We start from the raw sequence: 144,179 nt of genomic DNA, 5'->3' as shown, positions 1-144,179 counted from the left end.
GTGCCTGGGCCTAAATATCTGACAATGGACTGTTCCAGTGTTGGGTGACGTGAAGCCTGATTCTCTGCTATGACATGAAGACTGATTCTCTGCTGACATGAAGCCAGATTCTCTGTTATGGGACCTCTCTCCTCTGCCTGGGTGCCAGGGCCTAAATATCTGACAATGGACTGTTACAGTGGTGGGTGACGTGAAGCATGATTCTCTGCTATGACATGAAGACTGATTCTCTGCTGACATGAAGCCTGAATCTCTGTTATGGGACCTCTTTCCTCTGCCTGGGTGCCGGGGCCTTAATATTTGACAATGGACTGTTACAGTGGTGGGTGACGTGAAGCATTATTCTCTGCTATGACATGAAGACTGATTCTCGGCTGACATGAAGCCTGAATCTCTGTTATGGGACCTCTCTCCTCTGCCTGGGTGCCGGGGCCTAAATATCTGACAATGGACTGTTACAGTGGTGGGTGACGTGAAGCATGATTCTCTGCTATGACATGAAGACTGATTCTCTGCTGACATGAAGCCTGAATCTTTGTTACGGGACCTCTCTCCTCTGCCTGGGTGCCGGGGCCTAAATATCTGACAATGGACTGTTACAGTGGTGGGTGACGTGAAGCATGATTCTCTGCTATGACATGAAGACTGATTCTTTGCTGACATGAAGCCAGATTCTCTGCTATGGGACCTCTCTCCAACTGATATTGGTTAATTTTTATTTATTTTATTTTTATTCATTTCCCTATCCACATTTGTTTGCAGGGGATTTAACTACATTTTGCTGCCTTTTGCAGCCCTCTAGCCCTTTCCTGGGCTGTTTTACAGCCTTTTTAGTGCTGAAAAGTTCGGTCCCCATTGACTTCAATGGGGTTCGGGACGAAGTTCAGGTTGGGTTCGGTTCCCGAACCCGAACATTTCCGGGAAGTTCGGCCGAACTTCTCGAACCCGAACATCCAGGTGTTCGCTCAACTCTATTACAGACAGAGGGAAGGGGGTTTTGTGTACAATTGCTGGGAAGGTTTCAATACTGTAAATGCATGTGATTGGCTAAAATATAAACTGTCACAGTCTTCTACAAGGGCACCAGGGGTAGTGTCCCTTGCTAGGAGACCTGCATAAAAGGCTGAAAAATAACCCATTAAAGAGTGGCTGTTTTACATTCAACATAGAGCCTCGTCTCATGTGTGTGGGCATTGCTATTCGTTGAAGATTTGCCATACGCCCCTGGCTATAACTACTAGCTCTTGTAAGAGCTGCTCCTGGCTCCTGTGGTGGTTTTGGTGTAGAGCGGAGTGCTTGGAGTCCTCGGGAAGCACTGGGAGCATTCATCAACAGAGGTACCCGGTCGGGGTGCTAGGAGATCTATTACATTGGTGGCAGCAGTGGGATGGCGTCCTAGTGAGAGGAGAAGCAGCTCAGAGACACCGTTCTTGGATTTACAAAATTGAGGGCAACGCTACTATCCGTACAGCGCCCCTGGCTGCAGCAGGATGGAATCGGCTAGTCTTCGAACAGCGTTCCACTATGAGGAGGAAGATGACCCGGACTATAGGGATGCAGTCCGGAAAGGTGTCTGGCACGAGGCCCTGGAAGATGTACAGCGTCAGCTGGGCGAGTGTCTTCCCAGTGAGGAGCATCAGTGGAGGATGCTAGTAGCCCTGCGAATGCCCCTTCTGGGAGAGAAGCCCCTGGATGAGTGGGTGACAATACTCGAGAGCCTTGTATGGAAGGAGCTTTGGCTAGACGACGCCTACCAGGCACTCTAGTGGTATGTGATTTGAAACTCCCCTTGGATGGCTGAGCATGACAGACCCGAGGGTGAGGATTATGATGGCCCTGGCCTGTTGTTTGAGGCCTTCGCAGAACCGGAGTTCGGAGATGCTGGAGAGTCCCGGTTCTTGGATATCTATGACTACAGGGAGGCAATGCATGATTGGGCTACAGCGAGAGAGGTGAGACAAGACCTGGCATCTCTAGTGACAAAGGAGTGGGAGCTGGAGCAGGACTACCAATACTTCTTCAGCTCAATTCGGTCCCAAGATACACTGCCAGAGAGCTGGGTGGCCGTCCTGGACCTACAACCCTACAGCTGGGAAGACTCAACTGAAGTATCCCCTGCTTTAGTACCAGCTACAGAGGTAGGGAACCTCATAGACTGGTCCTGGGGGGAAACCCATATGACAGGTGGAGATGGGACCGAGATCTCTCCACCGGCCCTACAGGGATGCTGGGCAGTCGGCCCAGATCCCCAACGGCAGCCGGAGTTTCAGGGAGTAGGGACAGTTGGTCCTGCTCCCCAGCGGCAGTATGTTTTGCAGGGAGAGGAGAGCATCGTCTCCATTCCCCAGCGGCAGTGCACCTTGAAGGGAGAGGATACAATCGATCCCCAACCACAGGGGGACAGCACCCCTAACTCTGATGGGACAGATGGGACCGCAGTCTCTGCACCAGGCCTACCGCGATGCTGGACGGCCAGTACCGATCCCCCACCAACCCCGCAGGAATGCCAGGAGGAGGAGGTAAGCGATCCCTCCTCCCCTCCTGGAATATTAAGCCCCTTAATCAGAATTTTGTGGAAGCAGGTACCTCACAGGCCTCAATCAATATTTGGTGCAAGCAGGTATATCAATCCCCTTACTCAGTATTTTGTGGAAGCAGGTATATATATCGCAGGCCTTAATTAATATTTGGTGGAAACAGGTATATCGAACCCCTAATCAGTATTTGGTGGAAGCAGGTATATCACAGCCCTCAATCAGTATTTGGTGGAAGCAGGTATATTAACCTCTTAAGGACATAGGGCGTACAGGTACGCCCTTGTGCCCTGGTACTTAAGGACACAGGGCGTACATGTACGCCCTGTGGATTTTCGATCACCGCCGCACGGCGGGCGGTGATCGGAACCCCGTGCCTGCTCAAATCATTGAGCAGGCACTTGGAGCAAATGCGCCGGGGGGTCCGGTGACCCCCCCCATGTATGCGATCGCAGAAAACCGTAGGTCAATTCAGACCTGCGGTTTTCTGCGTTTCCGGGTTATTCGGGTCTCTGAAGTCCCGATAACCCAAAACAGGATGGTGATGGTGGTGTGATTTCACCCCACCAATCACCATCCAGCGATCCTGAGTGGTGATGGTGACATCACCACTCAGGATCGCTTTCTGATTGGTCTGTGGGCGGTCCGGCGGCAGATTCAAAAGAGGCAGGCGCTCCTCTCCTCCTCCTTTTGTGTTCCGGAGCCGGAGGAGAGAGGAGCTGCCTGCACGTGTCTGCTGCACCCGATCTGTGCCCCCCAGGACCCGATCTGTGCCCCCCAGGACCCGATCTGTGCCCCCCAGGACCCCATCAGGTACATAGGGACAGCTAGGGAAAGTTTGGTTTAGGCAGGGAAAAAAAAAGGGAAAGTTAGTTTCTGAACTTTGATTGCATCACCCTAAGTTAGGGTGTCTGGGGTCCACAGCACAGCTGTGTGACCCTAGACCCCCCAGGGGTGCTGCCACTTGCCCCCCCACCCCCTGCCCCCCCCACCTTTTTTGGGGTGCATTTTTTTTTTCGTGTACGCTGACTGTGGCCGGCACTTAGTGTCCGGCCACTGTTAGCGCATCGCACACCCCACCGCTGATCAACTTCGGACGGTTGATCAGCGGTTTTGAATTTTTTTCCCCACATTTTTTGCCCTTTTTTTAGTTAGTTTATTTTATTTTTTTTCTGTTAGTTTTAGGGTGAGTTCGTGAACACCCGTGCCCCCACACACACGCACACAAAATAAAGAGTTACACACACGCACATATACACGCAGACACACACTCCCCTATGGCCCGCCGGACGTTCTCGGCCGAGGAGGCATACGCCCAGATTGCCTCTGACTCCGAGAGTCCCAGTGAGGATGAGGATGACCCCACATTCCTGTTGTCATCCGCATCCTCCTCATCATCTAGCGATGATGATGAGCCCCCAAGGCGGCGGAGACGCCGCCAGGCGGAGCAAGGGGACCGCCATGTTAGGGACCCTGTGGCCCACACTAGTACGAGCAGCTCTGGGGCTCGTACTGGTTTCCCGGCCCACCAGTTAAATCCACCGGAGCCCCCTGCCGGTGAACTTGTCTGGTGTAGCCCAGAGCGATACGAGCCTGTGATTCCTGATTTTGTAAGCCAATCAAGAATCCAGATTTCCACAGTGGGCTACACTGAATATGACTTTTTTTGTCATTTTTTCAGTGACCCACTGGTAAATCTGATGGTGGAGCAGACAAATCTGTACGCCCAACAGTTCGTCGCTCAACACCCGGGCTCCTTTTTGGCCAGGCCCGGTGGCTGGACGCCGGTCAGTGCAGCCGAAATGAGGACATTTTGGGGCCTCGTGCTGCATATGGGCCTGGTCAAAAAACCCAGTGTCAGGCTGTACTGGAGTGGGGACGTCCTATACCAGGCCCCACTTTACAGTACAGCCATGACACGCTCCCGGTTTGAGGCCATCCGGAAATGTCTGCATTATTCCGATAATGCAGCATGTCCCCCCCGAGGTGATCCTGCCCATGACCGTCTGTACAAGATACGGCCGGTCATCGATCACTTTGGGGCCAAATTCATGGAGGCCTATGTACCTGGAAGAGAGGTCGCGGTTGATGAGTCTCTCATTGCGTTCAAGGGGAGACTCATTTTCCGCCAGTATGTGCCCTCCAAGCGGGCGAGGTATGGCGTGAAGCTATACAAAATTAGTGAGAGTACCTCAGGGTACACTTACAAATTTCGTGTATACGAGGGGCGAGATTCCCGGATTCAACCCCCAGAATGTCCCCCCACTCTGGGTGTTACCGGGAAACTTGTGTGGGACCTTATGTACCCACTGCTGGATAAGGGTTACCACCTTTACGTGGATAACTTTTATACCAGTATCCCCTTGTTCCAGTCCTTTGCCGCCAGATCCACGTCCGCTTGTGGGACCGTGCGGAAAAATCAACGCGGCCTCCCTGCCCACCCCCTCCAGGTACCTATCCCCAGGGGTGAGACCCGTGCCCTTACCACTGGAAACCTGTTGCTGGTCAGGTATAAGGACAAGAGGGATGTCCTTATGCTGTCCACAATTCATGGTAACGGCATCACCCCTGTCCCTGTGCGAGGTACCGCGGCAACGGTCCTCAAGCCCGATTGTATCGTCGCTTACAATCGGTATATGGGAGGAGTTGATCTCTCTGATCAAGTCCTCAAGCCATATAACGCCATGCGCAAAACCCGGGCATGGTACAAAAAAGTTGCGGTCTACTTGGTGCAGGTTGCCATGTACAACTCTTTTGTACTATCCCGAAGCGCTGGCAGCACAGGGACATTCCTCCAGTTCTATGAGGCAGTCCTCAAGGCCCTGATCTTTTCGGACCGGGAAAGAGCAGGCCGGAGTACCTCGGGAACTGTAGGTGCCCGGATCGTCCCTGGCCAACACTTTCCAGGTGTGGTCCCCCATACTGGAAAGAAGGGACGAACCCAAAAAAAGTGCAGAGTGTGTCGCAGGAGGGGGATACGGAAGGACACGACTACTCAGTGCGACACTTGCCCCGATCATCCGGGCCTCTGCATTGACGGTTGCTTCAGGGAGTATCACACTTCCATGGAGTACTAAATTTATATCCCAATTTAGCACTGACATTGGATAAAAAAAAATGGTTCTCAGACTTGAGACACCCAAAAAAACTAAAATAATTTATTAAAAGTAGACATAGGTATTGCCGCATCGGTAATAATCTCCTCTATAAAAATGCCCCATGACCTAACCCCCCAGATTAACACGGTCCAGAAAAAAAAAAAAAGGTGCAAAAAAAGGTTTTTTTTGTCACCTTACATAATAAAAAGTTTAATAGCAAGCGATCAAAAAGTCATATAGCCCCCAAATTAGTGCAAATAAAACCGTCATCTCATCCCGCAAAAAATGAGCCCCCACATAAGATAATCAGATAAAAAAAAAAATAGAAAATGACTCTTAGACTTTAGAGATACCAATTTTTTTTAGGGTATCAAAAAGGATAATATAGTCTAAAACCTAAATAATTGTAAAAAAAAGTTGACTTATTAGGTATCGCCGCGTCCGTAAGAATCTCCTCTATAAAAATACCCCATGACCCAACCCCCCAGATTAACACAGTAAAAAAAAAAAAAAAAAATAGGTGCAAAAAAATTTGTTTTTGTCACCTTACATAACAAAAAGTTTAATAGCAAGCGATCAAAAAGTCATATAGCCCCCAAAATAGTGCCAATAAAACCGTCCGCTCATCCTGCAAAAAATGAGCCCCCACATAAGATAATTGGCTAAAAGAAAAAAAAAAATGACACTTAGACTTTAGAGATACCCAAAAAAAAATGTATCAAAAAAGATAATATAGTCAAAAACCTAAATAATTGTAAAAAAAGTAGACTTATTAGATATTGCCGCGTCCGTAAGAATCTCCTCTATAACAATATCCCATGACCTAACTACCCAGATTAACACGGTTAAAAAAAAAACGGTGCCAAAACCGCTATTTTTGGCTCTTTTCCATTTCAGTCAGTTTTTTCCGGTAACAAAACAAGGGTTAACAACCAAACAAAAGTTAAAATTTATTACCCTGATACTGCAGTTTACAGAAACGCCACATTTGTGGTCGTAAACTGCTGTATCCGTAAAAGGGAGGCCGCAAAAGGAAAGGACCAACATGGTTTCTGGAAGGCCGATTTTGATGGCCTTTTTTATTGACACCATATCCCTTTTGAAGCCCCCCTGATGCCCCCCTAGAGTAAAAACTCCCTAAAATTGACCCCATCTAAGAAACTACACCCCTCAAGGTATTCAAAAATGATTATACAAACTTTATTAACCCTTTAGGTGTTCCTCAACAGTTAATGGCAAATGGAGATGAAATATCAGAATTTCTATTTTTGGTAACCTTGCCTCACAAAAATGTAATATAGAGCAACCAAAAATTATATTTGCCCTAAAAATACTCCCCCAAAAAATGCCACCTTATCCCGTAGTTTCCAAAATGGGGTCACTTTTAGGGAGTTTCGACTCCAGGGGTGCATCAGGGGGGTTGAAACAGGACACGGTGTAAATAAACCGGTCCATAAAAATCAGCCCTCCAAAAACCAAACGGCGCACCTTTCACTCTATGCCCCGCTGTGTGGCCGTACAGTAGTGTACGGCCACATATTGGGTGTTTCTGTAAACGGCAGAGTCAGGGTAATAAAGATACAGTCTTGTTTGGCTGTTAACCCTTGCTTTGTTAGTAGAAAACATGGGTTAAAATGGAAAATAAGGCAAAAAAATGAAATTTTCCAATTTCATCCCCATTTGCCAATAACTCTTGTGCAACACCTAAAGGGTTAACGACGTATGTAAAACCAGTTTTGAATACCTTGAGGGTGTAGTTTCTTAGATGGGGTCACTTTTAGGGAGTTTCGACTCCAGGGGTGCATCAGGGGGGTTGAAACAGGACACGGTGTAAATAAACCGGTCCATAAAAATCAGCCCTCCAAAAACCAAACGGCGCACCTTTCACTCTATGCCCCGCTGTGTGGCCGTACAGTAGTGTACGGCCACATATTGGGTGTTTCTGTAAACGGCAGAGTCAGGGTAATAAAGATACAGTCTTGTTTGGCTGTTAACCCTTGCTTTGTTAGTGGAAAACATGGGTTAAAATGGAAAATAAGGCAAAAAAATGAAATTTTCAAATTTCATCCCCATTTGCCAATAACTCTTGTGCAACATCTAAAGGGTTAACGACGTATGTAAAACCAGTTTTGAATACCTTGAGGGGTGTAGTTTCTTAGATGGGGTCACTTTTAGGGAGTTTCTACTCCAGGGGTGCATCAGGGGGCTTCAAATGGGACATGGTGTAAATAAACCGGTCCATAAAAATCAGCCCTCCAAAAACCACACGGCGCACCTTTCACTCTACGCCCCGCTGTGTGGCTGTACAGTAGTTTGCGGCCACATATTGGGTGTTTCTGTAAACGGCAGAGTCAGGACAATAAAGATACAGTCTTGTTTGGCTGTTAAACCTTGATTTGTTAGTGGAAAACATGGGTTAAAATGGAAAATAAGGCAAAAAAAGAAATTTTCTAATTTCATCCCCATTTGCCAATAACTCTTGTGCAACACCTAAAGGGTTAACGACGTATGTAAAACCAGTTTTGAATACCTTGAGGGGTGTAGTTTCTTAGATGGGGTCACTTTTAGGGAGTTTCTACTCCAGGGGTGCATCAGGGGGCTTCAAATGGGACATGGTGTAAATAAACCAGTCCATAAAAATCAGCCCTCCAAAAACCATACGGCGCACCTTTCACTCTACGCCCCGCTGTGTGGCCGTACAGTAGTTTGCGGCCACATATTGGGTGTTTCTGTAAACGGCAGAGTCAGGGCAATAAAGATACAGTCTTGTTTGGCTGTTAACCCTTGATTTGTTAGTGGAAAACATGGGTTAAAATGGAAAATAAGGCAAAAAAAGAAATTTTCTAATTTCATCCCCATTTGCCAATAACTCTTGTGCAACACCTAAAGGGTTAACGACGTATGTAAAACCAGTTTTGAATACCTTGAGGGGTGTAGTTTCTTAGATGGGGTCACTTTTAGGGAGTTTCTACTCTAGGGGTGCATCAGGGGGCTTCAAATGGGACATGGTGTAAATAAACCAGTCCATAAAAATCAACCTTCCAAAAACCATACGGCGCACCTTTCACTCTACGCCCCGCTGTGTGGCCGTACAGTAGTTTACGGCCACATATTGGGTGTTTCTGTAAACTGCAGAGTCAGGGCAATAAAGATACAGTCTTGTTTGGCTGTTAACCCTTGCTTTGTTAGTGGAAAAAATGGGTAAAAATGAAATATTAGACAGAAAAATGAAATTCTCAAATTTCATCCCCATTTGCCAATAACTCTTGTGCAACACCTAAAGGGTTAACAACATATGTAAAATCACTTTTGAATACCTTGAGGGGTGTAGTTTCTTAGATGGGGTCATTTTTGGGTGGTTTCTATTATGTAAGCCTCGCAAAGCGACTTCAGACCTGAAATGGTCCCTAAAAATTTAGTTTTTGTAAATTTCAGAAAAATTTCAAGATTTGCTCCTAAACTTCTAAGCCTTATAACATCCCCAAAAAATAAAATATCATTCCCAAAATAATTCACACATGAAGTAGACATATGGGGAATGTAAAGTCATCACAATTTTTGGGGGTATTACTATGTATTACAGAAGTAGAGAAACTGAAACTTTGAAATTTGCTAATTTTTCTAAATTTTTGATAAATTTTGTATTTTTTGGTGCAAAAAAAAAATTTTTTTGACTTAATTTTACTAGTGTCATGAAGTACAATATGTGACGAAAAAACAATGTCAGAACGGCCTGGATAAGTCAAAGCGTTTTAAAGTTATCAGCACTTAAAGTGACACTGGTCAGATTTGCAAAAAATGGCCTGGTCCTAAGGTGTAAAAAGGCTGGGTCCTTAAGGGGTTAAACCCCTTAATCAGTATTTTTCAGAAGCAGGTATCTCACAGGCCTCAATCAATATTTGATGGAAACAGGTATACCAATCCTCTTAATCAGTATTTTGTGGACGCAGGTATATCGCAGGCCACAATCAATATTTGGTAGAAGTAGATATATCAAACCTCATAATCAGTATTTTGCGGAAGCAGGTATGTTTCAGCCCTCAATCAGTAATTTGTGGAAGCAGGTATATCAAACCCCTTAATCAGTATTTTGTGGAAGCAGGTATCTCGCAGGCCTCAATCAATATTTGGTGGAAGCAAGTATATAAATACCCTTAATCAATACTTTGTGGAAGCAGGTACATCGTAAGCCTCAATTAATATTTTGTCAAAAGAGGTATATCAAACTCCTTAATCAGTATTTTGTGGAAGCAGGTATCTCACAGATATCAATCAATATTTGTAGGAAACAGGTATATCAATCCCTTAATCTGTATTTTGTGGAAGCAGGTATATCGCAGGCCTCAATCAATATTTGGTGGAAACAGGTATATCAAGCCCCTTATTCAGTATTTTGTGGAAGCAGGTATATCACAGGCCTCAATTAATATTTAGTGGAAACAGCTATATCATAGCCCTCAATCAGTATTTTGTGGAAGCAGGTATCTTGCAGGCCTCAATCAATATTTGGTGGAAGCAGGTATATAAATACCCTTAATCGAAACTCTGTGGAAGCAGGTATATCGTAGGCCTCAATGAATATTTTGTTGAAAGAGGTATATCAAACCCCTTAATCAGTATTTTGTGGATGTAGGTATATCGAAGGCCTCAATCAATATTTGGTGGAAACAGGTATATCGAACCCCTTAATCAGTATTTTGCGGAAGCAGGTATCTCACAGACCTCAATCAATATTTGTAGGAAACAGGTAAATCAATCCCCTTAATCAGTATTTTGTGGAAGCAGGTATATAGCAGGCCTCAATCAGTATTTGGTGGAAGCAGGTATATCAATCCCCTTAATCAGTATTTTGTGGAAGTAGGTATATCGTAGGCCTCAATCAATATTTGGTATACGCAGGTATATCAATCCCCCTAATCAGTATTTTGTGGAAGCAGGTATATCGTAGCCATAAATCAATATTTGGTGGAAAAAGGTATATCAAACCCCATAATCAGTATTTTGTGGAAGCAGGTATGTCGTAGGCCTCAATCAATATTTAGTGGAAGCAAGTATGTCAAACCCCTTAATCAATATTTTGTGGAAGCAAGTATATCGCAGCCCTCAATCAGTAATTAGTGAAAGCAGACATATGAAACCCCTTAACCAGTATTTTGTGGAAGTAGGTATATCACACCCCTTAATCAGAATTTTGTAGAAGCAGGTATATAATAGGCCTCAATCAATATTTGATGGAAACAGGTATACCAATCCTCTTAATCAGCATTTTGTGGAAGCAGGTATATCGCAGGCCTCAATCAATATTTGGTGGAAGTAGGTATATCAAACCTCATAATCTGTATTTTGCGGAAGCAGGTATGTCGCAGCCCTCAATCAGTAATTTGTGGAAGCAGGTATATCAAACCCCTTAATCAGTATTTTGTGGAAGCAGGTATCTCGCAGGCCTCAATCAATATTTGGTGGAAGCAAGTATATAAATACCCTTAATCAATACTTTGTGGAAGCAGCTACATCGTAGGCCTCAATTAATATTTTGTCGAAAGAGGTATATCAAACTCCTTAATCAGTATTTTGTGGAAGCAGGTATCTGACAGATCTCCATCAATATTTGTAGGAAACAGGTATATCAATCCCTTAATCTGTATTTTGTGGAAGCAGGTATATCGCAGGCCTCAATCAATATTTGGTGGAAACAGGTATATCAAGCCCCTTATTCAGTATTTTGTGGAAGCAGGTATATCACAGGCCTCAATTAATATTTAGTGGAAACAGGTATATCATAGCCCTCAATCAGTATTTTGTGGAAGCAGGTATCTCGCAGGCCTCAATCAATATTTGGTGGAAGCAAGTATATAAATACCCTTAATCAATACTTTGTGGAAGCAGGTACATCATAGGCCTCAATTAATATTTTGTCGAAAGACGTATATAAAACTCATTAATCAGTATTTTGTGGAAGCAGGTATCTCACAGATCTAAATCAATATTTGTAGGAAACAGGTATATCAATCCCTTAATCTGTATTTTGTGGAAGCAGGTATATCACAGGCCTCAATCAATATTTCGTGGAGACAGGTATATCAAACCCCATAATCAGTATTTTGTGGAAGCAGGTATGTCGTAGGCCTCAATCAATATTTAGTGGAAGCAAGTATGTCAAACCCCTTAATCAATATTTTGTGGAAGCAGGTATATCGCAGCCCTCAATCAGTATTTAGTGAAAGCAGACATATGAAACCCCTTAACCAGTATTTTGTGGAAGTAGGTATATCACACCCCTTAATCAGAATTTTTTAGAAGCAGGTATATAATAGGCCGCAATCAATATTTGATGGAAACAGGTATACCAATCCTCTTAATCAGTATTTTGTGGAAGCAGGTATATCGCAGGCCTCAATCAATATTTGGTGGAAATAGGTATATCAAACCTCATAATCAGTATTTTGCGAAAGCAGGTATGTCGCAGCCCTCAATCAGTAATTTGTGGAAGCAGGTATATCAAACCCCTTAATCAGTATTTTGTGGAAGCAGGTATCTTGCAGGCCTCAATCAATATTTGGTGGAAGCAAGTATATAAATACCCTTAATCAATACTTTGTGGAAGCAGGTACATCGTAAGCCTCAATTAATATTTTGTCGAAAGAGGTATATCAAACTCCTTAATCAGTATTTTGTGGAAGCAGGTATCTCACAGATCTCCATCAATATTTGCAGGAAACAGGTATATCAATCCCTTAATCTGTATTTTGTGGAAGCAGGTATATCGCAGGCCTCAATCAATATTTGGTGGAAACAGGTATATCAAGCCCCTTATTCAGTATTTTGTGGAAGCAGGTATATCACAGGCCTCAATTAATATTTAGTGGAAACAGGTATATCATAGCCCTCACTCAGTATTTTGTGGAAGCAGGTATCTCGCAGGCCTCAATCAATATTTGGTGGAAGCAAGTATATAAATACCCTTAATCAATACTTTGTGAAAGCAGGTACATCGTAGGCCTCAATTAATATTTTGTCGAAAGAGGTATATCAAACTCCTTAATCAGTATTTTGTGGAAGCAGGTATCTCACAGATCTAAATCAATATTTGTAGGAAACAGGTATATCAATCCCTTAATCTGTATTTTGTGGAAGCAGGTATATCGCAGGCCTCAATCAATATTTGGTGGAAACAGGTATATCAAACCCCTTATTCAGTATTTTGTGGAAACAGGTATATCACAGGCCTCAATTAATATTTAGTGGAAACAGATATATCATAGCCCTCAATCAGTATTTTGTGGAAGCAGGTATCTCGCAGGCCTCAATCAATATTTAGTGGAAGCAAGTATGTCAAGACCCTTAATCAATATTTTGTGGAAGCAGGTATATCGCAGCCCTCAATCAGTATTTAGTGGAAGCAGACATATGAAACCCCTTAACCAGTATTTTGTGGAAGTAGGAATATCACACCACTTAATCAGAATTTTGTAGAAGCAGGTATATAATAGGCCTCAATCAATATTTGATGGAAACAGGTATACCAATCCTCTTAATCAGTATTTTGTGGACGTAGGTATATCGCAGGCCTCAATCAATATTTGGTAGAAGTAGGTATATCAAACCTCTTAATCAGTATTTTGCGGAAGCAGGTATGTCGCAGCCCTCAATCAGTAATTTGTGAAAGCAGGTATATCAAACCCCTTAATCAGTATTTTGTGGAAGCAGGTATCTCGCAGGCCTCAATCAATATTTGGTGGAAGCAAGTATATAAATACCCTTAATCAATACTTTGTGGAAGCAGGTACATCGTAGGCCTCAATTAATATTTTGTCGAAAGAGGTATATCAAACTCCTTAATCAGTATTTTGTGGAAGCAGGTATCTCACAGATCTCAATCAATATTTGTAGGGAACAGGTATATCAATCCCTTAATCTGTATTTTGTGGAAGCAGGTATATCGCAGGCCTCAATCAATATTTGGTGGAAACAGGTATATCAAGCCCTTATTCAGTATTTTGTGGAAGCAGGTATATCACAGGCCTCAATTAATATTTAGTGGAAACAGCTATATCATAGCCCTCAATCAGTATTTTGTGGAAGCAGGTATCTTGCAGGCCTCAATCAATATTTGGTGGAAGCAGGTATATAAATACCCTTAATCGAAACTCTGTGGAAGCAGGTATATCGTAGGCCTCAATGAATATTTTGTTGAAAGAGGTATATCAAACCCCTTAATCAGTATTTTGTGGATGTAGGTATATCGAAGGCCTCAATCAATATTTGGTGGAAACAGGTATATCGAACCCCTTAATCAGTATTTTGCGGAAGCAGGTATCTCACAGACCTCAATCAATATTTGTAGGAAACAGGTAAATCAATCCCCTTAATCAGTATTTTGTGGAAGCAGGTATATAGCAGGCCTCAATCAGTATTTGGTGGAAGCAGGTATATCAATCCCCTTAATCAGTATTTTGTGGAAGTAGGTATATCGTAGGCCTCAATCAATATTTGGTATACGCAGGTATATCCCCCTAATCAGTATTTTGTGGAAGTAGGTATATCGTAGCCATAAATCAATATTTGGTGGAAAAAGGTATATCAAACCCCATAATCAGTATTTTGTGGAAGCAGGTATGTCGTAGGCCTCAATCAATATTTAGTGGAAGCAAGTATGTCAAACCCCTTAATCAATATTTTGTGGAAACAAGTATATCGCAGCCCTCAATCAGTATTCAGTGAAAGCAGACATATGAAACCCCTTAACCAGTATTTTGTGGAAGTAGGTATATCACACCCCTTAATCAGAATTTTGTAGAAGCAGGTATATAATAGGCCTCAATCAATATTTGATGGAAACAGGTATACCAATCCTCTTAATCAGTATTTTGTGGAAGCAGGTATATCGCAGGCCTCAATCAATATTTGGTGGAAGTAGGTATATCAAACCTCATAATCAGTATTTTGCGGAAGCAGGTATGTCGCAGCCCTCAATCAGTAATTTGTGGAAGCAGGTATCTCGCAGGCCTCAATCAATATTTGGTGGAAGCAAGTATATAAATACCCTTAATCAATACTTTGTGGAAGCAGGTACATCGTAGGCCTCAATTAAAATTTTGTCGAAAGAGGTATATCAAACTCCTTAATCAGTATTTTGTGGAAGCAGGTATCTCACAGATCTCCATCAATATTTGTAGGAAACAGGTATATCAATCCCTTAATCTGTATTTTGTGGAAGCAGGTATATCGCAGGCCTCAATCAATATTTGGTGGAAACAGGTATATCAAGCCCCTTATTCAGTATTTTGTGGAAGCAGGTATATCACAGGCCTCAATTTATATTTAGTGGAAACAGGTATATCATAGCCCTCAATCAGTATTTTGTGGAAGCAGGTATCTCGCAGGCCTCAATCAATATTTGGTGGAAGCAAGTATATAAATACCCTTAATCAATACTTTGTGGAAGCAGGTACATCGTAGGCCTCAATTAATATTTTGTCGAAAGAGGTATATCAAACTCATTAATCAGTAATTTGTGGAAGCAGGTATCTCACAGATCTAAATCAATATTTGTAGGAAACAGGTATATCAATCCCTTAATCTGTATTTTGTGGAAGCAGGTATATCACAGGCCTCAATCAATATTTGGTGGAGACAGGTATATCAAACCCCATAATCAGTATTTTGTGGAAGCAGGTATGTCGTAGGCCTCAATCAATATTTAGTGGAAGCAAGTATGTCAAACCCCTTAATCAATATTTTGTGGAAGCAGGTATATCGCAGCCCTCAATCAGTATTTAGTGAAAGCAGACATATGAAACCCCTTAACCAGTATTTTGTGGCAGTAGGTATATCACACCCCTTAATCAGAATTTTGTAGCAGGTATATAATAGGCCGCAATCAATATTTGATGGAAACAGGTATACCAATCCTCTTAATCAGTATTTTGTGGAAGCAGGTATATAGCAGGCCTCAATCAATATTTGGTGGAAGTAGGTATATCAAACCTCATAATCAGTATTTTGCGGAAGCAGGTATGTCACAGCCCTCAATCAGTAATTTGTGGTAGCAGGTATATCAAACCCCTTAATCAGTATTTTGTGGAAGCAGGTATCTCGCAGGCCTCAATCAATATTTGGTGGAAGCAAGTATATAAATACCCTTAATCAATACTTTGTGGAAGCAGGTACATCGTAGGCCTCAATTAATATTTTGTCGAAAGAGGTATATCAAACTCCTTAATCAGTATTTTGTGGAAGCAGGTATCTCACAGATCTCCATCAATATTTGCAGGAAACAGGTATATCAATCCCTTAATCTGTATTTTGTGGAAGCAGGTATATCACAGGCCTCAATTAATATTTAGTGGAAACAGGTATATCATAGCCCTCAATCAGTATTTTGTGGAAGCAGGTATCTCGCAGGCCTCAATCAATATTTGGTGGAAGCAAGTATATAAATACCCTTAATCAATACTTTGTGGAAGCAGGTACATCGCAGGCCTCAATCAATATTTGGTGGAAACAGGTATATCAAGCCCCTTATTCAGTATTTTGTGGAAGCAGGTATATCACAGGCCTCAATTAATATTTAGTGGAAACAGGTATATCATAGCCCTCAATCAGTATTTTGTGGAAGCAGGTATCTCGCAGGCCTCAATCAATATTTGGTGGAAGCAAGTATATAAATACCCTTAATCAATACTTTGTGGAAGCAGGTACATCGTAGGCCTCAATTAATATTTTGTCGAAAGAGGTATATCAAACACATTAATCAGTATTTTGTGGAAGCAGGTATCTCACAGATCTAAATCAATATTTGTAGGAAACAGGTATATCAATCCCTTAATCTGTATTTTGTGGAAGCAGGTATATCACAGGCCTCAATCAATATTTGGTGGAGACAGGTATATCAAACCCCATAATCAGTATTTTGTGGAAGCAGGTATGTCGTAGGCCTCAATCAATATTTAGTGGAAGCAAGTATGTCAAACCCCTTAATCAATATTTTGTGGAAGCAGGTATATCGCAGCCCTCAATCAGTATTTAGTGAAAGCAGACATATGAAACCCCTTAACCAGTATTTTGTGGCAGTAGGTATATCACACCCCTTAATCAGAATTTTGTAGAAGCAGGTATATAATAGGCCGCAATCAATATTTGATGGAAACAGGTATACCAATCCTCTTAATCAGTATTTTGTGGAAGCAGGTATATCGCAGGCCTCAATCAATATTTGGTGGAAGTAGGTATATCAAACCTCATATTCAGTATTTTGCGGAAGCAGGTCTGTCACAGCCCTCAATCAGTAATTTGTGGTAGCAGGTATATCAAACCCCTTAATCAGTATTTTGTGGAAGCAGGTATCTCGCAGGCCTCAATCAATGTTTGGTGGAAGCAAGTATATAAATACCCTTAATCAATACTTTGTGGAAGCAGGTACATCGTAGGCCTCAATTAATATTTTGTCGAAAGAGGTATATCAAACTCCTTAATCAGTATTTTGTGGAAGCAGGTATCTCGCAGGCCTCAATCAATATTTGGTGGAAGCAAGTATATAAATACCCTTAATCAATACTTTGTGGAAGCAGGTACATCGTAGGCCTCAATTAATATTTTGTCGAAAGAGGTATATTAAACTCCTTAATCATTATTTTGTGGAAGCAGGTATATAATAGGCCTCAATCAATATTTGATGGAAACAGGTATACCAATCCTCTTAATCAGTATTTTGTGGGAGCAGGTATATCGCAGGCCTCAATCAATATTTGGTGGAAGTAGGTATATCAAACCTCATAATCAGTATTTTGCGGAAGCAGGTATGTCGCAGCCCTCAATCAGTAATTTGTGGAAGCCGGTATCTCGCAGGCCTCAATCAATATTTGGTGGAAGCAAGTATATAAATACCCTTAATCAATACTTTGTGGAAGCAGGTACATCGTAGGCCTCAATTAAAATTTTGTCGAAAGAGGTATATCAAACTCCTTAATCAGTATTTTGTGGAAGCAGGTATCTCACAGATCTCCATCAATATTTGTAGGAAACAGGTATATCAATCCCTTAATCTGTATTTTGTGGAAGCAGGTATATCGCAGGCCTCAATCAATATTTGGTGGAAACAGGTATATCAAGCCCCTTATTCAGTATTTTGTGGAAGCAGGTATATCACAGGCCTCAATTTATATTTAGTGGAAACAGGTATATCATAGCCCTCAATCAGTATTTTGTGGAAGCAGGTATCTCGCAGGCCTCAATCAATATTTGGTGGAAGCAGGTATATAAATACCCTTAATCAATACTTTGTGGAAGCAGGTACATCGTAGGCCTCAATTAATATTTTGTCGAAAGAGGTATATCAAACTCATTAATCAGTAATTTGTGGAAGCAGGTATCTCACAGATCTAAATCAATATTTGTAGGAAACAGGTATATCAATCCCTTAATCTGTATTTTGTGGAAGCAGGTATATCACAGGCCTCAATCAATATTTCGTGGAGACAGGTATATCAAACCCCATAATCAGTATTTTGTGGAAGCAGGTATGTCGTAGGCCTCAATCAATATTTAGTGGAAGCAAGTATGTCAAACCCCTTAATCAATATTTTGTGGAAGCAGGTATATCGCAGCCCTCAATCAGTATTTAGTGAAAGCAGACATATGAAACCCCTTAACCAGTATTTTGTGGCAGTAGGTATATCACACCCCTTAATCAGAATTTTGTAGCAGGTATATAATAGGCCGCAATCAATATTTGATGGAAATAGGTATACCAATCCTCTTAATCAGTATTTTGTGGAAGCAGGTATATAGCAGGCCTCAATCAATATTTGGTGGAAGTAGGTATATCAAACCTCATAATCAGTATTTTGCGGAAGCAGGTATGTCACAGCCCTCAATCAGTAATTTGTGGTAGCAGGTATATCAACCCCTTAATCAGTATTTGTGAGCAGGTATCTCGCAGGCCTCAATCAATATTTGGTGGAAGCAAGTATATAAATACCCTTAATCAATACTTTGTGGAAGCAGGTACATCGTAGGCCTCAATTAATATTTTGTCGAAAGAGGTATATCAAACTCCTTAATCAGTATTTTGTGGAAGCAGGTATCTCACAGATCTCCATCAATATTTGCAGGAAACAGGTATATCAATCCCTTAATCTGTATTTTGTGGAAGCAGGTATATCACAGGCCTCAATTAATATTTAGTGGAAACAGGTATATCATAGCCCTCAATCAGTATTTTGTGGAAGCAGGTATCTCGCAGGCCTCAATCAATATTTGGTGGAAGCAAGTATATAAATACCCTTAATCAATACTTTGTGGAAGCAGGTACATCGCAGGCCTCAATCAATATTTGGTGGAAACAGGTATATCAAGCCCCTTATTCAGTATTTTGTGGAAGCAGGTATATCACAGGCCTCAATTAATATTTAGTGGAAACAGGTATATCATAGCCCTCAATCAGTATTTTGTGGAAGCAGGTATCTCGCAGGCCTCAATCAATATTTGGTGGAAGCAAGTATATAAATACCCTTAATCAATACTTTGTGGAAGCAGGTACATCGTAGGCCTCAATTAATATTTTGTCGAAAGAGGTATATCAAACACATTAATCAGTATTTTGTGGAAGCAGGTATCTCACAGATCTAAATCAATATTTGTAGGAAACAGGTATATCAATCCCTTAATCTGTATTTTGTGGAAGCAGGTATATCACAGGCCTCAATCAATATTTGGTGGAGACAGGTATATCAAACCCCATAATCAGTATTTTGTGGAAGCAGGTATGTCGTAGGCCTCAATCAATATTTAGTGGAAGCAAGTATGTCAAACCCCTTAATCAATATTTTGTGGAAGCAGGTATATCGCAGCCCTCAATCAGTATTTAGTGAAAGCAGACATATGAAACCCCTTAACCAGTATTTTGTGGCAGTAGGTATATCACACCCCTTAATCAGAATTTTGTAGAAGCAGGTATATAATAGGCCGCAATCAATATTTGATGGAAACAGGTATACCAATCCTCTTAATCAGTATTTTGTGGAAGCAGGTATATCGCAGGCCTCAATCAATATTTGGTGGAAGTAGGTATATCAAACCTCATATTCAGTATTTTGCGGAAGCAGGTCTGTCACAGCCCTCAATCAGTAATTTGTGGTAGCAGGTATATCAAACCCCTTAATCAGTATTTTGTGGAAGCAGGTATCTCGCAGGCCTCAATCAATGTTTGGTGGAAGCAAGTATATAAATACCCTTAATCAATACTTTGTGGAAGCAGGTACATCGTAGGCCTCAATTAATATTTTGTCGAAAGAGGTATATCAAACTCCTTAATCAGTATTTTGTGGAAGCAGGTATCTCGCAGGCCTCAATCAATATTTGGTGGAAGCAAGTATATAAATACCCTTAATCAATACTTTGTGGAAGCAGGTACATCGTAGGCCTCAATTAATATTTTGTCGAAAGAGGTATATTAAACTCCTTAATCAGTATTTTGTGGAAGCAGGTATATAATAGGCCTCAATCAATATTTGATGGAAACAGGTATACCAATCCTCTTAATCAGTATTTTGTGGAAGCAGGTATATCGCAGGCCTCAATCAATATTTGGTGGAAGTAGGTATATCAAACCTCATAATCAGTATTTTGCGGAAGCAGGTATGTCGCAGCCCTCAATCAGTAATTTGTGGAAGCCGGTATCTCGCAGGCCTCAATCAATATTTGGTGGAAGCAAGTATATAAATACCCTTAATCAATACTTTGTGGAAGCAGGTACATCGTAGGCCTCAATTAAAATTTTGTCGAAAGAGGTATATCAAACTCCTTAATCAGTATTTTGTGGAAGCAGGTATCTCACAGATCTCCATCAATATTTGTAGGAAACAGGTATATCAATCCCTTAATCTGTATTTTGTGGAAGCAGGTATATCGCAGGCCTCAATCAATATTTGGTGGAAACAGGTATATCAAGCCCCTTATTCAGTATTTTGTGGAAGCAGGTATATCACAGGCCTCAATTTATATTTAGTGGAAACAGGTATATCATAGCCCTCAATCAGTATTTTGTGGAAGCAGGTATCTCGCAGGCCTCAATCAATATTTGGTGGAAGCAGGTATATAAATACCCTTAATCAATACTTTGTGGAAGCAGGTACATCGTAGGCCTCAATTAATATTTTGTCGAAAGAGGTATATCAAACTCATTAATCAGTAATTTGTGGAAGCAGGTATCTCACAGATCTAAATCAATATTTGTAGGAAACAGGTATATCAATCCCTTAATCTGTATTTTGTGGAAGCAGGTATATCACAGGCCTCAATCAATATTTCGTGGAGACAGGTATATCAAACCCCATAATCAGTATTTTGTGGAAGCAGGTATGTCGTAGGCCTCAATCAATATTTAGTGGAAGCAAGTATGTCAAACCCCTTAATCAATATTTTGTGGAAGCAGGTATATCGCAGCCCTCAATCAGTATTTAGTGAAAGCAGACATATGAAACCCCTTAACCAGTATTTTGTGGCAGTAGGTATATCACACCCCTTAATCAGAATTTTGTAGCAGGTATATAATAGGCCGCAATCAATATTTGATGGAAACAGGTATACCAATCCTCTTAATCAGTATTTTGTGGAAGCAGGTATATAGCAGGCCTCAATCAATATTTGGTGGAAGTAGGTATATCAAACCTCATAATCAGTATTTTGCGGAAGCAGGTATGTCACAGCCCTCAATCAGTAATTTGTGGTAGCAGGTATATCAAACCCCTTAATCAGTATTTTGTGGAAGCAGGTATCTCGCAGGCCTCAATCAATATTTGGTGGAAGCAAGTATATAAATACCCTTAATCAATACTTTGTGGAAGCAGGTACATCGTAGGCCTCAATTAATATTTTGTCGAAAGAGGTATATCAAACTCCTTAATCAGTATTTTGTGGAAGCAGGTATCTCACAGATCTCCATCAATATTTGCAGGAAACAGGTATATCAATCCCTTAATCTGTATTTTGTGGAAGCAGGTATATCACAGGCCTCAATTAATATTTAGTGGAAACAGGTATATCATAGCCCTCAATCAGTATTTTGTGGAAGCAGGTATCTCGCAGGCCTCAATCAATATTTGGTGGAAGCAAGTATATAAATACCCTTAATCAATACTTTGTGGAAGCAGGTACATCGCAGGCCTCAATCAATATTTGGTGGAAACAGGTATATCAAGCCCCTTATTCAGTATTTTGTGGAAGCAGGTATCTCGCAGGCCTCAATCAATATTTGGTGGAAGCAAGTATATAAATACCCTTAATCAATACTTTGTGGAAGCAGGTACATCGTAGGCCTCAATTAATATTTTGTCGAAAGAGGTATATCAAACACATTAATCAGTATTTTGTGGAAGCAGGTATCTCACAGATCTAAATCAATATTTGTAGGAAACAGGTATCTCGTAGGTTGTGGAAGCAGGTATGTCGTAGGCCTCAATCAATATTTAGTGGAAGCAAGTATGTCAAACCCCTTAATCAATATTTTGTGGAAGCAGGTATATCGCAGCCCTCAATCAGTATTTAGTGAAAGCAGACATATGAAACCCCTTAACCAGTATTTTGTGGCAGTAGGTATATCACACCCCTTAATCAGAATTTTGTAGAAGCAGGTATATAATAGGCCGCAATCAATATTTGATGGAAACAGGTATACCAATCCTCTTAATCAGTATTTTGTGGAAGCAGGTATATCGCAGGCCTCAATCAATATTTGGTGGAAGTAGGTATATCAAACCTCATATTCAGTATTTTGCGGAAGCAGGTCTGTCACAGCCCTCAATCAGTAATTTGTGGTAGCAGGTATATCAAACCCCTTAATCAGTATTTTGTGGAAGCAGGTATCTCGCAGGCCTCAATCAATGTTTGGTGGAAGCAAGTATATAAATACCCTTAATCAATACTTTGTGGAAGCAGGTACATCGTAGGCCTCAATTAACATTTTGTCGAAAGAGGTATATCAAACTCCTTAATCAGTATTTTGTGGAAGCAGGTATCTCGCAGGCCTCAATCAATATTTGGTGGAAGCAAGTATATAAATACCCTTAATCAATACTTTGTGGAAGCAGGTACATCGTAGGCCTCAATTAATATTTTGTCGAAAGAGGTATATTAAACTCCTTAATCAGTATTTTGTGGAAGCAGGTATCTCACAGATCTCCATCAATATTTGTAGGAAACAGGTATATCAATCCCTTAATCTGTATTTTGTGGAAGCAGGTATATCGCAGGCCTCAATCAATATTTGGTGGAAACAGGTATATCAAGCCCCTTATTCAGTATTTTGTGGAAGCAGGTATATCATAGGCCTCAATTAATATTTAGTGGAAACAGGTATATCATAGCCCTCAATCAGTATTTTGTGGAAGCAGGTATCTCGCAGGCCTCAATCAATATTTGGTGGAAGCAAGTATATAAATACCCTTAATCAATACTTTGTGGAAGCAGGTACATCGTTGGCCTCAATTAATATTTTGTCGAAAGAGGTATATCAAACTCCTTAATCAGTATTTTGTGGAAGCAGGTATCTCACAGATATCAATCAATATTTGTAGGAAACAGGTATATCAATCCCTTAATCTGTATTTTGTGGAAGCAGGTATATCGCAGGCCTCAATCAATATTTGGTGGAAACAGGTATATCAAGCCCCTTATTCAGTATTTTGTGGAAGCAGGTATATCACAGGCCTCAATTAATATTTAGTGGAAACAGCTATATCATAGCCCTCAATCAGTATTTTGTGGAAGCAGGTATCTTGCAGGCCTCAATCAATATTTGGTGGAAGCAGGTATATAAATACCCTTAATCGAAACTCTGTGGAAGCAGGTATATCGTAGGCCTCAATGAATATTTTGTTGAAAGAGGTATATCAAACCCCTTAATCAGTATTTTGTGGATGTAGGTATATCGAAGGCCTTAATCAATATTTGGTGGAAACAGGTATATCGTAGGCCTCAATGATATTTTGTTGAAAGAGGTATATCAAACCCCTTAATCAGTATTTTGTGGATGTAGGTATATCGAAGGCCTCAATCAATATTTGGTGGAAGTAGGTATATCGAACCCCTTAATCAGTATTTTGCGGAAGCAGGTATCTCACAGACCTCAATCAATATTTGTAGGAAACAGGTAAATATATCCCCTTAATCAGTATTTTGTGGAAGCAGGTATATAGCAGGCCTCAATCAGTATTTGGTGGAAGCAGGTATATCAATCCCCTTAATCAGTATTTTGTGGAAGTAGGTATATCGTAGGCCTCAATCAATATTTGGTATACGCAGGTATATCAATCCCGATAATCAGTATTTTGTGGAAGTAGGTATATCGTAGCCATAAATCAATATTTGGTGGAAAAAGGTATATCAAACCTCATAATCAGTATTTTGTGGAAGCAGGTATGTCGTAGGCCTCAATCAATATTTAGTGGAAGCAAGTATGTCAAACCCCTTAATCAATATTTTGTGGAAGCAAGTATATCGCAGCCCTCAATCAGTAATTAGTGAAAGCAGACATATGAAACCCCTTAACCAGTATTTTGTGGAAGTAGGTATATCACACCCCTTAATCAGAATTTTGTAGAAGCAGGTATATAATAGGCCTCAATCAATATTTTATGGAAACAGGTATACCAATCCTCTTAATCAGCATTTTGTGGAAGCAGGTATATCGCAGGCCTCAATCAATAATTGGTGGAAATAGGTATATCAAACCTCATAATCAGTATTTTGCGGAAGCAGGTATGTCGCAGCCCTCAATCAGTAATTTGTGGAAGCAGGTATATCAAACTTCTTTATCAGTATTTTGTGGAAGCAGGTATCTCGCATGCCTCAATCAATATTTGGTGGAAGCAAGTATATAAATACCCTTAATCAATACGTTGTGAAAGCAGGTACATCGTAGGCCTCAATTAATATTTTGTCGAAAGAGGTATATCAAACTCCTTAATCAGTATTTTGTGGAAGCAGGTATCTGACAGATCTCCATCAATATTTGTAGGAAACAGGTATATCAATCCCTTAATCTGTATTTTGTGGAAGCAGGTATATCGCAGGCCTCAATCAATATTGGTGGAAACAGGTATATCAAGCCCCTTATTCAGTATTTTGTGGAAGCAGGTATATCACAGGCCTCAATTAATATTTAGTGGAAACAGGTATATCATAGCCCTCAATCAGTATTTTGTGGAAGCAGGTATCTCGCAGGACTCAATCAATATTTGGTGGAAGAAAGTATATAAATACCCTTAATCAATACTTTGTGGAAGCAGGTACATCATAGGCCTCAATTAATATTTTGTCGAAAGACGTATATAAAACTCATTAATCAGTATTTTGTGGAAGCAGGTATCTCACAGATCTAAATCAATATTTGTAGGAAACAGGTATATCAATCCCTTAATCTGTATTTTGTGGAAGCAGGTATATCGCAGGCCTCAATCAATATTTGGTGGAAACAGGTATAGCAAGCCCCTTATTCAGTATTTTGTGGAAGCAGGTATATCACAGGCCTCAATTAATATTTAGTGGAAACAGGTATATCATAGCCCTCAATCAGTATTTTGTGGAAGCAGGTATCTCGCAGGCCTCAATCAATATTTGGTGGAAGCAAGTATATAAATACCCTTAATCAATACTTTGTGGAAGCAGGTACATCGTAGGACTCAATTAATATTTTGTCGAAAGAGGTATATCAAACTCCTTAATCAGTATTTTGTGGAAGCAGGTATCTCACAGATCTTAATCAATATTTGTAGGAAACAGGTATATCAATCCCTTAATCTGTATTTTGTGGAAGCAGGTATATCGCAAGCCTCAATGAATATTTGGTGGAAACAGGTATATCAAGCCCCTTATTCAATACTTTGTGGAAGCAGGTACATCGTAGGCCTCAATTAATATTTTGTCGAAAGAGGTATATCAAACTCCTTAATCAGTATTTTGTGGAAGCAGGTATCTCACAGATCTAAATCAATATATGTAGGAAACAGGTATATCAATCCCTTAATCTGTATTTTGTGGAAGCAGGTATATCGCAGGCCTCAATCAATATTTGGTGGAAACAGGTATAGCAAGCCCCTTATTCAGTATTTTGTGAAAGCAGGTATATCACAGGCCTCAATTATTTTTTGTGGAAACAGGTATATCATAGCCCTCAATCATTATTTTGTGGAAGCATGTATCTCGCAGGCCTCAATCAATATTTGGTGGAAGCAAGTATATAAATACCCTTAATCAATACTTTGTGGAAGCAGGTACATCGTAGGCCTCAATTAATATTTTGTCGAAAGAGGTATATCAAACTCCTTAATCAGTATTTTGTGGAAGCAGGTATCTCACAGATCTCAATCAATATTTGTAGAAACAGGTATATCAATCCCTTAATCTGTATTTTGTGGAAGCAGGTATATCGCAGGCCTCAATAAATATTTGGTGGAAACAGGTATATCAAGCCCCTTATTCAACACTTTGTGGAAGCAGGTACATCGTAGGCCTCAATTAATATTTTGTCGAAAGAGGTATATTAAACTCCTTAATCAGTATTTTGTGGAAGTAGGTATCTCACAGATCTCCATCAATATTTGTAGGAAACAGGTATATCAATCCCTTAATCTGTATTTTGTGAAAGCAGGTATATCGCAGGCCTCAATCAATATTTGGTGGAAACAGGTATATCAAGCCCCTTATTCAGTATTTTGTGGAAGCAGGTATATTACAGGCCTCAATTAATATTTAGTGGAAACAGGTATATCATAGCCCTCAATCAGTATTTTGTGGAAGCAGGTATCTCGCAGGCCTTAATCAATATTTGGTGGAAGCAAGTATATAAATACCCTTAATCAATACTTTGTGGAAGCAGGTACATCGTAGGCCTCAATTAATATTTTGTCGAAAGAGGTATATCAAACTCCTTAATCAGTATTTTGTGGAAGCAGGTATCTCACAGATCTCAATCATTATTTGTAGGAAACAGGTATATCAATCCCTTAATCTGTATTTTGTGGAAGCAGGTATATCGCAGGCCTCAATCAATATTTGGTGGAAACAGGTATAGCAAGCCCCTTATTCAGTATTTTGTGGAAGCAGGTATATCACAGGCCTCAATTAATATTTAGTGGAAACAGGTATATCATAGCCCTCAATCAGTATTTTGTGGAAGCAGGTATCTCGCAGGCCTCAATCAATATTTGGTGGAAGCAAGTATATAAATACCCTTAATCAATACTTTGTGGAAGCAGGTACATCGTAGGACTCAATTAATATTTTGTCGAAAGAGGTATATCAAACTCCTTATTCAGTATTTTGTGGAAGCAGGTATCTCACAGATCTCAATCAATATTTGTAGGAAACAGGTATATCAATCCCTTAATCTGTATTTTGTGGAAGCAGGTATATCGCAAGCCTCAATGAATATTTGGTGGAAACAGGTATATCAAGCCCCTTATTCAATACTTTGTGGAAGCAGGTACATCGTAGGCCTCAATTAATATTTTGTCGAAAGAGGTATATCAAACTCCTTAATCAGTATTTTGTGGAAGCAGGTATCTCACAGATCTAAATCAATATTTGTAGGAAACAGGTATATCAATCCCTTAATCTGTATTTTGTGGAAGCAGGTATATCGCAGGCCTCAATCAATATTTGGTGGAAACAGGTATAGCAAGCCCCTTATTCAGTATTTTGTGGAAGCAGGTATATCACAGGCCTCAATTAATATTTAGTGGAAACAGGTATATCATAGCCCTCAATCAGTATTTTGTGGAAGCAGGTATCTCGCAGGCCTCAATCAATATTTGGTGGAAGCAAGTATATAAATACCCTTAATCAATACTTTGTGGAAGCAGGTACATCGTAGGACTCAATTAATATTTTGTCGAAAGAGGTATATCAAACTCCTTAATCAGTATTTTGTGGAAGCAGGTATCTCACAGATCTCAATCAATATTTGTAGAAACAGGTATATCAATCCCTTAATCTGTATTTTGTGGAAGCAGGTATATCGCAGGCCTCAATAAATATTTGGTGGAAACAGGTATATCAAGCCCCTTATTCAATACTTTGTGGAAGCAGGTACATCGTAGGCCTCAATTAATATTTTGTCGAAAGAGGTATATCAAACTCCTTAATCAGTATTTTGTGGAAGCAGGTATCTCACAGATCTAAATCAATATTTGTAGGAAACAGGTATATCAATCCCTTAATCTGTATTTTGTGGAAGCAGGTATATCGCAGGCCTCAATCAATATTTGGTGGAAACAGGTATATCAAACCCCATAATCAGTATTTTGTGGAAGCAGGTATGTCGTAGGCCTCAATCAATATTTAGTGGAAGCAAGTATGTCAAACCCCTTAATCAATATTTTGTGGAAGCAGGTATATCGCAGCCCTCAATCAGTATTTAGTGAAAGCAGACATATGAAACCCCTTAACCAGTATTTTGTGGAAGTAGGTATATCACACCCCTTTATCAGAATTTTGTAGAAGCAGGTATATAATAGGCCTCAATCAATATTTGATGGAAACAGGTATACCAATCCTCTTAATCAGTATTTTGTGGAAGCAGGTATATCGCAGGCCTCAATCAATATTTGGTGGAAGTAGGTATATCAAACCTCATAATCAGTATTTTGCGGAAGCGGGTATGTCGCAGCCCTCAATCAGTAAATTGTGGAAACAGGTATATCAAACCCCTTAATCAGTATTTTGTGGAAGCAGGTATCTCGCAGGCCTCAATCAATATTTGGTGGAAGCAAGTATATAAATACCCTTAATCAATACTTTGTGGAAGCAGGTACATCGTAGGCCTCAATTAATATTTTGTCGAAAGAGGTATATCAAACTCCTTAATCAGTATTTTGTGGAAGCAGGTATCTCACAGATCTCCATCAATATTTGTAGGAAACAGGTATATCAATCCCTTAATCTGTATTTTGTGGAAGCAGGTATATCGCAGGCCTCAATGAATATTTGGTGGAAACAGGTATATCAAGCCCCTTATTCAATACTTTGTGGAAGCAGGTACATCGTAGGCCTCAATTAATATTTTGTCGAAAGAGGTATATCAAACTCCTTAATCAGTATTTTGTGGAAGCAGGTATCTCACAGATCTAAATCAATATTTGTAGGAAACAGGTATATCAATCCCTTAATCTGTATTTTGTGGAAGCAGGTATATCGCAGGCCTCAATTAATATTTGGTGGAAACAGGTATATCAAACATCATAATCGGTATTTTGTGGAAGCAGGTATGTCGTAGGCCTCAATCAATATTTAGTGGAAGCAAGTATGTCAAACCCCTTAATCAATATTTTGTGGAAGCAGGTATATCGCAGCCCTCAATCATTATTTAGTGAAAGCAGACATATGAAACACCTTAACCAGTATTTTGTGGAAGTAGGTATATCACACCCCTTAATCAGAATTTTGTAGAAGCAGGTATATAATAGGCCTCAATCAATATTTGATGGAAACAGGTATACCAATCCTCTTAATCAGTATTTTGTGGAAGCAGGTATATCGCAGGCCTCAATCAATATTTGGTGGAAGTAGGTATATCAAACCTCATAGTCAGTATTTTGCGGAAGTAGGTATGTCGCAGCCCTCAATCAGTAATTTGTGGAAGCAGGTATATCAAACCCCTTAATCAGTATTTTGTGGAAGCAGGTATCTCGCAGGCCTCAATCAATATTTGGTGGAAGCAAGTATATAAATACCCTTAATCAATACTTTGTGGAAGCAGGTACATCGTAGGACTCAATTAATATTTTGTCGAAAGAGGTTTATCAAACTCCTTAATCAGTATTTTGTGGAAGCAGGTATCTCACAGATCTCCATCAATATTTGTAGGAAACAGGTATATCAATCCCTTAATCTGTATTTTGTGGAAGCAGGTATATCGCAGGCCTCAATCAATATTTGGTGGAAACAGGTATATCAAGCCCCCTATTCAGTATTTTGTGGAAGCAGGTATATCACAGGCCTCAATTAATATTTAGTGGAAACAGGTATATCATAGCCCTCAATCAGTATTTTGTGGAAGCAGGTATCTCGCAGGCCTCAATCAATATTTGGTGGAAGCAAGTATATAAATACTCTTAATCAATACTTTGTGGAAGCAGGTACATCATAGGCCTCAATTAATATTTTGTCGAAAGAGGTATATCAAACTCCTTAATCAGTATTTTGTGGAAGCAGGTATCTCACAGATCTAAATCAATATTTGTAGGAAACAGGTATATCAATCCCTTAATCTGTATTTTGTGGAAGCAGGTATATCACAGGCCTCAATCAATATTTGGTGGAAACAGGTATATCAAACCCCTTATTCAGTATTTTGTGGAAACAGGTATATCACAGGCCTCAATTAATATTTAGTGGAAACAGGTATATCATAGCCCTCAATCAGTATTTTGTGGAAGCAGGTATATCGCAGGCCTCAATCAATATTTAGTGGAAGCAAGTATGTCAAGCCCCTTAATCAATATTTTGTGGAAGCAGGTATATCGCAGCCCTCAATCAGTATTTAGTGGAAGCAGACATATGAAACCCCTTAACCAGTATTTTGTGGAAGTAGGAATATCACACCACTTAATCAGAATTTTGTAGAAGCAGGAATATAATAGGCCTCAATCAATATTTGATGGAAACAGGTATACCAATCCTCTTAATCAGTATTTTGTGGACGCAGATATATCGCAGGCCTCAATCAATATTTGGTAGAAGTAGGCATATCAAACCTCATAATCAGTATTTTGCGGAAGCAGGTATGTCGCAGCCCTCAATCAGTAATTTGTGGAAGCAGGTATATCAAACCCCTTAATCATTATTTTGTGGAAGCAGGTATCTCGCAGGCCTCAATCAATATTTGGTGGAAGCAAGTATATAAATACCCTTAATCAATACTTTGTGGAAGCAGGTACAACCTAGGCCTCAATTAATATTTTGTCGAAAGAGGTATATCAAACTCCTTAATCAGTATTTTGTGGAAGCAGGTATCTCACAGATCTCAATCAATATTTGTAGAAACAGGTATATCAATCCCTTAATCTGTATTTTGTGGAAGCAGGTATATCGCAGGCCTCAATGAATATTTGGTGGAAACAGGTATATCAAGCCCCTTATTCAATACTTTATGGAAGCAGGTACATCGTAGGCCTCAATTAATATTTTGTCGAATGAGGTATATCAAACTCCTTAATCAGTATTTTGTGGAAGCAGGTATCTCACAGATCTAAATCAATATTTTAGGAAACAGGTATATCAATCCCTTAATCTGTATTTTGTGGAAGCAGGTATATCGCAGGCCTCAATCAATATTTGGTGGAAACAGGTATATCAAACCCCATAATCGGTATTTTGTGGAAGCAGGTATGTCGTAGGCCTCAATCAATATTTAGTGGAAGCAAGTATGTCAAACCCCTTAATCAATATTTTGTGGAAGCAGGTATATCGCAGCCCTCAATCAGTATTTAGTGAAAGCAGACATATGAAACCCCTTAACCAGTATTTTGTGGAAGTAGATATATCACACCCCTTAATCAGAATTTTGTAGAAGCAGGTATATAATAGGCCTCAATCAATATTTGATGGAAACAGGTATACCAATCCTCTTAATCAGTATTTTGTGGAAGCAGGTATATCGCAGGCCTCAATCAATATTTGGTGGAAGTAGGTATATCAAACCTCATAATCAGTATTTTGCGGAAGCAGGTATGTCGCAGCCCTCAATCAGTAATTTGAGGAAGCAGGTATATCAAACCCCTTAATCAGTATTTTGTGGAAGCAGGTATCTCGCAGGCCTCAATCAATATTTGGTGGAAGCAAGTATATAAACACCCTTAATCAATACTTTGTGGAAGCAGGTACATCGTAGGCCTCAATTAATATTTTGTCGAAAGAGGTATATCAAACTCCTTAATCAGTATTTTGTGGAAGCAGGTATCTCACAAATCTAAATCAATATTTGTAGGAAACAGGTATATCAATCCCTTAATCTGTATTTTGTGGAAGCAGTTATATCGCAGGCCTCAATCAATATTTGGTGGAAACAGGTATATCAAACCCCATAATCTGTATTTTGTGGAAGCAGGTATGTCGTAGGCCTCAATCAATATTTAGTGGAAGCAAGTATGTCAAACCCCTTAATCAATATTTTGTGGAAGCAGGTATATCGCAGCCCTCAATCAGTATTTAGTGAAAGCAGACATATGAAACCCCTTAACCAGTATTTTGTGGAAGTAGGTATATCACACCCCTTAATCAGAATTTTGTAGAAGCAGGTATATAATAGGCCTCAATCAATATTTGATGGAAACAGGTATACCAATCCTCTTAATCAGTATTTTGTGGAAGCAGGTATATCGCAGGCCTCAATCAATATTTGGTGGAAGTAGGTATATCAAACCTCATAATCAGTATTTTGCGGAAGTAGGTATGTCGCAGCCCTCAATCAGTAATTTGTGGAAGCAGGTATATCAAACCCCTTAAACAGTATTTTGTGGAAGCAGGTATCTCGCAGGCCTCAATCAATATTTGGTGGAAGCAAGTATATAAATACCCTTAATCAATACTTTGTGGAAGCAGGTACATCGTAGGCCTCAATTAATATTTTGTCGAAAGAGGTATATCAAACTCCTTAATCAGTATTTTGTGGAAGCAGGTATCTGACAGATCTCCATCAATATTTGTAGGAAACAGGTATATCAATCCCTTAATCTGTATTTTGTGGAAGCAGGTATATCGCAGGCCTCAATCAATATTTGGTGGAAACAGGTATATCAAGCCCCTTATTCAGTATTTTGTGGAAGCAGGTATATCACAGGCCTCAATTAATATTTAGTGGAAACAGGTATATCATAGCCCTCAATCAGTATTTTGTGGAAGCAGGTATCTCGCAGGCCTCAATCAATATTTGGTGGAAGCAAGTATATAAATACCCTTAATCAATACTTTGTGGAAGCAGGTACATCATAGGCCTCAATTAATATTTTGTCGAAAGAGGTATATCAAACTCCTTAATCAGTATTTTGTGGAAGCAGGTATCTCACAGATCTAAATCAATATTTGTAGGAAACAGGTATATCAATCCCTTAATCTGTATTTTGTGGAAGCAGGTATATCACAGGCCTCAATCAATATTTGGTGGAAACAGGTATATCAAACCCCTTATTCAGTATTTTGTGGAAACAGGTATATCACAGGCCTCAATTAATATTTAGTGGAAACAGGTATATCATAGCCCTCAATCAGTATTTTGTGGAAGCAGGTATCTCGCAGGCCTCAATCAATATTTAGTGGAAGCAAGTATGTCAAGCCCCTTAATCAATATTTTGTGGAAGCAGGTATGTCGCAGCCCTTAATCAGTATTTAGTGGAAGCAGACATATGAATCCCCTTAACCAGTATTTTGTGGAAGTAGGTATATCACACCACTTAATCAGAATTTTGTAGAAGCAGGAATATAATAGGCCTCAATCAATATTTGATGGAAACAGGTATACCAATCCTCTTAATCAGTATTTTGTGGACGCAGATATATCGCAGGCCTCAATCAATATTTGGTAGAAGTAGTTATATCAAACCTCATAATCAGTATTTTGCGGAAGCAGGTATGTCGCAGCCCTCAATCAGTAATTTGTGGAAGCAGGTATATCAAACCCCTTAATCAGTATTTTGTGGAAGCAGGTATCTCGCAGGCCTCAATCAATATTTGGTGGAAGCAAGTATATAAATACCCTTAATCAATACTTTGTGGAAGCAGGTACATCGTAGGCCTCAATTAATATTTTGTCGAAAGAGGTATATCAAACTCCTTAATCAGTATTTTGTGGAAGCAGGTATCTCACAGATCTCAATCAATATTTGTAGGAAACAGGTATATCAATCCCTTAATCTGTATTTTGTGGAAGCAGGTATATCGCAGGCCTCAATCAATATTTGGTGGAAACAGGTATAGCAAGCCCCTTATTCAGTATTTTGTGGAAGCAGGTATATCACAGGCCTCAATTAATATTTAGTGGAAACAGGTATATCATAGCCCTCAATCAGTATTTTGTGGAAGCAGGTATCTTGCAGGCCTCAATCAATATTTGGTGGAAGCAAGTATATAAATACCCTTAATAAATACATTGTGGAAGCAGGTACATCGTAGGCCTCAATTAATATTTTGTCGAAAGAGGTATATCAAACTCCTTAATCAGTATTTTGTGGAAGCAGGTATCTCACAGATCTCAATCAATATTTGTAGGAAACAGGTATATCAATCCCTTATTCTGTATTTTGTGGAAGCAGGTATATCGCAGGCCTCAATCAATATTTGGTGGAATAAGGTATATCAACCCCCTTATTCAGTATTTTGTGGAAGCAGGTATATCACAGGCCTCAATAATATTTAGTGGAAACAGGTATATCATGGCCATCAATCAGTATTTTGTGGAAGCAGGTATCTCGCAGGCCTCAATCAATATTTGGTGGAAGCAGGTATATCAAGCCCCTTTTTCATTATTTTGTGGAAGCAGCTATATCGTAGGCCTCAATTAATATTTAGTGGAAACAGGTATATCATAGCCCTCAATCAGTATTTTGTGGAAGCAGGTATCTTGCAGGCCTCAATCAATATTTGGTGGAAGCAGGTATATAAATACCCTTAATCAATACTCTGTGGAAGCAGGTATATCGTAGGCCTCAATGAATATTTTGTCGAAAGAGGTATATCAAACCCCTTAATCAGTATTTTATGGATGTAGGTATATCGAAGGCCTCAATCGATATTTGGTGGAAACAGGTATATCGAACCCCTTAATCAGTATTTTGCGGAAGCAGGTATTTCACAGACCTCAATCAATATTTGTAGGAAACAGGTATATCAATCCCCTTAATCAGTATTTTGTAGAAGCAGGTATATAGCAGGCCGCAATCAGTATTTGGTGTAAGCAGGTATATCAATCCCCTTAATCAGTATTTTGTAGAAGTAGGTATATCGTAGGCCTCAATCAATATTTGGTATACGCAGGTATATCAATCCCCCTAATCAGTATTTTGTTGAAGTAGGTATATCGTAGCCATAAATCAATATTTGGTGGAAAAAGGTATATCAAACCCCATAATCAGTATTTTGTGGAAGCAGGTATGTCGTAGGCCTCAATCAATATTTAGTGGAAGAAAGTATGTCAAACCCCTTAATCAATATTTTGTAGAAGCAGGTATATCGCAGCACTCAATCAGTATTTAGTGGAAGCAGACATATGAAACCCCTTAATCAGTATTTTGTGGAAGTAGGTATATCACACCCCCTAATCAGTATTTTGTAGAAACAGGCATATAATAGGCCTCAATCAATATTTGATGGAAACAGGTATACCAATCCTCTTAATCAGTATTTTGTGGAAGCAGGTATATCGCAGGCCTCAATCAATATTTGGTGGAAGTAGGTATAGCAAACCTCATAATTAGAGTTGAGCGAACACCTGGATGTTCGGGTTCGAGAAGTTCGGCCGAACTTACCCGGAAATGTTCGGGTTCGGGATCCGAACCCGATCCGAACTTCGTCCCGAACCCCATTGAAGTCAATGGGGACCCAAACTTTTCGGCACTAAAAAGGCTGTAAAACAGCCCAGGAAAGGGCTAGAGGGCTGCAAAAGGCAGCAACATGTAGGTAAATCCCCTGCAAACAAATGTGGATAGGGAAATGAATTAAAATAAAAATTAAATAAATAAAAATTAACCAAAATTAATTGGAGAGAGGTCCCATAGCAGAGAATCAGGCTTCACGTCACCCACCACTGGAACAGTCCATTCTCAGATGTTTAGGCCCCGGCACCCAGGCAGAGGAGAGAGGTCCCGTAACAGAGAATCTGTCTTCATGTCAGCAGAGAATCAGTCTGCATGTCATAGCAGAGAATCAGGCTTCACGTCAGCCACCACTGCAACAGTCCATTGTCATAAATTTAGGCCAAGCACCCAGGCAGAGGAGAGAGGTCCCGTAACAGACAATCTGGCTTCATGTCAGCAGAGAATCAGTCTTCATATCATAGCAGAGAATCAGGCTTCACGTCAGCCACCAATGCAACAGTCCATTTTCATAAATTTAGGCCAAGCACCCAGGCAGAGGAGAGAGGTCCCGTAACAGACAATCTGGCTGTATGTCAGCAGAGAATCAGTCTTCATGTCATAGCAGAGAATCAGGCTTCACGTCACCCACCACTGTAACAGTCCATTTTCATAAATTTAGGCCCAGCACCCATGCAGAGGAGAGAGGTCCCGTAACAGAGAATCTGGCTTCATGTCAGCAGAGAATCAGTCTGCATGTCATAGCAGAGAATCAGGCTTCACGTCAGCCACCACTGTAACAGTCCATTTTCATAAATTTAGGCCCAGCACCCAGGCAGAGGAGAGAGGTCCCGTAACAGACAATCAGGCTTCACGTCAGCCACCAGTGCAACAGTCCATTGGCATATATTTAGGCCCAGCACCCAGGCAGAGGAGAGAGGTCCCGTAACAGAGAATCTGGCTTCATGTCAGCAGAGAATTAGTCTGCATGTCATAGCAGAGAATCAGGCTTCATGTCACCTAACATTGGAACAGACCATTGGCATATATTTAGGCCCCGGCACCCAGACAGAGGAGAGGTTCATTCAAATTTGGGTAGCCTCGCAATATAATGGTAAAATGAAAATAAAAATAGGATTGAATGAGGAAGTGCCCTGGAGTACAATACTATATGGTTAAGGGGAGGTAGTTAATGTCTAATCTGGACAAGGGACGGACAGGTCCTGTGGGATCCATGCCTGGTTCTTTTTTATGAACGTCAGCTTGTCCACATTGGCTGTAGACAGGCGGCTGCGTTTGTCTGTAATGACGCCCCCTGCCGTGCTGAATACACGTTCAGACAAAACGCTGGCCGCCGGGCAGGCCAGCACCTCCAAGGCATAAAAGGCTAGGTCTGGCCACGTGGACAATTTAGAGACCCAGTAGTTGAATGGGGCCGATCCATCAGTCAGTACGTGGAGAAGTGTGCACATGTACTGTTCCACCATGTTAGTGAAATGTTGCCTCCTGCTAACACGTTGCGTATCAGGTGGTGGTGCAGTTAGCTGTGGCGTGTTGACAAAAGTTTTCCACATCTCTGCCATGCTAACCCTGCCCTCAGAGGAGCTGGCCGTGACACAGCTGCCTTGGCGACCTCTTGCTCCTCCTCCGCCTTGGCCTTGGGCTTCCACTTGTTCCCCTATGACATTTGGGAATTCTCTCAGTAGCGCGTCTACCAACGTGCGCTTGTACTCGCGCATCTTCCTATCACGCTCCAGTGCAGGAAGTAAGGTGTGCACATTGTCTTTGTAGCGTGGATCCAGCAGGGTGGCAACCCAGTAGTCCGCACACGTTAAAATGTGGGCAACTCTGCTGTCGTTGCGCAGGCACTGCAGCATGTAGTCGCTCATGTGCGCCAGGCTGCCCAGGGGTAAGGACAAGCTGTCCTCTGTGGGAGGCGTATCGTCATCGTCCTGCCTTTCCCCCCAGCCACGCACCAGTGATGGACCCGAGCTGCATTGGGTGCCACCCCGCTGTGACCATGCTTCATCCTCATCCTCCTCCTCCTCATCCTCGTCCTCCTCGTCCTCCAGTAGTGGGCCCTGGCTGGCCACATTTGTACCTGGCCTCTGCTGTTGCCAAAAACCTCCCTCTGAGTCACTTCGAAGAGACTGGCCTGAAAGTGCAAAAAATGACCCCTCTTCCTCCTCCTCCTCCTCCTCCTGGGCCACCTCCTCTTCCATCATCGCCCTAAGTGTTTTCTCAAGGAGACATAGAAGAGTTATTGTAATGCTGATAACGGCGTCATCGCCACTGGCCATGTTGGTGGAGTACTCGAAACAGCGCAACAGGGCACACAGGTCTCGCATGGAGGCCCAGTCATTGGTGGTGAAGTGGTGCTGTTCTGTAGTGCGACTGACCCGTGCGTGCTGCAGCTGAAACTCCACTATGGCCTGCTGCTGCTCGCACAGTCTGTCCAGCATGTGCAAGGTGGAGTTCCACCTGGTGGGCACGTCGCATATGAGGCGGTGAGCGGGAAGGCCGAAGTTACACTGTAGCGCAGACAGGCGAGCAGCAGCAGGATGTGAACGCCGGAAGCGCGAACAGACGGCCCGCACTTTATGCAGCAGCTCTGACATGTCGGGGTAGTTGTGAATGAACTTCTGCACCACCAAATTCAGCACATGCGCCAAGCAAGGGATGTGCGTCAAACTGGCTAGTCCCAGAGCTGCAACGAGATTTTCGCCCATTATCACACACCACCAGGCCGGGCTTGAGGCTCACCGGCAGCAACCACTCGTCGGTCTGTTGTTCTATACCCTGCCACAACTCCTGTGCGGTGTGGGGCCTGTCCCCCAAACATATGAGTTTCAGAATGGCCTGCTGACGTTTACCCCGGGCTGTGCTGAAGTTGGTGGTGAAGGTGTGTGGCTGGTGGAAGAAGAGGAGGAGGAAGTCGAGTAGGAGGAGGTGGCAACAGGAGGCAAAGAATGTTGCCCTGTGATCCTTGGCGGCGGAAGGACGTGCGCCAATCAGCTCTCCGCCTGGGGCCCAGCTGCCACTACATTTACCCAGTGTGCAGTTAGGGAGATATAGCGTCCCTGGCCGTGCTTACTGGTCCACGTATCTGTGGTTAGGTGGACCTTGCCACAGATGGCGTTGCGCAGTGCACACTTGATTTTATCGGATACTTGGTTGTGCAGGGAAGGCACGGCTCTCTTGGAGAAGTAGTGCCGGCTGGGAACAACATAATGTGGGACAGCAAGCGACATGAGCTGTTTGAAGCTGTCTGTGTCCACCAGCCTAAATGACAGCATTTCATAGGCCAGTAGTTTAGAAATGCTGGCATTCAGGGCCAGGGATCGAGGGTGGCTAGGTGGGAATTTACGCTTTCTCTCAAATGTTTGTGAGATGGAGAGCTGAACGCTGCCGTGTGACATGGTTGAGATGCTTGGTGACGGAGGTGGTGGTGGTGTTGGTGGTACATCCCCTGTTTGCTGGGCGGCAGGTGCCAACGTTCCTCCTGAGGCGGAGGAAGAGGCCAAGGCGGCAGCAGCAGAAGAGGCCGAGGCGGCAGCAGCAGAAGAGGTAGCAGGGGGAGCCTGAGTGACTTCCTTGGTTTTAAGGTGTTTACTCCACTGCAGTTCATGCTTTGCATGCAGGTGCCTGGTCATGCAGGTTGTGCTAAGGTTCAGAACGTTAATGCCTCGCTTCAGGCTCTGATGGCATAGCGTGCAAACCACTCAGGACTTGTCGTCAGCACATTGTTTGAAGAAGTGCCATGCCAGGGAACTCCTTGAAGCTGCCTTTGGGGTGCTCGGTCCCAGATGGCGGCGGTCAGTAGCAGGCGGAGTCTCTTGGCGGCGGGTGTTCTGCTTTTGCCCACTGCTCCCTCTTTTGCTACGCTGTTGGCTTGGTCTCACCACTGCCTCTTCCTCCGAACTGTGAAAGTCAGTGGCACGACCTTCATTCCATGTGGGGTCTAGGACCTCATCGTCCCCTGCATCGTCTTCCACCCAGTCTTGATCCCTGACCTCCTGTTCAGTCTGCACACTGCAGAAAGACGCAGCAGTTGGCACCTGTGTTTCGTCATCATCAGAGACATGCTGAGGTGGTATTCCCATGTCCTCATCATCAGGAAACATAAGTGGTTGTGCGTCAGTGCAGTCTATGTCTTCCACCGCTGGGGAAGGGCTAGGTGGATGCCCTTGGGAAACTCTGCCAGCAGAGTCTTCAAACAGCATAAGAGGCTGCTGCATAACTTGAGGCTCAGACAGTTTCCCTGATATGCATGGGGGTGATGTGACAGACTGATGGGGTTGGTTTTCAGGCGCCATCTGTGCGCTTTCTGCAGAAGACTGGGTGGGAGATAATGTGAACGTGCTGGATCCACTGTCGGCCACCCAATTGACTAATGCCTGTACCTGCTCAGGCCTTACCATCCTTAGAACGGCATTGGGCCCCACCATATATCGCTGTAAATTCTGGCGGCTACTGGGACCTGAGGTAGTTGGTACACTAGGACGTGTGGATGTGGCAGAACGGCCACGTCCTCTCCCAGCACCAGAGGGTCCACTAACACCACCACGACCATGTCCACGTCCGCGTCCCTTAATAGATGTTTTCCTCATTGTTATCGTTCACCACAACAACAAAAATATTATTTGGCCCAATGTATTGTATTCAAATTCAGCTGAATATAAATTTGAGGCCTAGTATTTAGGCGCTGGGTGACCGGTATAGATTTACTGACAGAATTAGACTTGGAAATGCACAGTAGCGTGGGTGTGAAGTTATTCTGAATGACCCTATGTGCACCTTGAATATTATATACCCTTTTAGGGATAGATTTCAAATAGCTCTGATATAGCAGAAACCACTAAATTATGAAATTGCTAAATTGAAAATTGTATTTCAACCCAGAACAAAAAATGTGCTTTGACGGACTCTAAATAACTTGCCCAGCCAGAACAGTACAGCGGTAACGACAGATTTAGCGGGATATAAATTTGAGGCCTAGTATTTAGGCGCTGGGTGACCGGTATGGATTTACTGACAGAATTAGACTTGGAAATGCACAGTAGCGTGCGTGTGAAGTTATTCTGAATGACCCTATGTGCACCTTGAATATTATATACCCTTTTAGGGATAGATTTCAAATAGCTCTGATACAGCAGAAACCACTAAATTATGAAATTGCTAAATTGGGAATTGTATTTCAACCCAGAACAAAAAATGTGCTTTGACGGACACTAAATAACTTGCCCAGCCAGAACAGTACAGCGGTAACGACAGATTTAGCGGGATATAAATTTGAGGCCTAGTATTTAGGCGCTGGGTGACCGGTATGGATTTACTGACAGAATTAGACTTGGAAATGCACAGTAGCGTGTGTGTGAAGTTATTCTGAATGACCCTATGTGCACCTTGAATATTATATACCCTTTTAGGGATAGATTTCAAATAGCTCTGATATAGCAGAAACCACTAAATTATGAAATTGCTAAATTGGCAATTGTATTTCAACCCAGAACAAAAAATGTGCTTTGACGGACACTAAATAACTTGCCCAGCCACAACAGTACAGCGGTAACGACAGATTTAGCGGGATATAAATTTGAGGCATAGTATTTAGGCGCTGGGTGACCGGTATGGATTTACTGACAGAATTAGACTGGGATATGGCCAAAAAATAACCACACTATTGCTGGTTAAATGCACTTGGTGTGACAGCTTGACCAACCACACTACTGAGGGTTAAATGCACTTGGTGACGGGCGCAGCTTGCCCCTGATGTAGTATATGGCCAAAAAATGAACAGACTATTGCTGGTTAAATGCACTTGGTGTGACAGCTTGACCAACCACACTACTGAGGGTTAAATGCACTTGGTGACGGGCGCAGCTTGCCCCTGATGTAGTATATGGCCAAAAAATAAACAGACTATTGCTGGTTAAATGCACTTGGTGTGACAGCTTCACCCTGATGTAGGCTTTAGCCAAAAAACAACCACACCATTGAGGGTTAAATGCACTTGGTGACAGGCACAGCTTGCCCCTGATGTAGTATATGGCCAAAAAATAAACAGACTATTGCTGGTTAAATGCACTTGGTGTGACAGCTTCACCCTGATGTAGGCTTTAGCTAAAAAAAAACCACACCATTGAGGGTTAAATGCACTTGGTGACAGGCGCAGCTTGCCCCTGATGTAGTATATGGCCAAAAAATAAACAGACTATTGCTGGTTAAATGCACTTGTTGTGACAGCTTCACCCTGATGTAGGCTTTAGCCAAAAAACAACCACACCATTGAGGGTTAAATGCACTTGGTGACAGGCGCAGCTTGCCCCTGATGTAGTATATGGCCAAAAAATAAACAGACTATTGCTGGTTAAATGCACTTGGTGTGACAGCTTCACCCTGATGTAGGCTTTAGCCAAAAAACAACCACACCATTGAGGGTTAAATGCACTTGGTCGCAGCTTGTGCTGGCGCACCACAAGACACAAAATGGCCGCCAATCACCCCAGAAAAAAGTGACAGACAAACGGTCTGTGCAGCCTAAAAACAGTGAGCAATTGAGTATCAGCAGCTCAATGACCCACAGCTGCAGATCGATCAATAATCAAGTCCTTTGGAGGAGTTAATCTGCCTAATCTCGCCCTACTGTCGCAGCCGCAACCTCTCCCTACGCTAATCAGAGCAGAGTGACGGGCAGCGCTATGTGACTCCAGCTTAAATAGAGGCTGGGTCACATGGTGCTCTGGCCAATCACAGCCATGCCAATAGTAGGCATGGCTGTGACGGCCTCTTGGGGCAAGTAGTATGGCGTTTGTTGATTGGCTGCTTTGCAGCCTTTCAAAAAGCGCCAAGAAAGCATCACAAAAGCGCCAAGAAAGCGACGAACACCGAACCCGAACCCGGACTTTTACGAAAATGTCCGGGTTCGGGTCCGTGTCACAGACACCCCAAAATTCGGTACGAACCCGAACTATACAGTTCGAGTTCGCTCATCCCTACTCATAATCAGTATTTTGCGGAAGCAGGTATGTCGCAGCCCTCAATCAGTAATTTGTGGAACCAGGTATATCAAACCCCTTAATCAGTATTTTGTGGAACCAGGTATCTCGCAGGCCTCAATCAATATTTGGTGGAAACAGGTATATTGAACCCCTTAATCAGTATTTTGTTGAAGCAGGTATATCGTGGCCCTCAATCAGTATTTAGTGGAAGCAGGCATATCAAACCCCTTAATCTGTATTTTGTGGAAGTAGGTATATCACACCCCTTAATTATTTTTTTTGCCACTACAGTTAAATCACACCACACTGTTTATTTGGGGCAGCAGGTATATCGCAGCCATCAATCAGTATTTTGTGGAAGCAGGTATATCACACCCCTCAATCAGTTTTTTGGGGGCAACAGGTATATCACACCCGTTGCATATAGTGGTTCCAATAGCGCTTGTCCCTCTATATAGCTGCAATATCGCAGCCGGACCACACACAACTGTTGCACAGTACAAATGCGCTATAATATACTTTCTATGTTATAAAGTATACTATAAGTATATCGCACCTCTCAGTATATCACACCTTTCGATAGCACACACATATACTAGTCCTTAAAAGGACATTTGTGGCCCTATTAGCTAGTGTTTAGTGTCCCTAACAGACTGTCTCTGCTCCACAAAGCAACCTCTCCCTACACTGGCAAAACACAGAATGTAAAATGGCTGCCAGATCGGGTTCTATTATTGGGTTGGGATGTGTCCATGTGCTGAAACGTCTCAATTGGCTGTCCTGTCCCACCTGATGGATGTGTCATGGGTCAAAGTTCGGCGCAATGCAAAAGAATATGGCGCCGGCGGACATCGAAATATGTTTTCATGTTCGGTGAATGGCAAATGCGCAAAGTTTGCCGCAAAACGACTGCCGGGCAAACCGCAAGGCCATTTCTAATGACACATGAATTAAATATTTGCATGTCTTCTGTGTTTTGTACCCACTCCTGCTTTTGGCTACCAAATCATAAGCCAATTCTGATGCAAAATAGGGACCATGTCATACAAGCCTTACAGCTGCTACATAGACAGGATCCATTGTGCGTCTCATTTTTCTTTCCTTCTGACAGATCAGAAGAAGGGTCAAATAAATGACTATGTCAACCAGGCCAAAAAGGCAAAATAGTTGCCTAGTCATGAAGTGGGGAGGGTGGAAACAGCATGAGAAGTAACATAGTGGTGAGGTGGCAGCAGCATGCGGAGAACACAGAGTGGCTCAGTGACAGAGTGGGGAGGTGGCAGCAGCATGAGGAGAACACAGAGTGGCCCAGTGACACAGTGTGGAGATGGCAGCAGCATGAGGAGATCACAGAGTAGTGATGTGGCAGCAGCATGAGGAGACTAGTGATGAGCGGCAGGTGCCATATTCGATTTCGACGAAATTTGCGAATATTCGATAGAATATTCGTTTTATATTCGTCGAAATCGAATATTCGTCATTATTCTTGTTATCGCGATTAATATGCGATTTAAATAATCGAATTTCGATTTTAACTTAAAGGCTACTCTCATATTGAAATAGCAATGCGATTATTTCAAGTTATAATAATCGAATTTCGATTTTAACTTAGCACTGCTATATTCCATATTCGTTAATTCTAGCCTAATATGGTCTATAGCAGTGCTAAGTTAAAATCGAAATTCGATTATTATAACGAATTAATCGAATTGCGATTTCAACTTGGACCTGGTTTACTATGGTTGGCTTGGTAGAATTAGCGAATATGACGAATATATTCGTTATATTCCACAAAACGAATATGGCGAATGTATTCGTTATATTCCACAAAACGAAGATAACGAAATATTCTCCATCTTCGTTTAGCTACCTATTCATCAACTTCGCTAATTCTAGCAATCATATAGGAAAGTTTACTATAGAGACAGCTAAGTTTAATTCGCTATGCGATTATATGACTGCTTTTTAAAAAAAAAAAAATGGAATAATTATAATACCTGATAATTATTATAATTATTCTATTTATAAAAAAAAGCAAAGTAATATAATCGCATAGCGAATTAAACTTAGCTGTCTCTATAGTAAACTTTCCTATATGATTGCTAGAATTAGCGAAGTTGATGAATAGGTAGCTAAAACGAAGATGCAGAATACTTCGTTATCTTCGTTTTGTGGAATATGACGAATACATTCGTTATCTTCGTTTTGTGGAATATAACGAATATATTCGTCATATTCGCTAATTCTACCAAGCCATTGAAGCCAACCATAGTAAACCAGGTCCAAGTTGAAATCGCCATGCGATTAATATAACTCGAAGTAATCGCATGGCGATTTCAACTAGGTAATTACATTCCTCCGCTCTCACACTCCTTCATCCAGCATAGGGCTGCTTCCCCAGGCTGTCAATCCAAGTCACCTCCCCCTCCTAACCCTACTATCCACAGCAAAGACAAAGACTTATATACTACCGGCACATACTGCAGCGCAGTGTCCGGCTTCACGTCTCACTCTGCCGATTCGGCTGTGTGCAGAGCAGTAGTTATGATTGCGATATTATGTCCCAGTTGTATATTCAGATTGTTACACCAGGGTGGAGGGGGGGGGGGGGAGAGCTTGGACATAATATAGCTATCATAACTACTGCTCTGCACGCAGCCAAATCGGCAGAGTGAGACAAAAATTTGCATAGAAAGATAGCCTAATCCCTAATTAAATAAATAAAAATACATACAGTACAAATATATATTACTGCATATGGTGTTACTTTACTTTATGAATAAAAATGAATAATTTATATACATGTATATGTGCGTGTATATAAATATATATTATAATTATTATTATTTATATTATAATATAACTTGTAATATATTTTTATATTTGTAAAAAATGCATTGCTAGTTATCAATAATATCAGTATTTACATTTCTATGCAGTCATGCATTGCGATTGGTAGTGGAACTATGTATATACACAATATACTGCTGCACTGGATATAAATATAACATAAAAAACTTCTGGGGACTTAAGCTTATATTAGCAAATGTATATCAAATGAACTTTACTGAGGCTCTGAATAAGGTTGCACCCCATCCCCCCTCCCCCTACAGGCAGTCTGTGAATGAGATCGCACGCTATCTTTCTACACACTGATGCCCTGCCCTCCCATTCACTGAAAGCCCGTAGACAAAAGGGACTCCCTGTTTGGGGGAAGGGGGGTATTGTCTGCAGGCTGAAAGTGCAGGTTATTTTCTGGCTGGAGACCCTTTCACTGCGCTTCTGGTGGAGTACGTGTTTATTAACTAAAATCAGGACAATAGCTAAAATAATGACCAGCAATAAAAAATAGCAATACATATAAATAAGTGATAGATCCAGGAGCATACACAAACAAATAAATTAATATCCCATAAATACTGTAGGTCCTTCACTAACTGCCTGCTGTCTCTGTTATATGGCAAATTCCATTAAAAGATCGAAGCGCTGACATTGATAGTTACTTACCAACTACTGACACCTTGTCTATACTGCAACAAATTGCTGTGAACTTTGATACATATATATATATATATATATATATATATATATATATATATATATTCTCTATTCTCCTATTCTATGCTGCTACAATTATATTAGAATATGGAAGTGTCTTATTCCCCTCTGTGAATTGGAACACTATCTAACTCTGCTACATAAACTATGATATTTATGGGATATTAATTTATTTGTTTGTGTATGCTCCTGGATCTATCACTATTTTAAATGTATTGCTATTTTTTATTCATTGCTATATTTTATTGCTGGTCATTATTTTAGCTGCTATATTGATTTATTATATGTAAATATATTTTATATATTTATATTATATATACATTTACATATAGTATAATTAGTGTAATATTGTATAATTATTTTTTTAATACAGAGGTTATCTATATATGTCCATTATACTGTACAATACATTATATCTAAATCACCATACCTCATATGGATCATGGAATAAATAATTATACAATATTACACTAATTATACTATATGTAAATTTACATATAATATAAATACTGTATTAACATTCAGCCACTATAGGAACATAGTTAATAAATACACTGTATCCACTACTTCAGAGAAAAACAAATAATAAAAATAAATATGGAAAACTCCATCAAGATACAAAACAATATACACTTGAAGGATAAAAAAAAACCAGATGAATGCAATAATATTGATTGTGTATCTGACATACTTGAAGCAAACTATCTTATTACTTGAAATTGGGACATTCTCTAATAACTTTCTTATCCCCTAAACACTGAAGGTATTTACATGCAAATCGCGATTCATATGCTAATGCAGCCCTTCATTAAGGTTGCAAGTACATACAAAAGGATCGACTAATGGTGTACATTGCAGTATTATACCTCAGTATCGCTGACTACACTGCCTGCGCCTGACTGGAAGCAAACTATCTTATTACTTGAAATTGTGACATTCTCTAATAACTTTCCTACCCCCCACTCTCAGTATGGCTACAATAGGATCTAAGGCCCCTTTCACACGGGCGAGGAGGGGCTGGAAGGGTTAAAAATAGGGCTCATGGGGTTAAGAATAAATAAAAAATAATAAACTACTGTACAATGGACTAACTATACATTCATATATTTATGTACTGAATCACAATTATGATTCAGTACATCTAGAATATTAGACTATATATTTGCATATGCAGCTCTATAATATATCTGTATACACCGCTCCATTATGTCTTTAGATCTGTGATACAAGTGGATTAGATTTGGATAACACCTGGTGATACATTGTACCGGATTTTGTGCGGTCTACTGCATACAGATATATAATAGAGCAGTGTGTACAGATATATAACGAAGTGTTGTATACAGATATGTAATGGAGCAGTGAACAGTATACAGATATATAATGTAGTGGATACAGAGTGTATTTATTAGCTATGTTCCTATAGTGGCTGTATGTTATTACAGTATCGAAAAACAACATGTACAGTATGGATACATTTGTATTTAGCAAAGCCTTTTGAACATTTCCTCCTTGACGGCTGCCCCCCCCCCCCCCCCCTTCTGCCAGGACAATTCCCACACCTATTCTTGCTATTCTTAATGTTGGATCTCTTTCTCCACAATTGCGCAATGGAAACCTAATATGAATTATGATGTTAACACTGACACCATTAAAACAAATAATATTGTTACATGAAAAACAAAAATAAATAATTAATACAGCTCCAGCGCTGGGTGAGTTTTAAAATACACCAAAAGTTTACAGGCAAAAATAGACCAATATATACAGCGTTGCTGCTATATTGATTTATTATATATAAATATATTTTATATATTTATATTATATATAAATTTACATATAGTATAATTAGTGTAATATTGTATAATTATTTTTTAATACAGAGGTTATCTATATATGTCCATTATACTGTACAATACATTATATCTAAATCCCCATACCTCATATGGATCATGGAATAAATAATTATGCAATATTACACTAATTATACTATATGTAAATGTATATATAATATAAATACTGTATTAACATTCAGCCTCTATAGGAACATAGCTAATAAATACACTCTGTATCCACTACTTCAGAGAAAAACAAATAAATAAAAATAAATATGGAAAACTCCATCAAGATACAAAACAATATACACTTAAAGGATAAAAAAAACAGATGAATGCAATAATATAGATTGTGTATCTGACATACTTGAAGCAAACTATCTCATTACTTGAAATTGTGACATTCTCTAATAACTTTCCTACCCCCACTCTCAGTATGGCTACAATAGGATCTAAGGCCCCTTTCACACGGGCGAGGAGGGGCTGGATGGGTTAAAAATTAATAAAAAATAATTTAACTCACCTTAATCCACTTGTTCGCGCAGCCCGTCTTCTCTTCTGTCTTCTTTCTTCAGGACCTGGGTAAAAGACCTGTGGTGACGTCACTGCGCTTATCACCATGGTGATGGATCATGTGACGGACCATGTGATGAGCGTAGTGATGTCACCACTGGTCTTTTACCCAGCTCCTCAAGAAAGAAGACAGAAGAGAAGACGGGCTGCGCGAACAAGTGGATTAAGGTGAGTTAAATTATTTTTTATTAATTTTTAACCCATCCAGCCCCTCTTTGCCCGTGTGAAAGGGGCCTTAGATCCTATTGTAGCCATACTGAGAGTGGGGGTAGGAAACAGATGAATACAATAATATTGATTGTGTATCAGACATACTTGAGTATTATACCCCTTATTAACCCCTCCAGCCCTATTTTTAACCCTGCAGCCCTATTTTTAATAGTAAGATAATAAGATAGTTTGCTTCAAGTATGTCAGATACACAATCAATATTATTATCAGGCCTTTCACCCAGGTCCTGAAGACAGAAGAGAAGACGGGCTGCGCGAGCAAGTGGATTAAGGTGAGTTAAATTATTTTTTTAAAATTAATTTTTAACCCCTCTATCCCCTCCTCCCCCGTGTGAAAGGGGCTTTAGATTCTATTGTAGCCATACTGAGAGTGGGGGGGGGGGGGGGGGAGGAAACAGATGAATACAATAATATTGATTGTGTATCAGACATACTTGAGTATTATACCCCTTATTAACCCCTCCAGCCTATTTTTAACCCCTCCAGCCCCTTCTCACCCATGTGAAAGGGGCCTTAGATCCTATTGTAGCCATACTGAGAGTGGGGGGAGGGGGGTAGGAAACAGATGAATGCAATAATATTTATTGTGTATCTGACATACTTGAGTATTATACCCCTTATTAACCTCTCCAGCCCTATTTTTAATTCCTCCAGCCCTATTTTTAACCCCTCCAGCCCCTGCTCACCCATGTGAAAGGGGCCTTAGATCCTATTGTAGCCATACTGAGAGTGGGGGGTAGGAAAGTTATTAGAGAATGTCCCAATTTCAAGTAATGAGATAGTTTGCTTCAAGTATGTCAGATACACAATCAATATTATTGCATTCATCTGTTTTTTTATCCTTTAAGTGTATATTGGTTTGTATCTTGATGGAGTTTTCCATATTTATTTTTATTTATTTGTTTTTCTCTGAAGTAGTGGATACAGAGTGTATTTATTAGCTATGTTCCTATAGTGGCTGAATGTTAATACAGTATTTATATTATATATAAATTTACATATAGTATAATATGAGGTATGGTGATTTAGATATAGTGTATTGTACAGTATAATGGACATATATAGATATAGATAGATAGTAAGATAGATAACCTCTGTATTAAAAAATAATTATACAATATTAAACTAATTATACTATGTAAATTTATATATAATATAAATATATAAAATATATTTATATATAATAAATCAATATAGCAGCAACGCTGTATATATTGGTCTATTTTTGCCTGTAAACTTTTGGTGTATTTTAAAACTCACCCAGCGCTGGAGCTGTATTAATTTATTTATTTTTGTTTTTCATGTAACAATATTATTTGTTTTAATGGTGTCAGTGTTAACATCATAATTCATATTAGGTTTCCATTGCACAATTGTGGAGAAAGAGATCCAACATTAAGAATAGCAAGAATAGGTGTGGGAATTGTCCTGGCAGAAAGGGGGGGGGGGGGGGGCTGCCGTCAAGGAGGAAATGTTCAAAAGGCTTTGCTAAATACAAATGTATCCATACTGTACATGTTGTTTTTCGATACTGTAATAACATACAGCCACTATAGGAACATAATAAATACACTCTGTATCCACTACATTATATATCTGTATACTGTTCACTGCTCCATTACATATCTGTACACAACACTTCGTTATATATCTGTACACACTGCTCTATTATATATCTGTATGCAGTAGACCGCACAAAATCCGGTACAATGTATCACCAGGTGTTATCCAAATCTAATCCACTTGTATCACAGATCTAAAGACATAATGGAGCGGTGTATACAGATATATTATAGAGCTGCATATGCAAATATATAGTCTAATATTCTAGATGTACTGAATCATAATTGTGATTCAGTACATAAATATATGAATGTATAGTTAGTCTATTGTACAGTAGTTTATTATTTTTTATTTATTCTTAACCCCATGAGCCCTATTTTTAACCCTTCCAGCCCCTCCTCGCCCGTGTGAAAGGGGCCTTAGATCCTATTGTAGCCATACTGAGAGTGGGGGGTAGGAAAGTTATTAGAGAATGTCACAATTTCAAGTAATAAGATAGTTTGCTTCCAGTCAGGCGCAGGCAGTGTAGTCAGCGATACTGAGGTATAATACTGCAATGTACACCATTAGTCGATCCTTTTGTATGTACTTGCAACCTTAATGAAGGGCTGCATTAGCATATGAATCGCGATTTGCATGTAAATACCTTCAGTGTTTAGGGGATAAGAAAGTTATTAGAGAATGTCCCAATTTCAAGTAATAAGATAGTTTGCTTCAAGTATGTCAGATACACAATCAATATTATTGCATTCATCTGGTTTTTTTTTTATCCTTCAAGTGTATATTGTTTTGTATCTTGATGGAGTTTTCCATATTTATTTTTATTAATTTGTTTTTCTCTGAAGTAGTGGATACAGAGTGTATTTATTAGCTATGTTCCTATAGTGGCTGAATGTTAATACAGTATTTATATTATATGTAAATTTACATATAGTATAATTAGTGTAATATTGTATAATTATTTATTCCATGATCCATATGAGGTATGGTGATTTAGATATAATGTATTGTACAGTATAATGGACATATATAGATAACCTCTGTATTAAAAAAATAATTATACAATATTACACTAATTATACTATATGTAAATGTATATATAATATAAATATATAAAATATAATTACATATAATAAATCAATATAGCAGCTAAAATAATGACCAGCAATAAAATATAGCAATGAATAAAAAATAGCAATAAATTTAAAATAGTGATAGATCCAGGAGCATACACAAACAAATAAATTAATATCCCATAAATATCATAGTTTATGTAGCAGAGTTAGATAGTGTTCCAATTCACAGAGGGGAATAAGACACTTCCATATTCTAATATAATTGTAGCAGCATAGAATAGGAGAATAGAGAAAATATATATATATATATATATATATATATATATATGTATGTATCAAAGTTCACAGCAATTTGTTGCAGTATAGACAAGGTGTCAGTAGTTGGTAAGTAACTATCAATGTCAGCGCTTCAACCTTTTAATGGAATTTGCCATATAACAGAGACAGCAGGCAGTTAGTGAAGGACCTACAGTATTTATGGGATATTAATTTATTTGTTTGTGTATGCTCCTGGATCTATCACTTATTTATATGTATTCCCATTTTTTATTGCTGGTCATTATTTTAGCTATTGTCCTGATTTTAGTTAATAAACACGTACTCCACCAGAAGCGCAGTGAAAGGGTCTCCAGCCAGAAAATAACCTGCACTTTCAGCCTGCAGACAATACCCCCCTTCCCCCAAACAGGGAGTTCCTTTTGTCTACGGGCTTTCAATGAATGGGAGGGCAGGGCATCAGTGTGTAGAAAGATAGCGTGCGATCTCATTCACAGACTGCCTGTAGGGGGAGGGGGGATGGGGTGCAACCTTATTCAGAGCCTCAGTAAAGTTCATTTGATATACATTTGCTAATATAAGCTTAAGTCCCCCAAAGTTTTTTATGTTATATTTATATCCAGTGCAGCAGTATATTGTGTATATACATAGTTCCACTACCAATCGCAATGCATGACTGCATAGAAATGTAAATACTGATATTATTGATAACTAGCAATGCATTTTTTACAAATATAAAAATATATTACAAGTTATATTATAATATAAATAATAATAATTATAATATATATTTATATACACGCACATATACATGTATATAAATTATTCATTTTTATTCATAAAGTAAAGTAACACCATATGCAGTAATATATATTTGTACTGTATGTATTTTTATTTATTTAATTAGGGATTAGGCTATCTTTCTTTGCAAATTTTTGTCTCACTCTGTCGATTTGGCTGCGTGCAGAGCAGTAGTTATGATAGCGATATTATGTCCAAGCTCCCCCCCCCCCCTCCACCCTGGTGTAACAATCTGAATATACAACTGGGACATAATATCGCAATCATAACTACTGCTCTGCACACAGCCGAATCGGCAGAGTGAGACGTGAAGTCGGACACTGCGCTGCAGTATGTGCCGGTAGTATATAAGTCTTTGTCTTTGCTGTGGATAGTAGGGTTAGGAGGGGGAGGTGACTTGGATTGACAGCCTGGGGAAGCAGCCCTATGCTGGATGAAGGAGTGTGAGAGCGGAGGAATGTAATTACCTAGTTGAAATCTCCATGCGATTACTTCCAGTTATATTAATCGCATGGCGATTTCAACTTGGACCTGGTTTACTATGGTTGGCTTCAATGGCTTGGTAGAATTAGCGAATATGACGAATATATTCGTTATATTCCACAAAACGAAGATAACGAATGTATTCGTCATATTCCACAAAACGAAGATAACGAAGTATTCTGCGATTATATTACTTTGCTTTTTTTTTATAAATAGAATAATTATAATAATTATCAGGTATTATAATTATTCCATTCGTTTTTTTTTTTAAAAAGCAGTCATATAATCGCATAGCGAATTAAACTTAGCTGTCTCTATAGTAAACTTTCCTATATGATTGCTAGAATTAGCGAAGTTGATGAATAGGTAGCTAAAACAAAGATGGAGAATATCGAAATTCGATTATTATAACTTGAAATAATCGCATTGCTATTTCAATAGGAGAGTAGCCTTTAAGTTAAAATCGAAATTCGATTATTATAACTTGAAATAATCGAATTGCGATTTCAACGTAATTCTCAAATCCGACAGTACATTCTAGTATATGGAGACGTTCCCATGGTGATGGGGACGCTCCATGAGCACGCAAGTCGGCAGAAGCGGCAACGGGCACTGACTGGAGCAGCCAGGAAGCCAGGAATCCAAAGGACAGGTAAGAACAACTTTAGGGAAGTGGGAGAGAAAAAAATAAAAAAAATAAATAAAAAAAGAATATTCGAAATATCGAATTTATATCACTATATTCAAAATATTCGTGAATTAGCGAAGTGCCGATATTCGCGAAAAAAATTCGATATTCGAATATTCGCGCTCAACACTAGAGGATACCACAGAGTGGCCCAGAGACATAGTGTTGATGTAGAAGCAGCATGAGGAGACCACAGAGTGGTGATGTGGCAGCAGCAGGAGGAGACCACAGAGTGGCCCAGTGACACAGTGTGGAGATGGCAGCAGCATGAGGAGACCACAGAGTAGTGATGTGGCAGCAGCATGAGGAGACCACGGAGTGGCCAAATGACAGTGTTGAGGTGGCAGCAGCATGAGGAGACCACAGAGTTGTGATGTAGCAGCAGCATAAAGAGACCACAAAGTGGCTTAGTGACAGAGTGGGGAGGTGGCAGCAGCATAAAGAGACTACAGAGTGGCCCAGTGACATAGTGTTGAGGTGGCAGCAGCATGAGGAGACCACAGAGTGGTGATGTGGCAGCAGCATGAGGAGACCACAGAGTGTCTCAGTGACAGAGTGGGGAGATGGCAGCAGTAATGAGGAAATCACAGAATAGTGATGTGGCAGCAGCATGAGGAGACCACAGAGTGGCCCAGTGACATATTGTTGAGGGGCAGCAGCATGAAGAGACCACAGAGTGGTGATTTGGCAGCATCATGAAGAGACCACAGAGTGGCCCAGTGACAGAGTGGGGATGTGACAACAGCATGAGGAGACCACAGCGTGGTGATTTGGCAGCAGCATGAGGAGACCAGAGTGGCCCAGTGACAGAGTGGGGAGATGACAGCAGCATGGGGAGACCACAAAGTAGTGATGTGGCAGCAGCATGAGGAGGCCACAGAGTGGCCCAATGACATAGTGTTGAGGTGGCAGCAGCATGAGGAGACCACAGAGTAATGATGTGGCAGCAGCATGAGGAGACCACAGAGTGGCCTATTGACATAGTGTTGAGGTAGCAGCAGCATGAAGAGACCACAGAGTGGTGAGGTGGCAGCAGCATGAGGAGACCACAGAGTGGCCAAATGACAGTGTTGAGGTGGCAGCAGCATGAGGAGACCACAGAGTTGTGATGTAGCAGCAGCATAAAGAGACCACAAAGTGGCTCAGTGACAGAGTGGGGAGGTGGCAGCAGCATAAAGAGACTACAGAGTGGCCCAGTGACATAGTGTTGAGGTGGCAGCAGCATGAGGAGACCACAGAGTGGTGATGTGGCAGCAGCATGAGGAGACCACAGAGTGTCTCAGTGACAGAGTGGGGAGATGGCAGAAGTAATGAGGAGATCACAGAATAGTGATGTGGCAGCAGCATGAGGAGACCACAGAGTGGCCCAGTGACATAGTGTTGAGGTGGCAGCAGCATGAAGAGACCACAGAGTGGCCCACTGACAGAGTGGGGAGGTGGCAGCAGCATGAGGAGACCACAGCGTGGTGATTTGGCAGCAGCATGAGGAGACCAGAGTGGCCCAGTGACAGAGTGGGGAGATGACAGCAGCATGGGGAGACCACAAAGTAGTGATGTGGCAGCAGCATGAGGAGGCCACAGAGTGGCCCAATGACATAGTGTTGAGGTGGCAGCAGCATGAGGAGACCACAGAGTAATGATGTGGCAGCATCATGAGGAGACCACAGAGTGGCCTATTGACATAGTGTTGAGGTAGCAGCAGCATGAAGAGACCACAGAGTGGTGAGGTGGCAGCAGCATGAGGAGAACACAGAGGGGTCCAGTGACATAGTGGTGAGGTGGAAGCAGCATGAGGAGACCACAGTGCCCCTTTGACATTGTGTTGAGGTGGCAGTAGCATGAGGAGACCACAAAGTGATGATGTGGCAGCAGCATAAGGAGACCACAGAGTGGCCCAGTGACAGAGTGGGTAGGTGGCAGCAGCATGAGGAGACCACAGAGTGGCCCAGTGACAGAGTGGGGAGGTGGCAGCAGCATGAGTAGACCACAGAGTGGTGATGTGGCAGCAGCATAAGGAGACCACAGAGTTGCCCAGTGACCCGGTGTGGAGATTGCAGCAGCATGATAATAGAATAGTAGCTGAAGAAGGTAGACAGAAGAAACAGGCCTCTTTTGTCAGTGTAGGTGTGGCACTATGGATGAACTAGTCTGATGCATCAGGCACTGGTGTTTGAAAATCCTGGCTGATCCATGCCTGCTCAACAGCAACTCTAGACTTAAGTTGCTGCTGATGGAGCTGGTACTGCTCCTGCCCCCCACCCTCCCTCAGCAGCCATAGCAGTGGAATGTGAGTGGAGATGGCCCCCCCCCCCCCCGGTTAGACCTGCGTGAGGATGGGCGAAGATAGGCAGCGGCCAACTGACTACATAGAATGCCTCGATAGTAGTTCAGTTTGTCCTCCCTCTCAGTAAGTGTAAAAAAGGCCCCCTATTTTGGACCGGTAGCAAGGGTCTAACATGATGGAGAGCCAGTAGTCATCCCTCTTCTGAATGGTGACAATTCAGCTTTCACTATGCAGGCAAGTGAGCATGCATCAGGCCATTTTTGCAAGTGACTCGAAGGGACTTCCTGCCTCCATCTCCACTGCATACTGCCACGGTGTGTCTGGGTCCTCTGCCTCCTCTTCCTTATTGCCCTATAGCTCCTCTGGCTGCTCCTGCTCCTCTTCTTCTGTCACCTGTGTAGCTAAACCACCCATTTCTTTACACATTACTTTTGCTCCAATGTCTTCCTCCTCCTCCTCTAGTTCAGCCCCAACAGGGCTCATGTGGCCATGAGATGTAGTCGCCACGTCTCCTGTCCCCTGGAGAGCCAGATTTAGCAGCATCTGTTCCATGACATGAATCAGTGGAATGACGTTGTTCATCCCATAGTCCTGGCAACTGACAAATAAAGTGGCCTCCTCAAAGGCAGGTGTCACGCATAAGCTGCCACTGACTAACATCGCAGTTACACAGGGGATTACCTCTGGACCACCACATCGGGGCCACGGTTCTCCCAGGCCACTTTATGGTGACACTGCACTGCATGCCTTCCTTAGACATAGCTCTGCCTTCCATGCCATCGGGTCCCCCCTACAGCCACATGGGGACCCGATGGCACCGCCTCCCGCAACCGCCGGATAAGGTAAAAGCCGCAAACCACAGGTCTGAATTGACCAGCATTACTAGGAGTGGAGATGGTTGCACCCACTACCCAGCACCAGGCAGCGTTACAGAGAGTTGAGACAGTCGGTCTGACTCCCCAGCAGCAGTGTGTTGTAAAGAGAGAAGAGACAACCGGTCTCTATCCCCAACCACAGGGGGACAGCACCCCTAACTTCGATGGTGCAGATGGGACCGCGGTCTCTGCACCAGGCCTACCAGGATACTGGACGGCCGGTTCAGATCCCCCACCAACCCTGCAGGAATCCCTGGAGGAGGAGGTAAGCGATTCCTCCTCTCCACAGCCGATCTGCAACAAGGTCCTGGGGATAGGATTTCCTGATCCCATCCCAGCGGAAGAGCTGGCATCTGGGCAGAGCGCAGTCGGCCTCTGCCCTCCCCTATCCTCTACTCCAGAGCCGAACTTCCCACAGGCTACCCCAGCGGAAGAGCTGGCCTCTGGGCAGAGCGCAGTCGGCCTCTGCCCTCCCATATCCTCTTCTCCACAGCCGGACTTCCCACAGGCTACCCCAGCGGAAGAGCTGGCATCTGGGCAGAGCGCAGTCGGCCTCTGCCCTCCCCTATCCTCTTCTTCAGAGCCGGACTCCCCACAAGCGACCCCAGCGGAAGAGCTGGCATCTGGGCAGAGCGCAGTCGGCCTCTGCCCACCAAGTACCTACAGCTCCAAGCTGGAGAACCACAAGGCAGCAAGGAGTCGCAGATGCCCACTCAACAGCTGGATACATACGGAACAGAGCCAGGCCCCAAAATTCAACAGGTCCAGTATGGGGTTGTGGTTGGACTGCCAGACTAACTCAGGTACTGACCGTGAGGTCAGGTATCTGGTTAGTCTTCCCTGGAAGGGGGAGATGTGTGACGAAACCAACCTCGCCACGGTGTTTTGGAGGGGGCTGGTTGCTAGCCTCTTGCCTCAGGATTATGGCCCATACTAACTTTAAAGAACACAGGCCGGCCGCACAGCTTAAATCTGTCTTTGGAATTGTACTTTATTATGTGAGGGTACCCAGATGGCTAGTTTAATTGTATTCGTGTGGTCTGAGTGCCATTCACCTAATGATATGCACTCAGACTTGAGCTATCTGGGAATATGTTAAATGTCTGTGGTTGCTGGGAGGGTGTGACATTGTGTGTTTAACTGGTGATTTCTGTCCTGTTGTCCCCGCATGTGTATTGGCGATCTCCCCTTTGTCCTGAGAGATAATTGGATTATCCCTCGGGTTGTCTCTGGGGCAGAGAGGAGGAAACCATGATGCATTGTGGGGATGTGCTGTATCTGTTCGGTGTGTCGCAGTCTCCATTCTGGTCCCCTGGGGGCGTGTCCACCAGATATGGACCTGCATAAATACGGGCGAGTAGCCCTCAATAAAGTGTTCCTGTTTTATCCTTCATCATGTTGAGACTGGTGTTTGGATAACTGATCAAACTGGGGGATTGCTATACGCTGAAGATTTGCTATACTCCCCTGGCATAACTACTAGCTCTTGTAAGAGCTGTTCCTGCTCTCTGGCTGTAGGAGAGGTTCACCCACTGGAGCCTGGAGCCTTGTCGTAGGTCCAGCGTGGGTGGAGGACGGTGAGACCCCAACCAAGCTGCGGCGGTTCGTGGGGTCTGCAGGGCGTACGGTGTCAAGTGGAGTGCTTGGAGTCCTCGGAAAGCACTAGGAGCATCTATCGACGGAGGTACCCGGTCGGGGTGCCAGGCGTTCCGTTACATTGGTGGCAGCAGTGGGATGGCGTCCTAGTGTGAGGAGAAGCAGCTCGGAGACACCGTTCGTGGAGTATATTGAGGGCAACGCTAGTATCCGTACAGCGCCCCTGGCTACAGCAGGATGGAATCGGCTAGTCTTCGAACAGCGTTCCACTACGAGGAGGATGATGACCCGGACTGGAGGGATGCAGACAGAAAGGAAGTCTGGTATGATGCCCTGGAAGATGCCCAGCGGCGGCGAGGTGAGAGTCTCCCCAGTTATGAGCAGCGGCTACAAAAGCGTGTGGCGATGCGGATGGGTCTCTTGGGAGAGCAGCCCCTGGATGACTGGGTAACAGAGCTCCAGAACCTGGTATGTAAGGAGCTTTGGCTAGAGGACGCTTACCAGGCCCTAAGGTGGCATGTCATTCAACATTCCCCCTGGATGGCTGAGCACGACAGACCCGAGGGTGAGGATTATGATGGACCTGGGTTACTATGGGATGCCTTGGAGGAGGACATTGATCTTGGCAGCACGGAGGAGTCTAGGTTTTGGGACATCTACGACTACCGGATGGGCATGCATGATTATGCTGACGGAAGGGAGGTGAGCAAAGACATGATCCACCTGGTAACAAGGGAGTGGGAGCTGGAGCAGACCTACCAACACCTGCTCAGCTCTGTTCATCCCCAACCTACTCGACAAGTAGAGCCAGATCTGCCCTCCTACAACTGGGAAGACTTGCCGGCGATACCCCCTGCTTCCCTACCAACTCCCAAAGTAGGGAACTTCATTGACTGGTTCTGGGAAGACGTCCCGACGGCAGGTAGAGATGGGACCGAAGTCTCTCCACCGGCCCTACAGGGATGCTGGGTAGCCGGCCCAGATCCCCAACTACAGCCAGCATTACCTGGAGTCCAGACAATCGGTCTGACTTCCCATCGACAGCTTAACTTACAGGGAGAGATGACAACCGGTCTCTCTCCCCAGCGGCAGACAGGATCACAGGGAGAGGAGATTGTCAGTCCCCCGTCCCTGCAGCAACCAGCATTACTAGGAGTGGAGATGGTTGCACCCACTACCCAGCACCAGGCAGCGTTACAGAGAGTTGAGACAGTCGGTCTGACTCCCCAGCAGCAGTGTGTTGTAAAGAGAGAAGAGACAACCGGTCTCTATCCCCAACCACAGGGGGACAGCACCCCTAACTTCGATGGTGCAGATGGGACCGCGGTCTCTGCACCAGGCCTACCAGGATACTGGACGGCCGGTTCAGATCCCCCACCAACCCTGCAGGAATCCCTGGAGGAGGAGGTAAGCGATTCCTCCTCTCCACAGCCGATCTGCAACAAGGTCCTGGGGATAGGATTTCCTGATCCCATCCCAGCGGAAGAGCTGGCATCTGGGCAGAGCGCAGTCGGCCTCTGCCCACCAAGTACCTACAGCTCCAAGCTGGAGAACCACAAGGCAGCAAGGAGTCGCAGATGCCCACTCAACAGCTGGATACATACGGAACAGAGCCAGGCCCCAAAATTCAACAGGTCCAGTATGGGGTTGTGGTTGGACTGCCAGACTAACTCAGGTACTGACCGTGAGGTCAGGTATCTGGTTAGTCTTCCCTGGAAGGGGGAGATGTGTGACGAAACCAACCTCGCCACGGTGTTTTGGAGGGGGCTGGTTGCTAGCCTCTTGCCTCAGGATTATGGCCCATACTAACTTTAAAGAACACAGGCCGGCCGCACAGCTTAAATCTGTCTTTGGAATTGTATTTTATTATGTGAGGGTACCCAGATGGCTAGTTTAATTGTATTCGTGTGGTCTGAGTGCCATTCACCTAATGATATGCACTCAGACTTGAGCTATCTGGGAATATGTTAAATGTCTGTGGTTGCTGGGAGGGTGTGACATTGTGTGTTTAACTGGTGATTTCTGTCCTGTTGTCCCCGCATGTGTATTGGCGATCTCCCCTTTGTCCTGAGAGATAATTGGATTATCCCTCGGTTGTCTCTGGGGCAGAGAGGAGGAAACCATGATGCATTGTGGGGATGTGCTGTATCTGTTCGGTGTGTCGCAGTCTCCATTCTGTTCCCCTGGGGGCGTATCCACCAGATATGGACCTGCATAAATACGGGCGAGTAGCCCTCAATAAAGTGTTCCTGTTTTATCCTTCATCATGTTGAGACTGGTGTTTGGATAACTGATCAAACTGGGGGATTGCTATACGCTGAAGATTTGCTATACTCCCCTGGCATAACTACTAGCTCTTGTAAGAGCTGTTCCTGCTCTCTGGCTGTAGGAGAGGTTCACCCACTGGAGCCTGGAGCCTTGTCGTAGGTCCAGCGTGGGTGGAGGACGGTGAGACCCCAACCAAGCTGCGGCGGTTCGTGGGGTCTGCAGGGCGTACGGTGTCAAGTGGAGTGCTTGGAGTCCTCGGAAAGCACTAGGAGCATCTATCGACGGAGGTACCCGGTCGGGGTGCCAGGCGTTCCGTTACATTGGTGGCAGCAGTGGGATGGCGTCCTAGTGTGAGGAGAAGCAGCTCGGAGACACCGTTCGTGGAGTATATTGAGGGCAACGCTAGTATCCGTACAGCGCCCCTGGCTACAGCAGGATGGAATCGGCTAGTCTTCGAACAGCGTTCCACTACGAGGAGGATGATGACCCGGACTGGAGGGATGCAGACAGAAAGGAAGTCTGGTATGATGCCCTGGAAGATGCCCAGCGGCGGCGAGGTGAGAGTCTCCCCAGTTATGAGCAGCGGCTACAAAAGCGTGTGGCGATGCGGATGGGTCTCTTGGGAGAGCAGCCCCTGGATGACTGGGTAACAGAGCTCCAGAACCTGGTATGTAAGGAGCTTTGGCTAGAGGACGCTTACCAGGCCCTTAGTGCAGATACCGAGTGTCTCCACAACCACATTGGGGAACAATGTACCTTTGAAAGTGAAAGATACATTGAATAAACCATTAAGACGCAGCGGAGCCGCACTAATACATTTGCGACATTGATGTTCCGTAATGTGATACATTTTCAGAGGAAACACTACATAAGCCATAGAAGGCGTGCAAGTGGAGATTTAATTATTATCCATTAGACACATGCACTCCTTCGTATATGCTCTATATCTAGATTCATTTTATATTTTTAGCTATATATATATTATTTATATATGATGGTATATTACCTTAAGGATGAGATGTCCGACATTTTTGGAAATGAGAGTCTGTTTAATCCATGTTTTAAAGTCGGTATTCACAGATCCCAATCCTCACAAGGTCTGAATTCCGAACCAGTCCTTACTTTAATCCCAATCCACTATAAAAGTGGAATAGAAACAGGGGAACAGTAACCACTGAAGAAGGGGTCTTTCCTGTAAATCCCCGAAACGCGTTTGGTATCTTCCCCTATTAAAACGAAGAGGGTCTGCAAGTCCGAGGAAGTCTGGAGATTATTCGAGTAGCGGTGAATTACCGGCAAATATATGCGCCTTTACACGTGAGACGGTCAGCAACCACGTGGAACAAACAATTCACTGGCGCCAAATTCAAACTTGAACATTACCCCTTGAGACTGGAGATTGCAAACAACATGCCAAGTGGAGGGGTCATCATCCAGCACTAAAAGCCCTCGGGTAAGAACTTGCATAGCCCAGCCTAAGCGATCGCCTTCAATACAGCGGGACGCCGCTGTGCGTATAAACAGCAAACACATTGTCTAAACAAACTGACATAGCTGTATACGCTTGGGACCCTGACCTTTCAATATTTGTGTTAAGGACTGGTACCGGAGTGAGCCTCAGCATATGGAGGAATAACATTGAGTATTAACTCCTATATTTATTGGGATCCTATTTATAGCAACACTTTCAAATTTAATGTATTTTTACCCATTCCTTTTTCTCATAATTTTACTATTGGTACTATTTTTATTATTAACACCATCCATACTGTTTGAATAATTAATTAATCTGCTCTTTTATTGTTGATATTTTATTGCTCATATTGCTGATATATTAACGCTGATATTATTATTCACTAGCTGTTATTATTGTGATTATTTTTGTGTGTTTCAATAAAGATCCCTCTACTTTTTGAGTGTGCCCCACTTCTATCCCTTTATACAAATTTTATACCAGACTGGGTGTTGTCTGCTAGTGGGTGCACCTCTATTGGATCCATATCTCAATCTAGTGCGACATTTCCTATATCTATATTTATGTTGAGACTGGTGTTTGGATAACTGATCAAACTGGGGGATTGCTATACGCTGAAGATTTGCTATACTCCCCTGGCATAACTACTAGCTCTTGTAAGAGCTGTTCCTGCTCTCTGGCTGTAGGAGAGGTTCACCCACTGGAGCCTGGAGCCTTGTCGTAGGTCCAGTGTGGGTGGAGGACGGTGAGACCCCAACCAAGCTGCGGCGGTTCGTGGGGTCTGCAGGGCGTACGGTGTCAAGTGGAGTGCTTGGAGTCCTCGGAAAGCACTAGGAGCATCTATCGACGGAGGTACCCGGTCGGGGTGCCAGGCGTTCCGTTACATGAACCTATGCAACTAATATATTCGAAATACATAATATAGACTCATCTACATTTTTACAGCAATTCCCTAAATACTGTACTTAGTTAAAAGTACAGCTCTTCTTGTGTGAGCTTGCCAATATTTGCTGCCTTTGAGCCCATGTTTGTTGAAGGTTTCCCATCTGTTTTTATAATTAGGTGTGCATCTTGCTATTATCGATGGCATATTTGCTTGTATATTTTACTGTTATTAATGGTATTTTGTCTACAACATTTATTTTATGTGTTAAAACAGAGTTTATGTTGTCTACAGATATATCCAAGTTGTTCTCAGTCTGCTACCTTGCATGGTATTGAATGCCAACTAGAGATGAGCAAAGTCTGCTCATCTCTAGCTCGATTTGTCTGCTTCACTGAATTTGCCCCAAAAATTGCTTTGTGATGAATTAATTAGTCACAAAGTGCATTTCTTTGTAAGTAGTGGTTGCAATGATGGGGAACGACGATTGCTCCGCTACTATCATTGAACCCCTCGAATGTCGCGTTCATCGCTGATTGCAGCATCTGAGATTAATATTAAGGCCTTTTCAGAGGTTATTAATTCCCCCAAAAAATATTGTATTTACTTATCCATTTGAGTGTGAAAAGGCCCCCACAGTCATCTTGCTCGAAGATCCAGTGTGAAATCTTACGTAGTAAGTGATGACATAATCACGCTGACAGGTGTGGTGACGTTATACGTCACTGTGCACAAGATTTAGCATGGGATCTTCAAGCAAGAGGCAGAGGTGGCCTCTTCGTGCTCAGATTATGTAAATATGATTTATTTTTATTTTTTTACCACCATTTCAGGGAAAATTGATTCGTTATCACAAAGCATAAGGAAATTTCCCTGAAATTTTGATCAAAGTCCATATCAGATACTTTGATTCTCTCAACACTAATGCCAACCTTATAAGTTGTTCTATGTCACTAACGAGTGGGTGTGAACCCACTTTGCCATGTGTCCTACCTCCTCTAAGGGCGTTGTCTAAGTGAACCCCTCAATCTTCACAGTACCCCTGATGGTGGGGATAGACTTTCCTGAGGGGAACACCAGGTCAATAACTCTTAAGGAGTATTGGCACATGAGGCAACTGATCCAGGCGGACCAGGAGGTACCTGAGCAGATAAGAACCATTTGGCCCATCTAGTCTGCCCAATATACTGAATACTATGGATAGCCCCTGGCCCTATCTTATATGATGGATGGCCTTATGCCTATCCCATGCATGCTTAAACTCCTTCACTGTATTTGCAGCTACCACTTCTGCAGGAAGGCTATTCCATGCATCTACTACTCTCTCAGTAAAGTCATATTTCCTGATATTACTTTTAAACCTTTGCCCCTCTAATTTAAAACTATGTCCTCTTGTAGCAGTTTTTCTTATTTTAAATATTTTCTCCTCTTTTACCTTGTTGATTCCTTTTATGTATTTAAAAGTTTCTATCATATCCCCTCTGTCTCGTCTTTCTTCCAAGCTATACATGTTAAGGTCCTTTAATATTTCCTGGTAAGTTTTATCCTGCAATCCATGTACCAGTTTAGTAGCTCTTCTCTGACCTCTCTCCAAAGTATCAATATCCTTCTGGAGATATAGTCTCCAGTACTGAGCACAATACTCCAAATGAGGTCTCACTAGTGCTCTGTAGAGCGGCGTGAGCACCTCCCTCTTTCTACTGGTAGTTCCTTGCCTATACACCCAAGCATTCTGCTAGCATTTCCTGCTGCTCTATGACATTGTCTGCCTACTTTTAAGTCTTCTGAAATAATGACCCCTAAATCCCTTTCCTCAGATACTGAGGTTAGGACTGTATCACGGATTTTATATTCTGCTCTTGGGTTTTTACGCCCCAGGTGCATTATCTTGCACTTATCAACATTAAATTTTAGTTGCCAGATTTTTGACCATTTCTCTAGTTTTCCTAAATCCTTTTCCATTTGGTGTATCCCTCCAGGAACATCAACCCTGTTACAAATCTTTGTGTCATCAGCAAAAAGACACACCTTACCATTGAGGCCTTCTGCAATTTAACAGGGTGGTGCTTATAAGTGGCACTATTGAAGGCAACAGAAAATTGCATTAGGCTTGCAAGTCCAGTCTCAGTAGCCAGGAGTCTGGTCAACACAGACCCAGCCACCCACCCACAGGCCATAGCGCTGTTATCAGCGTCACCATCCCACTTTTGTGTCTACTAAAATGCTTGCTGCTCACAATTAAGGCCGACGCTTTGCATGTGGAAGAGGTGGAAATGGGGGAAGACATCCAGTGTACTTTTTCTGTATACGGTGTCTGCTGCGGACAGTGACATTACCTGGGGTACATCTCCTGTGTAACATTTCCACATCCCAAATACCTGTGACATTCCCTGTAATTTTTTATTAGTCGCTGGTGAGATCAGAGATATTATCTGCGGTATTTCTCCTGTGTAACATTTCCACATCCCAAATACCTGTGACATTCCCTGTAATTTAGTATTAGCTGCTGCAGACATCAGCAAAATTATCTGTGGTATTTCTCCTGTGCAACGTTTCCACATTCCAAATACCTGTGACATTCCCTGTAATTTTTTATTAGCCGCTGCTGACATCAGGGACATTATTAGCGGTATTTCTCCTGTGTAACATTTCCACATCCGAAATACCTGCAACATTCCCTGTAATTTTATATTAGCCGCTGCTGACATCATAGATATTATCTGCGGTATTTCTCCTGTGTAACGTTTCCACATCCCAAATACCTTTTTTGCGCATACACTTACAAATCCTACACTACTGCAAGTGTGTCATCCTTTCAAGCATATATAACATTTAATATGAAGAAGGCAAGCAGTAAGGGACAGGGAAGTGGCCGTGATGCTGATGGTGCACGCAGAGGCCGTGTCCCTTGGTGCGTTGAAAACTGTGAATGCTGCCAGAGCACAAGAAAAACAATCATCCACGATATCTAGCTTCATATCCCAGTTTGCAGGGGGAGCAGGACAACGCTCTCGAAGTCAGACCAGTGTGACCAGATGGTCGGTTGGATTTCAGCAGATAATGCTTCCAGTCGGTTAAGCACCATCCTATTTTCCACCAAGTCCAGTCTCAGTAGCCAATAGTCTGGTTAACACAATCTTCACCCTGATCCTCCTCTCACCATGGAGAGTCTTGCCAAACAAGTGATCCCACAATGGAAATTCTTAGGAGCTCTTTTCAGCAACATTTCTTTTTTTGGGCCTCTCGACAAGCACGCTTGAAGAGGGACATGAGATCTTGTGCCCTGATTCCCAAACTCTTGAGCATCCTCAGTCACAAGAAGATGATGGTGGGGAACGGCAATTAGTGTTTCACGAGGGTGGATGATGATCATAAGTCAACGGCAATTAGTGTCTCAAGAGGTTGATGATGAGGATGAGACATAGGTGTCAATAACTGAGTTTGTAGTTAGGTCAACCAGTCAGGAGGATGAGCAGAGTGAGGAAGTGGAAGAGGAGGTGGTGGACGATGAAGTCACTGACCCAACCTGGGAAGGTGGTAAGCCGAGCAAGGACAGCAGTACAGAGAGGGAGGGATCCACAGTACCGCAAAAGGCTGGAAAAGTCAGTGGGGTGGCAAAAGGGAGAAGGCGGGCCGAACACCTGGGTCCACAATCTGTGTCTGTGGGTCACACCGCCTTCTCTTCCCCTGTGTTACGTGCTGGCCAATCCATTGTCAAAGGCGCAGGCCCGGATGCCTCCCACCCTGAACCTGGACCTTTTCAAGTACCATCAGCGACCACATCCACTTCCGTGTCCCAGCGCAGAATACAAATGTCCTTACCCCAGGTAATTTGAACGCAATCGCAAATACCCAGCCACCCACCCACAGGCCATAGCACTAAATGAGCAACCTTCCAAATTACTGGCCCTGGGAATGTTGCCATTTAGGCTTGTGGACACTGAGGCCCTTTGCAGACTTATGTCGGTGGACGTCCCTTGTTACGCAGTCCCCAGCCACCACTATTTTTCACGGTGTGCCGTGCCAGCCTCACCCCAGCATGTGTCCCGTAACATCACCCATGCCCTGACCAACGCAGTTACTGGGAAGGTCCACTTAACCACTGACACATGGACAAGTGCTTTCGGCCAGGATAGGTACATTTCCCTGACGGCACACTGGGTGAACGTTGTGGAGGCCGGGAGTGAGTCATACCCTGGGATGGCACAGGTGCTACCGACGCCAAGGTTTGCAGGCACTAATTCCATCAGGGTTTACGCCACCACCTATGTTAGTGGCTCCAACCACCACTTCTCCTCCTCCACCTCCTCCTCCACTTCTACCTCAGAATTATCCTCTTGCAGCACCAGTCAGCCATCAGTCAGTAGCTGGAAGCAGTGTAGCACTGCAGTCGGGAAGTGTCAACTGGTCGTGCCTCAGCTGATCTGCTTAGGTGACAAACAGCACACCGCCGCAGAGCTGTGGCAAGGGATAAGAGACCAGACTGAGCTGTGGCTGTCGCCACTCAAAATAGAACCAGGCATGGTTGTGTCTGATAATGGCTGTAACTTGGTGCAGGCTTTGGAGCTTGGCAAGCTCACACACATCCCATGCCTACCCCACGTCTTCAACTTAGTGGTTCAGCGGTTTCTTAAAACCTACCCCAATTTGCCTGAGCTACTGGTAAAGGTGCGCCGCGCATGTGCCCATTTCCGCAAGTCATCGACAGCTTCCGCCGGTCTGTCAATGCTCCAGCAGCGCTTACAATTGCCAGATCACCGACTGTTGTGCAACATGAGCACGCGCTGGAACTCCACGTTCCACATGTTGGCCAGGCTTTGTGAGCAGCAGCGGGCAGTAGTTGAATACCAGCTGCAACATGGTCATCGCCTTTCCAGTCAACTTCTTCTCTTCACAAGTGAGGAGTGCGCATGGATGTCTGACCTCCGTTAAGTTTTAAGTAACTTTGAGGAATCAACACAGATGGTGAGCGGCGATAACTCTGTTATCAGCATCACCATCCCACTTTCCCACTTTTGTGTCTACTAAAATGCTTGCTGCTCACAATTAAGGCCGATGCTTTGCATGTGGAAGAGGTGGAAATGGGGGAAGACATTACACAGGTTGATAGCCAGACCACCCTCAGTTCATCTTCTCAGCGCAAATTGGATGATGATGAGGAGCAGGAGGAGAAGCAGGAGACGGTTGCCTCCGCTACAGAGGGTAATACCCATGGAAGTTTAATTCCATCTGTTCAGCGTGGATGGGCAGAAGAGGAGGAAGAGGATGAGGAGATTAAGAGTCATTCTCCTGATGACGACAGCAAAGTCTTGCCTGTTGAGACTCTGGCACACATGGCTGACTTTATGTTAGGCTGTCTTTCCCGTGACCCATGCGCTTTACGCATTTTGGACAACACCGATTACTGGTTGTTCACCCTTCTCGACCCCCCTACAAAGAGAACTTCTCATCTCTCATTCCTGTGGTGGAGAGGATGATTAAAATGGTGCAATACCAGAAGGTCCTTGTGGAAAAATTGCTCCAAACAATTCCTGCTGACAACACGTTGTTTCTTTGGGCAACTGAGGAGGGGAGACGAGGGGAAGACACAGCAGTTCCAACAGAGGCAGGGCAACACTCTCCAAAGCCTGGGACAGTTTCATGACACTTTGCCAGCACCCTCACCCTTATGCGCGGCATAGTGTCACAAGGAGGGAAAAATTTTGGAAGATTGTGAAGGAGTACATAGCAGACTGTGTCAGCATCCTCAATGATCCCTCTGTGCCTTACAACTACTAGGTGTCCAAGTGGGACAAGTGGCAAGAACTGGCGCTCTACGCCTTGGAGGTGCTGGCCTGTCCTGCCACCAGCGTTTTTTCAGAGCGGGTATTTAGTGCTGCTGGGGGCATAATAACTGAAAATGTTGACAGGTTTACTTATAAAAATGAACAAGGCCTGGATTGCGCCTGAGTTCTCTACTCCACCAGAGAAAAGCGGCTGAACATAAAGGCACTTTAAATGTGTTTTTTATAATGTACTGAATACACTGTATTCCCATGCACCCCTTCCACCATAAAAAAGGGTATATGGTTCAATCTTCCTTTTCTCGTCCTACTCCTCCTATCCCATCATATTAACATGCTTATTAGTCTGTCCTCACTCCTAATGTTGTAAAGTGTCAGCTCACCTGCAGGCCCTCGCATATAATGTTTTAGAGGGTCAGCTCACCAGCAGGCCCTCACCTACAATCTTTTAGACGATCAGCTCACCTGCAGGCCCTCACATATAATGTTTTTGAGGGTCAGCTCATCAGCAGGCCTTCAATCATAATGTTTTACAGGGTCAGCTCACCAGCAGGCCCTCACCTAAAATCTTTTAGAGGGTCAGCTTACTTGCAGTCCCTCGCATGTAATGTTTAAGAGGGTCAGCTCACCAGCAGGCCCTCACCTTCAATCTTTTAGAGAGTCAGTTCACCAGCAGGCCCTCACATATAAAGTTGTTGAGGGTCAGCTCACGAGCAGGCCCTCACTTACAATCTTTGAGAGGGTCAGCTCACCAGCAGGCCCTCACCTACAATTTTTTAGAGGGTCAGATCACCAGTAAACCCTCACATTTAATTTTTTTGAGGTTCAGCTCACCAGCAGGTCCTCAACCATAATGTTTTACAGGGTAAGCTCACCAGCAGACCCTCGTCCATAATTTTTTCAATGGTTAGCTAAGCAGCAGGAACTCGCCCATAATTTTTTCACTGGTCATCTCAGCAGCAGGCACTCTCCCATAATTTTTTCGATGCTCAGATCAGCAGCAGGTACTTGCCCCTAATGTTTTAGAGAGTCAACTCAGCAGCCGACCCTCACCCCTAATGTTTTAGATGGTCAGCTCAGCAGCAGTCCCTCACCTGTAATGTTTTTGAGGGTCACCAGCAGGTCCATGCTCCTGTTTTTTAATCCAAGAATGCAGGCACAGACAGTGTGACTCCCTTGTGAGAGAGAGTCACCGGAACTGAAAGTTTGAGAGAGGACTTTTCTTTGTCTAGGACCACCTCTCCAACTGATCCTAGACATTGGTGTTTCCCAGTGTCTGTTGACAATTACGCACAAAGTGGGTCTTGCCTTCACAATACAGACACAGGTTATCTGCTTTGCGGAGTAAACGTTCCTGGTCAAACAATCAAAGGCGCTATATTTTCATGGGCTCTTCAGATGGGGTGGACACTAGAGAAAGAACCGACCTCTGGAAGGATGGAGCCAAACAAGGTGGTTTTCTGGTGATGTGACCTCCTTAGAACATTCCCTGACACGTATATCTATCTTTGTAGCCAAGATGCTCCAAGAACACCACTAATTGAGCCTCATTGTTCCATGCAAGTTCGGCAGCCAGGGTACGAAACTGGATGGTGTACTGCCCCACAGACGAGGAACCCTGTCGTAGAAGCAGCAGAGCTGATGCAGCAAAGGACGTGCAGCCGAGCTCTTCAAAGACCAGCCGGAAGGTAGCCAGGAAAGACTGCAGATTAGTGGTCTCTGGACCTCCATGTTCCCAAGCAAGGGCCTCATCGGACAGCAGGGACACAATGAAGGCAACCATGGTCCGCTCAGTGGGAAACTTCTGCCCATGCAACTAAAAGTGGATCAGGCACTGGTTCAGGAATCCACAACAGGATTTTGGATCTACACCATAGCGGGATGGCAGAGGGAGTTGCACATCAGCGGCACACAAATCCGGATTCACCGGTGTACAGTCGTGGCCAAAAGTTTTGAGAATGACACAAATATTAGTTTTCACAAAGTTTGCTGCTAAACTGCTTTTAGATCTTTGATTTAGTTGTTTCTGTGATGTAGTGAAATATAATTACACGCACTTCATACGTTTCAAAGGCTTTTATCGACAATTACATGACATTTATGCAAAGAGTCAGTATTTGCAGTGTTGGCCCTTCTTTTTCAGGACCTCTGCAATTCGACTGGGCATGCTCTTAATCAACTTCTGGGCCAATTCCTGACTGATAGCAACCCAATCTTTCATAATCACTTCTTGGAGTTTGTCAGAATTAGTGGGTTTTTGTTTGTCCACCCACCTCTTTAGGATTGACCACAAGTTCTCAATGGGATTAAGATCTGGGGAGTTTCCAGGCCATGGACCCAAAATGTCAACGTTTTGGTCCCCGAGCCACTTAGTTATCACTTTTGCCTTATGGCACGGTGCTCCATCGTGCTGGAAAATGCATTGTTCTTCACCAAACTGTTGTTGGATTGTTGGAAGAAGTTGCTGTTGGAAGGTGTTTTGGTACCATTCTTTATTCATGGCTGTGTTTTTCAGCAAAATTGTGAGTGAGCCCACTCCCTTGGATGAGAAGCAACCCCACACATGAATGGTCTCAGGATGCTTTACTGTTGGCATGACACAGGACTGATGGTAGCGCTCACCTTTTCTTCTCCGGACAAGCCTTTTTCCTGATGCCCCAAACAATCGGAAAGAGGCTTCATCGGAGAATATGACTTTGCCCCAGTCCTCAGCAGTCCATTCACCATATTTTCTGCAGAAGATCAGTCTGTCCCTGATGTTTTTTTTGGAGAGAGGTGGCTTCTTTGCTGCCCTTCTTGACACCAGGCCATCTTCCAAAAGTCTTCGCCTCACTGCGCTCACACCTGCCTGCTGCAATTCCTGAGCAAGCTCTGCACTGGTGGCACTCCGATCCCGCAGCTGAATCCTCTTTAGGAGACGATCCTGGTGCTTGCTGGAGTTGCTTGGACGCCCTGAAGCCTTCTTAACAAGAATTGAACCTCTCTCCTTGAAGTTCTTAATGATCCTATAAATTGTTGATTGAGGTGCAATCTTAGTAGCCACAATATCCTTGCCTGTAAAGCCATTTTTATGCAACGCAATGATGGCTGCACACGTTTCTTTGCAGGTCACCATGGTTAACAATGGAAGAACAATGATTTCAAGCATCACCCTCCTTTTAACAGGTCAAGTCTGCCATTTTAACCCAATCAGCCTGACATAATGATCTCCAGCCTTGTGCTCGTCAACATTCTCACCTGAGTTAACAAGACGATTATTGAAATGATCTCAGCAGGTCCTTTAATGACAGCAATGAAATGCAGTGGAAAGTTTTTTTGGGATTAAGTAAATTTTCATGGCAAAGAAGGACTATGCAATTCATCTGATCACTCTTCATAACATTCTGGAGTATATGCAAATTGCTATTATAAAAACTTAAGCAGCAACTTTTCCAATTTCCAATATTTATGTAATTCTCAAAACTTTTGGCCACGACTGAAGGTATTGCAGGGGTAGCAGCGACTGGGCACCCTGCAGTAATTGTAGAAGAGATTTTGCATGAACTGCATCATGTTCGCTCTGATGCCTCACTTCATATAATAATTCCTGAACGACAGGCTTAGGGTGACCAGCGGGGTTCATGGCCTCAGTGTACTGTCAAGAACCAGCAGGTGTGAACCCACTGTGCCACGTGTCCTACCTCCTCTAAGGGCATTGTCTAAGTTAACCCCTCGATCTACACAGTACCCCTGATGGTGGGGATAGACTTTCCCGAGAGGAACACCAGGTCGCTACCTCTTGAGGAGGATTGGCACTTTAGGCAACTGGTCCAGGCGGACCAAGAGGTACCTGAGCGAGGTACCAGAGGTACAGTCCTTGTCAGCAGGCTGAGTCATAACCAGGAGCAACAGTGCAGGACTGAAGACTAAGGGAAAAGGCGAAGTCAAACAGCCAACAGGTCAGGGTAGGCGGCACAGGTACAGGACAGGCAATCCAGATCAGCAACAGGAGAGTCAAGGCAAGAAGGCAGGGACCAAACAGGTAGCAGAGTCCAGGAATACAAGTAAGAGTCAGGAACACAAGCAGATATCAGGATCCTTAACAGGACACAAGGAGACTTTCAGAACAATGGTTGCCGTAGAACATTTATGCGTTGTCTTCTTCTTAACCCACTGGTGCTCTTGAGACATTCCTGCCCGTGTTGTAACATCCCAGCGACATCACAAATAAAACCTTAGATCAGAAAAGTTGAGACAAGAAGAGATCAAGAGGCAGAAAAATGGCCCATAGTGTTTTTGTGTCTGAAAGGAAAATACTATTCGGTTCATAGTTGAGAGAAAGCCTCCCATTAAAATATCGCAATAGAACCATTCACCACGTGTCCATTACAACACATAAGAATTTGTTGGTTCCATGCGAATAATCCAAAAATGGTGAATAAGACAAAGTTTTGAGACTGACACAAATTTTGTTGATACCTGTCTTGATACCAGGACATCCTCAAAAAGCTTTCACCTCACTGTGTGTGCTAACATTAGAGCATCCTGAGACCATTCATGTGTGGGTTTGCTTCACCTCCAAGGGAGTGAACTCACTCACAATTTTGCCTGCCTTGTTTTGTTTTATTTTAATTCCACAATTTCCTGAGTCTGAACATATTGGCCCACATTTATTAATCCTGTCTAATTTGTAGAAAGAGTAAAGGTCAGCAGACAGTCTGCAATTAGCTAAATGTATCCAAGTGGCTGATGCTGGATGATAAATCTGGCTCACCTTTACACTGCCTAGTCTAAGTTTCAAATCAACTAGAGACAGGACCCAAATTGCAGTTTTGGACTGGAGAAGGATCATTTTTCTACTCAAATTTAGAGAAATTGCAGCTATATCTATTAATCTACCACTTAAGGCCTTTTGTACCAGGCAAGGATTGAGGCGATTATTGAGGATGAATACATACAAACAGTTGTTCCCAATAATTGCCCAGTCCAAATGTGTTGATAATCACCGAACAAATGAGTAAATTGCTTGTTTTTCGGTCAATACATTTTTCATGTGATACATAAAATCATCTTTAGCCAGTGTTACAGCAGTGGGTGTGGAGCCAACATGTTAACCAACAGATTTGAATTTTGGCTAATCCTAAAGCCATTATTCTGGCATTTCCCTAGTATTCATCATTTAACCCCTGCTCTGAGATCTGGACTTTCCTGCAGAGGAGCCACCAAGCCGCTACCTTCTGGAATAGCCTCTGTGTTACTGATAGCTGACCCACAGGGGCCAGTTAAAATTGTAATCCAGGACAGGCAAAAGTCAGGGCAGGCAGAAAGCAAACTGAACAATACACTGTCAGAGGTCAGGGTACGCAACGAAGGGTCAGTATGGATGTCAGGCACAGGTCAGGGAGCAGAGTGTCAGGGTTCAGTAAGCAGGCAGATATCAGTACATGGGCAGACAAATGAATACAACACATATTCGCAGGAGCTGGAATGTTAAGGACACTATTGCTCAGGGGAAGGTGCCTTAAGTACCTTGGTGTTGCCAGTCATTGGTTGGTGAAATTTATGGTGAGCACGGTGACCTTTTAAAAGCTGAAGGGAGCATGTGCATGTTCCCTCCGGGCAGAGAAGTAGAGCCCTTGCAGGCAAGCAAGTCATGGTCTGCATGGGGGGATAGCATAGACCTGCCTGGAGGATCATCCTGTACAAACAAGGATGTACTGCTGGCAAGCAGTGAATCTACATATATAGGGACCAGCGATCACAGTAGTGATCACTCATTTCCAAAGGAGAAGATTGCTGCATGTAAAGCTATAATTTCTGCCCAATAATCAGGCAATAATCTGGAATTACTTGGAATATGCAGTTATATAGGGGCCTTTAGTAATATATATTCATTTATTATTTGGCCTCATTAGTCCTGTTTTCACACCCGAGTATAGTTGCTACTAGTCTACTGAATCCTGTGATTATCTAGTGAAGTCTGACTACAAATAGTCTCCTCTGTAGTCAAGTTCAGTAGAAACTTTCCTTTAGACTCTCAGCATGCAGACTGTTCTTACTGGTGAGAAGTATCAACCAGTAGCGAGAAGAGTAATGAGGAGACACTGCAGCCTAGATTGTTGAGAAACGGTAGGAAGAAGTGGCCTCCATTATTAAAAGGCAGGCCCAACTCAAACTGAAGCGGGAGGTGAAAAATATATAGTATATATGCACACAGTAGGCAGAAAGAAAGTACTTTTGTTGTGTATCACTGAGAAGGAATGCTCACTGGGCCCTAATTTTTTTTCCCGAAGTGGCATCTGGAAAAGGCTAAAGTTATAGCAACACATAAAGAAGCAAAATATCACAATTGCAAAAAACACCAAGAAAATGCAAAATTTGCAAAATGAATGCATGTCCTGGTACTTTAGCCTATTGAAAAATAACACTTTTGAGCCGTCATTTTAAGCAGTTTCCCGGTAGCCCTTCATGTTTTGGTAATAACGGTGGCAATTTGGTTCTGTGTTCCACTTTGCAGCACTGAATAGTCGGATTATTCAGTAGATATGCTAAGTATTTCCCTGGAATGTTTTCTTTCTCCTGGCCAGCCTCATTTTTATGTTTCTGCAGTATAATTTTGCAGGGGCTCATCGTATCCTTGTTACTATTCTGCGTAGCTCGCTCACTGCTGACAAATTTCAAAAGCCTGGTTATGTTTTTTATTATGAGACTAATGACACAATCCGAATACAAATATACCTTTCACTGCTGCACTTTATACATGAATGGTAATGCGATACGAAACTTGTGTGAGACAGGAGACAGGAAATGCCGTTCTCTTTTCTAAACTATGGTTCCTTGGATAACCTCAACTCCTCTGCTATGAAGTTAAATCTATTACGATGGACCAAAACCAGCATGTATGTAATGTGATTTTATTAGTTTATTTTTTTTAAATACCTAATGGCATACTGTATCTTACATAGGAAATTAGAATGCTGTTTGCAGTGGTCATCACAATGCAGAGCAAAAGGTATCAAATCAGCAATTTTTCTGTCCCTGAGAGCACAAGATTTTTTTTTATATATATTTTTTTCCAATACCACCATGCCGTCCTCGGCTGTATGGCAGGGTATATGGACTACATACCTCCATATAAACCCATATTGTATAGACTATTGAGAACCTCCTACTCTACTTCCACTAAAGTATGGATGGCCACCTCCGGCACTCCAGCTGCTCTAAAATGACAACTCCCAGAATCCTCCTTTCACTTCTATGGGAGTGACAAGAACCTCCAAGAAAGCGTTCATGCTGGGAGTTATAGTTTCCCAGCAGCTGGAGTGCCGAAGGTTGCTGATCTCTTCCCTAAAGAATGAAAAGCCAACATGAAACACATTGGAACGCATATGAGGAGTTGGGGTTTCCCTTGTTTGAGTGGGTTGCTCGTACAGTCATAGAAATATAGAGGCTCTTACTAGGGTGAATTAAGGACAGCGAATGGGCTCAGTATGCATTAAGGAGTTTGACCTGTTGACCCATTAATACTGTGCTTTAATGACCCAGTAACCTTGTCTTATTACATTTTGACTATCGAGTATAACTACTTGCTCTAATAAGATTAATGATTTAATAGTGATGAGCGGCAGGGGTCATATTCGAATTCACAATATTTCGCAAGTATTTGTCGAATATTCGCGAATTTGAATATTTGTTATATTCGACTTTTTTTTCACTCGAAAAATCGGCAAGGTAATGATCGCGTAATGTGCGAATATTAGGCGATCAATACAGGCGTGGGTCAAAAACGAATATATAGCACTATAGAATTGTGTTGAGCGCAAATATTTGAATAGCAAATTTTTATCTCTGATATTGCAAATTCGAGAATTCGCGAATATTTCGAATATAGTGCTATTTTTCCCCAAAAAACTAATATATAGCACTATATCGAACTCAGATCCGATGGTATATTCTAACCCCCAGGCGTTCCCATGGTGACGGGGACCCTTGTCGGGGAGGAGTATGCCGAAGTGAAAAAACTGTACAGATTGAAAAAAAAAAGATGAATATTCTAAAAAATGTATTCGATATAGTGCTACATATTAGTTTTTTAGAATATTCGTAATATTCTAAAACAAGAATATAAAGCAATATAGCGAATATTCAAAAAAACAAATGTAGAGCAATTTAGCTAATATAGTGCTATAATATTCTTTGTCTAATAGTTGGAATTTTTTTCTCATCTGAAGTTCAGATTGGGAAAAAAATTCAGAATATTAAAAAAAAAAGATTATAGCACTATATTAGCTAAATTGCTCTATATCCGTTTTTTTTTTTTTTTATATTCGCTATATTGCTATATATTCTTGTTTTAGAATATTACGAATATTCTGAAAAACGAATATAGCGCTATATTGCTTTATATATTCGTTTTTTTAGAATATTCGTAATTTTTTCCATTTAAAGTCATGATTCCTCCCTGCTTAAGTTGCTTGTGGGCCAATGACTCATTGGCCCACAAGCAAGAAGCAGGGAGGAATCATGTGTTCAGATGGGAAAAAATTATGAATATTCGCTACAACGAATATATAGTACTATATTGGAAATATTCGCGAATTCTCGAAGTTGTGATATTCGAGATAAAAATTCGCTATTCGAATATTCACGCTTAACACTATGATTTAACTATGACTTAAAGTTTGGGGTTGTCCCACATAAAATATCTCCAATTTTCAAATCAGCACTTGGATCGGAACAGTTTTGTATTGACATGTGATTAAAAATTTTGCATACCCACCAAGTTAGTCAACAAAATGTATTAGTATAGCGTCACTTGCTGTATGTTCTTTTTCTTAATTCAACATCGACCTTGCTGATGTGGACGCACATGCTCAGTTCCATCCTTTAACCGTTTCCTGAGCTGTGATAGGGAGAGAGCTGCAGCAGGAAGTACACACCCCAGAGATGCCAGCTTGATATCAATTTAGCAGAGCTACTGGAACAATGAATAGGAGAAGTTCTGATTCCATGTGAGTTACAGGGCTGGTTCTAGCTTTGTTAAAAAGAGATTGTCATTTATTATATGATGTCTGTTCAGTTTTCACATTAATCATAGGATAACCCCTTTAATAACCTTAACATGTGCTATGAATCTTAGATTGCTGGGGGTCCGACTCTCTGCACGCTTGCTGATCACCTGTTTGGAGAGCACAGAAAATTGGACACCCATCAATTGAATATTAAAGGGACCAAGTCATCTCCCACAAGCACTCTGAAGAACATTACCACATGCATGGTACCACCGGAATGGACTCTGGATTGTTAATTAATATGCCAATAGTCATCACTGTTCATCTAATGTGTCCTGCAGAAAAGCACCACTGGAATTGCCATTGACAGGACTCCTGACCTTGCACTCGTAATGAAGAGGACTTTCTGAGTACGAGCTGGTACACTGATACAAAGCTTTCCATAGAGTTCTATGTGAAATATGTGCCAGCATTCACATGGTCACATATTTTTATACTGCTGATTTGAAATGCGCTTCTAGTAGTCATAAGCGCTTACTTGAAGCTAATTTAGCCAAAATACACACAAAATGCTCTAGCTTTGCTATTTAGAATGCATTTTGCATGTGATTACATGCAAATAAGTGCAGCAAAAAAAGCACCTGGATTTCACAGGTTGAAAGCGGCTATATATTTTTCAGCTTCAAAATTATGCGAACGTAGCCTCAAAAAATTTCAGTGACAGTTTGCTGCGGCACAGTAGGGGGACTGGAGTGACTACCAGCATATTAATTAATGATCCAGAGTCCATTCCAGCAGTTCAATGCATGTTGTACGCAGGGCCGTCTTTAATATTGATTGGACCCTGGGCAAAAATTTACTTGGGCCCCCTGGATCCCGCCTTCCCACACCTTAGCAGGCAATCACGCCCTCCACCACAACACACACACAAAAAATCCACACACCTGGTAGAGTACAGTGAATTACTGTAAATACTTCCAGTTCTGAAGACTCCAGCAGCTCAGGATCAGTGCTCTGGGCAGCTGGGCTCAGGCTGGTAGTGGGCACCGCTCTGCAGGAAGGAGACCAGGGCTCGGCTCACCCTAGTGTTCCAGTGCACCCCAGCACCCCACAGTATGCAGTATAGCACCCTATAGTATACAGCAACCCACAGTATTAAGTATAGCACCCTATAGTATACAGCACCACACAGTATGCAGTTTAGCACCCCACACTATACAGTACCCCACAGTATATAGTAGAGCAGTATAGCAGCCCACAGTATACAGCACCCCACAGTATACAACACCTCACAGTATACAGCACCCCAAACAATACACGATACAGCCCCCCACACTATACAGCACAGCAGTATAGCACTCCACACTATACCGCACCCTCAGTAGACATTATACAGACCCCCACAGTATACAGTACAGCAGTATAGCCCCCCACACTATACAAGCCCCCCCCCACACTATACAGCCCCTCACAGTATACAGGCCCCCACAGTATACAGCCCCCCCCCCACAGTATACAGCCCCCCCCCACAGTATACAGACCCCCCACACAGTATACAGGCCCCCACACAGTATACAGGCCCCCCACACAGTATACAGCCCACCACACAGTATACAGCCCACCACACAGTATACAGGCCCCCCACACAGTATACAGCCCACCACACAGTATACAGTCCCACACAGTATACAGCCCACCACACAGTATACAGCCCACCACACAGTATACAGCCCCCACACAGTATACAGCCCACCACACAGTATACAGCCCACCACACAGTATACAGCCCCCACACAGTATACAGCCCCCACACAGTATACAGTCCCACACAGTATACAGCCCCCCACAGTATACAGCCCACCACACAGTATACAGCCCCCACACAGTATACAGCCCCCACAGTATACATCCCACCACACAGTATACAGCCCACCACACAGTATACAGCCCACCACACAGTATACAGGCCCCCACACAGTATACAGTCCCACACAGTATACAGCCCCCTACAGTTAACAGCCCACCACACATTATACAGCCCACCACACAGTATGCAGGCCCCCACACAGTATACAGCCCCACACAGTATACAGCCCACCACACAGTATACAGTCCACCACACAGTATACAGGCCCCTACACAGTATACAGTCCCACACAGTATGCAGTCCCACACAGTATACAGCCCCCCACAGTATACAGCACCCCACTATACAGTAGTTTACAGTATATTAACATAACAGCCCCTGTCACCTTTTTCTGATGTAATCTTCACACAAAAAAGCACCACAGTTAACTTCTGCAACACTCCAAAGGACCTGTGATGACCTCATAGCCATGTGACCAGTAATTGCTAGGTTACTGGTCACATGGTGATGATGTCATTGAGGTCCTAAATCACAACTTTAACACAGTACGATCATGATGCCTGGACTCCTGGTAGCGCTGACAGCCTGACACCCGGGGCAGTGGCTAGCAGGGCTCAAGAGGCAGCTGCCTTGGGCCCCCCAGGAGCAACTGGGCCCGAGGCAGCTGCCCCTTGGTAAAGACGGCCCTGTGTACTGCACTTCATAGTGCTTGACAGACTCCCTTTAAACCTAGTTAGGCTAGTTTCACATCTGAGACAGAGCTCTCCAGTGTGCTGTTCCAGCAGAAAACAGCCTTCTGGAGTTCTCCGGATCCAGTATTGCTAGATAGTGCCACCTGCCCTTCTTACCCCATTAACTAATGGAATGTGGTGGAGATCCATCCACCCCCCGAAAAATATGCTGGGATCTGGCCAGTCAAAAAAAACGCTGCATGCAACAGTTGTTGCAAAGCTGATTCCCGGCATTCTCTGCCGGAACAGCCTGCCGGAGAGCTGTAGCTCTATCTATGTTAAAAAGATTCTGCCAACCCCATGGTATTGCCAAGAGTAATGCATTGTGTGGCTAACCTTGAGTCTAAATACGTATTTCTTTTAGTCAAGATCACATTTCCTTCTCCTTCCCTGAACTGAGATCTCTTGAATATTCCTCATTGGGTTGGGTTGGAGTATGTCAGAGCAGGTTGTCAGCCTCAGTACTCACTCTTTGTATAACATGACTGTCAGCACCTTGATATGCCACACCTGTGAGGTGGGATGGGTTATCTCAGCAAAGGAGAAGTGCTCAGTAACACAGATTTAGACAGATTTGTGAACAATATTTGAGAGTAATGGGTATATTGTGTATGTAGAAAATGTTTCAGATCTTTGCATTCAGCTCATGCAAAATGGGAGCAAAACCGAAAGTGTTGCATTTATATTTTTGTTCAGTGTCTATATATACAAATTCCAGTTAGTGTCAGTTTAGAATTTTGCACGAACGCACCATCTGCATACGTGCATTTTGCCACCACTGAGCACCGATCAGTAGTGTGCATTATTGATCGTGTCTGCTCAGTTTGCACTGCAAGTTTTTTTGTGTGCAGAAAATTTTTGGGGGGTAGAAAATACTTTTATTTTACAGAAAATACTTTTTTTTCACAATTTGTTTCTTCTTTTTTTCTTCTAAATTTAATTTCAAATTTATTACAGGCCCATTCATGTATAAAAACACAACATACACACCTCTCACACTAAATAAAGGTTTACACGTTTCACACGTCACACCCCAACAAATTAGAAATGGCCGTACATCCCAACGAGTATACTCAGCTGAAGAAGCATACGCCATGCTTGATACCGATACCGAGTCTGCCAGAGAGGGAGAAGAGGATGCCAATTTCCTCTATTCCTCTACCGCTCATCATCATTATCCGCTGATGAGGGACCCTCTAGAAGGCGCCCCCGGGGTATCAGCAGAGGCAGCCCCCCAGAGTGAGCCCACATGGACCCCACATCCTGACATTTATCAGCCCTAAATTCTGGATCTTGTGGGCAGCTCCGGAATACAGATAGACTGTGCGGGTTTCACTGAACTAGATTTTTTCAAAATCTTCTTCTCTGAAGATTTTGTAAATGTAATGGTGACCCAAACCAATTTATACGCCCAACAATTCATTGATCAGAACCCTACATCGCCATATGCTAGACCCCTAGGTTGGACCCCAGTAAGTGCAGCAGAGATGATAAAGTTTTGGGGACTTGTGTTGCATATGGGCGTTGTAAAGAAACCAAACGTTAGACAATATTGGAGTTCGGGTATTTTCTTCCAGACTTCGATTTACAGTAAGAACATGACCTGGAAACGATTTGAGTCAATTCGGAAATTCCTACACTACCACAACAATGCACAGTGCCCACCCCAAAATGATCCGACATTTGACCGTCTGTTCAAGGTTAGGCCTGTCATTGACCACTTTAACACCAGGTTTGCTGAGATGAACATCCCAGATAAAAATGTCTGTGTAGATGAGTCCCTGTTACTTTTCAAAGGGAGGATTAGATTTTGCCAGTACCTGCCTAGCAAATGGGCAAGGTATAGCATAAAAATATACAAACTTTGTGAGAGTAGCTCCGGGTACACCCACAAGTACACCCACAAGTTCTGCATTCCTGGATAGAACCACCAGAATGCCCTCCCATCCTAGGAGTTAGTGGGAAGATCATGCGGGACTTACTGCACCCACTGCTGTATAAAGATTACCATCTCTATGTGGATAACTATTATGCCAGTATACCCCTATTCATGTCCCTAACTGCCAGAGGTACTGTGGCTTGCGGCACAGTGAACAAAAATCAGAGAGGCCTCCCTAGATCCCTGGTAGGCCAACCACTGAGAAATGGTGAAAGTAGGGCTCTCCTCCAAGAGAACATGCTGGTGGTTAAGTACAAGGACAAGCGGGACGTCCTTGTACTGACCACCATTCACACTAACACCACCTCCCCTGCTCCTGTACGATGTTCCACAACCACTACCCCCAAACCAGTTTGTATCCTGGACTACAACATGCACATCGGAGGGGTGGATCTTTCAGATCAACTTCTGAAGCCCTACAGTGCCACACGAAAAACAAAAGTGTGGTACAATAAAGCTGGCAGTACACATTGTACAGATGGCAATGCGTTAGTGTTGATCACGAATATTCGAATTTCGAATTTTTATCGCGAATATAGGTACTTCGAAATTTCACGAATATTTTGAATATAGTTATATATATTCGTAATTTCGAATATTCAAATTTTTTTTCATTTTTTTTCTTTTTTTTATTAGATTTTTTTTTTTATGAGTACACATGATCCCTCCCTGCTTTTAGCTTGTGGGCCAATAAGAAGGCTGCAATATACTTGACTTTAGGAGAAGTAGTGTTTGCAAATTTTTCTATATATTAGTTTTTTTAGATTATTCGCTATATTGCTATATATTCTTGTTTTAGAATATTACGAATATTCAAAAAAACAAAGTTATAGCAATATAGCGAATATTCGAAAAAAATGAATATACAGCAATTTACCTAATATAGTGCTATAATCTTCTTTGTCTAATAGTTGTAATTTTTTTCTGAAGTCCAGATTGGAAAATAATTACAACTATAAAAAAAAGATTATAGCACTATATTAGCTAAATTGCTCTATATTCGTTTTTTTCGAATATTCGCTATATTGCTATATATTCTTGTTTTAGAATATTGCGAATATTCGAAAAAACTAAGTTATAGCAATATAGCGAATATTCAAAAAAAATCGAATATAGAGCAATTTAGCTAATAGTTGAAAAATTCGCAATAAAAAATTTGAATCTGAAAATTCGAATTATGAAAATTCGCATATTACACAATCATTACCTTGCCGATTTTTTGAGTAAAAAAAATAATCGCGAATATTCGAATTTGCAAATATTCGCTGAATATTCTAAAAAAAATCGCGAAATATCGCGAATTCGAATATAACCCCTTCCGCTCATCACTACAATACGTACGTGCTATTTCAATCTGCAGGCCACACATGAACTTTCCTTCAGTTCCAAGAGGTAGTTATCAAGGCCCTAATTTTTTGAAGGCAGGCCGGGGAGGGTCCCAGTACTTCTGGAAGTCATGGTGCCCATGTTGTGGAGTGTTTTAAAATCTACCACTCATCCATGGAGTATTAATTTAATTTCATCCATTAGGTACCGTGTAGTTTTACCACCTTAAATCTCTGATTTAGTCCGCATAGTGTACGGATCCACTTTTCACCAACCACCACATATTAATTTCTGTAAAACACCTGTTAGGTCAAAAGTACCCTTTCTACACCTAAAGTGTTTGTACATGGGGTGCTCTTTCCAAAATGGGGTCACTTCCTGGCGTTTTTAATTTCTGGGGACCTCAGAAATCTTTTAAATGCGACATGGCACCTAAAATCAATGTCTGCCAATTCAGGTCAGCAAAATCCATATTTTGCTGTTTAACTCTAGAGCCCTACTGTGTGCCCATACATCATTTTTCAAGCACATATGGAGTGTTTACGTATTCGGGGAGAAATGGGGAACAAAGGGTGCATTTTGTCCTGTTACCCTTTGGGAAAGTGAAAAATGTGGGTGTAAAGCAACATTTCTGTAAAAAAAAAAAAAAAGAATTCATTTTCACTGCCAAGTGTTTCCTAATTCTAGGAAAGACCTTTGAGATCAAAGTGCTCACTACACTCCTTCAAAGATTCCCTGAGGGGTGTAGTTTCCAAAATGGGTTCATTTTAGGGGGGTTTTCTACTGTAGGGCCACATCAGGGTGTCTTAATATTGCGACATAGCTCCCAATTACCATTTCAGCTAAGGGTACTTTCACACTAGCGTTTTTCTTTTCCGGCATAGAGTTCCGCTACAAGGGCTCTATACCGGAAAAAAAACTAATCAGGTATATCCCCATGCATTCTGAATGGAGAGTAATCCGTTCAGGATGCATCAGGATGTCTTCAGTTCCGAATCCGTCTCACAAATGCTTTCAGTCACAGCCAGATCGGTGGATCCGGCAGGCAGTTCCGATGACGGAACTGCCCGCCGGATCACCCTGCCGCAAGTGTGAAGTAGCCTAAATCAGCTCACCTAAAGCCATATGGTGCTCCTTCCACTCTGAAGCCTGATGTGCGTCTATACATCACTTTTTGAGCACATATAGGGTATTGCCATATTTGGGGGGAAATGGGGAACAACATGTGGGGTGCATTTTGTCCTGTAACCTTTTGGGAAAGTGAAAAATTTGGGTGTAAAGCTACTTTTTTGTAAAAAAAATGCAATTTTTCATTTTCACTGCCAAGTGTTTCTTAATTCAACGAAAGATCTTTGAGGTCAAAGTGCTCACAACACACCTTGAAAGATTCCTTGAGGGGTGTAGTTTCCAAAATAGGGTCTTCATATGTGACATAGCTCCCAATTACCATTCCAGCTAAATCTGCTCTCCATACTCTCAAAGCCATATGGTGCTACTTCCACTCTGAAGCCTGCTGTGCGCCCATACTTTAGTTTTTGAGCACATATGGGATGTTTATGTAAGCTCCAGATTTTTTTTTTGGGCTTTTAACCCTTGATGTGTTGCAGAAAAAATTGCTTAAAATTTAAAATCTGCAAAGAAAAGTGAAATTTTGAAATTTCATTCCGATTTCCCTTTAATTCTCATGGGGCACCTAAAGGATTAGCAAATTTTGTAAAATCAGTTTTGAATAGCTTGAGGGGTGTAGTTTCTAGAAAAGAGTGATTTATGGGTGGTTTTTGGATTATTATTTTTTTTTAATTTAGGATATGCTTCTAAACTTCTAAGCCTTCTAACGTCCCAAAAAATTTAAATGTCATTTTCAAAATGATCCAAACATGAAGTATACATATGGGAAATGTAAAGTAATAGCTATTTTTGGAAGTATTACTAGCTATTATAAAAGTAGAGAAATAGAAATTTGGAAATTTTTTCAATTATTTTTTCAATTTGGTATTTTTTTATAAATAAAAATAAAATATTTTGACTCAAATTTACCACTGTCATGAAGTACAATATGTGACGAGAAAACAATCTCAGAACGGCCTGGATAAGAAAAAGCGTAAAGTTATCACCACATAAAGTGACACGTCAGATTAGCTAAAAATGGCCTGGTCCTTAAGGTGAAAAATGGTAGGGTTCTGAAGGGGTTAAAGCAGTTGTCCGGGTTAAGTGCTGAACCCGTACATATTCCCTTCTCCCCCCACTCAGCCCCTCCGAAATCTCATACTCCGATGCTCTCCTTTGGCTTCCGCTGTTTTGTTTACAGCCCTAGCAGTGTTCCAGATGACTGATGGGTGGCTTTATAGGCTAAGGCAGCGCTAAAGTCTATCCATCTGTGTCAGTGATGTCACCGGGCTCACTGCTAGGCGGAAGCCCCCCCACACCATAGTACCCCTACAGTGCCTTTAGCACTAATAAGGCACCCTTTATAGAAATAAGGCCAATCTATAAGACACTCCTATGGAGCCCTCAGTAGTAGTCATGACCGCCACCACTGCCCGGAGTATTTATAATGTTCCCTGCACTGCCCCCTGTAATTATAATACCTCCTGCCATACTTCCTGGAGTTATAATATTCTATACAATACAGTGCCATGTAAATAACACCGGTCTTCTCCCACCAGTCTTCTATATGATACAGTCCCATGTAAATAACCTCTCTTCCTTACAGTCTTCTATAACATACAGCCCCATGTAAATAACCTCTCTTCCTTACAGTCTTCTATAACATACAGTCCCATGTAAATAACATCACTCCTTACCCTCCAGACCTCTATAATATCCATTCCTATGTAAATAACAACAGTCATCTCCCCACAATCTTCTATAACATACAGTCCCATGTAACTAACACCCCTCCCCTCCCTTCAGCCCCTTTAACATACAGTCTCAGTATATAATATATTTCCCTCCCACTAAGCAGGGAGGAGGTATAATAGGGAGAACCACATCTCCCAGCATTTCTCTGGCACTCACATTCATTCCATGGCATCACAGGTCTCCACTGCTGAACGCTGCCTTTTTCTGCACTGGTCACAAGATGGTGACTGCATCACAGGTCCTACCACCACTTCCAGGGTTGAAAAGGTCACATGACTATGATGTCATCACAGGTCCTTCAGCTATGGAGTATGGGCAGAACGGGCAGCAGATTCACAATCCTATTTAGATTCCCCCCCCCCCTCCCCCCCTCCACCCCAAGGCGACCAGGTTACCCTGGCAGAGTAAGGGTATAAAATAAAAAAAACTCAGCTGGCACTGGGAAGGGCCCCTGTGCAGCTGAACCAACTGCACAGGCCATATGTCCACTCCTGCTCTAATCAATATGTACCGTAAATCCTTCTACAGCCTTAGCAAACCACAGAGAAAGAGGTTAATTCCTTCTCTCCAACATGGAAAGCACTGGAGGACACCAACATGTCTCTGACCTTTTGTCCCCAGGTAAATGTGGGTTGGCATGAACTACTGTAGGACTAAACGAAAAGTAGGGACTCAATTTGACAATCATGTATGCATTATTTAGGCCCACAACGTGTAGGAGAACACACTCTCCAATTTATTTAATCTTACAATAAAAAGTTTGTTTTCTCCAGAAACAGTACCACTCTTGTTTATGGGCTCTTTATAGTGTTGCAGCTCAGTCCTTTTCATTTGAATAGCTGCAATACTAGACATAGCCCATGAGCATGAGTGGCGCTATTTCTGATTTTAAAAAAAGGAACCTCATAATTCTTCTAATCTCAAATAAGTCCTTTTCCGATCACCCACCGTAAATTTACAGCGGAAGTTGGGTATGTAACCCCTCTCATGCTATGGTCAATTGTAACCACAGCATCTGAGTGCTGAAAATGTGGAACAAAGTGTGGCTCAGTGGTTAGCATTGGTGCCTTGCAGTGCTGGGGTCCTGGGTTTGAATCTGACTAAGGACAATATCACCATGAAGTTTGTATGTTCTCTATGTGGGTTTCCTCTGGGTTATCTGCAGGGTTTTCCTCCCACACTCCAAAGACATACTGATAGGGAAATTAGAGTGTGAGCCCCATGGAGGACAGCTTGATGCTAATGTCTGTACAGCGCTGCGGAATATAGCAGCGCTAAATAAGTGCATAGATAAGGTGATCGGGGGAGCTTTTCCTTCTCTGTGGCAGGCTGACTCACTCTGAAGGATCTGAGGCTGTCACAGCTATGTTCCTATGGAGATCCTGCCTGTGATAGGGCTCCATGGGAACATAGCTAATCTCTAATAGATTTCAATGCTAATTAATTTTACTTTAGGCTGAGAGAACCAATCTGATGATCGCATGTTCAAGTTATATATATATATTATAAAAATAGGCATCACCACATCTCAAAATGCCTGTTTTATTAAAATATGTATACAGTACCATAAGGAAAGTTGCATAACAGAAAAAAATTAAAATGAAACGATTTGCAATTTTTTTCATCGCTCTACCTCAAAAAAAAAATATATTTTTATAAAAAGTGGAAATAAAGTCATACACACTCTAAAAACTGTGGCAGAATCACATTTGGATTTTTTCCCAGCTTTCCACTACCTCATATGCAGTATTTAATGGTGCCGTTAGAAAGTACAATTTGACCTGCAAAAAATAATTCCCCGTACGGCTACGTGAATGAAAAAGTTAAAAAGTTATGGCTCCAGGAAGGCCGGGAATAAAAAATGGAAACGCAAAAGGGGGAAATGGCCCTATCCTGAAAGGGTTAATTTAATTTTTAATCAATGACAGTATTATCTAAGCTTGCAAATATTTAAAGGAAAATATATAATTTTTTTTTTTTCCTTGATGGAAGTAACCTTGAAATTCTGCATAGAATAAGTACTGAAATATTCAAGGCTGCACTACATATCTTCCAAATATTACACAAAAAGCTTTCTCAATGTCACTATATTGTTTCATGCAATACAGTGAGCCCATGTACAAATATTTCTATTTAATATTATTATAATTATGGTATTACAATTTCCTGCTGTGCATTCGCAACATGTCTGACCTTTCCAGAGAAAAATATAGTAATTATTAATCTGTGAAATTCATTTTGTGCAACCCAAGACTGCAGAACACAAAACAGGCCCCAAGCCAGGATTGTAATTTAATGATGAATTACAATGCAGAAGTTCTGATGACATTTGAATTGCAAGGTACGTTCCTCACAGCTGCAATTACATAGGTTACTTTTTAGACTCTATTTACCGTACATTTAGCATAAAACATGGGCATTGGGATTGTCTTGCCTACTATGGGATGAGGAGGATTTATACGTTTCCAGATGGGTTGGTAACAATGATTATAAAAATGAGAAGAAACAGAAATGTAATTCCTAATAAAATATAACAGGACACATTCCGATCAATTGAGGTACTACCTGTGCTTGCCATATTAGTAATAATACGTCAATTGGACTTTTTTGTCTTGAAGATGTTTCACTACTCATCCAACTGGCTCAATTATACTTCTCAATTAAAAAAAAAAAAAACTTGTACAAAGAATCTCCAGCATTCAAGGGCATCTGTCAGCAGGTATTACTCACAGGCAGAGCTTCTCTTTGTATGGTCAGACTAGTACAGTGATGGCTGACCTCCAGCACCCCAGCTTTGGTGAACCTACGACTCCCAACATGCTCCATTCATTTCTGGTAAATTCTGTGCACAGCCAAGAAAGTGTGCATCTTGGGAGTCATAGTTTTACCACATCTGGAGTTCCGGAGGTTAGCCATCACAGGACTAGTAAGTCAACCTCCATCTTAGGCAAGGGCGGATTGGCCAAAGACACTACAGGGAAATTTGCTGGTGGGCCGATGCCTCAGGGGGCCATCCAAGCCATTCTCTTAGCCGCTGACTGAGTACTTAATGAGTTATCAATGGTAATTAATGCTGTGAGAATCAGGTACTCATGTACCCCACCAGAAACCGCACATGACCTACTGAATTCAACTGCTGTGACCCGCAACTCAACTAAGCCCCATGCACCGTATCTTAATCAGAGACAACTGGAGAAGGACAGAAAATGGCATCTATTGATGGCCACCACAGATTTTGGGGCAGAGGGACAGCTTTTGGGTCAGTGTATTGTGCTGTTCTGCCAATATCTTAGCAAATATATATTGATCAAATCACATCTCTGCTGCCTACCCGCGCCATGTTGGTCTCAGTCAGGCAAGTCCTACTCTAAACCTATCTATGCCGTTGGGCATCTACATTCAGGAGAGGAGACCCTACCCATATAGTGTGCTGCTCTTGGTTACCTCTATGTGCACCAAGCAACCAGTGAGAGGAGGAGCAAGCATAGCTTTATGTACCACCTAATCAAGGTCGCCTGTGGAATAGACAGGGCAAATTTGATTCCTCTATTAAAGTTATTTGTATTCCTATCCATGTTCTCACTTCAACCAGATTATGCTATCGCCACCTGTTCTGTTGGTATTGTCAGCAGGGTGAAACACTGCCCTGGCCCTAGGGTGCATCCGTGTGAGGATTGCCACTGCAGCCAGTGCCGTTCCCACTGCCATCCTCGGGTCCTGCTCCTTCAGTGCTCGCAGCAGATTTATGTCAGATTCAGCTGCACCACCAGCTAGGTGAAGGACTTATACACATTCTGCAGAAGCTAAATGGTAGGACATGTATAATGAAAAATATTTAAGGCTACTTTCACACTAGCGTTCGGGCGGATCCGTTCTGAACGGATCCGCTCATAATAATGCAGACGGAGGCTCCGTTCAGTACGGATCCGTCTGCATTAAAATGGCAAAAAAAAAGCTAAGTGTGAAAATAGCCTCGGACGGATCCGTCCAGACTTTCAATGTAAAGTCAATGGGGGACGGATCCGCTTGAAGATTGAGCCATATTGTGGCATCTTCAAACGGATCCGTCCCCATTGACTTACATTGTAAGTCTGGACGGATCCGCACGGATCCGCACGCCTCCGCACGGCCAGGCTGAACGCCGCCAGACTGATGCAGTCTGAGCGGATCCGCTCCATTCAGACTGCATCAGGGCTGGACGGCTGCGTTCGGGTCCGCTCGTGAGCTCCTTCAAACGGAGCTCACGAGCGGACCAGCGAACGCTAGTGTGAAAGGAGCCTAAAGTTGCTTAAATTTGCATTTAGGAAGCAATGTCCATTCATGTGTCAAAGCTTAACCGAGGAAAAACAAATAAGAAAATTTTGGATTTCTTTGTCAAAGTCTTGGATTCTCTGAAGAGAACAGAGCTAAAAATCAACAACTATCAATAAACAACAGATAAAATATTTTATCATTTTTCTATCATTCTCTCCCTCGCTAACAGAATGGTCTGTTTATTTTAGAGTGAAATTTCATTGCTTCTTTCCCAAGATGTTTTTCTTTTAAAGTGCAGATATGACCTTTTACCATCTTGTTCCTTCAGAGAAGAAAGAGTTTATCTTGAACACATTGGCAAATTGTCTTAAGAAGAGATGCTGCCATCTCAAATGATTATATTTTAATCTAGAATTACGACATCTTGACTGTGATAACATTGCTGCATGGAATATTGAATTACTATTGTCATAATTACTTCCTTCTGTCCACCATTTATGGGGTGCATGACATATGTTATTCACCAGGTCTTGACTACAATATATTTTGTATGAATCTGACAGAAAAAACTTGGTCCATGCTCCATCAGACTCTGTGTGTATTAGAAAGTAGAGTTGTGACATTGTGGTGACTATTGTGAATGGTGGATCCTGTATATATGTGTTACTTTCCATAAAAAAATCCTGCCAATCATGATAATGAGATGAACTAAGTAAACTGCTAGTTTTCAGGATTTTGACATGGATTATTGACATGGAAAATTAAAAACAACATTACCCAAAATTCTTTAAAAAGTATGTTTGACATAAAAAACTTATGGGGACATTTATTATTAGATATAGGCAGATTTTTTGTGTATATCTGTAGCAGATTTGATCGCAAAGGGGATTTGCATCCGAAACTGCGACTTTTCCCTGCTTACGCCAGGTTTACAATAGGGTGTGTGGTGTGGGCGGGCCGGCCTGTCTCATTTATCATTTACTATGCCAGTTTTTCGGCGTAGAAGATTATCTAAATCTATGCCAGCAAGGGAGCTAGCGTAGATTTAGGCCAGCGGTGGATGCACCTACGTTATATAGATTCCACAACAAGATGTATTCAGACCTGATCCGGCACCCCCACTGATCAGCCATTCCATGCAAGCGCGGCTTCCTCTTTATTACACTGCCTGTCATCTCAGAAGTCCAGTGTAATTGTAAGTACTCGCTCTATTCACTTGAGATGATGTGTAGTGTAATGAATAGGAAGCAGCGCTTGCATAGAGCGCCACTTCCTCTTCAAACAACTGATCGGTGGGGGTGCCGGGTGTCAGCCTCCCCCAACTTATCAGATATTGATGACTTGTCCTGACAATAGGTCATCAATGTAAATGGCAGGAGAACTCCTTTAAGGTCAATCAATTTGTGGTTGGTGAACTTCTCATTTCAGATCCTTTCAGATACCGATTACCTATCCAGAGGATAAGTCATCTGTAGAAAAGTAAAGTATCTGAAAAGATACTGTACATGTATGGAATACCAGGCTAAAATATATGATATTGTCTAATTTTTAGCATACATTTCTCTTAAACTGGCCCACCACATCTCTCAACTTTTTGTTCAAGCCAAGAGCTCAGCATATTGACTTCTTTTCTCAAAGGGTGGGTCCTTACATAGCATTTGGCTTGGTTTCAGAAGAACTGGAAATCTGGCCAAAAGGACCTCAAGTCCTGAGGGATCAATCTCTGTATATAGATAACACTGTGGTCTTTACAGTTTACAAAATTGGACCAAACTTATGAAGAGATGTCACTGTCAGAAGATGTCTTTCAGCAGGCATCATTTCATGGGCATGCTGTATTAGATTTTTACTGAAGTCATGATTAAAAATGGATGAAGGTCTGTGGATGACCGAAAATACGATATCACTGATACAGATAGAATATTATCCGATGAATGCAAATTAAATTATAAGAAAAAGAAAATATCTTTATCTGCCCGGTTATTGGCATTCCTCATTCTGTGCACAGATCAAACGCTTAATACGACCAGACTGAGACGCTAGCATTTTCTATGGGTGTAATTAAACCTTTGCTATCAATTATTTAGAGGTAATCAGTAAATCCACCTTTGGCTGGATAACCATGATGCAGAACTGACATAATGGATGCACGGCTGACGTCTTAATATAGAACTCAGCATCTCGCTAGTTTTTCACCCTCAGTAATTGAGCGAATATTATATATAATATTCTATGAATGAATAAATAGCTGCATTTGAACCATGGCTCGGTGTCGAGGGTTCGGCTGTCTCCAGCACATAAAAAAGCTTAATAAGGATTCAGTGGACGTGAGCTATTTCATTACAATCCACAAATCCATTCTCTTTCATGGGGACCAGACCATGTTCACTGTGCAAACATAAAAAGAAGGCAAATGAAAATATCTCACCCCTAAAATGCTTTCTCTTTATGATTTGCATGAAATTACTCATTCAGATTTTCATTTTTAAAGAGTCTGTCACCAGGAAATTCACTGCTAAACCAGGCGCAAAGCCTTCTAGAGGTAGCTCAGCTGAGTGTAATGTTGCTTTTCACTTCACCATTGCTTCCTTCTGGAGAAAGAAGACTTTTAATATGTATGTAAATGAGCAGTTAAGTGCACAGAGTGCGAGCCCCAGCCACTCTGTGCACCATTGCTCCTCCTGCTACTGCAGTACCCCATAGCTGGGGTATCTGTAATTATTTTATATGTTATGTAAGGTTATGTTATGCCCAGCATTCCAACAGAAGAGGTATGGTTGGCAGGACATCCTGTTTATTCCCTACTTCCTGCAAGCAGGAGCAATTCGAGTCTAAATAGAGAAGAGATAGGACACACATGCCAGAGCTCCTACTACAAGGGACTGCATCCAGTTCTCCTGTGAGACAAATACTCCAGGAAAAGGAGAAAGAATCAAGAACACTGCCTCCAAGAAACATCAGTGTGCTTAGATAGCAGAGTGATCAGCAAAACCACAGCTTTACAGGCCCTGCTGCTGGTGAGGGAAAACAGATCAGACACCCATCACGTAGAACGACCACCAGGCTATACTAAATTCAAGCCTGCATCACACAGTGGACACCTGTATCCACAAGTGCCTGTTTGTTCCATTAAATAGCCACACAAACTGCCAACATATATCCTCATCTGGTGACAAATGCACTTTGTACTTCATACTGCTGGATGTGCTATAGGTTATATTCTGCACTAAGTAAAGAGAGACTTGTATACGCTTATTTCTGGCCTGATTCTTCAAACCACCTTCCCACTGCACTGACCCCAGGGAGCAAGGGTCTGAGGCACACAACACCTCATCAGGGTCACTACCACTCCCATTATCTGCAACATCTCCTCAGGGGCTTGCTTTACTTCTTCTGCCAGCCTTGCCCTTGTTTCACAGGGCCAGATTCTTGCATAGTCATCTCACTTGACACAGTTAATCAAGCAGCAAAAGGAGTGTCTTGAAGGGGAAGTAGGAGGAGCAAGAGTGCACATGGTTGCTTGACCAGTCCTTAGTCAACTTAACTGCTTAATGGTTATATATTGTAACCATTTTTGTAAAGTAGTTATATTTTGATATGTATTGTGTGGAGACCCTTCAGGAAAAGCAATATCCTGCCTCAATGTCACGAAACAGAGAATGTGCAGCCCCCAAGGATTTACATGTCAGATGGGAGCAGGTAAGTTAAACTTTGGGGGTGGAGTGAGTGTTTATACTGTGGGGAAATGCAGGTTTTGCATTTTCAGGTTTTACCCAGTTTCACTTTAAAAGTTTTCAAATACCATATTCAGAAATTGTGAGTTTAGGACCCATCTTTTAGCCAGAGTAAATAATGACTACAGAGAGAGAGAGATAGAGAGAGAATCTGTCGCTGTAGAGCGCATATAATAGCACGGAAAGTTAAGTGAATTTAAAGAGGTTTTCAGAAATATTTTTATTGATGCCTTTCCTCCGGATAGGTCGTTGTCAGGATCTGGGACTTACATTCAGGAGGGGATCCTGCAGGGTCACAATGGACCTCACTCTGTCAGCACTCCTTCCTGAAACTAAATCAATCTTAGCTGCCACCACTCGTCATATCAAGCTGATGAGACACCTTCGCATAAAATAACACAGTACTCTCTACAGCTGCTAGCATTCACAGGGTTAATAAATCAATCTAAGTAACGCTTCTTCTAAGGTCATGGAATCGCTAGAACACAAGAAGGCTCTTATTAAAGTGAAGTTTCAATATAAAAAAAGGACAGTCCATACAAATAATGTGGTTATCATCGAAAATATAACATAAAATATACAGACATAAACATACAGTGCAAGATAACAGTTTGTAAAAATAAAAGGGATAAAAACTAAATTTAATACGTTACGAAACAGTTACGTCCGGTTGCCTGGGGAAACAGAAATATTGGTCAGTCTAGTCAAGCTAGTAATCCCCAAATACATTTTCTCCATGCATGTGTTAAACAGGATCAGTATCATCCACCCCACCACCTGTGATGTCAGAGGAGGCCAGGCAGTATGGTAATGACCTTTCATGGTAGGTTTAACGACCACTTGCTGTATACTAGGTCTGCCTCAAGATCTTTGTATTAAAATATCTTTTCGGGCATTCACCTTAGCAATTTCATATTTCTGTCATCCACTCCATCCGAATGTCTTGCACACGTGCGTACAAAACATGGAGAAGGTAATGGCAGCATAGATGGAGTTATCTAATTGCTTCCTGTTACTGAGCTGGGATCGATTTGACTTTGATACCGTACAAACATAGCCATGGCCTGAGTTCTCAGAAGGAAGCACGTGGCTCAAATATGGATTTGTCCACTTATTTCTTTGATGTATATTGCAAGATAGGGGTTTTATATGTGACCTCGGCTGGAAAGGACACTAGCTTTCTTGAACCCTCTAAAAGTTCTGGTCTGTATAACGCTGGTACATGACATCTTTACATTTTATGATAGGGCTTTGGTTTCTATGAAGTTGTTCAAATTTACTGGTTTTTATTGTGACAATCTCCAGCCTGGAAGGACATAGAAGAGGTGATGACCCCCTATAGGAATGTAAAGGGAGGGGTTGCCTATCACCACAGTCGTCAATATCAGATCGGCGGGGGTCATCAATAAAAATATTTTGGGAAAACCCCTTTAATGAGAAAGTGCATATGTAATGCTTCATTTCCTATATGGCGGCGTTGCAGAGGAGTTGATTACATCTTGATGAGTTTCCCTAAATTTAGCAGCCTATCATTGGTGGTTCCAGTGTAAGCAGTTCATCTACCAGAAAGGATGTGAAAAACTGACAACCTCTTTAGTTGTAGAGAGCAGCACTGGGAGAGTTAATTGCTTTTATTCATCCTTAAGGAGGCAATGTTACAGCTTAGGTTACCAATAACTGAACTGGTTGTTATGATAGACCATAGAGCAGTGTTGGCGAACCTATGGCACGGGTGCCAGAGGCGGCACTCTGAGCCCTCTCTGTGGGCACCCGCACCCTGGAAAAAGTCTATGGCACACTGATGCGACTTAGATTTTTCCTGCCCTTCATCAGCGCAGGGCTCGCTATGAACAGCACAGGCAGCGCACTGAGTGTAGCAGGCTATTATAGTTAAATGATAAAGTACATGGAAGATATACTATGTTTGACTGTAGAATTCAGGTTAAATTACTGTGTTGGCACTTTGCAATAAATAAGTGTGCTTTGGGTTGAAGTTTGGACACCCAGTCTCTAAAAGGTTCACCATCACTGCCATAGAGTATATCAAGATTTGCAGATATCCATTTGCAAACAGAATACAGATCCATTGTAGCTGACATAATTCAATTACGAATGGGGTTGTCACATAAGAGGCAATCCCTTTCAGAATGGTGATGCTATTGTGATCAACTGATCGCTGCTACAGTCAGGTCCATAAATATTGGGACATCAACACAATTGTAATATTTTTGGCTCTATACACCACCACAATGGATTTAAAATGAAACGAACAAGATGTGCTTTAACTGCAGACTGTCAGCTTTAATTTGAGGGTATTTACATCCAAATCAGGTGAACGATGTAGGAATTACAACAGTTTGCATATGTGCCTCCCACTTGTTAAGGAACCAAAAGTAATGGGACAATTGGCTTCTCAGCTGTTCCATGGCCAGGTGTGTGTTATTCCCTCATTATCCCAATTACAATGAGGAGATAAAAGGTCCAGAGTTCATTTCAAGTGTGCTATTTGCATTTGGAATCTGTTGCTGTCAACTCTCAAGATGAGATCCAAAGAGCTGTCACTATCAGTGAAGCAAGCCATCATTAGGCTGAAAAAACAAGACAAACCCATCAGAGAGATAGCAAAAACATTAGGCGGGGCCAAAACAACAGTTTGGAAATTCTTAAAAAGAAGGAACGCATCGGTGAGCTCAGCAACACCAAAAGACACGGAAGACCACGGAAAACAACTGTGGTGGATGACCGAAGAATTATTTCCCTGGTGAAGAAAACACCCTTCACAACAGTTGGCCAGATCAAGAACACTCTCCAGGAGGTAGGTGTATGTGTGTCAAAGTCAACAATCAAGAGAAGACTTCACCAGAGTGAATACAGAGGGTTCACCACAAGATTTAAACCATTGTTGAGCCTCAAAAACAGGAAGGCCAGATTAGAGTTTGCCAAACAACATCTAAAAAAGCCTTCACAGTTCTGGAACAACATCCTATGGACAGATGAGACCAAGATCAACTTGTACCAGAGTGATGGGAAGAGAAGAGAATGGAGAAGGAAAGGAACTGCTCATGATCCTAAGCATACCACCTCATCAGTGAAGCATGGTGGTGGTAGTGTCATGGCGTGGGCATGTATGGCTGCCAATGGAACTGGTTCTCTTGTATTTATTGATGATGTGACTGCTGACAAAAGCAGCAGGATGAATTCTGAAGTGTTTCGGGCAATATTATCTGCTCATATTCAGTCAAATGCTTCAGAACTCATTGGACGGCGCTTCACAGTGCAGATGGACAATGACCCAAAGCATACTGCAAAAGCAACCAAAGAGTTTTTTAAGGGAAAGAAGTGGAATGTTATGCAATGGCCAAGTCAATCACCTGACCTGAATACGATTGAGCATGCATTTCACTTGCTGAAGACAAAACTGAATGGAAAATGCCCCAAGAACAAGCAGGAACTGAAGACAGTTGCAGTAGAGGCCTGGCAGAGCATCACCAGGGATGAAACCCAGCATCTGGTGATGTCTATGCGTTTCAGACTTCAGGCTGTAATTGACTGCAAAGGATTTGCAACCAAATATTAAAAAGTTAAAGTTTGATTTATGATTATTATTCTGTCCCATTACTTTTGGTTCCTTAACAAGTGGGAGGCACATATGCAAACTGTTGTAATTCCTACACCGTTCACCTGATTTGGATGTAAATACCCTCACATTAAAGCTGACAGTCTGCAGTTAAAGCACATCTTGTTAGTTTCATTTCAAATCCACTGTGGTGGTGTATAGAGCCAAAAATGTTAGAATTGTGTCGGTGTCCCAATATTTATGGACCTGACTGTAGTCAGCCTCCGGGTTCCCCAACCAAGCGTTGGTTTTTGCTGGGGGAAGCCATATAGAGTATAGCACTGCTGTAGGTGAAATGTGGTATTCCATGGCAACAATTCAAATGAATGGATGGGTTGAATACTCCTAGGATCAGAGCTGCTCTCACAGCTGTCCTAGCTCATAATGGGGAGACTCTAAAGTCATATGGACAGGGATTGTCTTCATGAGGCAATACTAACTACTGGCCACAAGCAGTACTGAAGAATCTGAATTCTGTATTTTTCACTTTATAAAATGCACCAGATTCTAAGATGCAGGTTAGGTTTCAGGGAGGAAAAAAAAAAATTATATTTTCATCAGACCTTAGATCAGACTCCCATATCAGACCTCAGATCAGACCCTCAGATCAGACCCCCAGATCAGACCCCCAGATCAGACCTCCCTGTGACAAGCCCCTGCTCGCTCTATTCTGCTCTCACGGCACTCCCTGATGTGACCACAATATCTGCTGGTTCCGCCATTGATGATCCGGCCTCAAACAACCACTCGTGTAAGTTTTAATTCTCACAGAACTAACACCAGTCAGGCTGTATGTGAGTTCAAACTGACAAAACTCTTTATTGAATGCCCTACATAAATTTATATTGACAGTTGGAACACCTCGTTCAATTGGTAAATTGTAAAACCCCCTCTGATTGGCTATGCAAATGAGGTAAGCAGGGATTAGTTCAAGAGCTTGGCTGGGAGGCAGATGGGTGTGGCCATTGTCACAGAGAGATTCAAACAATGACATTACCCCCCCTCCCGGGAAACAGTCCAACAGCCACAGTGGGACCCTCACTGGGTCAACTCGAGGATGTCGGAAAAGTAGTCTTAAGATTCCAGGTCCGTCTGCCGGGATAATCCATCCGCATTCCCGTTTTGAGGCCCTGGCCGATATTGTATGGTGAAATTGTAGGTTTGCAAAGCCAGGCTCCACCTTAGTAATCAGCCATTCTCTCCCGCCACGCAGTTTAGCCATATCAAGGGATTGTGGTCCGTCATGACGGTAAAAGAGCGTCCATACACGTAGGGCTGCAATTTCTTTAAAGCCCAGACTAAAGCCAAACATTCTTTTTCCAAGGCAGCATATCCAACTTCACCGGGTAACAACTTGCGGCTGAGATACGCCACCGGGTGCTCCTTCCCGTCGCCGCCAACTTGACTTAGTACGGCTCCCAGTCCGAACATGGAGGCATCTGTATGTACGACAAAGCGTTTGTTAGGATCGGGTGCCGCCAGTATGGGAGCTTGTGTTAGGGTGGTTTTTAACTGTTGAAATGCTGTTTGGCACTCCAGGGACCACAGGACCTGTCTAGGGAGATTCTTTTTGGTCAGGTCCGTCAGTGGTTTGGCTATGTCACTATAGTGGGGTACAAACTTTCTGTAGTACCCTGGCTGTCCCTAAAAATGCAAGTACCTGGGCCTTGGTTCTGGGAACCGGACAGTTTAGGATGGCCTCAGACTGGTTGCGATTTTTTCTCTTCCTGAAACAGGCAAGGGCTGACATAGTTTGCGATGGTGGACGCTTTCCTAGCTGCACATTTAACCCCATCTGCAACTATGTCGGTCCATTCCTTATCATATGCCAGTATAGGAAAATGTTTTTTTTATTATGTGACATATTTTTAAGTACTCTGTACTTTATTGAGTCACAAAGAAATTGTTTCTCCTACCACTGCCATTGGTATTATCATTTTTATTTTTGTTATTTCTTTTGCCTGTGTTGCACGGTCAACCCTCTTTTTGCAGTAATTTTTCCTGTCTAGGATAAAGGAGGCATCCCCTTTCAATGGTTGAGACCTGTTGTATAGCATCCTCTACTTGTTTCAAGCCATAAGCTCTTTTACCCAGTCTTCCGTGCAGTTTCTTCTTGCGTGTATTATTTCCCCCCTGGGTATATTGGCAGTTACATGTTATGGATGACAGGATGTCGCATATAGTGTGGTATTACCTGGGACTGGTAAAGGCCAAATGGGGTGATGAAGGCCAACTTTGGAATGGCGTCCGCCTCCAGGGGAATCTGCCAGTAGCCCTTACACAGGTCAATAGTCGTCAGATAATGTCCCTGAGCTATTTTGTCCAACAATTTGTCCACTCGGGGCATGGGGTAGGCGTCTGTCACAGTACAGTCATTCAGTCGCCTATAGTCCACACAAAATCAGGTCGTGACATCCCGTTTTGGGACTAATACTACAGGGGAAGCCCAGGGGCTTGCTGATGGTTTGATCACCCCTAACTCAAGCATCTCCTTAATCTCTGCTCTCATCCCTTCTTGCACAGCTCCAGGAATCCTATAGGCTGATTGTCTCAGGGGCTTCTGCCCGAGGGTCTCCACCTTGTGCACTGCAAAGTGAGTGTATCCAGGGAGTGTTGAGAACATCTCTTTCCGGCCCTGGAGTAATTCCCTGACCTGTTCTTGTTCCTGGGGTCCTAACCCATCTCCTAACTGAACATCTTCCAACCCCCCAGAACGGTTACTGATTGCGGGAAGCTCCAGCATCGGCAGGTATTCAGAGTCCCCAGTGGCAGGAGCGCATATAGCGGCTACTGCCTCAGCCCTCTCGTGATAGGCCTTCATCATATTGATGTGGATTGTCCTCTTAATTCTTGTGTCTGCACATCTGGCGACCACGTAGGTGGTGTCGCACAGCTGTTTTACCACCTGATAGGGGCCCTGCCAGGAGGCCTGTAATTCATTTTGCTTTAAGGGTTTTAGTACTAGGACCTTCTGTCTGACACAAAAAGTGTGATTCCGAGCAGATCGATCATACCAAACCTTCTGCTGACTCTGGGCTGATTGCATATTCTCATGGACTAGCTCGGTAAGTTCCTGCAGTCGCTCCCTGAGTTCCAAGATGTAACTAAGGATGGGGAGGCCTTCCGGATCCTCTCCCCCTTCCCACTGGGCCCTCACTAAGTCTAAGGGTCCCCTAACGCTTTGCCCATACAACAGCTCAAATGGTAAAAACCCTGTGGACTCTTGAGGTACCTCCCTGTAGACGAACAGTAGGTGGGGAAGATATTTCTCCCAATCCTTCCTACTCTCCACGAAGGCCCGAAGTAGCTGCTTTAGGGTCCCATTAAATCTCTCGCACAGCCTGTTTGTTTGGGGGTGGTAGGGTGTGCTCTGGAGGGTTTTAATACCACAGAGGCGCCAGAGCTGCTGGGTCAGCTCGGCGATGAAATGATTTCCTTGATCAGACAATATCTCCTGGGGAAATCCTACCCTAGTGAACACCCGCAGTAAGGCATCAGCTGCCGTGTCAGCCTGGATATTGGATAGGGGAATGGCTTCTGGGTATCAGGTGGCATAATCCACCACTGTAAGAATATACTTCTTCCCAGTGGCACTGGGGCGGGCCAGTGGGACAATAATGTCTACTGCTATCCGGCTTAAGGGTTCCCTAATTATTGGCATGGGGTGCAGAGAGGCTTTTGGATGACCCCCCGCCTTTCCTACCCTCTGGCAGGTCTCACAGGTCCAGCAATATTCTCGTACCTCTGCCTGTAACCTAGGCCAGAAGAAATCACGAGACAACCGACTCAGGGTCTTAGCTATCCCTAAATGTCCGGCCAAGGGGATATTGTGAGCCAGCCTCAATAGCTCCTGTCTGTACTTCTGGGGTACGACTAGCTGTTTGTGGGGGCCCTCGGTCTGGAACTAAGACCGCACGCATGCGCACTGCACTGCCAGATCGGGATAAGAAGTAAAAGATCCTAGGCATGCGCACAAACATCCTAACTCTGACACGCAATAAAGCTGACGTAACCAGTGACACGGCGAGACCGCATTGGACAACAGAGTAATGGAAGGTACGCCAATGTCAATCGGAGACAAGCCCTGATAGGTGGACACATGAAACATTTTAACAACATTGAAACACATTCGGTAGCAATAGCGAGTCCGCCCACAGAGGGAGATTTTAAAAGCTTGGTCCCGCCCATCTCACACTTCTGCCCATACCCCTGAAGACGCCAACGAGCTTGGCGAAACATGTCGGGGGGCAGAGTGTGATTTTAGCCAGCTAGAGCGCCGCTCCATCACTAATGTACTATCAGTAATAATAAAGGTGGACTATAGATAGGCTCCGTGTAACCCACAGGCAGTTCACTGTGAAGTGAACAATGAGCACATAAATATAGCGCTGATGCACCTTGTGGAAATACTCAAGAGAGAGACGGGTAGTGAAAAGGAAAGCACTAGTCTTATTTACAGCAACTACTAAGCCACCAGCGGCAGTATACTTAGCTGACAGTTTTAATAAAATTAGTTAGTTAGGTGAAGACTTTTAAACTTATATCAATAAATGTTAAATTTTAGATAAAAATTAGCAGCACGTGTCAATCAAGAGACATTAACCCCTTAGGGACACAGCCTTTTTACACCTTAGGACCAGGCCATTTTTTGAAAATCTGACCAGTGTCACTTTAAGTGCTGATAACTTTAAAACGCTTTGACTTATCCAGGCCATTCTGAGATTGTTTTTTCGTCACATATTGTACTTCATGACACTGGTAAAATAAAGTTAAAAAAATATTTTTTTTTGCATAAAAAAAAGTCAAATTTACCAAAAATTGGGAAAAATTAGCAAATTTCAAAGTTTCAGTTTCTCTACTTCTGTAATACATAGTAATACCCCCAAAAATTGTGATGACTTAACATTCCCCATATGTCTACTTCATGTTTGAATTATTTTGGGAATGATATTTTATTTTTTGGGGATGTTACAAGGCTTAGAAGTTTAGAAGCAAATCTTGAAATTTTTCAGAAATTTACAAAAACCCAATTTTTAGGGACCACTACAGCTCTGAAGTCACTTTGCGAGGCTTACATAATAGAAACCACCCAAAAATGACCCCATTCTATAAACTACACCCCTCAAGGTATTCAAAACTGATTTTACAAACTTTGTTAACCCTTTAGGTGTTGCACAAGAGTTATTGGCAAATGGGGATGAAATTTGAGAATTTCATTTTATTGCCTAATTTTCAATTTTAACCCATTTTTTCCACTAACAAAGCAAGGGTTAACAGCCAAACAAGACTGTATCTTTATTGCCCTGACTCTGCCGTTTACAGAAACACCCCATATGTGGCCGTAAACTACTGTACGGCCACACAGCGGGGCGTAGAGTGAAAGGTGCGCCGTATGGTTTTTGGAAGCCAGATTTTGCTGGACTGGTTTTTTGACACCATGTCCCATTTGAAGCCCCCTGATGCACCCCTAGAGTAGAAACTCCATAAAAGTAACCCCATCTAAGAAACTACACCCCTCAAGGTATTCAAAAGTGATTTTACAAACTTTGTTAACCCTTTAGGTGTTGCACAAGAGTTATTGGCAAATGGGGATGAAATTTGAGAATTTCATTTTTTTGCCTAATTTTCCATTTTAACCCATTTTCTCCACTAACAAAGCAAGGGTTAACAGCCAAACAAGACTGTATCTTTATTGCCCTGACTCTGCCGTTTACAGAAACACGCCATATGTGGCCGTAAACTACTGTACGGCCACACAGCGGGGCATAGAGTGAAAGGTGCGCCGTTTGGTTTTTGGAAGGCATGTTTTGCTGGACAGTTTTTTTGACACCATGTCCCATTTGAAGCCCCCTGATGCACCCCTAGAGTAGAAACTCCATAAAAGTGACCCCATCTAAGAAACTACACCCCTCAAGGTTTTCAAAACTGATTTTACAAACTTTGTTAACCCTTTAGGTGTTGCACAAGATTTAATAGAAAATAGAGATACAATTTCAAAATTTCACTTTTTGGCAGATTTTCCATTTTAATATTTTTTTTCCAGTTACAAAGCAAGGGTTAACAGCCAAACAAAACTCATTATTTCTGGCCCTGATTCTGTAGTTTACAGAAACACCTCATATGTGGTCGTAAACCGCTGTACGGTCACACGGCAGGGCGCAGAAGGAAAGGAATGCCATACGGTTTTTGGAAGGCAGATTTTGCTGGACTGGTTTTTTTGACACCATGTCCCATTTGAAGCCCCCCTGATGCACCCCTAGAGTAGAAACTCCATAAAAGTGACCCCATCTAAGAAACTACACCCCTCAAGGTATTCAAAACTGATTTTACAAACTTTGTTAACCCTTTAGGTGTTGCACAAGATTTAATAGAAAATAGAGATACAATTTCAAAATTTCACTTTTTTGGCAGATTTTCCATTTTAATATTTTTTTTCCAGTTACAAAGCAAGGGTTAACAGCCAAACAAAACTCATTATTTCTGGCCCTGATTCTGTAGTTTACAGAAACACCTCATATGTGGTCGTAAACCGCTGTACGGTCACACGGCAGGGCGCAGAAGGAAAGGAATGCCATACGGTTTTTGGAAGGCAGATTTTACTGGACTGGTTTTTTTGACACCATGTCCCATTTGAAGCCCCCCTGATGCACCCCTAGAGTAGAAACTCCAAAAAAGTGACCCCATTTTAGAAACTACGGGATAGGGTGGCAGTTTTGTTGGTACAAGTTTAGGGTACATATGATTTTTGGTTGCTCTATATTACACTTTTTGTGCGGCAAGGTAACAAGAAATTGCTTTTTTGGCACCGTTTTTTTTTTTTTTGTTATTTACACCATTCATCTGACAGGTTAGATCATGTGGTAATTTTATAGAGCAGGTTGTCACGGACGCGGTGATACCCAATATGTATACAATTTTTTTTATTTATGTACGTTTTACACAATAATTTCATTTTTAAAACAAAAAAAATGTTTTAGTGTCTCCATAGTCTAAGAGCCATAGTTTTTTAAATTTTTGGGCGATTATCTTAAGTAGGGTCTCATTTTTTGTGGGATGAGATGACGGTTTGATTGGCACTATTTTGGGGTGCACATGACTTTTTGATTGCTTGCTATTACACTTTTTGTGACGGAAGATGACAAAAAATGGCTTTTTTTACACCGTTTTTATTTTTATTTTTTTACGGTGGTCATCTGAGGGGTTAGGTCATGTGATATTTTTATAGAGCCGGTGAATACGGACGCGGCGATACCTAATATGTATACTTTTTTTTATTTATGTAAGTTTTACACAATGATTTCATTTTTGAAACAAAAGAAATCATGTTTTAGTGTTTCCATAGTGTAAGAGCCATAACTTTTTCAGTTTTTGGGCGATTATCTTGGGTAGGGTATGATTTTTGCGGGATGAGATAACGGTTTGATTGTTACAATTTTGGCATAGATTCGACTTTTTTGATCACTTTTATTACCTTTTTTGGGAAGTAAGGTGGGCAAAATTCCAATTTCATCATAGTTTTTAATTTTTTATTTTTATGGCGTTCACCGTTCGGGTAAAGTAACATTACCGTTTTATAGATCAGGTCGTTACGGACGCGGCGATACCAAACATGTGTAGGGAATTTTATTTTTTTCATTTTTAATCAGTGATAAATGTGTTTTTTGATTTTTACTTTATTTTTCACTTTTTTCACTTTTTTTTGACCCAGACCCACTTGGTTCTTGAAGATCCAGTGGGTCTGATGTCTGCATAATACAGTACAGTACAATATATAGTACTATACTGTATTTTACACTTTGTCTGAACAGATCTATGCCTTTCAGCACAGATCTGTTCAGCACCATGGACAGCAGGACGCCTGAGAAGGCGTCCTGTTGCCATGGGAACCTTCCCCGTCTGCTCAGTAGTGGCCAGAACTGCGCAGACGGGGAAGGGTAAGGACGGGGCTTGGGGGGGCTGCCTGGAAGCTCTCTCCCTCTCCATTCGGGGGACTGCAAAGGCACAGCAGCCCCCCGATGGGAGAGGGAGGGAGCTCCCTCTTACTGTTAACCTTTTCCATACAGCGGTCCGTACGGACCGCTGTATGGAAAGGGTTAAACGGCTGACATCGCATCACCGATGTCAGCCGTTTATACCAGGGTGCCAGCAATGTGCTGGCACCCTGGTATACCCACTAGACGCCAACGATTACGCAATGGGAGGCGGGCGGGGGATCGCGATCCCGCCTACCGCACCGCCCGCCTCCCGCACCGCCCGCACCGCCCGCAACCCTCCCCCTGCACCTCCCACCGTGCTCGAATAACTCAGGGGTGCAGGGGGGAGGGATACAGGAAACAATTTTTAATCCTAAAGTTTCTGATCCCCGCGGTCAGGGACCGCGGGGATCAGAAACTGCAGAAATCGCAGCAAACCGCAGGTCTGAATTAACCTGCGGTTTGCCGCGATCGCCGACATGGGGGGGTCACGGGACCCCCCCGCGCATTTAGCCTAGGTGCCTGCTCAATGATTTGAGCAGGCACCGGGTTCCGATCACTGCCAGCCGCACGGCAGTGATCGAAAATGCACAGGGCGTACATGTACGCCCTGTGTCCTTAAGTACCAGGGCACAAGGGCGTACCTGTACGCCCTGTGTCCTTAAGGGGTTAATGGCCATAGTGGCCACTTGTAAATAATGTATCTGATCGCCGTGTTGTCTCTGATCGCCGTATTTCCGCCATTCTCCACTCTTGTTGTCGCTCCAATTCTCTCTCTTGTCGCTCTAGTTCTCTCTCTTGCCGCTTATCCTGCAGCTGGATGTCTCTGATGGCATTCTGTATGGCGGTCTCGGGTAGGTTGGCACCATATAATGCCAACCGCTCTCTAACTCGTTGCTGAAACAAGTCTTCTACGGACCGAGGTCCAGCATCACTATCCCTCTGATCCATCTCAGCTAACTCACGGATCAAGGTGGCCTTGTTCTTTGTCCCAGCGGTCCCTCCTCGGCTCTCAAGTAAATCTTTCAGCGTGTCTCTCCTGCAGGCTGCGTAGCTGGTCATTTCTAGTTGTGATTTGGAGTGTCCCAGTAACTGGAGAGCCAATCCCACCGCTGCCACCAATGTAACAAGCCCCTGCTCACTCTATTCTGCTCTCACGGCACTCCCTAATGTGACCACAATATCTGCTGGTTCCGCCGTTGATGATCCGGCCTCAAACGACCGCTCGTGTCGTTTTAATTCTCACAGAACTAACACCAGTCAGGCTGTATGTGAGTTCAAACTGACAAAATTCTTTATTGAATGCCCCACATAAATTTATATTGACAGTTGGAACACCTCTTTCAATTGGTAAATTGTAAAACCCCCTCTGATAGGCTATGCAAATGAGCTAAGCAGGGATTAGTTCAAGAGCTTGGCTGGGAGGCAGATGGGTGTGGCCATTGTCACAGAGAGATTCAAACCATGACACTCCCTATACCAGACCTCAGATCAGACTCCCATATCACACCTCAGATAAGACCGCCATATAACACCTCAGATCAGACCTTCATATCAGACCTCCATATCAGACCTCCCCCCTATACCAGACCTCAGATCAGACTCCCATATAAGACCTCAGAACAAACCCCAATATCAGACAACCATATGAGAGATCAGATCAGATCCCCCCATATCACAGCTCAGATGAGACTCTCCTATAAGATCTCAGATCAGACCCCCATATCAGACCTCAGAACAGACTCCAATATCAGACCTCAGATCAGACCAGGAATAACCAAAGGAACTTACCTCTCTGAAGAGCACAGCCAGTCTGCACATCCCGCTACTATTCCTGCTCTTCTCCAGGCCCATGCTGCACTCTGACCTGATGTTGCACATCAGTCGTAGTGTGTGCACTATGTCGTGATGCTGTACGAGATCAGGACCATGCTGCGCAGCGCCAGTCACCAGGAGTGATGTATTCACCTCTCCCCATGCCTACAGCATACTAGTGAGCACTTCCATAATGGAAGCACTCACCAGCATTTACTTTATAAGAAAAAAAAATGGCAGTCATTTTTACCCCACTGTTGAGGGAAAAAAGTGCCTTTCTTTTATAAAGGGAAAAATACAGTATTTTATATGTACAGACTAGTTTTAGTTGATACTTCAAGGCAAAGAAGGAATGTCTATATTTCCAGTCAATCATTCCAAGACTATTGAGTTAAATGCAGTTATACAGTATTTTGATGTCACCTAACTACTGACTTGAATCCTCATCGCGACTTGTAGAATTATTCATATGTCAGCCTGTATTTCAGAAATGTTTAAAGCAACATCTTTTCATCTGAGAGGAAAATCAAAACACTGTTTGTAACCTTTTATTTCAAAGAAGACTTCTACAACATGTGTGCTTCTCTTCACAGGCAGCCGTGATACCTCTAATCTAGAATACAAAATGAAAGAAATGAAACCTCTTACTGCAGACTTTTGCTTCACAACGGTATATTTATTGGTGCATATGTAAAAAGAGTCATTTTGGTTGATGTTGTGCAGCACCCCAGAATGGAGTAACTGCAAAAGGGTTTGTTGTCAAGGTAATTGGTTTAATGTAATGTCCTGATTTACTGCAAATAAAAAAATGGGGGTTTAGTCGGGACATGCTAGTGCGCAGGTGCACATCGCCATAGCTGGATGCACAAAAGCAAAACCAAACACAATGCAACAGCACTCTGCAAACACACATAATAAAGTAAATACAACAGTGCCATACTCACTATAGAAAATGTACTAATGTGAATGCTACGTTATAAATGTGAGACTTTGTGCAAATACATTTAGTACTAAATTAGTTGTGCCTGTCCGCCAACAACAAGGCGATCACTTTAGGACAGGAACCTACACTAAATACTACCTCCGCTGGTGCCATACTGGCCTCCATTAAATTCAGGGAATGCAGGTCCCACATGCATGCTGAGCCTACACTATATTATACCTCCTCTGGTGCTAAATGGCCTCCAATAAATGCAGGGAGAGCAGGCTACAGCTTTATACTTGCACTAATTAAAATCAGCCTATGGGACAGGATTGTATTTGTTTTTGCGCTTCCAGCCATGGTAACGTGCACCTGCGCACTGGGATTTGCTGACTAACCCCTATATTTTTCTTTGCAGTCGTGATTTACTGTATTGTACACCCAATAGATCTGTATGGATAGGTCAGGATTAACTGGCCCTTTTAGGATGCTAGTAGATAGACTTAGGTCTGCCCCTAGTTCAGTGTGTGAGTGTTGTGTGCTAGATGCTTGCTCCAATTAGCTCTGATACATTTAGAGCAAGAAAGCCTTTGCTAGATTAAAATACTCCAGATAGAGATAGAGAGCAAATGAGTAACTATAAGGTCCAGAATCTGCAAGGCCATGCACTGGAGTCAGTCAGTAAGGTATTGTGCTTATTTCAGGCTTTTAGAAGTATTACTGCTGTAAAAAGGGAACATTGCCACACACCCTTCCACATTTTTACACAATTTTGGCCAGCTGTAAATTAATCCTGTACCCCTCAGCCTGGAAATTATAGGAAGGTTTACAAGGACCTTACAGCCAGATTCTGCAGAGAGAAAGTAACTTTCGAAAGTGTGGGGATTCGCTCTGGTAGTTGGGATAAGCGGGTGCAGTACAGAGGCAAATTACAAGTTGGTAATTCAACTGTCTGTGTTTATTCACACATAAGGTCAAACAAAAAACACTTTGCAAGGTTGGTGTTTGTTCACACCAAGTAGAAAGTTTGTGCATAACAATAAACTTCACCTTGTCGACGGTTCTGCTTCCAGCAGTCAAAATGCAGGCTTTAGATGGCCTGCTCTCTCAACACACACTCAGCTTTTCAGCCCAGCCCAGGGCTCAGTTCCCACACCAGCGATTGCCAGAGCTCCTCTGTCTGAGAGAGGTAATCACTCACAGCTGACACTGCTGGCTGGGTTTTTTATAGGCCAGTCAAGACCCGGCCTGGAACGTGGGGAGTAGTCACCCACCCATCACTTTGACTACTCCCAGTAAGAGCCGTCCCGGATCAGCTATACAGCCATACTAAAATAGCAAAGTGTCATTCAGCATTAGCTGCCGCTGACACCTGAAAATACCGTCTCTTACTTCACCGAGGCGAGGAACCTCGGTGACACATACCTTCCGTCAACGACGGACCCTTGTGCCTTCCTACAAAAGATAGAGGGAAGGAGTACCTCAACCTCCATCATTGCAGCTTTCCATATATTGCTATTGCGGAAGAATTGCACTGTGATTTGTTTTTAACTGTGCTTTAATACTTTTAGATGTACTACAAGTCCCATTCTGCACTTTAATAAAGAGAGATTTATTTTCTACCAATGGCCTGGTTACTGACTCCAGCATCATTCACTGGCTAGAGCGCCCACATCTCTTGCCTTGCACCCTTACAAAACACTTAATACCAAGGGCACTCCAACTATATGCAGGCAGGAGCCCCAATGTCTGGATGTGCCCGGAGAGAAGAAAGATGCACTCTCCTGTCACTGCATCGTTGTGAGGATTGCTACTGTGATTTGTGTGAACAACTGTCATTACCAGAGCCACTTCCACTCACACCCTCATCTACACTGCTCCTAGGCTTGAAGTTGGTTGATGGAGCTTCTGATATTATTTTTAGTTATCTAGCAGGAGGATGTTACGAGCAGAAAACCCTGCCTTTCTGGGTTTTGGTTATTACCTAGCATTGTCTGGATGATTAGGGTGAAATTGCTGATGTTGAGCCTATTTCTATCCAGACCTCACTCCATACTGGTTGTTGAAATAGTGTTTGATTTTTGCATTTCCTCCAAGATTCTGTTATTCTGATCTCGTTCTAATTTAGTGTGTCTTCTATATATTTTGGGATCTGTAGTTCCAGCAGTATAGTTTATTTTCTTTATATTATAGTATATAAGGTCATTTCAGTATTGTTCCATGTTTGTTGCGTGTCATTCATTCACTATCTACCTATATACTATATAGCTGCTATCCACACCATTGCTGGATCATCTCCTCCTTCTATGACCCTCTGCATTTACTTCCTGTCAACCACTGGTGAGTTTAGGTGTCTTGTTTTTTGCCAGTGTTAATACTTGCTTCATTTATGAGGTTTTTGTAACTGTACAATTGTTATTGAATTTATGTAAGGAGCATAGCATGCTCTGAACTAGTGTTGAGCGAATCAAAGCATTCGAAGCGGAATTCAATCAGAAGTTTAGAAAAAATTATATTAGCCGCAAAGCTAAATTTTGTCTTGCTTTGTGGTAACGAATCGGATTTTTTCCTAGAATTGCTGCTGTGACAAAGTAAAAGTAAGAAGCCTGGGAATGCAAAATGACCCATAATGGCATGCAGCTAGCCATTTAGCATTCCCTGGGATGTCACAACCCTATGAAAAGCCTAATCCTGTGCAGTCTCTGCTATTCACTGTGAACTGAGTTTAGGAAGAGATGTCACATTTTGTCACAAGCGCAAATTCACTAGAGACAGTGTTGCAGAAAGATTTTAATTGTAGAATATTGGATAGTGTAGGGACAGTGTAGGAAGAGTGCAGGGAGAGTTTATACAGTGTAGGGAGAGCATAGGGAGGATCCAGGGACAGTGCAGGTTCAGTTTAATCTCCCGGGTAGTATCTTGTTCACCTGCTGCCACAATCACAGTTACTCTGTTAGTTTATATATAGAACTACTGTGCCTCAGTATTAAAGGGTGGTCTAATATATCGCCACGTGCATCTTGTTCAACTGATGCAACATTCATAGTTAATCCATTACATTACTGGTACCATTACCATACACTATGGTCAACAAGGAGGAGGGAATTGACCAAAAAAACGGCAAATCATGTGTTTTTATTTTTCCATTTCCATTATCAGTTTCCAGTTTTCCATTATCAGCCCACATTAAATTTTTATTAATATTTTAATAGTTCAGACATTTTTGAACAATGTCATACATAATAAGTTTTTATTTAAACTTTAAATATTTTTTTTTACTTTTGCCGTGACTTTTAACCCCCTTCGGGGGCTAGAACCTTTTGATCCCTTGTCCTATTTACCCTAATCGCCATTCCCCCGTCATTGTGCCTGGGTGTCTGCTGTACATTCCCTTAGCCACTGGGATGTACAGGTATACCTGATTTATAGCAATTCATGATGAATTAATTTGTAACAAATCGACTTCTTCTCGAAGTTCGGCTAATCTACCGAATCAAATTTTTCAAAACTTCGCTTATCACTATTCTGGACGACACATCATGGCCATGCATTACACAGACAGTTCTTTAATTTAAATGCCAAATATGTAATACTTCCTTTGCCCGGTGGTGGCACTGCAAAGAAACTAAACTGTTGGACCCACAGCTGATCACTGAAGGTTAGCGATTGTCCTCTTTGGAAATCTGGGCCAAACAACATGTGTGATCAATTTATTTACAGATGATGGTTCAAACAAAAATAAATAACATAGTAACATAGTAACATAGTACATAAGGCCGAAAAAAGACATTTGTCCATCCAGTTCGACCTGTCATCCTGCAAGTTGATCCAGAGGAAGGCAAAAAACCCCTGTGAGGTAGAAGCCAATTTTCCTCACTTTAGGGGAATAAAAATTCCTTCCCGACTCCAATCAGGCAATCAGAATAAATCCCTGGATCAACGATATCTCTCTAGTAGCTATAGCCTGTAATATTATTACGCTCCAGAAATACATCCAGGCCCCTCTTGAATTCCTTTATTGTACTCACCATCACCACCTCCTCAGGAAGAGAGTTCCATAGTCTCACTGCTCTTACCGTAAAGAATCCTCTTCTATGTTTGTGTACAAACCTTCTTTCCTCCAGACGCAGAGGATGTCCCCTCGTCACAGTCACCATCCTGGGAATAAATAGATGACGGGATAGATCTCTGTACTGACCCCTGATATATTTATACATATTAATTAGATCTCCTCTCAGTCGTCTTTTTTCTAAATTGAATAACCCTAATTTTGATAATCTTTCAGGGTACTGTAGTTGACCCATTCCAGTTATTACTTTAGTTGCCCTCCTCTGGACCCTCTCTAGCTCTGCTATGTCTGCTTTGTTCACTGGAGCCCAGAACTGTACACAGTACTCCATGTGTGGTCTGACTAATGATTTGTAAAGTGGTAGGACTATGTTCTCATCACGGGCATCTATGCCCCTTTTGATGCAACCCATTATCTTATTGGCCTTGGCAGCAGCTGCCTGACACTGTTTTTTGCAGCTTAGTTTGCTGTTTATTAAAATTCCTAGATCTTTTTCCATGTCAGTGTTACCGAGTGTTTTACCATTTAATAAGTACGGGTGACTTGCATTATTCCTTCCCATGTGCATAACTTTACATTTGTCAGTGTTAAACCTCATCTGCCACTTATCTGCCCAAGCCTCCAATCTATCCAGATCACTCTGTAGTAGTATACTGTCCTCTTCAGTGTTAATTACTTTACACAGTTTAGTGTCATCTGCAAAAATTTATATTTTACTATGCAAGCCTTCTACAAGATCATTAATAAATATATTGAAGAGAATAGGGCCCAATACTGACCCCTGAGGTACTCCACTAGTGACAGTGACCCAATCTGAGTGTGTACCGTTAATAACCACCCTCTGTTTTCTATCACTGAGCCAGTTACTTACCCACTTACAGACGTTTTCTCCCAGTCCGAGCAGTCTCATTTTATATACTAACCTTTTATGTGGTACAGTGTCAAATGCTTTGGAGAAGTCAAGATACACGACATCCATTGATTCGCCGCTGTCAAGTCTAGAACTTACCTCCTCATAGAAACTGATTAAATTTGTTTGACATGACCGATCCCTCACGAAGCCATGCTGATATGGCGTTATTTGCTTATTTCCGTTAAGATGCTCTAACATAGCATCTCTCAGAAAACCTTCAAACAGTTTACCCACAACAGATGTTAAACTTACCGGCCTATAGTTTCCAGGCTCTGTTTTTGGACCCTTTTTGAATATTGGCACCACATTTGCCATGCGCCAATCCTGTGGGACATTCCCTGTCAATATAGAATCTGCAAATATCAGAAATAAGGGTCTGGCTATGACATTACTTAATTCCCTTAGGATACGAGGGTGTATGTCATCCGGTCCTGGCGATTTGTCTATTTTAATCTTTTTAAGTCTCTGATGTACTTCTTCCTGGGTCAGACAGGACACTTTTAATGGGGAATTTATTTCAACATTCGGCATGTCATCTGACAGTTTATTTTCCTCAGTTAATACATTGGAGAAAAAAATATTTAACAGCTTTGCTTTCTCCTTGTCGCTCTCTGCGACTCCCCCCTCATTACTCTTTAACGGGCCGACACCTTCAGATTTATACTTTTTAACATTTATATAATTGAAGAACATTTTAGGGTTAGTTTTACTCTCTTTGGCAATTAATCTCTCAGTCTCTAGTTTGGCCGCTTTTATTTGTTTTTTACATGTTCTATTTTTTTCCTTATAGTTTTTCAATGCTTCCGTGCTACCTTCCTGTTTTAGTGTTTTATATGCTTTCTTTTTGTCATTTATTGCTTTCTTTACAGTTCTGTTTATCCACATTGGTTTCTTTTTGTTCCTTAACCTTTTATTCCCATACGGTATGTACCTCTCACAATGAGATTTTAGGATGCTTTTAAAGATATCCCATTTTGTGGCTGTATTTTTATTTGTGAGGACTTTATCCCAGTTAGTTAGGCCTATGGCCTCTCTTAGTTGGCTAAATTTAGCTTTTTTGAAGTTTGGTATTTTTATTCCTCCCTGTAGAAACGCTCTCTTGAATGATAATTGGAAGGTTATTACTTTGTGGTCACTATTTCCCAGGTGTCCCCCGACCTGCACGTCTGTTGTTCTGTCAGGCCTATTGGTTAATACTAAGTCCAGTATGGCCATCCCTCTAGTCGGGTCCTGAACCAGTTGGGAGAGGTAATTGTCTTTGGTTATTGCCAAGAACCTGTTTCCTTTATGAGATACACAAGTTTCAGTTACCCAGTCTATATCTGGGTTGTTGAAGTCCCCCATAATAACCACCTCATTATGATTTGCCGCCTCGTCTATCTCGTTTAGTAATAGATTTTCTGTGGACTCTGGTATATTAGGTGGTTTATAGTAAACTCCTATTAGTTATTTATTATTGTTTTTATCGCCATGTATCTCTACCCACAGTGACTCCACATGTTCATGTCCCTCACTTATATCTTCACGGAGTGTGGGCTTTAGACAGGACTTTACATAAAGGCAAACCCCTCCCCCTCTCCGGTTTTGACGATCCTTTCTAAACAGGCTGTAACCCTGTACATTAACTGCCCAGTCATAGCTATCATCCAGCCATGTCTCAGTTATTCCCACTATGTCATAGTCCTCCTCACACATCACTAATTCCAGTTCACTAGTTTTATTAGTCAGGCTTCTGGCATTAGTATACATACATTTGAGAGGTTTATGTATCTTTTTTACTCTACACCTTTCCTTCTGAACTGTTCTAGTCCCTCCTTCCATTCCTCCCCCAGTCTCACTACCTTGCCCCCGGTCTCTATCTGCACTATCTTCCCATTCTATAACATAATTACCCTCCCCCCCCAGTCCCTGTAATGTCTCCAAAAAGGACATAAGGAAATAACAATGGGGGAACTAATATGTAGGGCGATGCATGTTTTTTTGGTGTCCAAGGCAATTGTTTCAATATGTTCCAATATCCTCAAGCCTTAAAATTCACAGCAAACACTGTTTATTAAAAAAATAAAATGGAAACTTTTTGTTTATTTGAAACAAAGCCCATAAAATTGTGCTGCCCCATTAATTGCATCTTATATGACTACTTACCCCATGTTCTGCACCTGCTAACATTTGGTTAATGTGGTACAATATTTTTAAATGTATAAAATAATTTGAATCTAAAAAACCCTACACTGCAAAAAAAAAATATCTGCTGTAAACACGGAATCATTGCTGAGGCTGTGTAATATCAGAGACTGGAATATTTTCATTATAACAAATACTTATTCATGCTTAGCAGTGAGCAGGAAAGCACAGACCACACATATAGAATGGATCTTCGTGTTCTTGCAGAGATGAGAATGTGTCACATGGAAATGTAGTGATGGAGTTGAGTGAATTTTAGGGCATGTTGCTTTTTGTGCTCTGGGGTCTACACTACGTGCAGAATTATTAGGGAAATGAGTATTTTGACCACATCATCCTCTTTATGCATGTTGTCTTACTCCAAGCTGTATAGGCTCGAAAGCCTACTACCAATTAAGCATATTAGGTGATGTGCATCTCTGTAATGAGAAGGGGTGTGGTCTAATGACATCAACACCCTATATCAGGTGTGCATAATTATTAGGCAACTTCCTTTCCTTTGGCAAAATGGGTCAAAAGAAGGACTTGACAGGCTCAGAAAAGTCAAAAATAGTGAGATATCTTGCAGAGGGATGCAGCACTCTTAAAATTGCAAAGCTTCTGAAGCGTGATCATCGAACAATCAAGCGTTTCATTCAAAATAGTCAACAGGGTCGCAAGAAGCGTGTGGAAAAACCAAGGCGCAAAATAACTGCCCATGAACTGAGAAAAGTCAAGCGTGCAGCTGCCAAGATGCCACTTGCCACCAGTTTGGCCATATTTCAGAGCTGCAACATCACTGGAGTGCCCAAAAGCACAAGGTGTGCAATACTCAAAGACATGGCCAAGGTAAGAAAGGCTGAAAGACGACCACCACTGAACAAGACACACAAGCTGAAACGTCAAGACTGGGCCAAGAAATATCTCAAGACTGATTTTTCTAAGGTTTTATGGACTGATGAAATGAGAGTGAGTCTTGATGGGCCAGATGGCTGGATTGGTAAAGGGCAGAGAGCTCCAGTCCGACTCAGACGCCAGCAAGGTGGAGGTGGAGTACTGGTTTGGGCTGGTATCATCAAAGATGAGCTTGTGGGGCCTTTTTGGGTTGAGGATGGAGTCAAGCTCAACTCCCAGTCCTACTGCCAGTTTCTGGAAGACTCCTTCTTCAAGCAGTGGTACAGGAAGAAGTCTGCAAGGTAAGAAAAACATGATTTTCATGCAGGACAATGCTCCATCACACGCGTCCAAGTACTCCACAGCGTGGCTGGCAAGAAAGGGTATAAAAGAAGAAAATCTAATGACATGGCCTCCTTGTTCACCTGATCTGAACCCCATCGAGAACCTGTGGTCCATCATCAAATGTGAGATTTACAAGGAGGGAAAACAGTACACCTCTCTGAACAGTGTCTGGGAGGCTGTGGTTGCTGCTGCATGCAATGTTGATGGTGAACAGATCAAAGCACTTTTGAGTGTCCTTGCAAAGAAAGGTGGCTATATTGGTCACTGATTTGTTTTTGTATTGTTTTTGAATATCAGAAATGTATATTTGTGAATGTTGAGATGTTATATTGGTTTCACTGGTAAAAATAAATAATTTAAATGGGTATATATTTGTTTTTTGTTAAGTTGCCTAATAATTATGCACAGTAATAGTCACCTGCACACACAGATATCCCCCTAAAATAGCTAAAACTAAAAACAAACTAAAAACCACTTCCAAAAATATTCAGCTTTGATATTAATGAGTTTTTGGGGTTCATTGAGAACATGGTTGTTGTTCAATAATAAAATTAATCCTCAAAAATACAACTTGCCTAATAATTCTGCACTCCCTGTAGATTAATTTTGATGCCTGGCCTGAGGTCTGGATTAATTTGAGGCTGATCTGGGGTCTAAATTTTTTAAGGCAAAATTAATTTAGAAGTGTGATGACTGAATTAATTTTAGGTGTCACATCTGAATGTATTTGTGTTGCTATAGAGGCTGTGGATGGCTGGAAAAGGAGGGAACCAAAGATGTCTGGATGGCAAACTAATATTACGAATATTCTAAAAAAAACTAATATATAGCAATATTGCGAATATTATGTGATAATTATGTAGTAAGTCAGTCATAATATCTGACACTGGAAAAGCTGGGTAATAACTCAGTGCAGATCGCGAGTTATTGCCCAGCTTTCCCAGTGTCAGATTTTATCACTGAGTTATTAGCCAGCTTTCCCAGTCAGATATCATCCTAGTGTAGATTGCAAATATTCTAATCGCGAATTTTCCATGCAAAAGGCTACACTAATAAGCTTGTCATAAGACTCATGTAGCCATGAGAAAACCACTAATCAGTGAGGCAAAACAGAAAAAAAGGCTTCAATTTGCTAGGGAGCATAAAGATTGGACTCTGGAGCAATGGAAGAAGGTCATGTGGTCTGATGAGTCCAGATTTACCCTGTTCCAGAGTGATGGGCGCATCGGGGTAAGAAGAGAGGCAGATAAAGTGATGCAACCATCATGCCTAGTGCCTACTGTACAAGCCTGTGGGGGCAGTGCTATGATCTGGGGTTGCTGCAGTTGGTCCAGTCTAGGTTCAGCAACAGTATGTGCTCCAAGAATGAGGTCAGCCTGACTACCTGAACATACTGAGTGACCAGGTTATTCCATCAATGGATTTTTTCTTTCCTGATGGCACGGGCATATTCCAAGATGACAATGCCAGGATTCATCTGGCTCACATTGTGAAAGAGTGGTTCAGGGAGCATTAGACATCATTTTCACACATGGATTGGCCACCACAGAGTCCAGACCTTAACCCTATTGAGAATCTTTTTTATTTTTATTTTGTGGCAGTGTAGATAGACCTAAGTTAGTGAATTAAGGGTGGTTCTATATATTTTTTTTTTTTGGGGGGGGGGGGGATCTATTTTTTTATTATAATACATAATTCACTCATGCCAACTATATAAACCATGATTATATAACTTATGCACTATATTTCTTGTATAGAACATGACTGGTCCAAAAAGGAAGGACAATAGGAGCCCAGCAAATGCCAACAGGGGAGGACATCACCTACAGGACTATGAAGAAAGTATCTTCTCTATATTGTTTTTATTTGGTTCATAGTTAGTCTCCCTTATATTTGTGGTACTGTTTATTTAGAGATAGAATGTGTAATATTCTTGACCCATCCAGCTCCACCACAAAAAGTTGCAATCTTGAGAACCCTATCATCTAAATGCACATGGTCATTTGTGCATGATGATTTTTAAACCCATAAATAAGCGCAAATCTCATCTCTATGATAGAAAAATGCTATACTTTATCTATAAAAGAAAGTGAGCAGAACTGCACATTGTAAATGGTTAGAAGCAAAACGGAATCCTTCAGTCATCTTATTTTCTTCAAAACATTCAATTTGATCCATAAAATATTGTACACAGCAAGACCATACAATCTTCAGAAAATTTAGTTCAAATGCTGCTGACGATCTGCAGTGATTTTAAATTGCATGAAATTGCACAGTGATAACCAGCCAGACAACCGCTACAAGGAGAGATAATTGTATCGTTACGGTACTGTGCATAAATGGAACGTTCCCAGCACAATAGTGGAAAATAGCTATGTTTATAACATACTAGAAAAGAGATGTCTAATGGAATGGGAAAGAGTTCTGCATCCTTCTTACTAAACATGGTGTAAAAGGTGTTACCGATAGTTGGTTAATACATGTGATTTAATACAAGTATTTGATATTTTATTCTTGCATTTTCTGGTATGTTCAGTCTTCTGGTGGATGTCAATTTAGTACTTGTTGAAAAATGAAAAACAGGCATCTGCACCTTTTTGGCTGATGATCCTGCTACACAAAGCTATAGACAGTGTGTGTCTGTACATATATATATATTTATATATATATATATATATATATAAAAATATACATATATATATATATAAATATATATATATACAGCGACCGGGCCGCAAGGGCGCAAGTGAGTTTGGGTGGTCGGATGGGTGCAGTAGTTGTACTCATGGTTTCCTGAAGCTCCCTGGGTCGGCATGCAGTGACAGGAAGGGCACAACGTTTCTTTCCTTCGGGGCATACTCTGGTTCTGAGGGTTCTCCTGCCTGATGGCGGTTGAGGTGCACTTGATGTTTCTGTTTTATGGTGTGAGGCAGGGTTGTTCTGATGCCAGCTGACGCTTTGTCCTATATTGTGCAAGCACGACCACCACTGATGGATTGCAGGGTGGTCTGTAACCATGGCAATGAGCAGTGTATAATGTGATAGAAAAATAAATCCAATATGGATAATAACAATATATTAGTAAGGGCCTTAACTATTAACTTTCGCTACATGATAAATGCCACTTACTGTATTGAAGTGAGACAACCCCTTTAAGTATTAGAGTTTGACTACAAGACGATCTTGGTTGCCTACAGCTGTCATGCCCAAGCTTCGAGTGTCGAGTGTAGTGGTGTAGCTAGCATGGAAAAGAATTGGGTCGCAGTGTGACTCGCACATGTTCCATGACCCCAAAATCACACAAAAATAATCACTGCTGGATTTTTTAGTGATTCTGATGTCGCCAAAAACATGTGATTTCACTGTGACCAAGGTCACCATTTAGTGGAACCGTTAAAATGGTAAACTCTTGAAGATCACCTATTTTACAATTGAAGTCAGCTGATGCATCTGGTTTCAGAAACTCCAGCAAAAATGGCGAGTACAGTTGTGTATGTAGCTGGAGGGGACATGTAGTATTACATGCCAGCCATGTAAATTAATCGCGAACCATACAAAATATAATTGTGCCAGGTAGAACTGCTCTCTGTGAGCATATCTGTTCTCTGGGATATTGAGCAGAATTTTGAACACGGGATCCCTCTCTCTGACATTTATATACATTATGCTTCTCCCATCTCCAGCAAAAATTCACGTGCCTGGCAGACATGATGTTTCAGAGTGGTAAGGGAAATAAGCTGCTGCAGACTCTTCTGATTGCACGAACAAAGGATCAGGCATGTTGAAATCCGAACTGCCCAATCCATCCTGCGGGCTCATGCACAAAAACGTATTTTCTTTCCGTGTCCGTTCCGGGTTTTTTTGTGGACCGTATGTGGAACCATTTTTTTAATTGTGCATTCTGTTTCCGTGTGTCTGTTCTGCAAAGAAATAGAACATGTCCTATTATTGTCTGCATTACGGACAAGGATAGGACTGTTCCATTAGGGGACAGCTGTTCTGCAAAATACCTCATCTGTATTTTTTGCAGATCCGTGTTTTGCCGACCGCAAAATACACCTGCTGGGAGACTTTCATACCCATGAGATTGTATAGAAACCCTGCCCAAATCCGAGATGTCAGCCAACTTTTATACAGTGTACAGTCGTGGCCAAAAGTTTTGAGAATTACATAAATATTGGAAATTGGAAAAGTTGCTGCTTAAGTTTTTATAATAGCAATTTGCATATACTCCATAATGTTATGAAGAGTGATCAGATGAATTGCATAGTCCTTCTTTGCCATGAAAATTAACTTAATTCCAAAAAAACCTTTCCACTGCATTTCATTGCTGTCATTAAAGGACCAGCTGAGATCATTTCAGTAATCGTCTTGTTAACTCAGGTGAGAATGTTGACGAGCACAAGGCTGGAGATCATTATGTCAGGCTGATTGGGTTAAAATGGCAGACTTGACCTGTTAAAAGGAGGGTGATGCTTGAAATCCATTGTTAACCATGGTGACCTGCAAAGAAACGCGTGCAGCCATCATTGCGTTGCATAAAAATGGCTTCACAGGCAAGGACATTGTGGCTACTAAGATTGCACCTCAATCAACAATGTATAGGATCATCAAGAACTTCAAGGAAAGAGGTTCAATTCTTGTTAAGAAGGCTTCAAGGCATCCAAAAAAGTCCAGCAAGCGCCAGGATCGTCTCCTAAAGAGGATTCAGCTGCGGGATCGGAGTGCCACCAGTGCAGAGCTTGCTCAGCAAAGGCAGCAGGCAGGTGTGAGCGCATCTGCATGCACAGTGAGGCGAAGACTTTTGGAAGATGGCCTGGTGTCAAGAAGGGCAGCAAAGAAGCCACTTCTCTAAAAAAACAAAAAAACATCAGGGACAGATTGATCTTCTGCAGAAAATATGGTGAATGGACTGCTGAGGACTGGGCAAAGTCATATTCTCCGATGAAGCCTCTTTCCGATTGTTTGGGGCATCAGGAAAAAGGCTTGTCCGGAGAAGAAAAGGTGAGCGCTACCATCAGTCCTGTGTCATGCCAACAGTAAAGCATCCTGAGACCATTCATGTGTGGGGTTGCTTCTCATCCAAGGGAGTGGGCTCACTCACAATTTTGCCCAAAAACACAGCCATGAATAAAGAATGGTACCCTCCAACAGAAACTTCTTCCAACAATCCAACAACAGTTTGGTGAAGAACAATGCATTTTACAGCACGATGGAGCACCGTGCCATAAGGCAAAAGTGATAACTTAGTGGCTCGGGGACAAAAACGTTGACATTTTGGGTCCATGGCCTGGACACTCCCCAGATCTTAATCCCATTGAGAACTTGTGGTCAATCCTCAAGAGGCGGGTGGACAAACAAAAACCCACTAATTCTGACAAACTCCAAGCAGTGATTATGAAAGAATGGGTTGCTATCAGTCAGGAATTGGCCCAGAAGTTGATTGAGAGCATGCCCAGTCGAATTGCAGAGGTCCTGAAAAAGAAGGGCCAACACTGCAAATACTGACTCTTTGCATAAATGTCATGTAATTGTCGATTAAAGCCTTGAAACTTATAAAGTGCGTGTAATTATATTTCACTACATCACAGAAACAACTGAAACAAAGATCTAAAAGCAGTTTAGCAGCAAACTTTGTGAAAACTAATATTTGTGTCATTCTCAAAACTTTTGGCCACGACTGTATATTGCCAGCATTGTTGGAACAGTCCCCCCCTTCCCCTCCTATATATGTATGATTGAGAATTCACTTTACCCTATTATTGCTAGTGCTACATGATAATAGGCATTTGCTTTCATTAAACAGTGTGTTCTATCCAAACTTATTGTGTATTAGCTAAAATCCGCAGCCATTTGCAGTCAGCCGCATGCTAATTGTTTGAGCAGCATTTTATAATACTTAAAAAAACAAAGTGAAATAATTGGTATTGGAGATGCATCTCCCAGATGTTTTTTCGCTTAATTATTTGCTACAAAGCTTTGAATGTGAAAATCAATTATGACTGGAGGTTCAGAATGCTTAAAATGCCGCATCCATTTCCATTAAGCCGTTTGCTTTTCACCCGTGCTGATACAAACATTACTTGTCACTGACTTTATTTTACTGGCAGTGCCACTGGGAAGTTCAGGCATCCATCTCACGATGTAAAAACTCCAGGGTGTCTCTATGCAAAGTCTGTATAGCTGTAGTGCTGATCAGTCTACCGGTTCTTCTGTGGCCTGCAGTGATGGTCAGTTTGCAGTGTTCGCCAGCGAACACATGCGGGCTGCCATCTTGACTCTCCCGTCAGGCGAGGCACAGGTGAGCCCTTACCTGTGCCTGTGTCGGGAGCCGGTCTGAAATTAAATGCAGTGACCAGGAGCAGGCAGTTCCGAGAACAGCCCGATGAAAGCCGGAACTGCCTGCTCCCGGTGACCGCATTTGATTTCAGACCGGCTCTCGGCACAGGTAAGGGCTTACGTGTGGATCACCGGACGGGTGAGTAAAGATGGCAGTCTGCATGTGTTTGCTGGCGAACACTGCGAACTGACCATCACTGGTGGCCTGGGACTCTCCAGTCTCCCTGGAGTAGTGGTCCTCACAGACGAGCGAATTCTTAGTCCCAAAGCCCCTTGGAGCAGGAGCAGATGGACAAGCTCCCTTATTCCAGGCTTGCTAAGCTTACTCTCCCTGGAACTCAGTCTAGAACAACACTTCCCCTGGCAGGAAGCAGGACCAGCCCACTCCTACCAAGAGGGGAGGAATGAAATGGTAAGTTCCATTACTCATACCAACTATACCTCATCATTCCTGAATCATACGGTAGATACATAAAACATAATATGATATTATAAAACATTTGCAGATACCCCCCGATCTGGGTGGCAGTGATAGGGGGGCGGGTGTCTATGTAACTAGCTGGGATAAGAATTACATGTATACATCAGTGAGTGCTGCTGCCTCATCACAGCTTTCCAAGCCATACATTGCATATTGGTTATGCTTAGTATCTCAGCTCAGCCCCATTCACATGAATGGGACTGAGCTGTGGCTAGGCCACGTGACCAATGAAAATGACGTCACTGGCCTACGGTAAGCTGCAAAAAGGGGAGCAAGATGGGAAGCACCGGTGTCTTCTCCGGAGCCCACCGTTCACATACTCAATAAAAAAGTTTAAAAAAACACCTTTAATGCAAGTCTACCCATGACATATAGTTACATCTTGGAGGCTTTAAGGGTCAAAGGGTTTTACAGAAATAGGAAAATATTTTTTTTTTCTTTTAAAAACGGTGAAAAAACTATAAAAAAATGAAAAAACTATTAATTAAATCCAATGAATAATAACATGTGGATCCAGCATCCACTGTAGTAGAAATAATTGTGGGTTAAACTCATTTATTTTATTAAATACCATATTAAAATACAGTGCAAATCTCAACAGAAATAACAGACAAATTACTTACGCATTTCTGGCCTTCAATGTAGTCATAGTGCATGTTTGTGAGCAGACAAACTGGTAGGGAGGGTAAATGGGAGGAGTCATAGCAACACTAATGTATGCATCCGGGGCATCATTAAAGGGGATGTCTCACTTCAGAACATGGCATTTATCATGTAGAGAAAGTGAACACAAGGCACTTACTAATGTATTGTGATTGTCCATATTGCCTCCTTTGCTGGCTTGATTCATTTTTCCACCACATTTTACACTGCTCGTATCCAGGGTTTATGACCACCCTGTAGTAAGTGGCTTTTATTAAAGGAGTTATCCAAAATCTATATTGTATATCTGTTTACACTAATGGGAAGACAGACAAGCCCTAGTAATGGTCTTTTAAGGGGCCAGTGGAAAGGGATAGGGGACATTAATGAAAGCTGTTATAAGGTAATTACAGATCTTTTGACAATCATTGACAAACACAGGTATACATGCCTCGCTCTAATAAACTAGCAAATAAAAAAAGTATGACAGTTACACTTTAAAGGGAACCTGCCATCAACTTTATGCTGCCTATACTAACGGCAGAATAAAGTAGAGACAGGTGAGTTGATTTTAGCGATCTGTCATTTATAAGTTAAAAGTAAGTGGTTTCCGAGAACCAGCATCATAATCATTGCAGCCCACTTACTGTGCAACTGCTGCCCGTTCTGACTATACGCTATATTTGGAGGACCCGCGATGATATCATAGTCATGTGACCTTTTCAACATTGGAAGTGGTGGTAGGACCTGTGATGAGGTCACCATCATGTGACCATTGCAGAAAAAGGCAGCGCGCAGTAGTGGAGACCTGTGATGCCATGGAATGAATGAAATTGTCAGAGAAATGCTGGGAGATGTGGTTCTCCCCTATTACACCTTCTCCCCTATTTAACTGTATGTTAGATGGGCAGAAGGGAGGGGAGGGGTGTTATTTACATGGGACTGTATGTTATTGAAGAATGCTGGGAGATAACTGGTGTTATTTACATGGGACTGGATATTATAGAGGACTGGAGGGTAAGGAGTAATGTTACTTACATGAAACTATGTGTTGGAGGGGCTGAAGAAGGGGGTTTAAGTTATTTACATGGGACTGTATGTTATAGAAGACTGTAAGGAAGAGATATTATTTACTTGCGACTGTATCAAAAAGAAGACTAGTAGGAGAGGACTGGTGTTATTTACATAGGACTGCATGGTATAGAAGACTGGAGGGAGAGGAGTGATGTTATTTACATGGGACTGTATTGTATAGAAGACTGTAGGGAGAGGACAGGCATTATAATTTATGGGGGCACTACAGAGATGATTATAACTCCAGGGGTATGGCAGGAGGTATTATAATTACAGGGGGCACTGCAGGGAACATTATAAATTCTGTGGGCAGTGGTGGCAGGCATTACTACTGAGGGCTCCATAGGAGTGCCTTATAGAGTGTCCATTTTTCTATTAGGGGTGCCTTATTAGTACTGAGGGCAGTGTAAGGGTACTATGGGAGGGGGGGGGGGCGTCACCGGCACCGGACAGGCTTTAGCGCTGCCTTAGCCTGTAAAGCTGCCAATCAGTGCCGGTGACATCACTGGGAACAAAGCTAGGGCTGTAAACAAAGCAGCCCTTGCCCTACGGGCCTACGCTTTACAGAGCAGACCATGGTAGAGCATCGGAGTATGAAATGTCATAGGGGCTGAGTGGGGGGAGAAGGGAATATGTCTGGGTTCAGCTTTAAACCCAGACAACTGATTTAAAGGGCATCTGTCAGCAATTTTGAACCTATGGCTGACCTGTTACATGTGCACTTGGCAGCTGAAGACATCTGTGTTGGTTCCATGTTCATATGTGCCCGCATTGCTGAGAATAATGATGTTTTAATTTATGCAAATGAGCCTCTAGGAGTAATGGGGACATTACCATTACACCTAGAGGCTTCGGTTTCTTTGCAACCGCCGCTCCCTGTCTACTTTGACAGGACAGTGAAAATGTAGTCACACCGGGCCATGTCAAAGTGCAGAGGGCACGGTAGCTACAGAGAGAGCGGAGCCTCTAGGGGTAATCGTAATGCCACGTTTACATATAATAAAACATCATTTTTCTCAGCAATACATTATCTCCTAGTTCGTAAATTACTCAAAAAGCAAAAGCTTTGTTTTTACATGCCAATATCCAGATTTAGAAATACCTTGGTGATTATTATTTATTTTTACTTATATAACGCTGACATTTTCCATAGCACTATCATTACTCACTGTGTAGTACCCCAGGAGGGCATTACCATTCTTACACCTAGCTACTGTCTCTAATGGCTAGCAGATAATGTCATCTGTGTATTTAAATCCAGGTCCTCTGTTTTTTTGGCAGTGTATCTGGTAGAGAGAGATCTTTAGATAGAATGGAACTTTCCATTCTCCCCCTTTTGGGCAGAAGTGGACTAGTCATGCTTCCTACCAAGGGAGTGGTTTGCATGAAGCTATAGTTGAGTTGAGAGTTGGAAAGGGACAATACATGGCACAGTGAGGAAACAGGAGTCTTTGAGGGGAGGCAGCCCATAAAGCACCACGACTCCTTGCAGTTCCTGTACTGAGTATTAAGAGGGAGTCAACAGCCAAAAGCACCCATCTCAAAGGCGCCAGAACTGCTAGAAAGTCCAGTAGCCAGACTGAAGCCAGAGAATAGCGCTGCAGAGGAGAAAGCAAAGTATTCAAGTTTACCTGCCAGTTTACCCTTAGCATGCTGGAACCAAGAGAAAGATCAAGTATTGCTTGGATGACACAAGTTTATCTCAAGTTTAATCAAGTAAAACCGTTGAACTTCACCAAGTATGGACTCTGCTTATTCCACCAATGTCCTTTGTTGCTGTGGAGCCAAAACCCCGGGCAGTGTCAGTATCCAGGTATGAGCACTGTGACACAGACCATTAGGGCCACAACATACCACTTGACATTCCTAAGCACTGGGACCCAATCAGCCTTGTGGGGCAGCCCGCTGCAACTGTCCACATTGTAAGTTCCCTATCAGTATGTCTTGGAAGGAAACTCACACAAACACAGCAAGAACATACAAACTCCACGCTGATGTTGTCCTTGGTTGGATTTGAACCCAGGACCCCAAGGCACCAGTTCCAATCACTAAGCCACAGTGCTGCCCCAAAAGCTGATATTTGGACATAGGGTTACATAACAGCAGCTGCTATCCCCTCCCTTTACCACTGTACGAAACGTGCCCATTCGATAATAAATTAGAGCACGTGGTTCATGTTCTACACTGGACACTTATGTATATGAAAGAATGTAAAACAATTGACAACAGACTCCTGTCTCGAGAATATTCTTCATATATGATTAACCAGGCAAGTAATATTGACAGCTCCCAAACCCGTATGGAATATCTTTTTTTCAGGTGGAAAACAAAAGGAAATACAATAATCCGACAAACAAAGCAGAATATTCAGCAGTTACTTCTAAAAAAAAATATAGATGTCATTTTACACAAATTACTGCCATCTTCCTTTATTGTGCCAAGATGCCCAGATGAATCATATTTTACAGAAGGGCTGCAATTTTGTAAAATAAAGGTTAACTCGATAAGCCATATATTGTCCCAAGTTGATGTGCCAATACTAGAAATACAATACTATTGCTTTCATATCGGGGGGAGGGAGGGTGATGGATATGAGGCAATTTGTAAATATTTGAATAAAAGCCTCAAATTTTATGCCAAAACATACACATACGGTATATCATATCCCTTTAAATATTTTACCAATGTACATTTTGTACATGATATACTGTAGAACCAGTGGTTTACAATACATCGGTTGTCTGAGCCACATAGTTAAAGGCTATGTACACCTTTGGGGGCAATCTTCTTTTGTTATTACATTGTACTCTCTTTGAGCTAAACATAATTTTTCAATAGTTTTTTTATAAAAAAATATGGAGCCCTTTTTTCTGTACATAGCTGAGGATCCGTTATGATTCCCATAAACTTCTATTATGATGGATCAAAACGGAATACCTCTTAAATGCTTCCGATTTGATTTCCGTCTTATGGATTCTGTTTTTTTCCATTATAACCATATTATAACGGAAAACAAAAACGTAATCCATAACGGTGATGTGAACCCACCCATAGTAGTTTAGAGATAAGGTTTATTAGATGACCAAAGTGAAAGTAAAAGTACCAGTCACAGTTAGAAAAACAGCTAACCCTTTGCGACAGAACAGCTCAATAATTTTAATTAAGGCCAAAGGAAAATATGATTTTTAGCCAAAATTGAGTAAAATGCATTCATAAACAAAAATTGCTCCGAAGGTGTGCATAGCCTTTAAAGTATGGATTGGAGAACACATATATGGTGCTTTGTCCCCGAATCTTTTTAATAAATTAAAGAAATTTTAATACATCAAAACATTTCAAGCATTAACATACGAGGAAAGTAAGCAACTTATGAGTCACTGCCTTAGAAATTGTGAATAAACCTGAAACAAGCAGCGACTGAAGGAGGGTTGGTCCCTGCAAGAGAAACCTTTTGGATTCTGAGTTTTGCCACTACTAGTCCTCTTGGACTAAATAACATGTGCAAATAACATGAACAATTATTAAATAATTTATGTCCCCCGTCTCCCCCTGTGATCCTAGAGCAGTGGTGGTGAACCTATGGCCCAGGTGCCAGAGGCGGCACTCAGAGCCCTCTATGTGGGCACCTGCTCCCAGGAAAAACTCTATGGTGTACCAATATGCCTCCGACTTTTCCTGCCATTCATCAGCACAGGGCACTCTATAAACAGGACAGGCAGTGCACTGAATGTAGGCAAACTATTATAGCTTAATGATAAAGTAAATGGAAGATATACTACATTGGGATTCAGGTTAAATTGCTGTGCTGGCACTTTGCAATAAATAAGTGGGTTTTGGTCTGTAGTTTGGGCACTCGGTCTGCAAAGGGTTCGCAATCACTGTCCTAGAGTCTTGAACAATTTGAGTCTCTGTTTTGTGGCCATGCTCTTTTCTGACCGTATTTCCTTATGATTTTGTATTGGAGATGTCTTTTGTACTTGTCTAACATAACATTTCTTTCCAGGTTTTACTAGGGAACACACCTGTCACCTGATGTGTAATTTAGGGGCTACATCTCCTCTCATTTTCCCTGTCTTCTTCCTGTTTGTCTGCTTCAAACATGTGCTATGACTAAGGGCCATGTTTTAGGCCAGAAACGCATAAGCAGTTTGTTATTTTTGTTGAGAATTGTGAAAATCCTGCTTTTAAGTATTTAATAAAATGGATTGTTTTTAACCCACCATTTTTTCTACTACTGTGAATGCGTGAACCTCCTACTCAGCTTCTCTCCATGCACCACGATCATTCAACACTCCGTATTTTTCTAGAGTATTTTTCTAATAGTTTATTTTTTAGTTCATGCCACACCAGAGATGCCTGGGAGACTTGCTGTAGCCTGTGAAACCGATTAAGCCTATGCTTGTCCATCAAAAGCTAGAAACTAGGCTGAGCAACAAGGTGCCCGAGTAGCAGCTGTGTGTGAGTTGGCTGAAGTTCTGGCAGGGATCCAGAGATGGAGAAATGCCAAATCTTTATGCCATGGCTAGGTCCTATTGACACACAGAGAGAGAGAGCTGTTACATGGCCGAGTCTTCTATTGCTGGGCTGTATGAAACCTTCAATTCGGTGAGAGGCCAGGTATGCAAGACTTTGTGAACTAAGTGAACCCTCCAACCCTGAGAATAAGCCAGTGGCCTGTAGATAGTAGCAGACTGGCTGCATGAGTCCTCTGCAGTGTGAACTGAGTGTAATCTGACCCTGTTACTTAGGTGAGAATAGTGGGGCTGTTATAAATGCTCCGCCTTTGTACAGTGAAGATACACTGCAAATTACAGTTGCTCTGTTAATATTGACTGATAACACTTTGAAGATGTCTTATGTGGATAGATATTGACTTGTTGTACACCAAGGAGTCATGTGAAGTACCCCAGACCTGGGAGTACTACAAACAATTTCCTTGTACATGATGCATTTTACTGTTTGCTTCTGGTCGTAGTTACCAGTAAGGAAATTATTACAAAGGTTGGCAGGAACAGAGTTAACCCCCCTGTTCCTTCACTCTTAATAGGAGTGTCTGGACCTGCTACCTGCCAAGAGGGGGGAGCTCCTGTACAGAGACAGAGAGAAGAGGAAGCAACTAGCAGAGCTCCTGGTTCTGTTACTAAATTCTCCTGAGAGAAGTACTCCAATTGTCCTCAAGAAATGCCTTGAGATTTCAGACAGCAGAGTGAGGGACTACAACCAAGTCACCCATCACAAAAAAAAAAACGAGTGCAATATCACCTAAGTGCGGAATTGCAGCCATCCAACCTGACTACAGATTCCTTGCTGGTGCCCCAGAAGAATTGCACTTGAAGCCTGTCTGTCCTTGCGTACGCCAGAATGGTGGTAGTGTGGGGTCCACTGAGGAAGAAGTCAGTACCCTTTGGGACTTCGAAAACGCGTCTGGGAGGAATCTGGACCCCACACTACCACCATTCTGGCGTACGCAAGGACATCTACAGTTTTACCTCCTTATTGATAACCTCTTAAGTGACTGATTCGTCCTATACAAGAATTTATGCTCGAAAACCTCCAGGAGTGATACAGCTCCACTTTCAATTTAATCGGAACCAAAGAGAAGTCGAGCACGTGGGACGCTGAAGGAACGGCGATTAAGCGAACAAGCCGCATTCAGAAGTTGGAGGTAAGGGAATAAGATAGCTCGATAATAGGTGGGACGCCACCCAGAGCTAATAACTCCCGAGTTTCTACAATTCGATAAGCCTATGAACTGTTACATAGGAATTAATGTGACTCTTTTGAGTATTCAAATGAAGAGTTCATAATTAAATCGAAAAGTCTATAAGTGCCTTATAGTACCAAGAATCTACGATTTTATTAACCGAAGATTTGGTGATTATTTAATCGAAAACTATCGATAACCAGTTTATGTAGTGATAAATTATCAATAATTAATCTTTCTGTGGTGAACCAATCAAAAATGTAGAAAGTACCTATACGCTGTCTGACTTACATGCCTCGAGTGATTTTCACCTTATCGTCATTTGCGATGTTTTACCTTTTTGCTATTTAATTTCTGTACAATTTACGTATCTTGTATGACATTTTAATTTTTTAACATTGAGAATTGCAACAGTAGAATTAATAAAGAAATTTGTTTTGAGCAGTCCTCCAGATATTGAGTGCCATATCTTTATTATTACTGTTGATGGCTACATTCTGTTTCCATTCTTTAAAGGGAACTCTTTAAGAGCCTCTTACAAATACAAGTAGTACTGTACTGTAATTTAAAGAGGCACTACTAGACAGCCAATCAGTGAATACACTTCAGTAATACAGGTGTTTCACCATTGAAATGAATGTATACTGAATGTGGTCTCAAAGTTATAATGAGCCAGGAAGGAATATTGGGGGAGATTTATCAAGACTGGAGTTTTCTATGCCAGTTTTAATATCCACTGCGCTGCCAGAGGATGCACATAATGTATGGTGAGACACCTTTCTATAAATTAGGGGCATCCTCCAGCAGTTTGTGTGCTTAAGTTGAAATCTACAGCAGCTCCGTAGATTTCTGTTTTAATTTATGCTAGAAAACTGGTGCAAATGAAGACAAATGTACCAGCCCACTGGCCCCTTTCCTCCCTCACCATTTTTCAGGAGTGGCGAGGGAAGTGTACAAACAATGTAGCAATGGCATTTAAAAAGTGCACACTACGTCAAAATTCTCCTTCAACATAGAGAGAAGTGAACACTCCCTATCTAGGAAACAGATAAATATCCAGATGAACAGAGAATCACAACGATCACCTCCATAACAATGCGACCACATCATTACAACACTAAAAAAAGAGGACACGTAGAGGTCACGGGAGAAGATCTAAATCTAAAGTCCAAAATAAGCTAATCACACAAATAGAAGAAACATCCATAATTAACTTGAGCAAAAAAACTCAATTTTTTACACAGATGCAACTTTTAAATTAAAGGACTAAAATTTGCACCAGGTATACCAGCTAACAAATTTGACACCTATGTAGGCATATAAAATTTTGCCTAAAAATACTATATGAAGAATCCGGTTGAACAACAAAACATTGATCATGGTCAATATCAGCATACTAATTTAAAATTAAAATTTAAAATATCCAATACAATAGTTAGGACAAGAATCTGTTTCTAGTTAGGACAAGAACCACTTTTCAAAACTCAGTTGAGTCAGACTTAAGGAAATTAAAACCTCCCAAAGGATATGACAACAATTTAACAAAACAGGAAACATTAGCTATTCACTAAGGACTATATGCCCTGCGGATAAGGGAGGAGAGTTAGTGATATGAGACATAAAGGGTTATGATATTGAATGTAGAAGACAACTGGCAGATGAAATGACTTATCATAAACTCATGAATGATCCAACAAATTAGTTTCAACAGGACTTAATTCAACTATATAACCAGGGCCTAAAAAAATATATTACATAAACATGAATACAATTATATCGTAGGAACCCAGCAAAGATTACCCATTTTTTACTGTATACCCAAGGTACATAAAAACTCAACTAATCCCCCAGGGAGACCAATAATATTTGAAATTGGCTCCATCACATTCAACTTTTCACAAAACATAGGATCTTACAACCCTTTGTAAAAGAAACCCCCTCCTATATTAAAGACACAACCAATATTATCAAAACGATTTAAAAATTGAATTATGAACCTCTCTGGATTCTATGTACCTTGGATGTGAATTCACTTTATACAAAATGAGCAGCTGGAAATAGCTGGCACCCACACCCAGTAAGGAGCTTCAACAGGACTTTTTCTTGCATACTGTTTGAGTGTGCACGCTATGCTAGTGTGCACGCTATGCCTGGTGTAATGCTTGTTCTTGCTTAAGTCTGATTTCCAACTTCTCACACATCCCATAGTTACAGGACCCTGAGTCAATCAGACATTTGCCAACTCCTGCTTTGCCTCTCACAGCCAGCACAGAAATGGAGAAATGCTGCAGCTGCATTCCCCTCCACCCCCTTTTGTAATTGCTGCTTATTATTTCAATGCAGCCAGCTTTTTAAGTGATTGAGGGTATCAGGGGTGTAGCTACTATGGAAGTAGGGGAAGCGGCTGCTATGGGGCCCAGGAGGAAGACAAATTGATTTATTTTCAGTGCCCAAGGAGCAGTAAGTATGGTGCTTCTAGTCCTAGCACCACTCCCTGGTCTTCTTCTCTGGGTGCCTGTGCTGCACTAAGTCCTGACAGCGGACAGGATGGGGCGTAGTGCGCATAGAAGTGCACTATGACCTAATGCTATGCCACGTCAGGTCACAGGGTAGTCCTTGCCTAGAGACAGTGCTGCAGGAAGAGCGGAGGTGCCCGTGGGAGTAGAACAGAAGTGAGTACTTTCACTTTTCTTTTTTTTTTGTTCTGGTCTGAGATCTGCATTAAGGGGACCGAGTGGGGCCTATTCAAAATTTGCTGTGGGGCTCAATCAGTTCTAATTATGCAGCATCCTGCTCCAGGAGTCGCATATGCTGCAAAGTGCACAAACATAATTGTAAGGTCATATATGCATTCAATGTGTATTTAAGCACATGATAATTATAGGCCATATCTCATAGCTGCCACTACATGGGGCTGGTGTCACTCTCTATATAAGGAGAGGGCAGGACATTCTGGAGCCAGTGTAAGCCATGTTAGCCAGTCTAAACTAGGTCATTCAGAGAGTGAGTGTAGGGAGAGAAAGGAAGCACAAAGATCTGAGGCTGACAAGCTAGCTCATCCTGGACTTGGATCCACCCAGGAATGAAGCACTAAACATCTCTAAAGCAGACCAGATGATATGGGAATAAAGAGAAAGACCTGGAGTGGTAAGCAGTCCTCAAAAGAACTTATTTGACTCTACGGTACCCGTGTTCAGGAGAAGCCTCTAGTGGCTGAATACACATGCAAATCCGGTTTGTCGCACCTGTGTATACCTTCACATGCCAAAGTGGAAACGTGGATAAGCAACCTGTCAAAGAATGTAGCAGAAGACTTTTTTCTGTCATGGAGGGGAACACCCTTACTGGTTGCGAGAGATAATATTGCATTAATGTATTACACCCCACATCTGAAAGCTCAAGTCAGTTAGAAAAGTGTAGAGTAAGGAAGATTGCTTAAACCATCTAAAGAGATAACTGATTATCTGTGCAGTTGTGACATCAGTAAGATCTGAGGAGGCTACCGTACATTGCTGTGTAACATCAGCTGGTCCATAACAAGTAAGACCCATCCTGAATTGACTGCATCTGAAGCTTCAGTAAAGAATCATTTGCTGTTAATTTAGACTCATTATTTCTACACTTACATTTGCACCGCAAGGTGCTGACATCATGACAACAGGGACCCTGCCTTGCACTGTTAAACCGTCAACATCAAGGGCACCTTGACCGCCATCAGGCAGGAGAACCCAGAGAACTGGAGTGTGCCCCAAAGGGAAGAACCAATGCGCACTTCCCATTACTGCATTCTGGCCCAGGGAGCTTCAGAAAACCTGGAGTACAACTACTGCACCCATCCTGCCACCCATACTCACGCATGCCCCTGTGGCCCAGTTACACCACTGAAGGGCATTTTATGTCTTTCCCACCTGTAGCTTCATGTGTGCTACTTATATATGCAGATACAAAACATAACAGTAGGCATACCATGGCGTTCCTATTCATGACTGATCAATTGGGAAAAATAAGTATTTGAGTGCTCTTTTGAGGGTTTTGTGGTTTTACTATTAAACTCATTGGTCTGTTTTACTTAATGAGCCCAATAGAGGAATCAGCAAGTACTCCTACTGTTTAATTAAGTCCGTGCTGACCATTGCCAAATCGAAAATTGCATCTTGCATAACATGTCCCCCGGCAGGTCTATCTGTAAATGGAACAAATTGTGATAAATTAAAATCTTTCTGCTATGTTAGAGACCATGAGATCTGGCTGCTTCCTTTCTTCCTTTGGGAATCTTGCACCCCTTTCTGTACATAATGATTTGCTCTTCAGTTATGCATGCTATACGCATTTCAAGTTATATTGTCACATTGAAATAATACATACTGCTAGAAAGGAAAGTATTATTATTAAGCTGAAAAATAGCAGAGTTTAATGCACAGTATATTGGCATGATGCTTTCTCCCTCTAGAGCTCTTTCCCACAAGCGATAACACTGCCTGCAGAGGTTGAACGCTCACAAGGTGTTCAGTGCAATCTCACCTTTGGGAATATCAATGGTATTGGTCCCACTGGTTGAATACTGTACAAAGATCTGTACTCACAAACTGGCTAAAATAGAGGCCTGGAAGATAAGGCCTGCATCATAACAGTACTAATTAAGAAATAGGGCATATTGGGGGCGGAGCCAACGCTAGAGGCAGATGGACGTGTGAAGCGTGGCTCTGCTTCTAGCTTATCCCTCACAGCCTGTTTAACCTAGCTCACTGGACCTAAAATGGTCAAGATTGGGGTCCTACATCTACTGACCCTCCTGGACATATCAGATCTTCAAGCCAGCCAGGAGAAATGGAGAAATTCATAAAGAAAGCAGCAGCAGCAGCGTCGGTGGCTAGAGAGTCCAAGATGGCGCCTGGAAAACACCACGCTCAGCAGGACACAAACAGACAGCTGCGGTAAGTGCAGACAAGGTAGGGGAAGATCCCTCTGAGACAGATTGCCTCCCCTTCTCACAGGCTTTCCTGAAAGAAGCCCTGGCAGACGCCTTGGGACCCCTTATTAAGGACCTCCCCGCCATTAAAGAAGATGTGCGCCACATAGGTCGGAGGGTGGAAACACCGGAGGAGGTGCAATCTGCAATCATAGCGCACCAAAATGAAGTGTCTTCTAGCCTGGCTATGTGCCAAACTCACATGAACTCCCTGTACAATGCCCTGAAAGACAAGAAAATAGAGATAGAAGTAATAATTTACGTTTCAGAGGCATCCCTGAATAGGGGTCCCCTGCTGCTGTACCTGAAACAGTGATTTAGATTTGTCTAAACTACTACTGGGGCCAGACTCTGCTCATGAGGTTATAATTGAGAGAGCACACAGAGCTCTTCGTCCAAAGCCACAACCTACGGAACCCCCTAGAGATGTGATCTGTAAATTCCTGCACTTTCCTGTTAAAGAAGCAATACTTGCCAGTTCTAAAAATACCACTTCGCTGGAATGGGAGGACAGTGTTATCACCATCTTCCAGGATCCAGCTCAATCCACATTGAAAAAGCGTAGAGCATTAAAACCGCTTACTGATTGGCTACGTGTCAACAAAATCATATATAGGTGAACATTTCCATTCAGACTTTACTTTCTCCATGAAGGATGCCGCATTTCTATTTCCTCCTATAGTGACCTGGACAACGCTTATGATCATCTCCAGATATCTCCCTTACCCATTGACAAGTGGTAAGTGGTCCAAAACCTGTCAGCCTTACCTGACCTACCTAAAGTTTCTTCATGGGAACCTCCTCGTACTCCAAAACCTCAAAGATCCAGAAGAAGGAATTTTTCCTCCACCCCGAAGAGACTCCCACTCCTGGATAACTAACCTGACCATAGTCAGCTTCTTACATTTCAAAGAGAAGATCTACGGATTCATCAACCAAGATCGTCTTTTATAAGTGTTAACCTTTATATGTATTCTGCCAATAGTTCTATACTCTTCTGAACAGAGATAATGGGTTACTCATTCCTACGCTACCTGCTCCTTTCTATGATCTTTCTTCAATCTGGGCCGGAAGGGCACTTTGCCTTTGAACTTTACCACTTGAGCCCTTTTAATACTTAGAAGCTGGCTTCGGGCCCCAGATAAGGTAGAACTCCAGTGTTAACAGCTTCAAAGAGGGAGTTACTCCACGGTATCCAACCTATTCCCGCTCATGCTACTTGAGCAGAAATGCTCTGATAATCAGTTTTTTTACTAGGTTTATACAACTGTTACATGTTATGTTCCTTATTCTATGTTCACCTTTTTTTATCCTTATGACAGGTACTGCTGGTCACTATTGCTATATACCCGAGAGGAAGGGAGACGTCTTGGGAACTCCGCTGCTCCGCCTTGGGAGGCTAAGTACCCACAGTTTTCATTTTCACACAATACCCAGTCGTTTAGCAGCTAAACACAGTTATTCCTTCTTTTAACAGATGGCTGATGTAACGGCATACAAGGAAATGCTCTAAACTCCCGAACAGAACCTCACGAATAGCTGCTAGCAGACGAATAGGAAACACACCCAAGCGGCTTTCACTCCTAGCAATCAGTCTCTAACAGCATACAGTGAATCCCCCCAATAACGAGACCAAGCTCCGTGTTGAGGGTAAAGCAGTGGACAGCCAGAGCTGTGTGTTTATTGTTCTTATATAACATTGTTACACATTAGTACCACCCACAGGGTTTCATAAGACAACCAGTAACCACGTACAATACACTCAGACACTCCCACACAAAATCCTCCCCTCTGCCTGTGATACAATTACCTTACACAATGGGTTAATGTAATCATCACAGGCAGGAAAATAGACAGTTTTACACAATGTCTTCTGTCCTGGAGATAATCGAGGAGTAATTCAATTATCTCTCAGGACAAAGGGAAATCACCATTACACATGTGGGGACAATAGGACAGAAATCACTATTCAAATATACAGTGTCACAACCATTACAGTAAACATAGACATTTAACATATCCAAAAATGGCACGAATTAGACCAGGGGTTCAAAAGTTAGTAAAAGTCCTTTGTGAACAAAGGAAGCATGGCTTTTCTGCCCAAAACCAGTTTTTACAGAGTTAGGCTGTGTGAGATAATTAGCTTAACTGGGTGTGGTAAGCCATCTAGGTACAGAAAATACCTCTATTCACAACAGCAAAACTACACAAAAATACATAACTCCTATCAAACTGAACAGAACCCCCACATTCAACTTATCCCCAGATGGCTTGGATCTGAGCGCTCAATATATCCGAACAGCGCTCAGATGCCACAAACTCAGTCAAATCGCCATGAGGTTTAAGTTTAGCATGGGCTGATGAGAGGGCCCATAATCCTGGGGCAAGAGGCTGGCAACCAGGCTTCTCCAGAACCCAGTGGCGAGGTTGGTTTCGCCACATTTCTCCCCTTTTCCAAACAGACTAACAGGGTGTCTGACCTTCTGCCGGTCAGTGCCCTTGTTAGTCCAGCAGTCCACCCACAAAATAGAAACAGCAGTACAGCCCACCCACAATAAATGGTTATTACACCTGAGCAAGGGATAAACATGTCCATGTCCATGGGCCTCACTACAGCTGTGTGGGGGACTGGTTCACTGCCTTGGTGGGATGCTGAGTGGGCAGAGACCAGCGGCACTTTGCCTTGGTGCCAGCGCTACCACGGAAGAAGCCTGGTTGTTGGAGGTGGAGACCGACTGTCTCCCCTTTAGATAAACCACCATGCTGCTGTGGGGGGAGACCGACTGTCTCCCCATTGGCTAAACAGCCCTGTTGCTGGTGGACAGGACCGACTGTCCCTACCCCCTGTGCTGCGAGTGCAGAGACCATGGTCCCATCTGCACGGTTGTGGGGCTTACTGTCTCCCCCTGGTACGTTAAGATGCCGCTGGGGAATGGAGACTGGGCTCCCAATTCCCAACAAATCCTTCTGTTGCTGTGGGATGGAGACTGGGCTCCCAATTTCCAACAACTCAATCTGCTGCTGGGGGACAGGACCGACTGTCTCTGCCCCTTGTAACTCAGCCTGCCGCTGGGGAGTGGAGACTGGGCTCTCAATTCCCAATAAATCACATTGCCACTGGGGAGAGGGGGTAGCAAGCTCCTCTCCCATACATACTTCCAGCCTCTGGGGAGGGAGACTGACTGTCTCTGCTCCCAATACAGTGTCCTGTTGCTGGGGAAAGGAGATTATTCCCAATAAATCACATTGCTGCTGGGGGACAGGACCGACTGTCTCTGCCCCCTGTAACTCAGCCTGCCGCTGGGGAATGGAGACTGGGCTCCCAATTCCCTGCAGGATCGGTGGAGAGACCTCGGTCCCATCTCCACCGGCCCCCTGGGGTTCTTCCCAGTAAACCTCCACAATATCCTCCCAGTTGAAGGGCTCTGGACCTGGGTCTGACACTCTGCTCTCTCGCTGAGCCTTCTCAATGGAGTGGAGGAGATCTCGGTAGTCCTGCTCCAGTTCCCACTCCAGGGTTGCTAGGTGAGCCAGGTATTTCTCTACCTCATGGGGGTCATCCCAATCCTGCCTAGCCTCCCTCTCATAGAAAATGTCCTGAAGTCTGGACTGTGCAGGGCTCTCGAAGTCAGGCTCTGCAAAGGACTCCCATAACAAGCCAGGACCATCAAACTCCTCTCCCTCTGGCTTGTCATGCTCAGCTGTCCAGGGTATATACTGTGCCATATACCACCAGAGTGTCTGGTAGGCATCCTCCAGCCATAGCTCCTGCCATACCCGGTGCTCTAGTTCCTTCACCCATTCCTCCAGGGGCTGCTCTCCCAGGAAGGGCATCCGCAGGGCCTCTTGCTTTTGCAATAGCTGCTCTTCACTGGGGAGACTCTCGCCTCGCTGGTATTGTACATTATCCAGGGCCTGGTACCAGATGCCTTTCCTTAAAGGGTTTCTACCACTTCGTTTTCACATAATTAGCTTTCAGACACTAGCAATCCGCTAGTGTCTGCTCTGCCAAACAATCCTGCTATAATAGCTTTTGGGGCAGCCGTTTACCTAAAAAAAGAACTTATATTGATATGCTAATGACCCTCTAGGTGCTATGTGGGCGTCATTAGCACCTAGAGGATCGGTCTACCTTCACAAGATGCCGCCGCCCAGCGCGTCCCTCCAGCCCGCCCATCTCCTCCGGAATGCGATCAAGCGGACGACTTCACGCGCATGCACCGTGCGCGTCTGTATTCGGCGCATGCGCAGTGAATGTCCGCCCGCTTCCCTGCTCAGACATCTCCACTGCGCCTGCGCCGATGACGTCATAGTGCTCCATCGGCGCAGGCACAGTGGAGCTGTCTGAGCAGGGAAGCGGTCGGACATTCACTGCGCATGCGCCGAATACAGACGCGCACGGCGCATGCGCGTGAAGTCGTCCGCTTGATCGCATTCCGGAGGAGTCCTTTGTGAACAAAGGAAGCATGGCTTTTCTGCCCAAAACCAGTTTTACAGAGTTAGGCTGTGTGAGATAATTAGCTTAACTGGGTGTGGTAAGCCAACTAGGTACAGAAAATACCTCTAATCACAACAGCAAAACTACACAAAAATACATAACTCCTATCAAACTGAACAGAACCCCCACATTCAACTTATCCCCAGATGGCTTGGATCTGAGCGCTCAATATAGCCAAACAGCGCTCAGATGCCACAAACACAGTCAAATCGCCATGGGGTTTAAGTTTAGCATGGGCTGATGAAAGGGCCCATAATCCTGGGGCAAGAGGCTGGAAACCAGGCTTCTCCAGCACCCAGTGGCGAGGTTGGTTTCGCCACAGCTGACTTATGTGTAGCTTCATTTAACTTCAAAGGTTTTCATGCCCCATCCAAACGTAACCAGATTTTCGCCTACGCGAAAAAATAAGTGCTCAGTCTTAATGCTTCAGGAGACACACTTTAAGTTCAACAAGTACCCCGACCTTACTCACTCAGTGTTCCCACATTGTTACCACTGTGGTTCAAACTCTCCTGCATCCAGAGGCGTGAGCATCGGGTTCCGGATGCCTACGCAAACTCCCTCTACCTAGGACTTCCCAAATACCAAATTTCACATCTACAAGTTGTCCAGAACACAGCCGCAATACTGATAACTGGAAAAAAAAAATGGGAATCTATCACCCTGTCCCTGAGGACCCTCCATTGGCTACCCGTGAAGGATCGGATCACATTCAAGACCCTCTGCCTCACCCACAAATGTACACAAGGGAAAGCACCCCAATACCTCTGCGACAAAATAAAGCACTACACCCCAGGTCGCCCCCTCCGGTCAGCTAACCAGAACCTCCTCCATATCCCCACGACCTGCTACAAATCAAAAGGCGAACAAAGGTTCCCAGTCCAAGGACCCCGGCTATGGAACACTCTACCCGCGGAGATCCGCTCAGAAGAAAACCATCTGGCCTTCAGGAAGAAGCTGAAGACCCACCTCTTCTGAAGGCACAGGCAGACAATGGCTGCAAAAGCGCCTTGAGGCGATTTAGTTCGCAATTTTAGCGCTATACAAGTTATTCATTCATTCATTCTTCCTTTCACATTTGTCTCACATACCCATGATGTGGAGGGTAGATACATTTTGGTAAAGGGAACTATTGCCAACCAGTTATACACCTTTGTAAATGTATATGCTCCTAATGTCAATCAGGTGTCATGGTTGGACAAGGTGCTTTCCCTCTTGGTAACATATAAGGAAGGTGTGGTGGTGCTTGGGGGAGACTTTAATGTAACATTGGGCCCTCCCTTAGACTCAACATCCCAAAAATCTGCAATATCTAGTAAAGCACATCTAAAGCGAAAATTACATCATGGGTCTCTGTGTGACGCATGGCGTCTCCTCAATACCTCCACGCAGAACTACACCTTCTTCTATTTGCCCCATGGTTCATACCATAGACTAGACTATCTAGTTCTATTAAAAAAAAAAAAAAACATTTATGCACCCAAGCTTACATAGGCACTATGCACCTCTCTGACCACTCTGACCAGAAAACTTGAGCCGTGCCCAAACTTTATTAGAGGAATTTTTCTCTTTTAACTCTCTCCCAGAGACCTCACCACACATACTATGGGACAGGAGGGCAGAGATAATACAGCTAGAGTCTTAAATTCTATCTACTATACAAGGAGAACTAAACGCCCTTTTGTCCTCCTTAGCACGGATGCCGAAAAGGCCTTTGATAGGGTCAACTGGGAATATATGAGAGAAGTACTACTAGCTTTTAGATTTCCAGACCCATATATCAAAGCTATTTTTTCCCTCTATACACATGCTTCAGCTTCTAATATCATAAATGACACTTTATCCCCATCCTTCATAATCCAAAATGGCACCAGACAGGGATGTCCACTCTCCCCATTACTATTTGTTCTAGTCATGGAAACCCTGTTACAAGAAATCAGGGGGAGAGAGAGATTGAGGGCATTAAATTGGGATGGTGGGATCACAAAGTGGCTGCCTTCACAGATGATCTACTTATAATGACTAATAATCCAGTTAAAGCCCTTCCACTTATATACAAGATACTAGAACAGTTTAGCCTTCACTCCAATTTCAAAATTAATATGAATAAATCTCATATTCTCAGCATAGACCTCCCAACCCCAACCAGAAATATGATTAAAGCTAACTCTCCTTTCAATTGGGACACTCCTCATATTACCTACCTGGTAGTCAAGATAGGACCCGAGCCCTCGTCACTTTTTGGCCAGACCAACTCACCACGCTAAAAACTCCAATGCTATCATGGATCGGCAGGAAGAATATTGTCACCTTGCTCATTCTACCCAGGTTGACGTACCTTCAACAGGTCTTACCATACCAGTACCAAAGATATACTATACCAAAGTAAAATGAAAAATCATCTCTTTTCTATGGGCAGGGAAGAGGGCTCGATTAGCTCATTCTGTTCTTAGTAAACCCAAGCCTTGAGGGGAGATAGGACTACCTGAGCCTGAATTATACGGAAAGTCTATTCTACTATTAAGGGTGGTCGACTGGCTTGCTGGACCATTGAAGAAACCCTGGGTTTCCATGGAACAGACTGCTCTTGGTTTATATCCTTCTGGCCTCTTAGTGGGATTGGGAAATTTTCCGGCCCAAGATAGACCTCTTAATCCAATTGTGAGATCAACACTCTTAGCGTGGAAATGGTTTCAAGCATCTCAATACGCTATACCCCTTCCGTCACCGCTGATTCAAATACACAATATTTTAGCCCATGCACCTTCTACCTTACGGGATTGATTACCACATTCCATTCTGAATTCCACACTTATGATACTTTCATTATATGGAGAGGAGGGTTAAATTCTGAACAATGAAAACATTCTGCAAATTTTCTCGGACTGTAGGTCCTTTTCCCCCCTACTATCGTTTCTGCGATGTTTTATTTCCAAAAACATTCCCATGCAGTCCTTATTGCGCCCATTGACCTGGTTCGAAGGTCTAATAATAGATCACGCGAAACATACTAAGCTAATCTCCCAACTCTATAACAAACTAAGTACCCCATTATCTATGACTAAACTTGCATATATAGGTCTCTGGGAGTTTCTTTCTCTCAGACCGAAATCTCACAGCTCCTAGCGATATCTCAAAAATCTTCCAGATGCGTCCGAACACAGGAGAATGGATACAAGATTTGAACTCGGTGGTACAAGACCCCTGACATCACATGTCTTTATAGTATGGATGGAGATGTAAGAAGCAAAGAAGTTTCTTCTTTCATATATGGTGAACATGTCCCCTCATTCAGATTTGGTGGTCTGAAATCTTCAGCATTGCCAATAAAACTTGTAAGCTCGATATCCTGATTTCACCTCAAGTGGCCTTGCTGGGATTATCACCCTCCAACTCTGTAACGGCCCCCTCCCAGCTCTTTTATTCTTTGCTAAGCGCTGCTCGCCTCCTAATTCCATGATTATGGTTGTCTACGGATCTCTTTTCCATATCTCAATGGATAGGGAAAATTGATCAAATATATAGATTTGAGGAGATTGCAGCATGGGAGTGCCGAAGGATAAACCAATATAGGTCCAACTGGAAAGCATGGACTTCCTATAGAAACTTCAAGTGACTT

The sequence above is a fragment of the Bufo gargarizans genome, chromosome 4 (genome assembly GCF_014858855.1).
Source record: "Bufo gargarizans isolate SCDJY-AF-19 chromosome 4, ASM1485885v1, whole genome shotgun sequence".
NCBI classification, from domain to species: domain Eukaryota; kingdom Metazoa; phylum Chordata; class Amphibia; order Anura; family Bufonidae; genus Bufo; species Bufo gargarizans.
Note: the sequence above shows the minus strand (reverse complement) of the source record.